At 40.6% G+C, this 144,179-nt stretch overlaps 1 protein-coding gene and 1 pseudogene across 10 annotated transcripts; one reads left to right on the forward strand and one right to left on the reverse strand.

The window, feature by feature from the left end:
* Nucleotides 1–3,046: 3,046 nt before the first annotated feature.
* ARHGEF6 (Rac/Cdc42 guanine nucleotide exchange factor 6) lies at nucleotides 3,047–108,744 on the reverse strand. Of its 10 annotated transcripts, XM_001489854.6 has the most exons (22): nucleotides 107,830–108,664; nucleotides 106,543–106,626; nucleotides 79,818–79,902; nucleotides 77,550–77,674; nucleotides 76,037–76,238; nucleotides 66,010–66,080; nucleotides 52,731–52,825; nucleotides 50,113–50,208; nucleotides 48,605–48,727; nucleotides 29,711–29,849; nucleotides 26,846–26,905; nucleotides 24,126–24,272; nucleotides 21,612–21,698; nucleotides 20,739–20,817; nucleotides 19,569–19,714; nucleotides 18,364–18,489; nucleotides 16,776–16,796; nucleotides 15,528–15,621; nucleotides 14,293–14,382; nucleotides 11,983–12,082; nucleotides 10,284–10,338; nucleotides 3,047–9,223 (listed from the first exon to the last, which is right to left on the reverse strand). In XM_001489854.6, the coding sequence occupies exons 1-22, from the start codon at nucleotides 107,992–107,994 to the stop codon at nucleotides 9,083–9,085; spliced, it is 2,331 nt and encodes a 776-aa protein (XP_001489904.4). In that variant the 5' UTR covers nucleotides 107,995–108,664; the 3' UTR covers nucleotides 3,047–9,082. The 10 variants fall into 10 exon arrangements, with proteins under 10 accessions (XP_001489904.4, XP_023489796.1, XP_070114315.1 ...); XM_023634028.2 differs by lacking the exon at nucleotides 16,776–16,796; XM_070258214.1 differs by lacking the exon at nucleotides 18,364–18,489 and having other exon boundaries at nucleotides 107,830–108,019.
* Nucleotides 108,745–117,419: 8,675 nt separating this feature from the next.
* LOC102150799 (putative ribosomal protein eL39-like 5) lies at nucleotides 117,420–117,587 on the forward strand (annotated as a pseudogene).
* The last annotated feature ends 26,592 nt before the right edge of the window (nucleotides 117,588–144,179 follow it).

Below are 144,179 nucleotides of genomic sequence, written 5' to 3' on the forward strand. Positions count from 1 at the left end.
TAGATAAATGCGGCTGCTTACAACTGAGTAGTCCGTGAAATAACTCTGTGCTGGTTGAAGAAAAAATTTGCAATACTGTAAAAACCTCCATTATGTCAAAAATATCTATATCATAAAAATGTACTCAGGGAGTAGAAAATGACTGAGAATTATACTGTAGCTAAAAATAGATAATATATTTTTATTATATATTTCATGCTAGTTTGCAAAAGAGTATATGATGTTTGCTCCAAACGTCACCTGGACATTTTCAAAGTTGTTCCAATAAATGAAGAGAACTTGAGTACATTTCTGATCTACCTATAAGATTCTGAGTATAAATTATCTCATTTAATTCTATTTTTATAAGCACGTCATTTCTGCATTCCATCTAAGGGGGGAAAGAGTGCTTGAAATGGCCAGTAATTTTTATTTTCAGGTAAAGGGAAGATGAACAACGTATAAAGCATTACTGTCTCTGTTACCTGATAGGAAGCAAATGTCTATGCAATGCAAACAGTGTGCCCCAGCAAGGTGTCAGCACAGGGCGCCCCAGGTAAAGGGCAATAACTCATTTCCTGTTGAATTTGACTATTTCCACAGGGCCTGATATCCCTGTGTTGGAAGCTGCCTACTTGGAGACACAGAAATATGGAACATGGAACTAAGTATGATTTTTTTTTTAAAGATTGGCACCTGCGCTAACATCTGTTGCCAATCTTCTTTTTTCCTTCTTCTTCTTCTCCCCAAAGCCCCCCAGGACATAGTTGTATATTCTAGTTGTAGGTCCTTCTGGTTGCACTATGTGGGACACCACCTCAGCATGGCTTGATGAGTGGTGCTAGGTCCGTGCCCAGGATCCAAACCGGCAAAACCCCAGGCCACCGAAGCAGAGAGCCTGTACTTAACCACTCGGCCACAGGGCTGGCCCCTAAGTATGATTTTTTATTATGTTCCTTTTCTCTGTGAACCACATCTCCATTGCAAGGCACAAAACCAGAAATACTCATTGTAGTGTAGTGGTTAAGTCTGGAGTCAGACAGGTGTAGTCTTATTCTAGGCTCCACTATCTTCCCAATTTTATGACCATAGGCAAATCATTTCACCTCCTCTGGGCTTCAGAGTCCTCGTCTGTAAAGTAGGGATGAGAAAAATACCTGCTCTGCAAGGTTTATGAGGATTTGATGAGCTCATTCACAGACAGTCCCCAGCAGAGCCTGCTCTCTGGAACAGATCATCACATAAAGAGCACTAAGGGGGGTCTCCACATGGCCCCCAGCACTCCAGGCTGCACCCAGTGCTGCAAGTAGACAGGATGGCATCTTAAAATAGTTGAAACCTCTGAGACCAAGGAGAATGCCTGGCAGCCCAGGCACACATGAAAGGCCTGGCTCATGTAGTAGACCAAAGACCACACCCAATTTGAAGCAAAGTGAAAGCAACGCGAAATAAAAGGGCAAGATGAGAACATATATCTGACATTAGAGTAGACCTGTGTGTAACAAGGACTTTTTCTTATAGTTTCATCGTCAAAAACAATTAACTGTTGGAGGCTTGAGGTTGCCAAATTTTCAGGTTTGAGCAATTCCGTATTTAGGATATTTAGGAAGGTTTCTTTTAAAAAACCTATGATCATTGATTCCCAATCTAAAGGACGTCAGCACACAAACTTACCCTTTCCATACCACACAATAGGCAATTCAGCAACTCTCAAGAACCCAGTTAAATATATAATTGTTTTCCATTCCCCATTCCTGGAGTTCCACTGAGTTGTCTTTCATATTTTTCCTGCTAATGTAACCCCATTTAAAGTCCAATAATTTTTTATCACAAACTCTACTCCTATCTTCTGTACCTCTCTGATTGTAAATCTGTTTGAAGTCCAATGTGCAACCTTTAATACATTTTAGATTTGATTCACATTTCTTGTTACGGAAGCTAAAGATTTCTTTTTATCCATCCATCCACCCATCCAACACTGACTGAGGTTACAGGTTCTGTGCTATGCATGAGATGAATATGATCCAGTTCCTGCCCTCAAGTAGCTTCCAGTCTTTTCCATAACAGGTGTGTCAACGTTTACCACCTCAGACAAACTCCACTTGTCTGAGGAAGTAGATGTCTGAGGAAGGCGGGTGTCAGGAAAGACTTTCTAGGAGAGGTGGCACAGACTGAGTCTTGAAAGATGTTGGGAGGAAAGGAGTCCCAGAGCGAAAGAGCAGAACATGCAAAGCATTGAGGTATGAAGACGGATAAAGTATTCAGGGGAGCAGGCAGGAGGAGTCAGCTCACAGAGGGCCTTGTGTGAGGAAAAGTCTTGGTGTACAGGCCAAACAGCACATGCTGAAGCCCAATCTAGAAAGAGGCTTTGTGCTCACTTGGCAGAGATCAACTGCCCTCTGGCCTGCTTTCCCAGAGTGGCTTGCTGCACAGCCTCCTGCAGTGCGAGTCATGAGAAAGGTGGTGAGGAGGCTTGGTCACAGACTGGACTCGGCAGCCTTTGAGGCTGCAGAATGCTTAGAACCCCAGCTGGCTTCGGCTGTTGGCACCAAGGCAAGTTTTCACAATTTTCCCATACAAATAGCAGAGGTATCAAACTACTTGGAACGTTTGCTCACTCAACAAATATTAATTGAGTAGGTACTATGGGCTTGACCGTGTATCAGGCCCTGAATTTCCATGGTGAACGGAGTCAATCTCTCCTTTTAGAGTACTTAACATTTAGTGTAGAAAAAGACGCAAGCAGGGCTGGCCCCGTGGCCGAGTGGTTACGTTCGCGCGCTCCGCTGCAGGCGGCCCAGTGTTTCGTCGGTTCGAATCCTGGGCGCGGACATGGCACTGCTCGTCAGACCACGCTGAGGCAGCGTCCCACATGCCACAACTAGAGGAACCCACAACGAAGAATACACAACTATGTACCGGGGGGCTTTGGGGAGAAAAAGGAAAAAATAAAATCTTTAAAAAAAAAAAAAAAAAGAAAGAAAGAAAAAGACGCAAGCAAACACAGTGCAATGTGATGACTGAGCAAAGGAGCTGTTGATGTCTGGATTCCCTGAGGAGGCAATGCTTGAGTTGACTTTTTAAAATTTATTTAAAAATTGTTTCAAACTTACAGAAAAGTTGCAAAAATAAGAATAGTACAAATAACAGGTATATCTTTTTTCTGAATTAATTGAGAATAAGTTGTGTACATCATGGCCCTCACCCCTAAATACTTAGCAGTGTGTACTTCCTAAGAATAAAGATATTCTTGTTTATAACCACAGTACAGTTATCAGCTTCAGTAAAATTAACATAGATCCTGATCTTCCATTTGCATTCCAATTCAGTTAAGTGATCCAATAATCTCCTTTATATCATTTTTCCCCTCCAGCACAGGATCCAATCTAGGGTCAGGTATTGCCTTAAGTTGTCATGCCTCTTTTTAGTCTCCTTTACTCTGGAACATTTCCACAGCCTTTCTTCATCTTTAATGACTTTGGCATTTTGGGCTAATGTAGTAACAATCTCTCCCCTTTAAAAAGAAGAATGTCCTTACTTTGAGTTTTTCTGATGTTTCCTGGATGGAAAACTACATAAGTGATGTGGTGTCCTTCTCAGGATATCACACCTGGAGGCACATGATGGCCATTTGCCTCTCATTGTTGAAGTGAATTTTGATCACTCAGTTAAGGTGTTGGCCAATTTCTCCACTCCATAGTTACTATTTTCCCCTTGCAACTTGCGAGCAGTTTTGGGGGAAACACTTTAAGACCTTGCAAGTATCTAGGTCATCATCATCATTTCCCCCTATATTTAACATCCAATGATAATTTTTGCCTGAATCAGTCTTTACTACGATGGTTGCAAAATAATGATTTTCCAATTCTGGTGTTTCTTCCACATTTACCAGGCAACACTTAGCACAGTCTGTAAACAAGAGCCTTCCCTTTCTCTCCACTTATTTATTAATCAGCATGGACTCATAGATTTCTACTTTTTCAGGGTTTTCTAATTCATTAATGTCCTTATTTTGGTGCTCAAATTGTCCCCTATTTGGCCAGCGGGAGCCTCTTCAAGTTGGCACCTGTGTCCTTGCAACATGCCCCTATCTTTTTTTTTTTCAGCACTTTGTTACTTTTTGGCACAACAAGATGTTCCAGGCTCATCTGGTACCTCCCCTGCCTCAGCCATAGAATCAGCCATTTCTCCAAGGAGCCCTGGTTCCTTTCAGTGCAGAATATAATGTCTAGAAACCAAGTTCTGGGCACTAGCTGCATTCACTGCTATTAGGGTGTCATTGCTCCTAGGAATTGTATGCATTTATATATATACATATATACTAAAGCTGTCAGACTTAGCAAATAAAAATTCAGGATACCCAGTTATACTGGAATTTCAGGTAAACATTCGAAAAACTTAGTACAAACATATCCCATGCAATATTTGGGACATGATCTATACCAAAATATTATTTGCTGTGTACTTGAAACTCAAATTTAACTGAGCATCTTGTATTTTATCTGGGAATCCTAATACATACAAACATACATACTACATATATATAAATGTACATACACATGCACAGACACATATGTATATTCATTTTAGAAATCATAAGTTTACATAGATACTTGAGCTTATTCTAAATGGAAAGGAAAGAATTTGCTTGATGGACAGGGATGGAAAAGGGATTCTAGGCAGGGCAAATGGCATATTACAGGACTTAGTAGAAATTCAGGGAGATGAAATTTTACCGAGTGTGGTAGGGCGAAGCAAGAGATTAAATGTTTAAATAGACGAATGGCATAGTCGGTTCTTTTAGATAATCATCCTACTGACACCAAAGAGGCTAGACTAGAGAAGATGACACAAGAGGCAAGGAGATGCATTAGTCCAAGAGAGAGATGACAAGTGCCAAAAATAGGCAACAGTCATGAGGATGGAGAGGAATTCAGGGGATATGACAGAATTAAAAATGGTAAGCCTTGAAGACTAGACTTATGCAGGGTTGAGGGAGAAAGTGGAATGAAGGATAATACCCATTTTTCTGGCCAGGGAAACTAAGTGGCCATGGGTGCCGTTCACCAGGGTGGGAAACATTGGAAGAACAGATTTGGGAATAGGAGTGAGAAGTCTAGTTTCAAACATGTTGAATTTGACGTGCTGTAGGACACCCAACCTGAGGTGTCCAGAAGGTGTCTGCATCCATGGGTCTGGAGCTCAGGAGAAAAATATGGACATGGGAGGAGTCATCTGCCTTTTGATAAATGAAGTTATAGGAGAAGACAAGGTTGTCCAGGAAGAGGCTACAGAAAGGAAGAGACGAGGAAAAGAGTGTCGAAGAACAGGGTCAGGGAAAAGGCACAGAAGGAAGATCCAAGAAAGAAGATTGAGAGGTGGTCAGAAAGGTTGAATGAATGCTAGGAAAGTTGGGTTCATGAAAGTCAAGAAAGGAGAGATTTTTCAAGGAGGTAAGGGTCAAATACCACAAAGAGGTCAAGATAAGTATTGAGAAGTGTTCCCTGGGTTTGTCAATTAAGAGCTCATTAGCAACTTCACAAGACCAGATGGCTGAGGTAGAAGCCTACTTAGCAGGTGCCAAGTGCAGAGGAGGAAATGTAGTAGAAAGAGTATGGATCCGAGAGGCAGACAGACCAGGCTCTCTAATCCCAGCTCCACACATACTGGCATATTGTTCAACATCTCTGCTTCTGTTCATTTGTAAGACAGGGATAACAACAGTAAATACCTCAAAGGATTGTTGTGAGGGTTACATGAGCTTAACCACATAAAACATTTAGTACAGGGCCTAGCACACAGGAGATGCAATGTTATATTTATTGCTTCAGAGTAGGAAACATAAACAGCTGAAGATGTCTCAAGCAGAAGGTAACCTTAGGTACCTTGAAAATCGATGGCTACATAAGTGGAAGTCAGGGGGCTTTCATTGGACTAATGGCTTCAAGGTCAGAGCACTGTGGTTATGATCCAAATCTAGTCTAGGAAGCTGCTGCTGATACCACCACTGCTGCCACTACAGTCTCTCATCCACGACACTGTGAGTAGACACACTGGAATGTAGAGTACAAAAGCCACAAACATAACCTTGGAACTGCTTGCTAGCCACCACGCCTTGGGAAGACAGCCTCTGCCTTACTTAAGCCTTCCAAACACTGTGTAAAGGCATCTCATTGGCAGAACTGAAAATGTATCGGAACTCACATTGTATCCTGAACTCTAGCTGCAAGGGAGTCTGGGATACGTATTTTTTTAGCCCTCTGGTGGGGAAACATAAAAGAGAGAGGAATGGATGCTGAGTAGTAACAGATAATATCCAGCACATCTATCTCAAGGTGGGCCAAATATTTTCATCCTGACTGCTCACAACAGCATTCCAACTGTGGCCAAAATATAGGATATCACTGATAGACAAAATCCTGCAAAATATAAAGAGGGATGGGGATAAGACTAAAGATCAAGGAATAAGCTTGAACAGGAAAATGGATATCTCTTTCTCTAATATTGGAAGGAAAATGGTGAGAAGAGGTACAGACAGTTCATAGGTTAGGACCAGTGGAGAAGCTGAGGAAGGTTCTGTCTCATGGCAGGTATCATCCCTGTAAAGTAAGGAGCAAATATCATCTGCCCTGAGTGACAAAGGTAGAAGCTGGCTAGGGGGTCTGATGAGAGTAGACAGCTAATGAGGGGAGCGGGAGAGGAAGCTGACACAGCATGAGAAATCTTTCTGCACACCAGCTAGCAAAAGAAAGAAAGAAAGAAAGAAACACAGGACTTATTTTATAAAGCACTGTTATTCTTATTTATTGAAAATGTCCATTTTAAAAGTCTTCAAAATAAAAACAAGTTAGAAAATCTGAGCTTGTGTAAGAAGGGACATGACAGAAGAGGAACTGAAAGGCCTCTAAGGGCAGCAGTTTAATTACAGGCAAACAGGAACCCATTTATAGAGTACTGTAAACAACACAACTATGGAGACACTGCTCTCACGTTAACATGGCTTCATTTCCTTTATATTATTGTTTAGTGTGTGAGTGCGGACACCACTCTGCACAAGCTTCATTATCCAGAGTACCGAGGGCCTCGCATCAGAAAGGCCAAGTCCCAAAAACATGCTTATGTACACGACACTTTAAAATAAAGACCTTTCAATATTTTAAGCAATCCTATACGCTATCAACTAAAGTATTTTGTAATCACAAAAATGTTTCCTATGGATATAGTTTGCACATTTATTGCAAGCCATTGACTAACCACAGACAGGGCAGACGCTAAGATCTGTGGTGGTGGTGGTGTTAATTCTTAGGCGAAGGATGGCACTTCTAAACTGCTGTGCTTTAAAGCAGGACAACAGCCATTCCTAGAAACCTTCTTCACCCTTCAGCTTCCAAAGACAGCTGTGTGTGGTTGGCTGATGTTGAACTGCAGGAATAGTGCATTTCCTATGGATGGTGTGATTTCTGCTGTGCAGTGAGCAGTCAACAGCCCTGTACCGTGTAGCTATGGGAACTCGAGACCCCCAGGACTAGAAAGACAAAGGGCTTAGCAAGCTGGGGGTTTCAAGCTTCAAGTTTGGTTTCTAGACAACATTTGCAAAAACCACATTTGTAGGCACCCATTAAGGCTATCTGGAAGACAACTTTGATCAACCCATTGACCCTTTATATCTCTTTGCAGTGATCTTCCCCACCAGGCCCAAATTTCCCTTGTCTTTGGGAGAGAGAGGGGAGGGCTTGCACTGCTCTGTCCTAGAGCCTCAGGCTAACTTTCAACTATGCGAGATTTGGGCAGTGTGTGAGATTTGGACACACACGAGAAGGGTGTGCTGCCATTCTGTGACCCTCTGCTAAGCTTGGTTTATCACAGTTCTAATTTCTGAGATCCTTGCAAAGGCAATGCTTTGATTCAATGAGCAATTTGAGTAAACCAGTTCCAAATAATCAGCTTCACTCGTAACCAGCACACAGCTACTAAAGGGGCCCTTTCTTTCTGGATATATGAACTGGACCTTTTCTGCAGAGCATTTCTGCAAATAATGCTTAGAAGTCCTACCCAAGGAGGCTGATGAATATTACAGCTTCTCACAGCATATATAGGAGAGCAAGAAGGTGAATTAAAGCTGTCTACTAGGGCACAATATCTCCTCAACGCAGATTGTTTTGAAGGATGAGAAGTGACAATTTGAATATGCAATGTAGATAAAGTAACTGCTCAGTCTATATTGTTCAAACGTAAGCAAAGCACACACATACTAGTTTACACACTGCTTGGTAGGGTTGGCTAAAAGCACTAGGGAAATATAAACCTTACATAAGAGGCAGAAGGCTAGGGAAAAAACCTATCACGCACTGGGAAGAGATGGTCAACTTTGTTGCTGAGGGGAGGATTGTCCAGTGCAATTTGCTAATGGATTTGGTGTTGGCATGGATGACCAGAGCTTCTGCCCCACAGAGTTAAAATGTAAACTAACACAAAAGGAATAAGGGCACTCCTGTTTTCTTGGTCTTAGAGACAACATAGGCCAGTAATTAAAAAGAAGTGTGTATTGAGGGGTGGTACATGCTGGTCCAGGGAATGTCAGCTGGATCATTGGGCAAATGTGTTTGTCTTTCACTGTACTAGGGTCATAGCTCAAGAAGCTTTGCCTTCAGTAAACTAGATACTGAGGGGCTTCCAGGTGCAGGAAAGCATGGGGGGAAAAGTGAAGTTCACATTTAGTAAGCTATGGCCAGCCGCTTTGGGATAGCAGCCAGCCTAACAAGAAACCCGAGGGTAAAGTCTTTTGAGGAGGCGCTATGAACTGAAGGCCAGCTGAAGACCATTTAAGTCATTGGCCTGTACTAACTTTCCTTTTCTTATTGAAAGGAAAAGACTCTGGGGAGATTTCTACCACCACCTCTTCCTTTTACCCCTATTGAAAAAAATAAACAACCAACCACTAACCAAACAACAACAAACACTCAAGCAAACACAGACAGAAAGAGAGAGAGACTAACTCAGACACAAAATAAAAACCAAAGAAGTGAGCAAACTGAGTCAAATCACTCAGTGGGACATTTCAAGATGCCCTGAAGGCACACTCTGCCCAGCTGCACAGTGATGGTTATGGAAGAATGGAGGTCTTGCTACTGGATTCAGACCGAATACACTCATCAGTTTGCTTCAACAGCCTCCGGACCAGCTTTTCTAGGTCCCTTCTTGATTTCAATTCTTCTTCCAGGCATTGCTTCATTCTTTTATTCTCCTATGATGGGAAAAGACTTGTTGATTACCAAAGTGACCCCTTCTCAGGACTCCTGCTTATCCTCTTGGCAGCCTTCACCACTCACTACACCTTCCTTCCTCCAACTCCTCTCCCTCAGCTTCTAAGACAGGGCAGCCTCTTGACTCTCCTACCTCTCTCTGACCAACCCTTTGCATTCTTCTTCCTTGAAACACAAGCATTCTCTAAGGTTCTAGCCCTGGCCCTCTTCTAATTCAACGCTCTTTTCACTTAGTGTCTTTTCTCTTTCAATTCAAGTATCTATTAGGGCATGTCCCAAATCTCTCTGGTACTGACCTCATCTCATCTCATGAGCACTAGGTCCACTGTCCCCAATGCCAACTTGCTATCTCCACCTAGATGTGTCACAAGCACCTCAAACTCACGCCGTCCTAAGTGAACTATCTCCCCCATCATCGCAAATTTCCCTTCCTCCTGTGGCTCCTGATCTCCATGAAGAGCACCACCAGATCAAACTAGACACCCAGGTAAGAAGCTTCATCTTCAATCCCTGGCTCTTTCTTAATCCCAGCATCACGGCACCATTTTCCATAGGCTCTAACTCTGCGATGTGCCTTCTTTACATTCATTGTCCTCCTCTGCAGCCTCAGTGGCACTACCTCAGTTCAGGACTTCATCACGTCTCACCCTGACCTTTGTAATAACCTCCTAAGTGGTCTTCCAGTCTCTTCCTCCTACAATCCATCCTTTACCCTGTCACCAGGTACAGTCAATCCTCAAACACAAGGAAGAGTGTGCATCATGGAGCACTGTATCACAGTGACATGGGAACATGGAAGTTGTAATTAAGTCTGGGACCCTATTGTAAACTGCTAAATGGGGATATAAGCAAGCCTCAGGAAATTAAACTCAAGACCACATGGCAAAATCAGTAAAGTCTACCTTGACGTCACAAGGAAAATAAAAATCCCCACCTTACTGCCCTGTTCTGGGACCATTCTGAGAGCATTTACCAGTGTGTGGCAAGGAAGAGGGAGTGGTCCTGTTATGAGCTGTGAAAGTGACTTTTATATTTCATTACCTGTTTCAGTTCCTTGACCTCATCCTTCAAGGCATAAACGGTATCAACAAGGCTCCTAAAACATAAAGTTGAGACATTAATAGCTGGCATTGAAGCGTTGTTAAGTGACACTTGACAATAAAAGCAGCTTTACAGAAATCCAGATCCTGAGAAGTAGGGGACCTTCTAGCTGATCAGGAGAGATACCACTATGAATGGTCCTTGTGTTTCTCACTTTTATGGGTTAACAACCACCACCACACACGCTCATTCAAACGCCATGTCATTGCACCTTTTCTATTCTTCCCTCCTCCTTTGCCATGCGCTTCCCAGCTTGAATGAGTACAAAACAAGAGACTAGGGCTCATGATAAGCTTGGATTTTTCTCTTTGGGGCAGGAATGAACATGACCTAACATATAATGAGAGGTGTCACAAGGCCCTGCCATCCTACAATATCTGTAGGATGCCCTTCTCACCTATGTGACCCTACATGATCCTACATGACACAAAGTCAGGGGCGTTATTTCAGGAAGATCCCATGTATTCCAAAAGAGGAGAAAGCGCCCTGGCTGAGTTAGGGAACACTTATTTTCTCTCTGGCTCTCTCCCTGGACAGGGACTTTGGCGATCTGGATTCCAGTTCTGATGCTACCACTTATGAGTCCTCTAACCTTGGGTCACCAATTTCCTTCTCACCCTCTCTCGGTCTTACTTTCTTCACATACAAAATGGGTATGACACTACATTCCCTGAAAACCTCGCCAAGTTGTTGTGGGGATTAATAGAGCTCTAATAATTATAACTATGATGATTTATTGAGTGATTTCCATGTTGCCAGCCTTTATACTACTATTCCATTTAACCTCACAATAACCCTGAAAGAATTACTATCACACCCATTTTACAGATGAGGAAACAGAGGCACAGAGAGGTGAATGAACTTTCCCTAGGTCACACAGCTAACAAGTAGCAGAATTTGGCGTTGACCCAGGGCTGTTCTGTTGAGCCCAAGTGCTTTACCATTTTGCCGTATCACTTCATATACCAGATGGAAAAATACATCGATGATGCCAAGCACTTTGAAATATGCTGTCTTATGCAAATTTAGGCTTGACTTTAGAAATGACTCAAGTTTAAACAAATGAATTATTTGGCGACTTTGTGTTTATTTTATGAGCCATAAGGTATTTAACCTGATTTTCCCCCATTGGTTCACCCTCCCTACTGTGCAAAGGTAGACCGGGGACATAATTTCCCTAAACCTCAGTTTCCTCATCTCTGAAAGTGGTGAAAGTAATGCTTATCTCACTGGATAGCTGTAGGATTTGAAATGTGATCAAGTTTGTGAAAGCCCAAAGCCTGACTCAGAAGCACCCCTCTGGGCAGAGAAAAGGGTGCTGTGGCCTTCCCAAATGCCACCTAAACCCATCTAGAGGGAAATTCTTGCATACCCTGAAGCACCTACTGTACTGGGCAGTAGGCTCCAGGGGCAGCCACCACACAGAGAGCTCTGCCCCCTCTGTCTCTCCGTCTCCGCTCCCTCTGCTGGGGGGCAGCCCTCCCAAGCCTCCCAACTGCATGATCAGCAAAGAGGGCCACATTCCCAGATGAGGAGGGATTGTCCTTCAGTGTGGGCTTTGCAAGAGCCACACTGCCCTACCAGAACCTTCTTTCCAGCCCCTAGGCAAATCAGGAAAGGTTTAGCCTGCTCTGCTCACTTTTCTTCGATGATGGTCTGGCCGTTGCTTCTGGTTTCTTCGATGATGAGTTTCTCTTCCTCGGGGAGTAAGACTTGCGGAACTGAATCTTTGCGAGCACCTACAAACAAGGTTGCAAGAGGAGACAGTCACTAGTGAAGACCATTCATTGTTATCGAAGGGTCTCTGTTGATAGCAGTTGCTACTTTGCACCCAGAGAAGTCACCCAACATTTACAGATGAAATCTTCCTGACATGAGAAATTCGAAATGGCCCAATACGTTGATTCAATCTTGGGGGGGGGGGCGGTATTTTGTATTTGGAAAAATAATGTGAAAGGGCCACTGTGATAACCGTCCTCAGCAAGACCCCATCCTTTCCTGTTTCGCCTCCTCCAGAGCGAAGAGCTGACCAGTGACCATGCTGTCCCCACACATCTCCAGGGACTAGCACACCACATCCTATGCTATGGTAATACGTAATTTCAATAAAAATCATGTAGAGAGTAGCACTGCACTGGGATACAACGTGCTTAAAGGGCCTCAGAAGCATCACTCACTCCCATCTTTTCTGTTTACAGTCCTATAGGGTAAGGAAGGGTCAGTTAAAACCATTCTGATCAGGGGTAGAGCCAGGGCTGGGAGATGGTCACATCAGCAGCAAAGACGCAGGTGTCCTCCCTGCTCTCTGCTCAGACTGTCTCCAGGCTCCGGGACGGAAGAGGTGACAGGACAGACATGGGACCTGACCATCCAGCTCTCCTGTACCTTCAACCTCCCCCTCACTTCTGGATCCTTCCTCTTGGAGCTCGAGCCCTTCGTCTTCAGTCTCCCTGAGCCACCGTTTCCTCTCTTCTAAGTCAAATTTCTTCAAGTTGTATACGCTCACTGCCTTCAGTTGATCACCTCCCCTTCTCTGAGGTGGATGTGTCTCCGCCTTCCACAGGTCCTAGCATTTCATAGGTGCTTAATAATTGAACTGCACACTGACTGACCCACTGACTGAATGCAGCAAGAAACAACAGCGGTCACTTCTAGGGAAACAGAACTTCTGGCTGGAGAGGGACAGAGGGTGGTAGGTCACCATGATGCTAAAAGGCTTGCTGCACGCCAAGCATTGAGCTAGACACTTTCCACTTGTAAAAGGCAGGCTAGGGAGGAGGGGCGAAACTGTGTCTCTTTAGACCAGAACACCTGCCTCCACCTCCGAGCACATCTACTGACTCTATCAACGTGAAGAGAGGTGTGGTGGGGGGAGAAGAGGAGGTCAGATAGCGAATGAGGGATGCTTCTTCTGGTGTCTCCTTGTCCCCCTCTCTTTCCTAGTTTTCACGATAAAAACCGCTCTTACTTTCCTTTCCTGGCTCCTTGAAACTTGTTATCAGAGCTAGGCAGGCCCAAAGCCACAGCCAGGATTTGTCTGTGAAGCAGAGGGTATGACAGTCCCCTCTTCACAGTCAAATGTGTCAACTTTCACATTGAACGTTTTCCTCATGACAGCCTTAAAGACATGTTACTTTGAAAGCACATGTCGAGGCAGGCCACCAAGACGGCCCCTCCCACACTCGTGATTGGTCAGTGGCTGTCCAAAATGGAGCATCATGGAGAACTCATTTCTTATGCAGACGCAAACACCTCACACGGGGTATCCTGAATGTCTGTAATAATGGAAGACAAGAAGACACAGCCGATGTGACCCGGCTTTTGAAAAAGCACAGGGATGAATCAGAAAACATTATCTCGCTTTCAGTTTGTAGCCTGAAAGTTGTTCAGGGAAATACCCTCAGCCAATAGCTCCCTGATAAACTGGATACATTCCGAACAGCCCCTGCTAAGCAGCTACATTTCCAGATTTTCAGAGCAACTTTGAAACTTGAGTTTGGTGAGCATTGTTTGCTTAAATATGCAGCTGATCAAAGATAGTATTTTGACTTCCTTTCCAAATCTGCCTATAAGAAGAGATTAGCATCAGTTCACAGACACAGGAACTCTCTGGGCTCTTCAATTCCTAACTAGTGTTGGTGAAGGTATCTGTGTACTTCAAAGGAGAATGACTTTAAAAAAAATTTTTTTTCATCTCTATCACCTCCAACTTTTTTACTCTTGCATGTCTCTTTCTCTCTGGGTGAAAAGAAATAGTGGGTAAACAAACCGCTTGGTAGCTAAAACCACCTTATCTGAAAGATGCAGTCCTGCGCCGCTCCTCTGCACTGTCACCTGCTTTACACGCCCTGCAACCCATCTGGCTGGCTGCTTTTCTCTTTTTCGAAGAGGCCGTGAGCAGTAAGAAAGAAACATCATTCATTAGAGAAAGTGATTTGGGGGAACCTACTTGAGCCATGGCCTTGTTGAAAATTTGCGCTGGTACAGTAGGCTTCAATCACTTTAAGAATCTGAGCATCTTCTTCCAGAGCAGCCGTACCTGTCAAATGTAATCAATAACGACTTTTTATAGAGATATATGCCTCTAGACCCTCAAAATGATGCACTGCACTCTGTTGCTGGGGACTGGCTTTTCTGGCTGGTGGTGATGCTGAAAGGCAGGAGAAAAAGCCGTCCAACCCTCATAATGGAGCAAGAGTGACAGTCTCCCTAGGGAGCTCTGGGGTCAGCATCAGTGAGTTCAGAACCAACAGTGGCCTACTTCTGAAGCCCACCAAGAGCTCTAAATTGGAGAGTCTTGTCAGTCATCTCTAAGAGGCCACAATTACAGCACCGGGCTTGGTGCTAGCCTCAGTTCTCATCCGATATACCACATCCTTCCTCTCCTTCAAATTTCAAGGCTCACCTTCTCTAGGAAGCTTCCCCCATTAACCCCACCCATTTTTCCAACCAGCCAGCATAGTCACTGATTCTCCCTCCTTCCTGCTCCCCCTCCAACTCATTCTTGAAATGACTGAGTGGCAGAACTCTGTTAACATGCTGATGTGCACACCCAGGCAGGGGGTGGGGGGTTGGGGGATGCAGAAGCTAGAGTCAAGCAAAGATTTATCCAAACTATATTTTTGACTGATACACACAGTTCTGTCACTCCCCTGTGATACATCGCTTACGCCTTCACATGTGTCCCAAAGTACCTTTTTCCCAGCCGTAGAGGCAAATATGTACATATCAATTGGCTGACCAACTTTGCAGCCCATCTCTACATCAAGCCGTGTTTCTACATGTCAGCAGGCTGATTCTTTGTCTAACTGAGAACATCAGTGAGCATTAAACTTCCAGATGGATTTCAGCCTTTGGGTCTATTTAGTCTATCTCAATAGAGGAAAGTATCTCAGGCATCAGAAACAAAGAGGGGAAAAAATGTAGCCATAGCAAATGGGTCCCTTTAGTGGTTCTAAACCAGATGTGCAAAATATTCAACATGAAAACCATACAGATGGCGTTTGCCTAAGATGACAAAGTGCAGCAGATTATTCAAAAATCTTAAAGGTGATCAAACCTTTCCACACATTTTCCTTTATGTAATAGATGATACTGAAAACAAATTGCTTTAAACATCTGCTTTCAAAAAATTCTTCTGTTAGTTCATCCATAACCAACTTTCAAAAAGTACAAAACACATACTTTTCCGAATCACATATTCCTCCTCTGATGGCTTTCTTTCAGTCTTTCTTTTATGAAGAAACTTCTTCATCGTTTTGGGGCTTTTACTAGACTCCTGTAAGGATAGAGGTTTCCTTGTGAATTAAAATTCTCCCCCCAAAAAAAACAAATTAAAAAGAGCAAATGAAATTAAATAGAATGGCTGTCTTATTTTGACAGTCTCAGCTAGGAGTGCATCAAAATTTAATACTATACACAATAAAAATGGCTCCAATAAATTCTAAAAGGTTAAATAAAACAGAGGCAATGGCATTATCCTCTCAATTGCCATAGGGATGGGAATAAGAATGGAGTGTGCCTACTGAAGATGCGGCAGAGAAAGTAATAGACGTCAATCCTAGAGAAATAACAGTATTCCTAATTTGGTTTATATTCCCCACTGATACAGTTTTAAGGGAATTAAATAACAATTGTAACTACCAGTGTAGTATATATCACTTCTCAAAGAGCTTCAAAACTAGTTAAATAAATTTTCCTTAGCAACAGTCCCACAAAGAAGAATATTAATTTCCATTTGTCAGACGGGAAAATTAAGGCAGAAGAGACTGAGTAATTTCCCGGCAGTCATAGAGAAGAGCCAAATGAAGGATTTCCTGATAAACAATTTCGGGTTAGGAGTAAGTTACCTACTGCCAAGCTTAAATCTACATATATAAAGCCAAATTTTTAATTATTAGATAAAAGAGATAAGAATTACTGAATTTTGTTTTGCCATATGAATAACCAGCAGGTCTAAAAAAGTGCTCATTATCAGCATCCAAGTAAACAGATGAGAATCTTAGGCAACAAACCAAGTGATCATCTTATCCCGATCTCCCATGCAATGTACACATACAATGCACGAATAATAATTAGTACTTTAAAAATATAAGATACAAAGAACTTAATGTCTTCCACTTAGCCACAACGATCCACTTACACTCGAAAACAGACAGACATGAAAAACTCACACGACAAAAATAACAGGAAAAAATAGCATTTAACAGGAAAACAGGCATTTTTAAGGCATTATAAGATGACATTTTCATATGTATTTCACAAGAGCCTGCTTTCTGAAGAAAGTACTTACATGTCAGAATTTCATCTTCATATTTTAGCCACCAATTATAACAAGGGACAAAACAAGCATAAAAGAAAGCTTCATTCATCAAAGGTTACAGCACAGCAATATGATGTCACTGTAAGCCAAAGATATTGTGCTACCCTTACCTTTAAGATATAAGACATCCTCTAAAGTGAATATGTAAAGAAAGAGAAGATGAGCGTGAGAGATCGATGGTTATAATGACCAAATCCATTTATCAATAATTCTAAAACAACATTTGAAATGTTAGTGTTATCATAAATCACACAGAGAGAATACCATCATGTTTCCCACATTAGTTTCAGATGCAATATCGTCATGCAAAAGCCCAAGGAATACAGTTCTGTGCAGAATAATGAATGCTGAAAATAACTGAAATACACATTACATAGTAAGAATATATTAATGACTCTCTTCTCCCAGCAGAAACAAAGTGATCATGCCTTAGTTTTAATGGATTAGTTCTGTGAAGGATTAAGTCAACTTTACCCTTCCAAGCTCACCTTAATTTGAACTTAGTAACTGACAATTACAAAATATCCATCATTAAAAAGGGGACCTAGATAACTCTGAAGTGGCACTCTTGGTTTAGGTAACCAAAGAAGAAAATTGGATGATTGCAGGTGTCACAGGTCAATTTCCAAAGCAAAGCTGTGGGATTGTTTCCTGGCCAAATTCTGAATAGAAGTACATAAAAAAGATTCAGCTCAAGGATTATTTCTCCTATCATGTCGGGTTGAAAGGACCAAAAAGTCCTCCAGTGTCCAAATATCATTCTGTCTTTACCGCACTAAGAGTTGGAGGCAACAATTAACCCAGACAGTAGCATGGTGTTTGAAATCAAAACAAACTCGAAATGGAGCAAAGTCTGTGTCACTCATCAAAACACACATTTGATATAGAAATATATCACCTTTGCACCATAATTCTAAGATGCATCTCATAACTGTCACAAACTTAAATCTTCACTCAGTAAGGCCTATTTAAAGAACAGTTACTAATAAATGAGGATCTTTTCGGAAAGCTGAAACGATGAAAAACAGGCTAGGGAAAAAAGCCACTGTTTGGATGGAAAAGGTAACACTCCACACAGTTACGCAAGCTAGTGACTGACATTTCCTGACTGCAACTTCGAGAGAAAAAAAAAACCTTGAAATCCCCACACTACCCAAATATCAAATGTCCTCTAAGGTTGTCGCTTAGAAGCCTCTTTTTAAAAGACATTCCTTTCATTAAATTCTTTTCCCTTCCCAATTGCAGCAAATAGTTCAGACTTTCATAGTTCAGACTCATGGGTTGGTCTCATAAGACTTTAACTGATTTGATTTAAGAGATTAGAATGATCCAAAATACAGAATTGGGTCTGCTTGGTTGGAAATTTGACTCTAATGAAGTGGCTCTTGTGTCAGATGTGTGTACATCATTACCAATTTCTAGAATTATCATCATAGAGTTAAATCAGAGGCACTTCAGGAGGAGACCGGGGCAACCCAGGCAGTGCACATAAACCCTGTGGATAATCAATAAATATTTGTAGATGAACAATGGGGAAATGGAAAATTCAGAAATAGATAAATCACTGAATCTAGCAATTTAAGATTGGCTGACATGTATCACCTATCATAAATTCTAGCACATTCCCACAGAACTATTTGTAATAAGCTACGAAATTAGCTTGTCAGGAGCATTTTATACCATATGTAGCAAAATTACCTCTTTATAACCTAGCGCTGCTGATGGTCTAAGTGGAGGTGCAGGTCGTAGACAACTTAAACTCCACGGTTTTATAATTTGAGGAGGCTCCAAGGGTCCTCGGGGCTGTCCAGTAGAGCTAAAAGACTGGGAAAACGTCTGATGAGATGCTGGCAATCTGCCATCTGAACCCGACCGTGTGCCACACAGTGAAAGAACAATGGCTTCATTGGATCAGTAAAGCCAGCCACAGAAAGGGAAAGATGGGAAAACAAAAGTCTCCAGTTTGAGAACTGGCACTTTCCAGTCAAGATTATGGGGTCTCTAAGGAACAGCACAAAACTGACTCCACATCCCATGATTCTGTCCTCCCTCTCTCTTCTGGAATTTTATTAAAGTCAGCTTTTTTTCCCTCTACAAGGGAGGAAAGTGGAGTAACGGGTAACATTTAATGAGTTCAGTCATGTGTTGGGCGCTCAATTAGGGGCTTAAATAGGTTATTTCATCAGAACAACCTCGGACATAGACTCAGCAAAGTGAAGTAACTAGCTAGCAATTGGCAAAGCCAAGATTTGAACCCAGATCTGATGCCAAAGCCCATGTTCTTCCCACCACAACACACAGTACTCAAAACTGGAATTCTGGCATCACAGATTTGAGTGTCAACAGACAACAAAGCATCTCTTCCACCTCATTCAGCAAGTACAGTAAAATCTCATCAACTCAAATTCCATGAATCCTAAATTTGTGATAACTTCTGGAAGAAGGCAATGCTGAAAGTTTACCCCGTGAAGGTTACTGAATGAATGTGATAGCATAAATGAGATTACATGGAGATGTTTAAGTACTTATGAAGGTAGACTGTTTGCTTCGGCTTAGCATGCTATTAATATGAGAATAACAGTTGCTAATTAAAATAAATCTTGTTTGTCATTAAAACATCTTAGCAGGACTTCCGGTTAGAAACACTTTGCTAGCAGTTAGCTGGAGTACCCTAATACTGTCAAACACAACTGCACACCTCTAGGTAAAACTTCTGATTAATTTCGATGGGCCTCCCTCCACAAAAAGAAATCAGAATTAGTGAGGTTCAACTGTACTTCAAAACCTGCAAATATAGACTACCCCAAGACTACAGACATGCTCACTGCTTCTCTTAAGTGTTCAGCAGGCAGGATTTGACAAGAGACTCAATAAGCCTGGGACAGAACAAAGGGGCTACTTACGGAATGAGCACTACAAGATGACGATGAGGTTTTGGATAATGAACCGCAAGAGGCAGGTCCCCTGATCAGTTTGTACAGCTGCTCCAGCCATTCCTGGAAGTCCTGGTTGTTGTTGCAGTGGACCACAATTCTCTCTATTATGTTACCTGCATCACCCGATTATGGAATTTGAAAACAAAAGGCAGGGAGAACCTTGAGCTTGCCTCATTCATAGACATACTTCATGTAACTAGGACTTGAGTGTCCTGGTTTTCAGGAGTTTTCATACCTATGGGGTAACCCTGTTGAAACTTCTATATCAGGAACAGATAAGCTGTGATAATAAAGTAAAGAAATAAATATTCGTCTTATTTATAAAACTGCCCTTGATTTCTACTGCTTACAGAATCTTAGAAGTAGCATGAAACTTCACTCTAAACAAACTTACAATCCAAAAATTTTAGCACAGAGTCCATGTAGTTCATAGCCTAAAATGAGAATATTGTACTGTTTCACCCAATATCAAAGTTGGCACAAGATCCAACCAAGATTGATTAGTCTTTAGGCCAACACCAAATCTTGGGTTCCCTATTGGGAGAGAGGAGGTAAGGCCGGGGGCCGTGATCCCAGTGTTAGTCATTATGCTGTGTCAGTGCGAGAAATGCCACCATTACATGTAAATCACACAGGCCCAGCAAAGGGGACAACAGGCCCAAATGTCAAGGAGCATTATCAAGGCCTGGCAATTTGCTCAACTTGTGAAGAAACTTCCATGGCTTTCCAGCACTTTTTAGAAACACAACCAAATCTTGCTAATTCACAGGCTGATGATCAAATTGCCGATAAAAGTCCATACCCTTGGCTCCGCTGTCACCAGGGGATAGACGACAGAGGGGAGAAAAAATTACCTTTATATCAGTCCATTTTGTTATTTCTTAGCTCTAACAAGTAGCTCTTATGCAAGAGAAGATTGAAACTAATGGCAAAGCCGAGGCTTTCGAATGACCAGGAGACTTCTCTGTTCTATCGCTATACCCTAATTATGCCAGGAAATGGAATATACTTTGCCATGCCCATGTAAGACTTGCTCATGGACTATATAACAGAAAATAATAGCATTTATTTATTTAAACCCCACTTCATTCCAAAAAGGATTTGAAGTAGCTACATGAAAAAGAGAAAATTACCTACCTGTGATTTCAAATGTGCAGTCATTCCCTTCAATTTCATCTAATCTAGTCACCATCATTCCTGCTATTGGTATTTTTCCCTACCAGAAAAAGAACATTCCCATTAAGTCTGTGGTTATACGTGTCTCTGCTTATTTCTATTAGATTTTCTGACCCTCTCAGGAGTCCCTGCTGAGTTACGGCTGACATATTGCTCTGGCTTGTCAATAGATGCTATGTTTGCCTGCTTTAAATTTTAATCAGACAAGAAAGCAAGGAAAAACGTGGGTTGTGTTTTCCTAACACATCCTAAACCAGAAGGTCAGGATTTATAAAGTTTACTTTTTCTAACACGTTTTCAGGAGAATCAATAAACAAAGCAAAGACTGGAATTTTATGAGAATTAGTAATTGCTCGGCCAAGATACAATCTGGCAAGAGTAACTTATAACACTTGGAATGCTCCATATTTTGGGAGCAGACTGAAGGAAGTTTAATGTCCTAAGGAGTTTGACGACTTGCGTCTAGAAACCTGAACCATGCGATGTGACAGTAATAAGACAATCATAGGAGCAGGTCCCAGCTTTATATTTTCTCAGCAATGATGATATGATACGGGCCTAAAAAAATGCTGCTGCTAATGTATCTAGGTGCAGACTTAGCTTTCTATTTATACATTCACAACCTAGTTTATAACCAGAGCACTGGACATTCAGGCTAAACTCATAGCAACACAAAGGTCTTTGATCTTATAAGCTGTTTAATTACAATGAAGGGTCAGAACATTCTGCCTTTTCCGGATGGAGCTTTTAATGCCATAGTGGCAATATTGCATCTGGAAGGAAACGTGTTTTCATTAGGGGTCCTGCTGTTTGTTTTGTATGAAATCTACTAACCTGATAGATAAAGCCGCTCATCCGAGGACTTGCAGATAACATTATCAAGACGGTGGAAAATAACAGGAAGTACCGCTCCTCTTTTTCCTGAAGCAGGATGAAAAATATTCAATGGAGAATAGAAATTGCACGTTTTGTTTGTTAAGAATTCCCGGAATCACCGTTTTGTAACATAGATCTTATATAAAGGAATGAAATGAGAACAGTGATTTTTTTTAAAAGGACACCCAACTTAAAAGCACAAAACTCATTGAATTTTACTTTGAAATGGATATAAACCCATAGTCTCTCTCTCTCCTTCCTATACGTAACGGTTAAACACGAATAACCATGCTTGTTTCCTAAGTATGTAAGCCTAAGAAGTCACACAGCAAACGCCTTCCTGCCCAAGCTGCAGCCAGAGCACAAAATAAGCCTCTAGGCTTACCAAAGGAAAATGACTTGACTTCGAAAAGTGGCAAAACGAAGGGGTTTTCAGGTGATAGGAAATTTATTATGCTCTAACATGTATGTTAAGTTCTTATTCATAAAATTATTATTGATCAGTAAAAACACAATAATTATCGCACTCATGTAAAACAAACAAGTAAATATGCTTCAAAATGGCACTAGAAGAAATTTTATACATGAGGGCTTCTCTGAACTCTTTAAACAGATATGCAGTCAGTAGATGCAAAAACCTACATTCAGCTTACATGCCCAACCTTAGCTCCAGTTATCCTATGCCTGTCTCCCTCTCCTTTCTTCAAACTTTCAAGGCTAACTCTTCTAACAAGGGCTTTGCATCCTTTCACAGCTTGCTCTTGCTTGGTTTCTTTCTACAGACATCTCATCTCCTCCTCCTCCTTCCAGGAGCCTCTCTTGTTTAACTAGAATTTTCTCTTTGGCCTTTATCATATACGCATCTCCTGTCCTAATAGGCTGTCACTTGCCCCTGTGGCTCCTTGTAAATAATACCCTGTTTCTTGTCATTTTATTGCCAAATTACTTGCTGCCTTCATTTTCTCCCCATTGATCCATCCCTAACTGCACCCCCACTGCTCTCTCAAAGTCATCAATAACTGCCTTCTAGCAAAATCCAGTGGCTTCTCCTTGGTCTCCATACTCCTTGACCTCTGAACCTTCTGCAGCACTCAGCAGGCTGACCACTTTCAAATGCTCCTTCTAGAATTTCCATGACACCACATTCCCTCAGTGCTCCTCTGCCTTCCTCTTTGTCTTCTCTTTCTGGCACTGGTTTCTTCTCCCTTCACCCAAGAGGTTTATCCCAAAGGTGTGAGAAACTAATGGTCAGACTCACTGCATTAACCTTCCCCAGGGTATCTGCATTTTTAATAAGATTGCTTATTAACCCAAAGCAATGAATCTCTGACAGAGACCTGACAGGGAGTATAGGAAGATGTTTTGGGAGGCGGAAGATAATTCTAACACCTAATAAATCATACCAGGTGACGTAATCAACCTTCCTCCCCTCCCCTTCCCCCTTCCTAAAAGACATAATTCATCTTCAGTCCTCTGTGCTTCTTTCTGGATATTTCCTTCCTAGGAAGGCACATCTGTCAGGGACATCTAAACCTCTGTCTCTGACTCTGACCTCCTATCAATATTTCTATCTGTTTTAACAGCTGCCTACAAGACATCTCCACCTAAATACCTGCAGTCACTTGAAAGTTAACAGGTCTAGAACGACATTCGTCATCTCCTCTAGCCCATGGGTCACCACTTCCTATAGATTTTCCCTTCTAAACGTGTCTCAGATTTGCCCCTTAAGTTTCATTCTCTCCGCCACCACCTTCGTCCAGGGTGCTTCTCACTTTCCAACCCAGCTGGTTGTTCTGTTCCTAGCCCCACTCCTCCAGTTTACCTGACATATATGGTTTTCAGACTGAGTATCATAAATACGCCTTTCATTGTGTTTCCCTACTACTCAGGACTCTAATAGTTTCCTTCTGCCTGCTGCGTCAATCTGAACTACTCTTGCCTGACACCCAAGGTTCTCTACAACCTAACTCTGTCTGACTCAGTCTTCTCTTTCACTCTGCCCAACACGCTTCTGCTGATCCTAACAGGCTGGCTTTCTCACTGTCCTGCAGAAAAAAAGGCCATGTTCCCGTTCTCTCCTGAGATAAGAAGGATCTCTACCTTATGAAATCCTCCCCTTTTCTCTTCATGGCCTTCCTCCTCAAGCCCTAGTTTCATAAAGTCGTCTTCTTACTCTCTCCCATCTCTGAATGTCTATGGAATCTATTGTGACACTGCACAACCTGGCACTGACTATTTTGGTTTGTTTTCTACTCTCAGCTTGTATTTTGATCTGTTTTTAAGGAATTCTTTGAAGGCAGGGATCACTGTGTGTTCTTTCCTCCTATCTCCCACAGCACCCAGCAGTGTTGGGCAAAGAGTAGGTGCTCAGTTTCTTTGAACATTCGAGCATTTGACCTTGATGCAAGAACAAATAAACGAAGGAGAACACGAAAGATGGAAGAAATGATATCAAAATTCAAAACATCTTACCTCACATGTTCCATACTGCACCATTACTTGTGACATAAAAATCACATTTCCCAAGGTTTTGATATCCTCCCCTTCCCATGCCTGAATAGGTTCAGAAAGTATCTGCAACTCCAGCTGTTTTCTCTTTCTTAGGTCTTGGCACTGCCCCTACAGAACCAGAGCAGAACATAATGGAATAGGAATTCTTATGAAACAGACCTAAAACAAGACCAAAGTAAGACATGGGTTTTGACTCTCAGATTTCCACTGAGTCCCAATTCCTCATCATGAATCCCACCACCAGATCCATTCCTGACAGACAGAAAGATCTACCACGCTAAGTCTCTAGCCCCCAAAAGTTCGGTGAGGAAGAGCTACTTTTCATTTTGCCAAAACATCAAGATAAAATGGTGATGTTGGGACTTGTTTCTTCCTCTCTGCAAGGAGTATGGGAAGACAAGGAGCAGGGTCATATCAAACAGGACCAGGAGAGCAACTGGAAGATGCCGGTCTGCCGGGTGGTGTCCCCGCTCTAGCTCTTCTCCAGCTCTTCTATCTTTGCATAAATAGCACTTTAGTTGCAAAGCAACTTTATTTTTCTAACATATGCCCAGTTTCCAACCAAGTAACATCTTAACGAGAAAACAATCAAAAAATGGCCCCAGGAGTTATAAAAAAGAGAAAATTAAATTCTCTATCCCACAGTGAAGCAAACTGATCTAAAATGAAACATACACACTGCCACATACTTTCTTTAGAGACTAGTAGTAGATTGCTATGAAAAAGTCCTAAATTAACTTTTATTCCTAAAAGGATTGCAAAAAAGAGCTACAACTGAATTTCACAAATACAAACTGAAAATACAAACCAAGAAACAATATGTAGGGTTTGAATAACATATATATAGTGCAAGTATATAGTATATATACTATATATAGTATATATATAGTATATATACTATATATATACTATATATACTAAGTATATATAGTATAAGTATATATATATATATACACTTACATATATACACACATATATACATATATATACACACATATGCATGTATATATATCACTGCTTCAGAAAGTGTGAGGTTATCTTACAGTAACTTGACAGTATTCACGCCAAACTGAGTATGAAAATAAGCATATGGTTACATTAGTTTCCAAAGAAATGTCATAGTTTTTTGGAGTGTGTTTTCTACAAAATCTCTGCTGCCCCTTTCAGCTAAATGGAAATGAAGAACTAAATTTATTGTACACATACTTTTGAAGCATTTATAGTGGGAAGAAATATACTATAGTCATCAAAGCAAGTTTTACAACATGTAAAATGATCAGAAAGAAATATTGCTTTAAAAAAGAGGCACTTTATATTCAACTTACATAGGAAAAAGTAAAAGAGACATAAATGATAATAAATTCCATGGGGAAAGTCAAATACTATGTGATCTCACGCATAAATAGAAGGTAAAAACAACAACAAACAAACACATAGAAACAGAGATGGGATTGGTGGTTACCAGAGGGGAAGGGGGGAGGGAGGAGGGTGAAAGGGGTGATTAGGCACATGTGTGTGGCGATGGATTGTAATTAGTCTCTGGGTGGTGAACATGATGTAATCTACACAGAAATCGAAATTTAATGATCTACACCTGAAACTTATATAATATTATAAACCAATGTTACTGCAAAAAAAATGTTACTATGTGAGGTGATGGGTATGTTAATTAACTTGATTATGGTAGTCATTTGATAAGGTATATTATATTAAATCATCATGTTAAACACCTTAAATATATACAATATTTGCCAATTACACCTCAATCCATCTGGAAAAATAAAATCATTGGAAATTAAAATAAATAAATAAATAAATAAAGGCCATGGGTTTCAGTGGGCTGTTCTCTTAGGTTGAGGCATGTAGAGCCGCCAATGTTCAACTGTTTTTTACCTACAACAATAGCAATTTTAACCTAATACTCTACTCTGGTATTCAGCTTGGCTGTTTACCCATGAACACGTTAGGTACTGGTCATTCAACAGCAATAAACAACATGATGGCAAATGTTGCCTCACAACGTTGCAGCAAGAATCAACAATTACAGATTGATCCCAAACACTTGGAATGCTACAGAAATGTCTAAAATAAAGCTAAACTTAATCACCCAAAATAACATTTTCTTTCCTCTTAAAATGCCACCAAGTGGTTTTACATCCGAGGGTTCAAGAAGACGTTAACCATCATGCTCAAGATTCAAGATTAGAGGTAACTTTGATAGCAGTCTATATAAAGCAATTGTATTTTAGTAGGTTTTTTCCTTTTAGATTTGATAAAGCATTTCTCTTTTATATGCAAAGAATAAACTCACACTTTTTGGCATAAGTAGATGAATCCAGTATTGATGGCAATCAGTGAACTACAACTTGCACAGACATAAAGTGAGGAACAAGGGGGTAAAGACAAAGAGACAAAAGGAAACCCCCCACCTACACAGTGATGCTTAATGTGGCAGAGACTTCAAATGTGAATGCTTTATACCCTCAGCCTGGCAACCTTTCATAGGTAAGCATGATTTTTGGAAGACAAAATTAAATGAAACAATCACTGCGATACTGTCACTAAAGCTTATTGTTTCCACTCTAAAGACCTTTGATAAGGAAAGAAATGTTACACACAAATCACTCTTTTAGGAACAAAGCATACAAAATGGAGAATTATAATTTTAGAGCATCACTTACCATGAGAGCTTTGAATGCTATGATTGCTTTCAGAATATCCTGATGATCTGGATGCGTATCCTATTAAAGGAATATATTTTAAAACAATATTAAAGAAGAATGAAGCAGTGGTTGCCAGGGGTTAGGGGTGGGAGAAGGGTGTAGCTGCAAAGAAATAGAAAGAGGAAATTTGGGGGGATGATGGAACTGTTCTGTATCTCGATTGTGGTGGTGGTAACACGAATCTATACATGTGTTAAAAGTCATAGAACTGTACATCAAAAGAAAAAAAGTCAATTTTACTGTATGCTAATTTGAAGATAAAAAATAAAACAGCATTTGAGCATTTGGAATCTGAGTACCTCCAATTATTATGTGATTAAGAAATTAAGACAGCTGGTAACATCATATATTTCATAACAGTATACTAAGGTGTGGTTATTGAGGCAAGAGTTCCCGTTTCTCTTTTTGCTATTATACTTTAGATAACAAATAATAATTATTTGGGGGGCATCCTTAGGTCACATTGTTAGTAAATGACAAGAGGTAGGGAATTGTGCAAACAGTGGTGGTTAGAGAAAAGGCCATCCAAACGCATTTCCTAAAATGCCTCCATTTTCTTTTGGCAGACTCAACACGGCAGATGGAAAAAAATTCCAAGTTTCAAATCATGTGCTCCTTCTTAAGCAAGGTTATTACATATGGTCTGTAATTATATGGTACTTACAACCCCGAAAAGTAGACAAGTTCAAACATGGCTTTGAAGAACCCACATTTCCAAAATTGTTTATGAAGTGAAAATAGAGTATCTTGGGGTAGATGTACCCCTAACATTGGGGTGGAAGGAGTGTAGATGTGTGGCTACCCTTGGGAGTATATGTATACCTAACCTTTGGAATTCAGCTGGAGTAATGGGAAAAAAAAATCTGCTGCTTGACCAGCCTTGAGTGATAAAATACAGAGCTGAACAGACGACGGATCTGACCGAAGCCAAGAAAAGTGTCACTTATGTAAAGAAAGGTTGTATTCTTTTAGAGTTAAATTTATCCTTACCCAAATCAGCTGATAACTGAGAAGTTCAGGTTCTACTCTACCATTAGCCAGCAGCCATGCTAAACATCAGAAAGGGGGATAAAGTGTCTCCCTGGATGGTGAAACTAGTGCAAAGGGTGTGCATCATCTGACGGTGGGAAATGGACAGCAGCCAAAGGCAAGCGACCAACAGCAAATGGAGGCAGGAGTAGAAACGGGCTCTGATTCAAGGAAGGCCAAGACAAAGGACCCAGGCAGGAAGAGCATCTGGGGATTTTCCCCCCCAAATTAAGTGTATATTAGTACTTCAGCAGCGAGCAGTAACAGAAACTGAGGCCACTCGTTTCTGGATTTTTGTGATAAGCAAGGAGGGGCAAACCTCAAACGGTTCAGCAAACTCTTTTAGCTTTTGGAAAGGCATCCAGAGGTCACCACCTTCCCGAGCCCTAACTGAAATTTCATTCTGGTAGGCTTTACTCACTAGCTCCCCACTGCCTCTAACTTTCTGGCAAGTCAAATAACCTGAGAATGTGGTTTCGCTCAGAATACATGCTTTCAATCCTTACAAATGCTGACAAGACCGGCAGCGTGCAACCTTTTTCTTTAAAGATAATTAAACCCTTTAAAACCTCAAAACCTTTCCCCAGACACAGGAAGAGCAACTAGGGTAAATGCTGCCTCCCCCAGCGGGCCCTCCTCTCCCACTCACGCCTCAATCCCCCATGCTCGATTGCACAAGCTCAGCTCAAGAAGCTCTCTGTGTTCATTGGGTTTTAATTAGAGGATCTGGGCTCTTGACGAAAACACAGTCAGTCATCAGGCCTTGTTGCAAATCTTAGTATTTAGAAAGGATCATAGCTATGCCCCAGCTGTTGGAAGGAAACTGTAAGTTTATAAAGAAAAATGTGAGAGAACTTTCATGTAGATGTACGGATGCACGGAGAGATAAACCAACAATGGACCCATTCATTAATCTATAAGGAAATACCAGAATCTTCCATTGAAATCCAGAGTCAGAAAGGCGAATGATCACAGTGCTCTGGAGATCAATATTCCTGTCTACAGTGAAAGTGTTCTTTACGTTTTCTGATGTTGATTTGCTTTGCCTATCTCCCACAAGAAAGTTGGTTCATATACCAGAACAACAGATTTCTCGTCGATTTTGATTGAACCGCCATCTACAGATGAGAGGGCAGAAGAAAGCCTGTCAGTAAGTCAGCATAGACTTGAGGGAAGCAACGGGACCAAGGCTGGGAGGAGAAGAAGGGGGAGGGAGAATGATCACGAATATTTAGTAGTAACGGATGGGGATCTTTCATCGTAAGATGAGTAAGTCTGGAGATCTAAGGTGCAGCATGGGGATTACAGTTTATAACACTGCATTGTATACTGGAAATCTGCTAAGAGAGTAAACCTTAAGTGTGCTCACCACTTTAAAAAAATGGTAACTATGCGAGGTGACGGATGTGTTAATTAACTTGATTCTGGTGACCATTTCACAACGAATAAATATAGTAAATCATCACGTTGTACACCTTAAAAAAATCACGCTGTACAACCTAAATATGCACAACTTTTATTTGTCAATCATACCCCAATAAAGCTGGAAAAATATATTAAATAAGTAAAAAATTTAAAAATCTTGAGAGAAAAAGAAAATGTCCCCTTCTTATTTTGCTGCATAAAGAGGAAAACTAGAAGCCTGGGAAGAAGGAAGATTGAACCAAGTACATTTTGAAACCAAAGGTTTTTCTGAATTCCTCAGCAAGGTTAGTTTGGAGGCAGACTGGCTACTTCCTCCACAGGAAAGGCCAGAGTTTGTACACGAGCTTAAAAAGGCTCGCCTTCCCTTACCTCCATATGCCGTTCCAACTCTTGCAAGAGAGTAACATACTTTTCCAGTCGCATGAACGGTTTGCTGAGGCTTGTTGTTAACATGAGGATACCTGGACTGGATGCACCTTGGCTTTCCATAAATTGTTCCACGTCATCGCTAGAGAAAGAACGAGTACCGTTTTGTTACTGTTTAATAGCACAAGCAAAGAATTATCAACAGCACATTATTTTGCTGTATTCACACAATATAAAACCAAGTAAAAATTTGTTTCCCTAGTGCAAATGCTGTCCAATTCATTTCAACTCAATTCAATAAACCTTTACTCAGCTCCTCCTATGCAATCAGCATTGTGCCCAGGACTTGGGCTATAGTGGTGAGCCAGACAGTCATGATCCTTGGTTTCACCTATTCATCCAACAATTATTTATTGAGCATCTACTAAGTGATAGGTTCTGTTCTCTGCTAAGGATACAGCAATGAGCAAAACAAAAATCCCTGCCCGTAGGGAGCCTGCACCCACGGGCACGGGGCACACGGTCTATCAGATGACCTCAATGCACGGTTTTAAAAAGCATTTTCTTAGTCACTTCAAACATTCTAGTTATTGGCTGGTCAGACGCCAAGGGTAGCAACTCACCAAGTGCTCCCTATCACCAGGGCACCCACTTTTAATGTTCCAGAGTCAAGTTCAAAATTCAGATAGCAGTATGTTTGCATGACTAACCTCAAAGTCCCGTAGCCTAGGATCAGAAACCAGTGCAGCAGGCTACTCAAACAATTCCATAAGGCAACAACTTGGTTAAAAACCAGGCTGTATTAATATTTTACAAACTATGGCCTGTAAATGTCTAGTTGCTAAGCTTATGCTTTCTCTACCCTTTGGCACCCTCTGGATTGTCTCCTTTCCACCAACAGGATACTAAGTCCTGGGGCTGCAAGATCATTTTATACATTTACGTAAAATATAATTACAGAAGGACACTGATTGCCTAACTGACAGCATATTTTGAAAGTTCTGCTTATCACTTGTCCCCTTTACCTCCCTGCTTGTCCATGCATATCCAGTCACAAGTCATCTTGTGTCTGCTTATTCCTTTCCAATCTCACTGCCACTGCTTTAGTTCAGGCCTTCTTCATCTCATCCCACCTGGTTCACTTCAATAGTTCAACTGGTCTCCTGGCTTCCAAGCGTTTTTGCTTCCAAACCATCCTTCAGACCGCCATTTTAATCCTGTTGCTTTCCTAGTCAAGAACCTCTGATTGCCTACAAGATAAAGTCTTAACTTTTTAGACTCCTACTAGGCCCACCAATCTCTCTCATCACTCTCCAGTAAGAACCCTCTACTACAAAATGATCTACTTATTCTGCCTAGAACACATCTTACGCAGCGCTTCCCAACTGGGATGTGTTGCAGTAGTTGTAAAATGTGTTCGACGAAATGAGCTTTCAGTAATAAAATACTAGGGAGGTTGGGAATGGGCTGGATTGCAGGTTGTCCCTATTCATAGACATTCTCCCTCCTTGGGCTTTTGTAAGCAGGAGAGAAAAGGATGGAGTGTCAACTTAGGTGCCAGCAGCCTTGAGTCTTATAGCATCACATGCATGTCAGTGGGTAAAAAGGGCTGGGAATCGCCGCCTTAAGAGAAGCTAGAGTGCATCTGAATGGTCACATCTAACAGTCAATGCTGAGTATTTTATCAGTTTTTGCAGTCTTGTTCCAGAAGCAGCCAAGAGGAGGGAAGTGCCCTGGCCTTGGAGTCATAAAACAGATTTGGTGACCCTGGATCAGTTACCTACCTCAGCTGATTCATCTGTAAAACAGAGATAAAAGTTACTTCCTACCAAAATTGTGAAGATTAAATATTGAGGTTTGTAAGGCTACTGTTTCATGCTAAGATCTTTGCCTGCATTCGTTCTTGTTTAATATTCACAACAGCATCTCAACATTTTATCCTCATTTTACAGATGAGAAACCTGAGACTCAGGAAGGGTGAGTAATAGCAAGTAAATGGCTAAGTTGGGGTTCATACTGAGGTCTGAAGTCAAAGCCTCAGGTCTTTCCATGACACCACACTGCCTCCGTACAGGAAGTACTTTGTAAACTTTAAAGCAGCCAATAGATGCAATTTCATTACTATTCTTATCATTCCAAGGCAAATACCTTGCTCAAATCACATCTTTAAAGACTACCATTAAGCAGGGATTTCCAGTTAATAGAAACGCAATTGATGTTTAATTTCCAATCAAGAGCATAAAGTGTACAAAGAGGTTTAAAAATTCATCTCATACAAATATAATTAGGAAAATAACTTGAATTTGGAGAGTACATTTGAGTAGAAATGTAATCCAGAGAAAATCACTTTCTTAATTTCTTTTCAATTTGGTAAACAAGTCTTATGTTTTCTTTCCATGACTAAATAACTGCCCGCATCCTCATCTAATTGATATAAGGGTTACAACAATTAAAAGCAAATGTTAATGTGTCCTTGGTTGTTACTTTCCATGCAGCATTCTAACTTCTGGGCTTGTTAAATATTATAAAAGTATTTTTTTAAATTTTCAATATAGCATGAGATCATTATCTTAGAATAAAATACTGGCTATTGGAAAGAAAACATTTTCCTAGTTCAACAAAAGAACAAAACTGTCTTATCAAGCCACTTCCCATTACAATAAATAGATCCTAAAAGATACATTTACTTAGCCAAATTTAATACATAAATTAATATTATTATACATAAATATAATATATGCAAATATATGTCATTATACCAAAAAACAATGGGTCTTAAAAATACAGTTTTTAAGGGCCTACAATGGAGAAAAGAAAGTCTCTTCCACAAATGGTGCTGGGAAAACTGGACAGCCACATGTAAAGGAATGAAAATTGACCATTCTTTTTCACCATTCACAAAAATAAACTCAAAATGGATCAAAGATCTAAAGATTAGGCCTGAAACAATAAGTCTCCTAGAAGAGAATATAGGCAGTACACTCTTTGACATCAGTTTCAAAAGAATCTTTTCAGACACCATGTCTTCTCAGACAAGGGAAACAATAGAAAGAATAAACACATGGGACTTCATCAGACTAAAGAGCTTCTTCAAGGCAAGGGAAAACAGGATTGAAACAAAAAAACAACCCATTAATTGGGATAAAATATTTACAAGTTATTTATCCGACAAAGGGTTAATCTCTATAATATATAAAGAATTCACACAGCTCAACAAAAAATCAAAGAACCCGATCAAAAAATGGGCAGGGGACATGAACAGACATTTCTCCAAAGAAGATATACTGATGGCCAATACACACATCAAAAGATGCTCACCATCACTAATCATCAGGGAAATGCAAATCAAAACTACACTAAGATATCACCTTACACCTGTTAGAATGGCAACAATAACCAAAACAAAAAGTGACAATTGTTGGAGAGGTTGTGGAGAAAAAGGAACCCTCATACACTGTTGGTGTGAATGCAAACTGGTGCAGCCACTATGGAAAACAGTATGGAGGTTTCTCAAAAAATTAAAAATAGAAATACCTTATGACCCAACCATCCCACTACTGGGGATCTATCCAAAGAAGTTGAAATCAGCAATTCCAAAAGTTCCACACACCCCTATGTTCATCATAGCATTATTTACAATAGCCAAGACGTGGAAGCAACCTAAATGCCCATCAACTGACGATTGGATAAAGAAGATATGGTATGTATATATACAATGGAATACTACTCAGCCATAAAAAAGGATAAAATCGTCCCATTTACAACAACATGGATGGACCTTGAAGGTATTATGTTAAGTGAAATAAGCCAGACAGAGAAAGACAAACTCTGTATGACTCCACTCATAGATGGAAGTTAAACATAGAGACAAAGAGAATTGATTGTTGGTTCCCAGGGGAAAGGGGGGTGGGGGTTGGGGGGAGGGCACAAAGGGTGAAGTGGTGCACCTACAACATGACAAACAATAATGTACAACTGAAATTTCACAAGGTTGTAAACTATCATAATCTTAATAAAAAGTTAAAAAAAAATACAGTTTTTAATTTTATGTAGCCTGTTTGAAATGTCAGTGGGTTAAGATGTGCTTTTCAAGCTTAACATGTTCTGTACATGTGATGTCATACCACAGAAGCAATTCTCAATGTATGAATGCTGTTTGAAACTCAACATACGTTTACCTCATAGAATGCATGGTGGATGGGGCTCTGGTATATTCTGGGTTGTGCTGAAAAGCTCAAGAAAACTATTATATTTGGTAATACAACTACAGAGCTTAACCATCTCATACAACAGTGTTTCTGTGGCATCTTTGCATAGATTTCTACTTTGAACGACGATAACTCGACCTAGAGCAGTCCTAGAAAAGGATCAGATATTTCTTCTCCCCACCTCGCTCCCTCCCCACCAGCCTTTCATGGGAACCACTGTGGTCTGGGAAGGGGAACCGAGGCCAGAGGCCAGAGGAGCAGGAAGGCCCAGGCCTCCAGCCAGTGGAAAATCCCAGAGATGCCGCTCATACTGGGTTGGGCAGATCTTTATTATCCTGTTTTCATTTATCCAATTTCAGAGACCAGGCTGTCTGCTTCTTTTTTGTCCCCACCACTTTTTGCTTGGGTTCAGTCTTACTCGCTCCCTTCCCTGCTTCCTCAAACACAGAAACAGAAGAGAATCTACTCTCAGAATTTTTCCTGTGCTCCTCGTCTCTGAAGCAAGTCCACAACTCTTCGGGTTTTTCTCAAAGTCTTCATCGCTGACAATGATGGTAAACACAGAGCGAATAAAACCAACAACAGGAAAGTACACAGTGGTGCTTGTGGTAGTCGCTGCAATAGAGACGGAAGTAAGGTCCAGATCTCTCTTAGCGCTAACTCTCTCCTCCTCTCCCTGCCCTCTTTTAACTCCAGGTCCCTCTCCCTTGTGAAAAGGATGGATGCCACACTGAAGCATGGGAGAGAAGTGGGTATTTTTGTAAGAGAGAGGTTATTCCCAGGAAGAAACACAAACTACAGTAGCAAGCCAGAAGGGGAGAGAGAGGGGAAATCCCAAAAGACTTCAGCCAGGGGATGGCAGAAGACCAGGGCAGCCATTCAAATATATGTAAATATGGGGGACACATCAAAGGTGGGGTCTGGTTATGTATTGAAATTCGGATAATACATTACTGCATTTTCAAGAGGACACCAACATGCAATCATACAATTTTAGGGCCAACATGCCTCCTCATTGCAAATTGTCACGTGCATTTCTGGTATGATGCTGCCACCTGCAGGCCGAAAGGAAGACGTTCACCTGACGGGCCTGCTCCTGCTCAGCGATGTTGCTGCTTCTAAGCCTCTACAGCTTCAGCAGAAACCCACCAATGTCCCTATTTCAGCTGAAACCTTCATCGAAAACAGGATTTGAATCTGAAGTTTTTGTGAATTTTACTCAACTATGCTTCGCCTCTAGTATGTCAGCATAAATAACCACAAGATGCACGCAAAATAGCCGAGATTATGTTAGAAGCACATCTGAGGAAAACCCCCAAATATTTTAATTTAGTTTTCATCCCTTACATGTAAATAAATGAGTGAGATAAAAATTCAGTTCTATGGGACACCAGTGAGTCTTTCATCACTTCAAGGGATATTAGAAAATTCTCAGTAAACATCACTAACCAAAACCAAGCAAACAGGGTATAATAATTCCCCAAAATGTTGAGACTCTTTAACTATGTAACAAACTTTAAATCATAATGTTTGAAGGAGTCTCCACTGTTATTTGTAAAATCAAATTCCTAATACAGGTAAATGCAATCACGTTTTAGCACATGGAGTTACAACAGAAACTTCTGTAAACACTACAAAAGTCTATTTGAGGTACACCATTTCTTTCTGGTATTTATCCAGAATTGCTGTTCTCAGATTAGAAGGAAAAGAATATGAGCTCATAAAAATAGTAAGCTAACATAAGGAGGGATCCCTTTTTATTGCTATTAAGAAATTTGTCCTTATATACACAGGATGTTTATGTATCCATCACGGAAAAAAACACCTCTGACCTATTTTTTCTTTATTAAAGATAGGTAGTCAAGTATAAAAAACGTGCCTGGAAATGATAAAAACAAATTCAGGACTATGGTTCACTCCAGTGAGGGAGGGAGGGACAGGAAATATCGGAGAGTATACACAAGACTACAATTGCAGCTGAAATTTGTTTCTTAAGCTGAATGGTGTGTATGTGGGTGTTCTTTATTTTATCTCTACTCTTTGTATGCTTGAAATATCATATCATTTTTTTTTCTAAAAAACAACTAGCAGCGGGTAGAAGATGCATAAAGTGGAAATGGGCAGGGGCAACAACGACCTTGTGCTCCATGCTGGGGACTTTGTATACGTTATTTCATTTAATCCTGCAAGGTAGGTGGTTTGATCCTCATTTTACAAGTGAAGAAACTAAATCTTAGAATTAAGGGAATTACTTTGGGTCCCAGCTTCTAAGTGGCAGAACTGTAAACTGAGACGATATAAAAGGGGTAAAAAGTTTAGGCTGAGATCAAGGAGTGGCACAAAGGGGCTTAAAAGGAAATGGTGAGGAGTTTCACTTTCAGGATGGCGGCATGACACGCTCCACGGACCCAGTGAAACAAGCAAGGCTGGTGGAAACTATGTTTAAAAAACCCAACCATTGAAAGTCTCTAGAAATTGCCCTACTGGCATATGATAAGTGAAAAAACATTTATTCAAGAAAATATTCCCAGACTCAGAACAGGGAGAGTTTGTAGCATTTGAGCCACGACCTACTTACTATCTCCCTCTCTCTGTCCCTCCCAGCTCAGCATAACAGAAACTCCACTCCAGGCAAGTGTGGCCAAGAAGACAGGTCTCCCTCTCTCCTCGGGTTCCAATCCAAGGACACAATATCTCACTAGCATATCTCATCTGCTTCAACTCTGAGTTCTAGAAGCTAAATTCCTGGCGAGTGTGGCTGAGAGGTTAGAAGCTTCCTCCTCTGCTCAGCCCCCACAGTTAGGGAGGAGGCTCTACCCCAGGAGCAACAAGCTGAAAATACTGGGGTCCAATCACCTCCACTCCAGCTCACTTGTAGGGTAAACGTTTTATCCTAAGAGAAGAAAGCAGAGAAGACGAGAGGCTACTGCCTTGCCCAGTATCCAGAGTAACGGCTCAAAGATTTTGCCCAAGGAGAAAGGCAATCCACAGGAATAGGGAGCTCTGACCCTCTCCCCAAAGGAATTGGTTTTAGTTAAAAAAGAGTGAGGGGAAATTCAAGCCTAAAGGCTCTCGCAAAAACAATAAAGATTTTGGTGGTAAGCAAATAAAAAGATGCTGGTAGTTCTTTTTAATTAAGAGCAACAAGCTAAACCATAGGCCAGCTAGGTCACTAGAGAGAACCAGGGAAAGAGATAGTGAAGAAGTACTAACAAGGATCAGAACAAACTTCAAAGACTGGTCTCAAAACTACCCTTGCTTGAACTTAATTGGATCAGATGGCAGATCAATTTATGCCCCAGGGAACTGTGAAAAACATTAGAGCAATCAACTGGAAATTAGTGGAGCCTATCAGCTGGATGTGATACCAAATGGGGGCAGGCAGCTTAACAGAGAGGTCAGGAAGAGACAAAGGGAACCCTGCTAAAACCACTGTTATTTCAGGGTGACTGTGTACGTGACCAAGGCTGTGCCCTCTGAGAAGTGATATCAGAGGTTGCATACTGTGAGGGAAATAGACTTCACAAAAATAGTCTAATCAAGTTACTAAACACACAAATAAGCAAATGACAACAAAAACAAACCCGAGAGAGGAGGGGAGGGAATCAGTATCCAGAGTTCCTAAACCTAAAACTGCATAACTGTCTAGTTTTCAACAAAACAAATATGTGACATGCAAAGAAACAAGAATGTGTGACCTATACATAGGGGTATGGAGAGAGACAACAGAAATTGCCTGTGAGAGTGACAAAATGTCAAATTTAATAAAGACTTCAAAGTAACAATTGTAAATGTGTTCCAAGAACAAAAGGAAACCATGTTTAAAGAATTAAAGGAAACTATGATGACAATGTCTTATCAAAGAGAGAATATCAGATAGAAATTATTAAAAATAACAAATGGAAATTCTGCAGTTAAAAAGTACAATAACTGAAATTTTTAAATTCACTAGAGGTACTCAATGGTAGATCTGAACTGGATGAAGAAAAATCAGTGGACGTAAAGATAGATTGATAGAGACAATGCAATCAGAGAAAATAAGAATAAAACCATGAACAGAGCCTCAGAGAGACATGGGGCATCTTCAAGCACAACAACACATGCATGATGGGAGTACCAAAAGGAGACGAGAGAGAGCATGGAGCAGAAAAAAAAATTTGAAGAAATAATGACTGAAAACTTCCCAAAATTGAGGAAAATATTACTCTATGCATCCAAGAAGCTCAATGAATTCCAAGTAGGATAAATGTAAAGAGATCCATATACAGACAAATTATAGTAAAAATGTGGAGAGACAAAGAGAAAATATTGAAAAGAGCAAGAGAAAAACAACTCATCACGGGCTAGGGAACCTGAATAAGATTAACAGTTAATTTCTCATCAGAATTAATGGAGGTCAGAAGGCAGTGAAACGACATATTCAAAGGAATGAAAGAAACAAAATTGCCAACCGGAAAATCTGTGTTCACCCAAACTATCTTTCAAAAACAAAGGTGGAATCAAAACATTCTCTCAATAAAGAAAAACTGAGAGAACTCTTTGTTAGAAGACCCACCTTACAAGAAATACTAAACTTGTAGGTTAAAATCAAGTAAATCCAGATGTAAATTCAAATCCACATATAAAAATATAGGGCACCAGTAAATGTAATCGTGGAATTATGAAAGATGGTATAAATACATATTTCTCCTTCTTCTCTTAACTGATGTAAAAACAATTGTATAAAGCACTATTATATAATTACATTGTTGGGCCTATGACATATAACAATGTATTATACTTTACAACAGCAGCACAATGGAAGTGAGTGGGAGGAAAGCCCTATTGGAATAAGGATATGATACCAGAGAGTAACTCAAATCCACAGCAAGAAATGAAGATAAACAAATGGTAAATAAGAATGTTAATATAACAAATGCTATAGATATATCCTTTTTCTCCTCTCAGTTTTATTAATATACATTAATTTTATTAAGTAATAATTATAGCAATGTATCATTGGGTTTGTAACATATAGATGTAATATGTATAACAATACTAACAAAAAGGGAAGAGGAAACAGAACTATACTAGGCGTAACATTTGTATATGTGACTAGAATCAAGTTCATGTAAATATAAAATAGAATCTGACAAGTTAAGATATACATAGAAATCTTCAGAGCAATCACCAAAAAAATAATTCAAAAAATCATTAAAGGACTTCTGGTTTCAGCTCTGACATGCAAAGAGCTTGGAAGTCATCATTACTATCCTCATAACGAAAACAAACACTGAACAAACTGAAATCAATGACTTTTCTTAGATCCACTGAGAATTGAGATCACAGGGAAATCCACCAGCCCCAAATTTGGAAATATAGGCAAATACAGAGCATTAGAGCTGAGATTAGCTTCCCTGAAGGAGAAGGCACTAGAACCAGTAAGTGGTAGAAACACTCAAATGGTAATTCTGATGAATTGCAAGAGCCTGAGTATGGAATAGCTTTACAGTTAAAAACTCTCAGAGGCCCTGGGAGCCCAACCCTTTGGTGGGCTTTGCATCCAGGAGCCCAAGCAGGGTCTCATGGTGAAGATCAGAGAAAAATCCCCTTGTCTTTCAGAGAGGGGGAGAGAAAAGTAACCATTGTGAAATGCACCCAGAACATTCTCCATAACAAGGGCTTGCTCTCCAAGGGAAACTATGTTGCCAGAGCCTTATCTGACCTGAGGAAGGGGAGAGGCCAGTTCCAGCCTTCTCTCATCTTCCTGTCATATGTGAGACAAGGAAAAAAAGACTAAGGAATGCATCTAAAAGTCACAGCTCAGAGACACAGGTCCACTAAAAAACTGAAATTTATTCATAATAGTATAGAATGTATCCCCTCCACCACACCTTACTACCACATCAATAGGGTGCCAGTATAATAACAGTAGATTACAGTTGAGAGAGCCACAAGACACCAACTCTATTTAAAAAGGAATTCTTAAGAAACACAAAGATACAGAGGGTGAAAAAAAACAAGGAAATTAAAAAAAATTGCAGCCCTTGGTACTTAGAAAATGCACATGCAACAAAAGAAAAAATAAACAAGTGGGATTATATCAAACTAAAAAGCTCTGTACAGCAAAGGAAACCATCAACAAAATAAAATGGCAACCAATCAAATGGGGAAAAATATTTGCAAATTATATAAATGATAAGGGATTACAATCCAAAATATATGAAGAACTCATACAACTCAAAAGCAAAGAAACAAAAAATCCGATTAAAAAATGGGCAGAGAAACTGAACAGACATTTTCCCAAAGAAGACATACAGATGACCAATAGGTACATGAAAAGGTGCTCAACATCACTAATCATCAGGGAAACGCAAACAAAACCACGAGATATTGGCTTACACCTGTTAAGATGGCTATCATCAAAAGGACAAGAGATAACAAGTGCTGGTGAGGATATGGAGAAAAGGGAACCCTTGTATACTGCTGGTAGAAATGTAATTAGTTCTGTCACTATGGAAAACAGTATGGAGGTTCCTCAAAACATTAAAACATAGAACTACCATATGATCTAGTAATCCCCCTTCTGGGTACATGTTCAAAGGAAATGAAAAAAGGATATCGAAGAGATATCTGCATTCCCATGTTTATTGCAGCATTATTTATAACAGCCAAGACATGGAAACAAACTAAGTGTCAGTCAACAGGTGAATGGATAAAGAAGATGTGGTATATATATACAATGGAATTTTATTCAGCGAAAGAAGGAGATCTTGCCATTTGTGACAACATGTATGGACCTTGAGGGCATTATGCTAAGTGAAATAAGCTACACAGAGAAAAACAAATACTCCATAGTACCATTTATATAGAAAATCTAAATAAAAAGTCAAACTCAAAAAAGAAAGAGAAAGAGAAAAGAGAGTTGTCACATACAAGAGAATCCACTTAAAACTATTAGCAAGTTTCCAGCAGAAACCATGCAGATCAGAAGGAAGTAGGATGATACATTTGAAGTACTGAAAAAAAAATTGCCAACTAAGAATACTGTATCTGCCAAAATTATGGTACATAAATGAAGGAGAAATAAAGACTTTCCCAGGTAAACAAAAGCTGGGGGACTATATCACCGCTAGACCTGCCTTACTAGAAATTTGAAAGTAAGTCCTTCAGGTTGAAATGAAAGGGTACTAAACATCAACACAAAAGCATTCTTAAGTATAAAGCTCATTGGTAATGTTAAATACATAGACAAATACAGAATACTGTAATACTGTTGACAGTAGTGCATAAATCACTGTATATTTATGCACTACTGTCACACTGATATGGAAGTTAAAAGACAAAAGTATAAAAAAATAATTATAAAAATATGTTAATGGATATACAATATAAAAAGATGTATTTTGTAAATCAATAACATAAAGTGGAGGGAAGCTAAAGGTGTAGAGTTTTTGTATGTGATTAAAGTTAAGTTTTTATCAACTTAGATTATTATAACTATAAGATATTTTATGTAAGTCCTATGGTAACTACAAAGAAAATACCCATAGAAGATACGCAAATGAAAATGCAAAAGAATCAAAACATGTCACTACAAAAATTCAATGAAACACAAAGGAAGACAGCAAGAGAGGAAAAGAGAGATAAAAAAACTACTAGGTAGACAAAAAACAATGAACAAATGGCAATAGTAAGTCCTTCCCTTTCAATAATTACTTTAAATGTAAATGGATTGGACTCCCCAATTAAAAGACATAGAATGGATGAACGGATAAAAGACAAGACCAAAATATATGCTGTCTACAAGAGACTCTCTATTTAAAGCCACACACAGGCTGAAAGTGAAGGGATTGAAAAAGACATTCCATGCAAATAGTAACCAAAAGAGCACAAGGGTGGTCACATTTATATTGAGCAAAATAGACTTTCTTTCAAAAACTGTCAAAAGAGACAAAGAAGGACAGTGTATCATGATAAAAGGGTCAACTCACCAAGAACATATAACAATTATAAGTATGTATATAGGCATCCAACAGCAGAGCACCCAAATACATGAAGCAAACATTGACAGAATCGAAGGGGAAAATAGACAGCAACACAATAATAGCAGAGGACATCAATACTCTACTATCAGTAATGGATACAACGTTCAGATAGAAGATCAATAAGGAAACAGAGGACTTGAAAAACACTATAGATCAAATGGACCAAACAGACATATATATATCATTCCACTCAACAGAGCAACATACTAATTCTTCTAGAGTATATATAGAACATTCTCCAAGATAGATTACATTTTATGTCACAAAACGAAACTTAACAAATATAAAAATATTGAAACCATACCAAATATATTTTCTGGCTATGGGGGAATGAAACAAGAAATTAGTAGAAGAAGTAAAACTGGAAAATTGACAAATATATGGAAATTAAACAACACACTCTGGAACAACCAATGGTTCAAAGGAGACAAAGAAAAATCAGAAAATATCTTGAGACAAATGATAATGAAAACACAACATATCAAAACTTATGGGATGCAGCAAAAGTAATCTTAGAGAAGTTTATAATAACAAATGCTTATATTAAAAAAGAAAGATCTCAAATAAACAACCTAACTTTAACCTCAAGAAACTAGAAAAGGAAGAACAAACTAGGCCCAAAGTTAGCAGAAGGAAGAAAATAATAAATATTAGAGCAAAAATAAATGAAATAGAGAAAAGAAAAAAAATGAAACTGAGTTGGTTTTTTGAAAAGATAAACAAAATTGACAAACTTTTAGTAGATCAAGAAAAAAAGAGAAGACTCAAATAAATAAAATCGGAAATGAAATAGGACAAAGTACAACTGATGCCATGGAAATAAAAAGGATCATAAGAGACTACTATGAACAATTATACATCAACAAACTGGATAACCTAGAAGAAATGAATAAATTCCTGAAACATCCAACCTACCACAACTGAATCAGGAAAAGATAGAAAATCTGAACAGACCAATAACAAGAAAGGAGACTGAATCACTAATCAAAAACTTCCCAACAAAAGTCCAAGACCACATGGCTTCACTGGTGAATTCTATCAAACATTTAAAAACAAATTAACACCTATTCTCAAACTCTCCAAAAATTTAAAGAGAGGGAACACTTTCCAACTCATTTTATGAGACCAGCATCATCTTGATACAAGAGCCAGACAAAGATATCACAAGTCAAGAAAACTACAGGCCAGTATCCTGATGAATATAGATGCAAAAATTCTTAACAAAATACTAGCAAACCAAATCCAAGAGCATAGGAAAAGGATCATGCACCATAATCAAGTGAGATTTATCCCTAGGATGCAAGGATGGTTCAACATATGCAAATCAGTATGATACACCACATTAAAAGGACAAAGGATAAAAACCACACAATCATCTCAATAGATGCAGAAAAATTATTTGACAAAATTCAACACTCTTTTATGATTAAAAAAAAAAACCCACTGAACTAATTAGGAATAGGAGAAAATTACCTCAACATAAAAAGGCCATATATGAAAAGCACACAGTTAACATCATACTCAATGGTAAAAAACTGAAAGCTTTTCTTCTAAGATCAAGAACAAGGGATGGATGCCCACTTTTGCTACTTCTATTCAACATAGTACTGGAACTCCTAGCCAGAGCAATTAGGCAAGAAAAAGAAATAAAAACCATCCAATGGGAAAGGAAGAAGTAAAATGATCTCTGTTTACAGATGACATGATTTTATATGGAGAAAACCCTAAAGACCTCACACAGAAACTGGTAGAACTAATAAGTGGATTCAGTGAAGTTGCAGGATACAAAAAATCAGTTACATTTCTTTTTTTTCTTTTGAGGAAGATTAGCCCTGAGCTAACTACTGCGAATCCTCCTCTTTTTGCTGAGGAAGACTGGCCATGAGCTAACATCCATGCCCATCTTCCTCTACTTTATATGTGGGACACCTACCACAGCATGGCTTTTGCCAAGTGGTGCCATGACCAAACCCAGGATCCAAACTGGTGAACCCCCAGGCCGCCAAAGAGGAACGTGCGAACTTAACCACTGCACTACCAGGCTGGCCCCCAGTTGCATTTCTATACATTAATAATGAACTATCTGAAAAGGAATTAAAGAAAGAAAATCTCATTTACACAGGATTGAAACAAAAAAACAACGCACTAATTGGGAAAAAATATTCACACTTATATATCCGACAAAGGGTTAATCTCCATAATATATAAAGAACTCACACAGCTCAACAACCAAAAATCAAACAACCCGATCAAAAAATGGGCAGGGGACATGAATAGACATTTCTCCAAAGAAGATATACAGATGGCCAATAGACACATCAAAAGATGCTCATCATCACTAATCATCAGGGAAATGCAAATGAAAACTACATTAAGATATCACCTTACGCCTGTTAGAATGGCAAAAATAACCAAAACAAAAAGTGACAATTGTTGGAGAGGTTGTGGAGAAAAAGGAACCCTCATACACTGTTGGTGGGAATGCAAACTGGTACAGCCACTATGGAAAACAGCATGGAGATTTCTCAAAAAATTAAAAATAGAAATACCTTATGACCCAGCCATCCCACTACTGGGGATCTATCCAAAGAACTTGAAATCAGCAATTCCAAAAGTCCTATGCACCCCAATGTTCATCGCAGCATTATTTACAATAGCCAAGACCTGGAAGCAACCTAAGCGCCCATCAACTGACGATTGGATAAAGAAGATATGGTATGTATATATACAATGGAATACTACTCAGCCATAAAAAATGATAAAATCGTCCCATTCACAACAACATGGATGGACCTTGAAGGTATTATGTTAAGTGAAATAAGCCAGACAGAGAAAGACGAACTCTGTATGACTCCATTCATAGGTGGAAGTTAAACATGTAGACAAAGAGAACTGATTGGTGGTTACCAGGGGAAAAGGGGGGTGGGGGGAGGGCACAAAGGGTGAAGTGGTGCACCTAAAACACGACTGACAATAATGTACAACTGAAATTTCACAAGGTTGTAAACTATCATAATCTTAATAAAAAGCAAAAAAAAAACAAAAAAGTAAAGGGATAGCAAAAGATATATTAATAATCAAAAGATAGCAGGACTAGCTATATTAATTTCAGAAAAAGCTGACATCAGAACAAGGAAAATTATCAGGATAAAGAGGGAGCATTACATAAAGATAAAAGGGCTAATTCTCCAACAAGACTAAGTCCTTAATGTGAATACACCTAACAACAAAACATCAAAATACATGAGACAAAAACTGATAGAACTGAAAGGAGAAACAGACAAATTCACTATTATGGTTAGAGACTTCAACATCCCTCTGTCAGTAATTGACAGATCCAGCAGGTAGAAAATTAGTAAGGACATAGTTGAACTGAACATCACCATCAATCTAGTGTATCTAATGGACATTTATAAAATATTTCATTCAACAACAGCAGAATACAAATTCTTCTCAAGCTCACACAGAACATTCACCCAGATAGACTCAATTCTGGGACATAAAACACAATGTAACAAATTTATAAGAATAGAAATCAACAAATGGCACTAGGACAATTAGATATCCACATGCAAAAGAACAAAGTTGGACCCCTACCTCACACCATATGCAAAAGTTAATTCAAAAATGGATTTACGGAGCTAAATGTAAGAGCTAAGACTATAAAATTCTTAGATAGGCATAAATCTTCACGACCTGGATTAGGCAACAGCTTTTTAGATATAAAACCAAAAGCACAAGCAACAAAAGAAAAACATAGATATATTGGATATCATCAAAATTAAACTTAAAATTAAAACTTTTGTGCTTCAAAGGACATCATCAAGAAAGCGAAAAGACAATCCACAAAGTGGGAGAAAATTTTTGCAAATCATATATGTGATGAGAGTAAATAAAGAAAAATATGTAAATAAGTGTTGCAACAAAACAATGAAAAGAAGAATAAGTCAACTAAAAACTGGGCAAAGGATTTGAATAGGCATATTTCCAAAGAAGATATTAAAATAGCCAACAAGTACTTGAAAATATTCTCAACGTCATCAGCCACTGGAGAAATAGAGAGTGACTGCTACTGGGTACGAGGTTTCTTTTTGGGATGGTCAAAATGTTCTGGAACTAAGTAGTGGTGATGGTTGCACAACCTTGGGAATATTTTAACAACCACTCAATAGTACACTTTTAAATGGTGAATTTACGGTACGTGAATAATTTCTCAATAATAAGACAAATAACCCAATTTAAAAATAGGCAAAGGATCTGAATAGATATTTCCCTAAATAAATATATACAAATTGCTAATAAGCACATGAAAGATGCTTAGCATCATTATTCATTAGGGAAATGCAAATCAGTATCACAATGAGACATCGCTTCACACCCACTTATGGGGGCTATAAACAAAAGGACTGATAATAACAAATGTTGGTGAGCATGTGGAGAAAATAGAACTCTCAGAAATTGCTGGTGGGACTATAAATTTGTCCAGCCACTTTGGAAAACTGTCAGATAGTTCTTCTAAAGGTGAAACATAGAGTAACCATATGATCCAGCAATTGCACTCCTAGGTACCTACCCAAGAGAAAAGAAAACATGTCGACACAAAGACTTGCACAGGAATGCTCGCAGGAGCACTATTCACAATCCACATGTCCACAAACTGGTGAATGGAAGAGCAACATGCAGTATCCACACAACAGAATATTTTTTGGCAATTTAAAAAGCCATATACAGATACACGCTACAACATGGATGAACCTTGAACGCATTATGCTAAGTGAAAGAAGCCAACACAAAAGACCATATGTTGTGTGATCCCACTTAAATGAAATTTCCAGAACAAGCAAATCCATAGTGACATAAGGTATTTTAGTGCTTGCCTTGGGCTGGCAATGGGGAGTGACTGCTACTGAGCATGGGTTTGTCTGGGGAGTGATGAAAATGTTCTAAACTTGATTGTGGTGATGGTTGCACAACTCTGAATATACTAAGAATAATTTAACCATACACTTTCAATGGGTGAATTGTATGGCATGTGAATTATAATTCAATGAAGTGTTACATAAAAAAGGAAATGGTAACATTTTATTTCTCAAGCTGGGTAGCGCCTACATGGGTGTTCATTTTATTATAATTCTTTGAATTTGCATTTAGATTACTCTCTTTTTAGGTAAAATATATACCTTAATAAAAATATTTTTTTAGAAGTCTGACAGACCTGGATTCTAATTCTGGTTCAACCACTTAACAGCTACAAGTTCTTGGGCAGATTATTTGACCTTCCAATGTCTTATCTGTAAAGCAGAGATGGTAATAATAGTGACTCCCTCATAGGCTTTTACGTCATGTGCCTGGCACATTGTCAGTGTTATTACTAGCTAATATTAGCTCTAAGCAGTTGAGCCACTTGCCTACATAACCCAGAGTCATGGCTCCTCTTTCTTCAAACTCCAACTTCGACATTTGCTATTCCACAAGAGTTCAGAACTTTGATCAGGGGTAATAAAATTGACCTTCAATCAAGTAGGACCTACTGAACTTTACCTTAAAAATGCCCTTGCATAATAGCTATATAAAGTCAATAAAGCTCCTAAGAAATCAGGACAAAACCAAAATTGCCACCACTTCTGAGGGTTGGTATCAACAGTATTCTAGCCTGGGTCTGGGAGTTCAAGTTTGGGCCAGATTAAGAGAAGAACATTCTTTTCAGTCTTGAGCAGCCTCGAGAATCCATGTCCATTCTGAATCTAGTCTCCAGGTTAAGTCCTAAGAGCGTCTGTATGTTGTTCTTGCTAGTGTCCCACGTCAATTTCTAGCACATGATTTCAAAGTTAAAACTGCATCTTTAAACCTATCATACAGTATTCCAGCCCAGACGAATGTGACAGCGAAATGTGTCCGGGATGAGGAATCCGAGGGTAAGGAAGGGTAGGAGAGATGTGAACTTATCTGGGTCCTTTGTAAGAACTCTCAAAGGAGACGCTATTCTGTTGTTCTCCACTAATTTGAAACAATTTATATTCATGTATAATTATTATCAGAGCGCGTTGCTTAAAGTACCTGCCACACAGTTCACAGTGTTGGTTTCCTTCCGCCTCTCCATGTTAATAGCTGCCTGTTAGCCAAAGCACTGTTTGAAACTTCCTCTACCCAAGGGAAAGTGAAAAAGAGATGAAGCTAGGCAATTTAGCTGTTTGTCAGCAACTCAGATAAAACATCCACCAGGGCAGGGGAAGGCTAAACCATTGGATCTAAACAGAATTTTACTTCAGGAAAGCATCACCTGACCCTTCCCTTACCCTACCCCACACTGCAAAGTCTCCCAGCATCCTTTGAATTACCCTTTTACGATACATGTTTACAACGTTTAATTTCATGTCTGTATTTCCCTTAAGATTCTATGCTCCGTGAGAGGAGGAACCTTCTCTTCCTTGTTCACTACTGTATCCCCATCAGCTGGAACAGGACCTTGCACAGGGTAGATGCTCAGTACATGACTTGTTGCATTAATAGACAATCAGCCCACGCAACGATGAATCAATTCCTGGCCTGATGAATGGGAATAATCAAGAGTTCAACTGGAGACCTTGGATTTCCAAATGAGCTGGTCCTAGGAAAGGATCTCATTGTGAAACAGCCTATTTGGGGAAGTGCTAACAATTTACCTGTGCTGGGTGAGTACATTTACAGCTGAAGGATGATTTGCACAGTAAGCCAGATACATAGATTTAAAATGAGGCATGAGGTTCAGTAGACAACCTCCTACTTTGTGTTGGTTTTCTGGAAACCTGTAAGGAAAACAGGTGAAACACAAATTTAAATTAGGAAACAGGGGATAAAGGAAGATTATTCCAATTAAACCTGATAACATGCATACCTTTTGAATTCTTTTGTCAAAGTTAAATGAGAAACTATAATAGAACCATTTAATCCATGAAATGCAAGTTCTTGACCACTGCTTTAAACTCTAGTCACCAAACATGGCACCAATCCATAGGGTCAGATATTTATTTGGAATTACTAGATAGGATTTTTTAAAGATGCTTATTCAAATCATAATTCAAATTTTTAGTCGGGCACACCAAAATACTCTTGGCTAATTTATGTGAAGTTCAAAGACAGACAAAACTAATCAAATTCAAAAATGACACATCACAAATGAGTATTATGTAGTCTTGGTGGTCTGGTGATTGCTAGTCAAGGCGGCCTCAAGACTTTTAAAATTAATTTTTTAAATTACGATCCACCTGTTTTCATTTGTAGAAAAATCAGAAAAGCACATGAAAGAAAAAAATTACTGAGAATTCCACCATTCAGAGATACCTATTATAACAATTTGGGCATATTCCATGGACTTTCTTCTACATGTTTCTCTATAAAATGGAAAACAAAGATTACAAATCTAGTTTGTGATCTGTTCTTCTCACTTAGTGACCATCTTTCCATATCAATAATCTGGATCCCTAACAGCATTTGGAGTGGCTCTGCAGGTCTCTTTAGTGTGGGCTCTCACCATCTTCCTCCCTAGAAACCACCTTTGTCCCATAAAGCTCAAGAAACAGGCAATTGCCCCAATTTCCCTATACACAATGAAAGTCGCCAACTTCTCTGAGATACACTGATTGGAAAATTAATCTTGTTACAGAAATATATTGTCTGATGATCATTACAGTTCATTCTGCAGTATGAAGTTGAACAACTCAACAATCTAGCAAGCCATAAATATGTGCCGTGGTTTATATAAAGTTATACTTTTCCTTTCCCCATGTTTTATGTGTTTCAACTATTAATATAGTAGACATGACTAAAAGAGAACAAGCTTGCAAAACTGAATGAATAATCTGAATAACTTTTGCAAGTAATTTGCAATGTACAAAAGAAAATAACTAATCTATGTCAAAAGCATCATCCATGGTCCACTGAGACCTTATTTGTCTCTTATACCGACCAGAAGCAGTAAACTGATATGATTTTTAAATAAAGTCAGAAATAATTTACTCCATGTGGTTTGACAATGTGAATACCACCACCTAGTGTGTTTTCTCTGTACTGGGACAATTTATGAAAGTTGTAACAAATGGACAAACATAAAGTGCCCCATCTAAGACAATAGCTAAAAGGAAAACAAAACACAATACTGCTGGCTATCCTAAGGGTGCTACGTGACACTTACTTAGAACATTCTTCCAAGGCTTGGCAGAGCGTCTGTTGAAATGTGCATACCTCCTCAAAGTTTCCCAATAAAGACGTAAACTCCACAGAACTCAGGCTGAAAAATATGCATAGGTAGTTTCAGTGAATAGACCTTGAGGATGACTCCACTTATCTATCTCTAGCCTAGTTAACTGATAGTTTGTTAATAACTGGAAAATGGGACAGGGGAAGCAATCCCCACATTTTAACTTTTGCTTTTTAATTAACGCCACCTCTGTGATCTTAAGCAACTTTCTAATGCTTCTTTCCTTGACTCCCTTTTCTGTAATAAGAATAATGATCCTAAAGGAAAGGAAATCTTTATGAGAGGAGTGGGGGGGAGAAAATAGTTCTAGTTTCCTTGTTTGTTTTTGGAGTGGAATGGAGTCAAATAAAGACAAACTAAACAATTTTATCCAGGGCCTCCGTACTAAGAGTTTTCTCATCCATTCTTTCCCTGTCAAATAGCAAGTGATAATAACAATGCAAGCCAACAACACTCATACAGCACTTGACACTTATGCAACAATTTGACAAATAATAGCTCATTTTAACCTTACAACAGCTTTATGAGGTAGGTGCTATTGCTATCTCCATTTTACATATCAGGAAACCCAGGCTCAGAGAGGTTAAGCAAATCACCCAACGTCACAAAGCCAGTGAATGATGAAACCAGAATTTGAACCAAAACATTCTAGCTCCAGAGTCCATGCTCTTAATCACTTTTTTGGAGAAAACTTTTCTGAAGATTTACTTAAAAAGCCAGTGTCTGCCACATATTCTTTCTCCTTAATATAATAATACAAGGGGAGTGTTTCCAAGAGAGTCATTTTCGCTGACAATGAAAATGAAGACCCAAACAAACATTACCAGTAACCCTGAGAGTCTAAAAGTTCCCAGTTCTTCTGCTATAATGCCCTCCTGAACCACGAGCTGGAAAACCCCTATTGTGGGTGTCAAAAGCGAAACCTTTAGCCAGCCAGCTTCCTTGGCTGCTGCTCTCTCATAACAACAAGAACCTGACTTGGGGGCTTACCTGAACTTGATTGGGGGCATATTTGGCCCCTTCGGGATCAGACAATAAACAGTCTGGTTTGCTCAAATCACGTTGGGGTCTACAAGACAGAACCAAAGGAAACTTCCTATAACTGCATTTTGAATTTATTTGGGAACAGAGCAGTTCTGAATCAGGCCTCTCACCTCCTCTGCCGTGGCTCTCTTCCTTGCCTTTCCTCTTACTGTTTCTTGATTGCTAATCAGTCACTCCTTCATTTGAAATCTTACCATCCGCCCCCCCAGGGTTACCACTTCAGTTTCCCTCTCCTCCTGCGCCTGTCCCCTCCAGAAAACAGAAGGCACTTTCACTCTGTGGCAGGAGACACAGTGGGTTCAGTCTGGCCACTTACTGGCTTTGTGATGGGTATGGCAGTAAGCCTCTCTGGACTTTAGTTTTCTTATTTATTCAGTGGGGATAGTCATTTCTTCCAGGGCACTAGACCCAATGATTCACTGAGGTTCCATTCAGCTCTAAGGACTATGATTCACAGAACGCTTCATGTTTTACATAATAATAACAAAAGGCACTTTGTTGTTGATCATGTTTAAACTCTTATAAAATACAGGAATACAAAATCCTTTCAAACTGAAGTAAGATTCCCATAGGGCGATGAAAATAACCAAGTGGGAAATTTAGCAAGACATTAGGTAAAACCAGATTAAGCAAGCATAATTTGGAAAAAAGGAGAAAAACAGTGAAATATATTAAACTTATTTTCAAGCCCGAAGACAACAGTTTAGGCAACTGCCCAGCAAAAGTAAACTGACTGAGATAAGAGAGAAGGCTTTTGTCCTCCATTATATGGATGGACTGCGAAATTTTCTACTTGACTTATAGATCCTAATCTCTCATAAAGTTTAATTAATTAAAATAAAAACACAAAAAATGTAGTTAGCCACTGTTTGTTAAATATGCCATGCCCACAAGCATAAAAAAATGAATGGTCAATATTTTTCTTTTGTGAAAACTACGTTTTCGATTCAGGCCTCAGACAATCACTTCGGATTTCTAAGACCAGAATAAGGTTTGAACATTTTATTTTAAAAAAAACATTTTAACATCCCTTTATCATTCACTTTTGCCTGGATGAAATACTGGCTTGAAGTGCTCTTATGAACATTCACAAAATGCCACTCTTTCCATTCTCAGAGCATGGGAAAGAGTTTCTGCCCTGGCAAGCAAAGGTCAGGGTAAGCACAAGAATTTCCACTTTATGTGCTTTCTGCATAAAAACACCAGCAAGTCCTTCTTCTGTAAGGTAAAACCAGATGTACCACCTTGAAAATATGCAAGGTAAAAATTGTGACCGACAGAAACGCAGATCTGCTCACTCCTTCCACAGCCAGAAAAGAAAGCAAGCCAAGCTCTCCAAAAGCAACATCTTGTCTAATTTGTTGCCTTGACCATGTTCTTGGCAACCTGTGATCTGTGGAAATTCTTCTAAAGGGCAAAATCAATTATTCAGTGACATAAGAGTAATGACTCCATATGCTGACATTATCTTGCTTTATTTAGCAAGGGGTTTAAAATATAAATCTTACTTGTTATTAGACTGCAGGGGTCTTAAGTAAGTAACAAGAAGAGACTGAAGTTCTTTAGCATAATCTCTTTCAGTGTCCAAGATGTTCTGTAACACCTATGGAGAAACAAAGGTCAAGGGATTGTAATTGTCAGGACAGCCCAAGGCAAAATACAGCTTTAGAACTTTTAACCAAATTACTAGGAAAAGAAGTCCTATTTACTCAGGTTAGCACTGTAAGTCAGGAGCACAAAGTCTGAATGCACTTTGTTTTATTCTAGCAAACTCCTTTAATAATTGCATGACAACTGGTTATATTACATAACTCATATGAACACCATTTTTCAGAGTTACCCATAACTGGAAGGGCCTTGCCATTTACACAGTACTGTTCAGAATGCTTTCATGTGCTTTAAATCATTTTATACTCAGGCAAGGTCTCAGTTAGCTAAGAAAGGACCATTATTGCCATTTTATGGATGAGAAAATTGAGACCAGCAACCTTAAGCCAGCCCTAGTGGTGTAATGGCTAAGATTCAGGCTCTCACTGCAATGGCTCGCATTCATTTGCTGGTCAGGGAACCATCTGTCTTTCAGTTGTCATACTGTGGTGGTTGCGTGTTGCTGTGATGCTGAAAGCTATGCCATCAGTATTTAAATACCAGCAGGGTCACCCATGGTGGACAGTTTTCAGCAGAGCTTCCAGACTAGGAAGAAGGACCTGGCCACCCACTCCTGAAAAAGAATTGCCCACAAAAACCCTATGAATAGTGAAGCCGAGAGGATCATGCAAAAAGACCAGGTAGGGTTCCGCTCTGCTGTACACAGGGTCACTAGGAGTCAGAATCAACTCATGGCACTACCAACAAATCTTAAGATAGAGTCAACATCAGGATAATTTAATGATAAGTGATGTCATACATCACAAAAGATTTTTCTTTAAGTTATGGGGTATTTTTTTGCTGAGGAAGACTCACCCTGAGCTAACATCTGTTGCCAAACTTCCTCTTTTTGTACGTGAGCCACTGCCACAGCATGGCTACTGACGAGTGGTGTAGGCCCATGCCTGAGAACTGAACCCAGGTCGCCCAAGCAGAGCCTTGCCAAACTTAACCACTAGGCCACTGGGGCTGGCCCATAAGTTATGTTCTTGATAAGATCTTTAGAGGACAAAATCTGAGGACACTGAACTTTTAAGCAGGGTTAAAACTGGTCTTTTAATAAAGGTAAAAAGTGGTAGTATGAACAATCCAAAGAGAAAAGGAAGTTGAAATGTGAGGAATTTAACAGGTCAAATAATGCTTACCAGTATTATTAATGATAACCAAATTAGAATCCTATAGGCCAAACAAGCAATGTACAGGTTTACAATTTCTCTTCCCCCACCAATCCTAGGACCACGTCCAATTTCCCAACCTCTGCCTGAGGAAGCTGCAACCTTCATTTCAAGCTCCTAGAGATAATCAAGCTAACATTTTGGTATATTATCTCTCATATCTCCTAATTCATTCAACAAAAATTTACTGAGTGTCTACTCTGTGCCAAATGCTGCACCTGCAGGGAGTTTCCGCTCTTTTTGCAGAGGGAGAAATTCAATAGGGGATCATAAGACCATGCAAAGCATTCTTAGCTAGGAGAAGCCCCTTAGTCTACCAATATGCCAGACATATACTCACAAGACAATGCATGACGATCTGCTTTTGAAAGGCGGAGTGAACAAAGCAAGCGGAGGTCCAGGTAGCTATGGTGTTCTTTTTGGGAAACAGTTGGACTGGAAGGTGGTCGTCCAGGCTCTGCTACCAACTCATAGGTCACTTCAGTTTTAAGGCTTCACTCAACCTCATCTCAGATTGTGACATTTCACCTACCTCAGGGACCATTGTGAAGAGGTAGTGAGACACTGGATAAGTAGGTGCTGGGTGAGTGGGAAGGACAATATCTCCCCTAGTTGAGAACCAGTGGTTTAGAAGGACACAGGACACGGGGTGGCTTCAAAAGCTAGGGCTTAATTGTAGCTTCTCCTCCCCAGCCACTCACGTCTACTTATAGCTCCTCTGTTCGTCGGGAACTACTGTCTGAAGGTGAAAGTGCAAATCCGGAGGCCCGGAGTTACTAATGTTCTCTGAAATCAATCCAACGATGGAAAAGAAAGGTTATCCCCTATAGAAAGGCTAAGCACAACAAAGGAAATTAGAAATTATCTTGAGATGAAAAAAAAAGAAAACACAACTTAGAAAAAGAACTTATGGGATGCAGTTAAAGCAGTGCTTAGAGACAAATACACAGCTGTAAAATGCCATATATCAAAAAAGAAGATAGAGAACTTTTGGTTTCTGGTCCAGCATTTAAGGAGCTTGCAAGTCATTACTCCATTCTAACATCAAGTAAATAGCTGAACAAACTGAAAAAACAGAAACCCTAACTTTTCTTACAACTGTTAGGGAACTGTTTAGGGAATTGTTAGGGAACTGTTAGGGGAAAAAGCTAACCCTCAAATTGGAGAGACAGGCAGGCAGATACAGAGAACCAAAACTTGCTGGAGCAGAAACCCATGAGCAGAAGTTTCCATGGGAATAAGTACAGGGGCAGGAAAACCTGAACTGTAATTGATGAATAGCTGGAGGCTCAGCGTGAAAAGTCTCCAGGGGGCCCAGTCACAGGGGAGCACATCTTCACTTTTGTGAGTTTTACCTCTAGTAGCTCTACCAGTAACTTCTCACAGTGAAGACAGGAGGAAAATCCCCCTCATGCTTCAGAAGGAAGAAGGGAAATGTAGCCATTTTGAAATAAACCAGGGCAGTCTGTTCTTTGTAACAACGTCTGCTCTCCAGAGAGATGATTTTCCCAGAGCCCAACCTACTGGGATTTTATCAGAGCCTAACATGCCTAGGGAAAGGGAAATCCCCCAATCCAGCTCCCTCTAGTCTCCCTGTCCCACCTCTGGGAGGAAAAAGAAAATCGAGAAGCACTGGTGAAGTTCACAATCTAGGGACATAAACTCACCAAAAGCCTGAGACCTAATCATGGGACTTTGGAACACTCCCCCCACCCCCACACCCCACCACCATATTATTAAAGGCCTATTTACTGTGGTTCCTTTTACCTAGTACATCATATCTGCCTTCCAAGAAAAAATTACAAAGCATACGAAAAGGTAAAAAACCTTCAAACATTCACAGTTTGAAGAGATAGAGCAAACACTAGAAACAAAGTCAGATATGGCAGGAATGTTGGAATTATCAGACCAGGATTTTAATATAACTATGATTAATATGCTAAGGGTTCTAATGGCAAAATTAGACAACATGCAAGAACAGATGGGTGTTGTAATCAGAGAGAAATACTAAGAAAGAAGAAAAATGAAATGCTAAAGATCAAAAGCACTATATAACGACATTTCGGTCAACGACAGACCACATATATGGTGGTGGTCTCATAAGATGAGTACAATATAGCCTAGGTGTAGAGTAGGCTACACCATCTGGGTTTACGTAAGTATGCTCTGTGATGTTTGCACAACAAAATCATCTAATGACACATTTCTCAGAATGTATCCACATTGGTAAGCGACGCGTGATTGTAATAGAAAGGAAGAATGCCTTTGATGCATTAGTACTGGACCATTGAGGAAAGAATCTCTGAACTTGAGGATATGTCAATAGAATCTTCTGAAACTAAAGAGCAAAGAGAAAAAAAACTTAAAAAATGGAACAGAATATCTAATAACTGTGGGACAACTACTAAAGGTGTTACATATGCGTGATGAGAGTACCAGAAGGAGAAGAGAGAGAGAAAGGGACAGAAGAAATATTTGAAACAACAGTGACTGAGAATTGCCTCAAATTAACATCGGACACCAAACCACAGATCCAGGAAGTACAGACAAGATCAAGCAGGATAAATGCCACAAAAAAAGTTCCTAGGCATATCATATTCAAACTCCAGAAAGATCAAAGATAAAGAAAAAATGGGGAAAGAAGTCAGAGGAAAAAAAATAGCTTACCTATCTATAGAGCAGCTAAGATAAGAAGTATATCCAGCTTCTCCTCAGAAACCATGCAAGCAAGAGGAGAGTGGAGTGAAATATTTAAGATGTTGAGGAAAATATCCCACCAACCAGGAATTCTGTATCCTGTGAAATTTTCCTTCAAAAGTCAAAAAGAAATAGACTTTCTCAGACATACAAAAATCAAGGAAATTTTTTGCCAGTAGACTGGCCTTGCAAGAAATGTTTAACAAAAAAGTTCTTCAGAGAGAAAGAAAATGCTTTAGATCAGAAACTCAGATCTACATAAGGAAAGAAACCATGAGAGATGGAAAAAGTGAAGATAATTTTTATTTTTCTTATTCTTTGTTTTTTTTTTTTTTGAGGAAAATTGGCCCTGAGCTAACATCTACCACCAATCCTCCTCTTTTTGCTGAGGAAGACTGGCTCTGATCTAACACCCATGCCCATGCTCCTCTACTTTATACATAGGATGCCTGCCACAGCATGGCTTGATAAGCAGTGCATATGGCCAGTCCTGGGATCCGAACTGGCGAACCCTGGGCTACTGAAGTGGAACGCATGAACTTACTGCTACTCGGTGTTATTTGAAAGTGGACTTGGACTAGTTCTAAATATATATTGCAACCTCTAGGGCAATCATTAAAAAAAGTAAAAAAAAAATTTCTAGAAAGACACAAACTACCAAAACTGACTTACAAAGAAACAGAAAATCTGAAGAGGCCTATAACAAGTAAAGAGATTGAATTAGTATTCAAAACAACTTCCCACAAGTTAAAGCCCACGATAAGATGGCTCTACTGATTGATTCTACCAAAAGTTTGAAGAATTCACATGAATCCTTCACAAACTCTTAAAATTCTGGAAAAAAAAGAACAAAGAGGGTACACTTTCCAATTTCAAAACTTACTAGAAAGCTACAGTAACAAGACTGTTTAGTACTGGTAAAGGATAGATCTATAGATCAATGGAATAGAATCAAGATTCTAGAAATGAACCCATGGTCAACTGATTTTTGACAAGGGTGCCAAGACCTTTCAACAGGGAAAGAACCATCTTCTCCACAAATGGTACTGGGACCATTGGATATCTGCATACAAAAGAAAGAATTTGTGCTCCTACTTTACAGCATATATGAAAATTAACTCAAAATGGATTCAAGAGTTAAAACTATAAAACTCTTAGAAGAAAACAGAGGAGGAAATCTTCACAATCTTGGATTTGGCAATGGATTCTTGGATGACAACAAAAGCACAAGCAACAAGACAAAAAATAGATAAATTGGAATTCATGAAAATCAAAAACTTTTATGTGTCAAAAGACATTATCACGAAAGTGGAAAAAAAGTCCACAGAATGGGAGAAATATTTACAAATCATATATCTGATAAGGGTCTAGTATCCAGAATGTATAAAGAACTCTTACAACTCAAAAATAAAAATGATAATAAAAAATTGGTAAAGAACTTGAATAGACATTTCTCCAAAGAAGATATACAAATGGCCAATAAGCACATGAAAAGATACTCAACAGCATTAACCATTAGGAAATGCTAATCAAAATCACAATGAGGGGCTGGACCCGTGGCCAAGTGGTTAAGGCACTCTGCTTTGGTGGCCCAGGGTTTCGCCAGCTAGGATCCTGGGCATGGACATGGCACCACTCATCAGGCCATGCTGAGGTGGCATCCCACATGCCACAGCTAGAAGGACCCACAACTGAAAATATACAACTACGTACTGGGGGGCTTTGGGGAGAAAATGGAAAAAATAATATCTTTAAAAAAAATCACAACGAGATACTACTTCACGCTCATCAGGGCGGCTATAATAAAAAGCAAAAAACAGACAATAACAAGTGTTGATGAGAATGTGGAGAAACTGGAATGCTCATACGTTGCTGGTGGGAAAGTCAAAAGGTGCAGTTGTTGTGGAAACCTTGGCAGTCCCTCAAAAACTTAAACATAGAGGTACCATTTGACCCAGCAATTCCACTCCTAGAGAAATGAAAACATATGTCCACAGAAAATTTGCACATGACTTTTCACAGCAGCATTATTAATAATAACCAAAATGTGGAAACAATCCAGAAGCTCATCAACTGATGAATGGATAAACAAACCTGGCATATCCGTGCAATGGAAGATTATTCATCCATGACATGGAAAGAAGTACTGATTTATTCTACAACATGGATGAACTTTGAAACTATCATGCTAAGTGAAAGAAGCCAGACACAAAAGAACCAGTATTGTATGATTCAATTTACACGAAATGTCCGGAATAGGCAAAATCTACAGAGACAGGAAGTAGATTAGTGGTTGTCAAGGGCTAGAGGGAGTGACCGCTAACGGGTACAGGGTTATTTATTGTGTGATGAAAATGTTATAAGATGGTGGTGATCATCACACAACTCTGTTAATTTGCTAAAATTCAGTGAGTTATACACTTTTAAATGGTGAATTACATGTCAATAAAACTGTTTTATTTTTAAAAGTCAAAGCACAAATTTCTCATCTGTTAATACACACTTTTCTGGTTTTTCTCTGATTCCAAGTCCTTATCCAGTATGATGTTCCTCCAAACTCAAGTTTGTCCGTCATTACAGCTCTCCACCGAGCCGGGCTGTTGCTCACTGCAGTATCTCCAGTAGTCACTTATTCTCACACTCAGCACGAGTATTCACTTTTTTATTCTTAGAAATGGAGAGAACTGTACTAGAATTCAACAGTACCATAGTTTTTTGAGAGCTAAAACATATGCAGATTACTTTATCAACAATATTTATTTGTTTGTCTATAGTATTTGTATGGGGGGTAGAACGGATGGTGGCATGCCTTCCCATTTATATTCAGGAGGGAACGAAGTCATCTAATCACCTCCTTTTGTTCACATTTTTCTAAAAAGACTGTGTCTGGTAATGAGCCATCTCACACCCTCACCCTCCTTTCAAGCACTGTTGTCTGTATCTGTCACACTACCCAAATTATAATGTCTGTTAAAAAAAAAAGAAAAACAAAATAAAAAACCAACCACACAGCCATTGCCTGAAGGGGATTTTTAAATTAGAAAACTCACAGATATTCTTTACATCATAAAATGTGATTTTTCAAACAATTAAACAACATTGTTTTCATTCCATGGTTCCTATAATTCAACATCCCTCTCTCCACTGAAACAGCTTTATTATTTCAACTTCCCTTAAAACGTTATCATCTAAGTCTCCTTTGAAAGAAATCAGTAGGATTTTGCAAGAAAGGTGCCAACGGTCCTACTGCAATGGCTATATTTGCTGGGTGAGGCAGCACACTTTCTAGGAGTTCCACCTCTGTTGAAACCACCAGCATAGGACACATCGAAGGCAAAGGCGAGGCAAAGACACTTCCTGCTGCCTGTCAATGAGTCCTGGAGAGCTAAATGGAAACTGTACATTAAACCTACATTGTAAGTTTTGAGGATGGCTGAATGCTGACTTTACAAAACTAAATAGACAAAGGTGATTAATGAGTCCTTCATTAAATAATTCAAAAGAAATTTTAATGGCAATGTATTAAACAGCACTGCCCTTGCTGTGGTTTGATAAGTAGAAATGCTCGTCATAGTGGATGCTTGGGATTCTTTGCCAAATTCACTTGGACTTTTATTGCTCTCCTCAATCTCAAAAGACCAACTGATGAACTTCGGAGACGGGGTCTTTATTTTTCAGGCCACAGGGCATCTACTGTAAAAGGATAAAAAGGGAAGCAGACAGAGAAGGCTATGTGTTCCCAAACAGAAGGCCTCAGTGGTGAGTCAGAAGGCAAGGGGTTTGGCAGGCCAACCAACTTCAGAGCAGCACAATTTGATCGAGATGAAATCCATTCAAACTCATGAAAATAGACTACGTCCAGACATTGCCTTCGCCTCCCTGACTCTGTCTTCACAGGGACAACTGAGTATCCTTTTGCTCAATTAACCTTTGACTAAATTCAGCATAAAACAGATGGTGAGAAGCCGTAGAAAAGGAGGTGGAGGCCTTTTGTACCTCCATCCTAGGCTATTGATTTCCCAGGAAAATATATTTCCTACATTTCCTGGAAAGGCTTTAGAGTGAATTCATTTTTTATAACTCTGTTTTCCAAAGGGAAAGAGTCATATAAGTATGAAGAAATTATTTTATGAGGCTAAAATGCACAAAGCCTGAAAACAGAGATATATCCAATGATAAAGGGAGATATAATGGCCCCAGGAAACCTTAAATCAAAGCAAAAACATCACATTACAGGAATTCTGAGATAACGATGACGCCTGTAAAAATGAGTTCATGTTGGTAAAGTCCTCTGAGAATGAAAAAGGCAATATATTACTGTATTTATGTCATTTTGGATGTATACGCCAGTAGGACCACCTGTTTACCTTCAAGTGCACTGATTGATTTCGTACCTCCAGGTCCTCGGCTTTCACAAACAAGCAGCACTATCCCCCATTATTGACAGACTCCACAAATTCCTGTCACCTCCTCTACCTCCAGCCCCCAGAAAGAAGAGATGTATGGATGAGTAAGACAGGAAGTGGGTAGGAAAAAAGAATAGGGGATAAGCAGAAGGAATAAATGGATACATCTGTAAGGTAGTTTTGGCTGGTGAATTACAAAAGGGAGGGAGCACAAAGAATTTTTAGAGCCATGAAAATACTCTGTATGATACTATAATCATGGATACATGTCATTATTCATTTGTTCAAGCCCACAGAATGGACAACGCCAAGAGTGAACCATACTGTAAACTATGGACTTTGGGTGATAATGATATGTCATTGTAGATTCTTCAGTGGACAAATGCACTGCTCTGGTGGGGGATGCTGATAGTGGGGAAGGCTTTGTATGTGTGGGAGCAGGGGGTACGTGGGAAATCTCTGTACCTTCCACTCAATTTTGCTGTGAACCTAAAACTGCTCTGAAAAAATAAAGTCTTTTTAAAAAGGGTGGATAAGCACTAAAAAGGTAGAAAAATTCAGAGTGGGAGCAAGTGGGTAGATAGATGAGTGAGAAAAAACGGAGGGAAGCAAAAGGTGGGTGGCAAGAGCAAGAATTACAGGAGGCTTCCTGGGATTTTAATGTGATTTCACACGCCACAGACTCTTTCCCACTTTTCCTACTGCATGTAGGTTCTATAAGATATAGCCTTTAGGCATGTGCCACAAGTTAAAATAAAGTAGAAGAAAGTTAAAAAAAAAATAATACTGGTCCTTACTGATTATATTTTCCTTTTTGGATGTAGGGAAATATCATCTCTCCCTCTGCAGACAGACGCTCATTCCCAGAGTTGAATATTCGGATTAGTGTGAGTCTGGCCTATTTGTGGCAGCAGAAAGGACCACATTCTTACAGGGGGCTTGTTGCAGTGAATAAGGAATTTCACCTTCCGAGTGGCATTTTGATGGGGGAAGAAGCGAGTGCAGTCCACTTGATGACCCGCAGGGACGGACTGCAGGCACAAACATTCTTGCCTGGCTGAATTTGCTCATATAAATCCCCCTGCCTGAATTGCCTTTCAGCTTTTGTCTGCTTACCTAAGTCCTGACACACCTTGAATCCTTTCTCTTCCATTCAACCTTTCCCTATACCTTTAGTTTAGGAGTATCAGAATCATGTGTAGGGAGTGGGAAGGCGATGGTGAGAAAAGGGCTGAGGGAGTTGCTAAGAATGCTGTTTTTTGGGATCTGCGGCCAGAGATTCTGATGTAGCAAGTCAGGTGTGCGGCCTAGATCTCTGCGGTTTAACAAGCTCCACAGGCGCTTCTGATGCAAGATTCCCCAACCACATTTTGGGAACCTCATCTTAGGACACTTTCTCACTTTCCATCATTTCTGCCATGTGGCTTATGCTATCATGTCTGTCCTGTCTCCCAAACGAGACCATGGGTGCCAAGACGGAAGTGCTGCATGAAAACGAAGCCTGCCAACTAAGCTACAGAGATTCCTTTTTCTGTTCTTTCTTTTTTCAGTTTTATTGAGGTATAGTTAACAAGTAAAAATTGAACATATTTAAGGTATACAACTTGGTGTTTTGAGATAGGTATACATTGAGAAATGATCACCACAATCAAGCTAATCAACACATCAATCACCTCACATAGTTAGCAATTTCTTTTTGTTGTCATTGTTGTTGTTCTTCTTCTTCTTAAGGTTTTAATCTCTCCTGGTCCATAACAGCAACTTACAATGGGCAAAGAAAGCCAAGGAGCAGAAGATTATGAGAAAAATAATGAAAAATGATATGCTTTTTTACAATGGTGAGAGAAGTTTAACAAATAGCAGTGAATTTTGAGGACAATGAAGGAACCAAGGTCAGGGACAGCAAAAGGCTCCTCTGGGCTGCCGTGTCCCTGAGGGATGTTAAACTCCCATTCAGAACAATAGGCCAGGAGTGGTCAAGCCTCAGTTGATAAAATAAACACGCCTCGTGGCAGCTGCAGGACTGCGCTGGGTGCCCAAAGCCACTCTGATCATACTGGAGAACTTCATAACGTTTCAAAATTGATGTGCAATCAGCAGCACGCCAAGGCCTCAATCAGCACACGGTCCCTTGAAAACTTGAAAAGGGGTAGACTTGCAAATTCTAAGAGGTTTCTATCCTGCCCAAGTTTACCGGATGTGATGGTTAATTTTGACTTGACTGCATGAGCTGGGTCTTCTCCTGCCCTCAGACTGGGACTTATACCACGGGCTCTCCTGCTTCTCAGGCCTTTGGCCTGAACTACACCACTATCTGTCCTGGGTCCCAACTTGGAGATGGCAGATTGTGGCATTTCTCAGCCTCAATAATCGCCTGAGCCTATTCCTTATAGTAAATCACTTTATATGTAGCCTATTGGTTCTGTTTCTCTGGAGAACCCTGACTAATACACAGGGCCAAAGTAAAGAGAGCATTTGGACTAGGAAGGACTCTCTGAATGGAAGAGCAGAGGAACAGGCTGATCAGAGACAGGTATTGTCAGAGTGTGAAGATAGAAAAATCGCCATGAAGGAGAAATAATGAAGGATACATAGTCCCTGTTTTTATTTAAATATATATGTACCCATATACACACATATATATCACAGGCTATATATAAGCATATATATGCACACACATACACACACACCTACATCAAAGTTTAGCAGAAGATTCACCAACATGTTAATACTGATTATCTCTGAGTGGTGGGATTATAGGTGATACAGGTGATATTTATTTTCTTCTTTATACTTTTTCTGTATTGTCTGATTTTTAAAAAAAAGTTATTTATATAATGCTATGTGTTCTTTCTGTTTTGTAGAAAATGGAGTAAAAATCAGCCACTAGTGAGCTTATAGAACCAGTAACAGAAAATGTCTACAATTAATGACTCTTAGAGGGAAGAAGATTTAGTATAAGATCAGACGGGGACAGCTCACATGTGAGTGGACTTGATTTTCCAGGTCTCCAAATACTGTGGGTGGGCTAGAATTTTTTTTATTTGTCTAAGGTATTCAACACAGATTGGGAGGGCAGTCAGAACACTCAGAACATATTTTGAATTAATTGCCACTAAAAATTTGCCTAAATGTTCAAAGAGAAAAACATGTGGATGAAAAGCAAACACCAACACCCAACCCAAATCCCCTCACATCCATATCTAGTTAGAAAAATATGTCCAAGTGGTCTCAATAATTCAGCAGTGCTTACACCACAGCTTTACAGCTCCTTCAGAGGCCATCATGGGCTCCCCAAGACCTTCTGTTTTCTTTAAGTTTGATGTTTGAGACAAAGTGTGTAAAATTAAAGAAATATGTACATATGTCTGTCTTTTGAGCCAACACTTTAACTTATAGGAACGCACTCTACAGCTCTTTATATACTTGGCCAAAGTTACACATATAAGCTCTTTGCTGCAGAATTGTTAGTAACAGCAAGGAACCAGAAACAATGCACATGAACTCCTATAGGAGGTGGGTGATACAAACTGTAATACACCCAGAGGTTGTATATAGTACATATAGGATTTACATAAGGCACATGAGAATCACAGGGGCTACCCTGCCTTGCACGATCCCAACATTTTCAATTGGCAGAATCAGCAGAGGCAGAGAGACATCCAAAGCGGAGTGATGGATGTTATGCTCCAGATCCACAGGGAGAAGAAGCCATGATAATGTTTTCATCCACCATTTGACTGTGTCCTTCCTTGAAATGCTAAACCGTTTAGAAATGATTTTAATAATTGAGACTCACCTGGAAGCTAAGAGAAATGGTCAGGAAGGAAGGAGGGAACCTAGCATTGTTGGATAATATATTTTAACCTCAGAAACGTAAAAGGAAAAATAGTGACAAAATTGTCCCCTATGATCATTGTTCATGCTACCTATAAAGTTCCTTCTTGATTTTTCATACCAACTACTGCTCATGTCATCATTATGGAGCAAATTCACTAAAGAGTGAAATTCAATTTTTTGAAACCAAACGCATAGAGATGTTTAAAAACTGTTTATCCATGCACAAAATGGAAGGAGCATGCAGTACAAACACACAGAGAACAGTGGGTGAAAAGTGAAACTATTTCAGCAGAGAAAGAGGAAGACAACGAGGCTCCCAGACAGGAAAACTAAGAGGTTATGATGACTTGACCTTTTCATTAGTGACTGGGCCCACATCAGGAAAGGAGACATGAAGGAAAGCAGAGAGTAGATTAAGGAAAAGGATACAATTTCTTTTTCAAGTGGGGACTTCTTTTGAGCATTACACATGCCCTATTTATAGCTAATATATTTTGACATATCTGTGTTCAAGCCAGAGCTACTTCATTCCTCCCTCTGTGCCAAAGGGCAGTCTTCCCTTTGGGCTCTCCTCGAGAACAAGGTTGATAATATTTCAGAGGATATCACAATGGATTGCTTGATTCTAAAATAAAGTCACAGCATGCAATCACTTAAAACTTATTGCATGGGAGGAACTTGGGAATTCCTCTGCTAAATATCTGGTAAGGCTATATCTAACTACTGAATTTCCCATAATGCCTACATGTTAACTGATTTCTCTTTTGTCACAGTTTCATAGCCCTCGCTCTGAATCTTTGTGCTACCCTTGCATTTTTCAGTACAGTGGATGTAAAACTTCCAGACATCTATAAGAGGCCCACAAGTAGAAGAGTTCCATTAAAATGCAGCTGACCTTAGACCCTTGAAATGCAACTTCATCCAGTCTTCCATCTGTGTCACCTCAACACATCAGTGGTTCAACAAGTGAAAAAGTTCCACATAGAGTCAAGAAAATTTTTGTTCATCATCTGAACACTCACCACGGTATAATAATTCTTGGTAAGTGGAGTAGTTTCAAATCCTTTGACAGCCTTGGGAGAGAGAGGTCTTTCTGTGAAAAAGACATTTAAATTATGTTAATATCATACAAGTCTAAGATGAACATTTTATAACATAGGTCAACAGACTATAAATATTGTCCGCTAGAAGGATCAATGGAAAGGTACATTCCTAAACAAGTGAAACTATGATTTTCCTAAACTATCAGTTGTTAAAGTTAGATCTTCTTGTCCAGGTCCCTCAATTTCTGAGAGGACAAATAAGCCAAGGAGTTAAGGTCCAGCTACTTAACGGCAGGGCCGGGGCAAGAACTTCACTCCCAGTTTGAGATTGTGTCTTTCCTCCTGTCTGCCTCTCCATTCATCTTATTCAAAACAGATAAGCCAATCCAAGCTGACCAAAGATATATATTTGTAATTTACAACTTACTATATAAGTATAATATAAATAAAAGCAAACATCCTATCTTGGGGCTGCCTACTGTGCCCAAAACAAAATAATCCGAATCTTTAACACACTGAAAAATAGCAGAAAACTCTTCTTTCTTTTATGTACCATTTTTAATATCGCCACATTGTTCTGTAAAATGCTGCCTTTCCTTTACAAAGTTAATCTTGCCTATTAAAGCCATGACTAAGAGACATCCTAGGGCATTCTTTCTTTAAAAAAGAAAACGACTTCATAAAAATACAAGACAGTGATCATAAATGTTTAACTGTCACTACAGACTATCTTTCCTACCCTGATTTTCCCCTTTGTTTCGTTTTGGTTTATATTCCATTTTTATCTTGTTACAGTGTTTGCTGCTTGAAACCCTTTCTGAAGTATGGTGCAGTATAAATAACCAAATAATAATATATCATCAGGCCTTGATTTTTCTTGTTTAAAAATAATATTTCCTAGTTTTGAATCTATTACGTTATGACCATAAGAAATGCAAAATATAGAAAAAAAATAGAAACCAATGATTAGCCCATCACCCAGCGCTAAACGTCATCCAGAGTAACATTCTGAAGTGTCTTCCCATTCTTTTTACATATGTGTTTGTGAACACACACAAACACACAAACACAAAGGGATCTTTCTTACTTTACCTACAGCCTTGTAATTCTCCCATTACAACATTATTTCATGAATATTTTCTCATCTAACTTTGATTTCTAATTGTTATATTTTAAAATCTCTTATATTTATCTGGCACTTAATAGCTTTTAAGACATTTTATTCGATCTTTACATCTCTGTCAGGCAGAGATGATCTTCTCAGTTTGCAGAGGAGGTCCCTAAGGTTCAGGAAGGTGAAGTCAGCTGCCTAAGGGCACGAATACAGGAAATGGCAGAGCCAAGAGTGAAGCCCAGGCGTGTCTTGACAAGAGCCTGTGTTCCTAACCATATGATGTCCAGAGATAAAGCGACTGAAGGGCTCAGTTGATGGCATGAGCAGCGGCTCCTACTGGAGCTCAGAGGGGCCATCAGTTCGATCTGGGATGGTCAGAGAAGACCTTTCTGGGCAGGGGATACTTGATCTGGCCCTGCAGTGGGGCTAGAATTCAAACAGGCAGAGAAGACAGTAGAGAGTTTTCTAGTCAGGGAAGATTCCAGAAGCAGAGCTGTAGAAATGGCAATACTTAAGGCAGGACTGTTCCTGCGACAGCGAATTGTCCTGCTGGGCCGGGCTGGGTAGAGTGGAAATAAGGCAAAAAGGCAGCAACGTGTGCCAATTCTGTCACTTCTCAGTGGTGACAAGTGGGGCCTGGTCAGTTTGAGAAAGCTTTATGCTACTTCAGGATCCACCCGGATCCACATGGCGGCTCCACAGGCTTTGCTGGGTAAACCTGAGCAATGCAGAGCCACCTTGCCTTTTACTTGAGATTGTAAATGGCAGAGCCAGGACTGGAACCCAAGCATTGCATTGCCAAGCCTGGTGTTCTTTCCAGCAAACCATGTTTTTGCACTCTTAGACATATTCAAAAGTGACGGTTACCAAATTCTTTTAGTTTTTTATTAGGCAAGTTTTCTACAATGTAGCTACAATGGTTCTACTTAGAACTCAGTTGCTCCGTGCAATTATGATGCAAACCAGTCTTGATAAAAAATGAAACTCTCTAGAGATACCAGCAAGATGTGGTCATCTTTGGAAAGCAAGGCCAAAAGGACGGGTAAACAATAATGGAGAGCCTGCCAAGGCATAGAAGAGGAAAGGAAAAGCCACAGGAATGGGTCACTGTAATTGAAACAAAATGTTAACTATGTAAAGTAGAACAGAGGAGGAGAAATGCGAATTGAAAAGAAAGAAGTGGCTGCTGTGGAGATTCCTGGATGGCTGAACGTAATACAAAAAGAGCTGGTGCTTTGATAAGATCAATAAAATTGTCAAACTACTAGCAAGACTGGCAGAGAAAAAAGAGAGGAGGCACAAATTACTAATATCAGGTGTGAAACAGGGGCTATCACTACAGACCCTAGAGATATCAAATATAATAAAGGAATACTATGAATGACTCTGCACACATAAACTTGATAATTAGATGTGAAATGAACCAATTCCTCAGAAAACCAAAACTACCACAACTCACCCAACATGAAATAGCCCATTTGAATAGCCTTATACCTATTAAGAAAATTGAATTTATAAATTTAAAACTCTGGAAAAAGAAATCTCCAGGCCCATATAGTTTCACTGGAGAAGTCTATCAAATGTTTAAGGAAGAAGAAACACCAGTTCTTCATAATCTCTTACAGAAAATAAGAGGCGGGATCACTTTCTAATTCATTTTAGAAAGTCACTATTACACTGACACCAAAACTAGACAAAGACAGTACAAAAAAAGAAAACTGCTGACCAGCATGCCTCATGAATATAGATGCAAAAACTCTTACCTAAGTACTAGCAAATAGAATTCAGCAATATTTTAGAAGAATTGTATACCATGGAATTCATCCCAGGGATGCAAGGTTGGTTAAATATTCAAAACCCAATCAAGGTAAGCCATGACATTAATAGTCTAAAGGGAAAAATTACATGATAATATCAATCAATGCAGACAAAGCACTTGACAAAATTCAACACCCATTCAAAACACAAAACAAAACTCCCAGAAAAGATAGGAATAAAGAGGAACTTCTTCTACTCAATAAAGAGCATCCACAAAAAACTCAGAGCTAGCATCTTACATGATGGGGAAAGACCAAATGTTGGATGCTTTCCCCCTAAGATCAGGAACAAGGCAAGGATGTCTGCTCTGCCCACTCTTACTCAGCACAGTGCTGGAAGTCCTAGCTCTCCCGGCAGTCTTGGTGTCAGATGGGGGATCAAGTCAAAGAGCGGAAGGAAGACAGATTTAAAAGGACAGACTAGGAAAGCCTAAAAACATGTAGGCTTTGCAAACGACTGGCCCCATGAAAAAATTTGAGGGGTGATAGAAAGAGAAGAACACCAGCACTATGCCTCAGTGACAGTTTCCTGCCCCTTGTTCCTCCTTTGCCATCCACCCCCCAAGCCATTGCTTACTCTCGCCATGTGCAGTTCTTTCTGAAACCTACACTCAGCGACAGGCAGAGAAGGAATAAATATGTGGAGATTCAGAAGAGACGAGTTCAGTCCCTTGTGGTTCAAAGTGACCTAAACAGAACTAACGGGAAAACATAAACTTTTTAGGTGGTGTTTCTAAGGCAATGAAAAGATTGGTCAGTTCAATTCAGTTAGTGAAAAAAAAAACCAGTCAATATAGTGAAGAATTCGAATGGGTTAGTTGACATAATATAACTCAAATAACAACAGTGTCACACAGCTAGAGCCATAAGAAACCTCCTAATCCTGACGTAAAGATCTTTTTCCAATGAATTTTTGATTCTTTTCCTCCCTCGCTGATATATGGATTCCTATTGCCTGTTGGTGGCGATAGGTCAAAAAGAAATCTAGTGACAACTAGTTTCTCTGGCCATGAAACATTATGTGATACACCCAGGGGATTAAAAGAGGAAGTCTAAATATAAAACTCAATCCTAGTTTTGGTTTGTAATGAGTAGGAAGAATCATTTCTTAATCTGCCTTAATACAAATTTAATTAGCCATCTACCTAATCCCCTCATTCGATATCTATATTTACCTGCTAACAAGAAGTGTTTGAAGAAGGTTTTAACGACCCCTTAGATGAATCCATTGCAGAAAAAAGAATTTGCTTAAAATGTCTGCTCCAATCATAGTTGCCTCAGTATTTTCTTGGCATGGAAATTTTGCCAGGAAAATTTTAATGCAAAGTCCTGACAACACTCTTAGCCTTTCTCAGTAACAAAGACAAAAATAAAAAAAGAGAGATAATTTACTATGTTACTCATGTATTGGCAGGAATTATTTTGATGTATAAATAACATGTTAATTTACAGGTTAACATTGATTTTTAAGAAAAGGATAGAAAGTTGTATAAATGGCTAATTTTCTTATTTATAATACATCTGACTCAAATGAAATAAAGGAACAAAGGCCCTTAATATATCTTCTGTAGTTTATAGAATGATTAAGTTATTCATACATGTATTTTTCATGAAGTAAGATCTTTGAAAATAATATTTTTGCTCAAAATAGAGTTTATTTTTCTCATTTAACAATAAATCAAGAGGTAGGCAAGCAGGACTGGTAGTAACAATGGCTTCACCATGTCACGTGTCCAGCTTCCACCATCCTTGGTGAGAGGCTTTTATCATCATGGTCACAAAAACCTACTCAACCTTCAGCTTCAAGCTCATGTTGCAAGGAAATTTATGTATGTGTGTGTTTTATACTCAAATATTCTGTTTCTTAACTTTCTACAGTATTAGATTGGTGGTTCTATAAGTCTTCTGAAATTAGCCTCCTCCTGAAGAGGGGGAAGAAGCTGTCCCCAGGGTGTCAGCCATAATTATCTCTAGACAAAAGCTGCAGTAGAATCTAAAACTTAAAATGCCACTCCCCAAGGGGAAATTTACCAGAACACGAAGTGCTCTTGTCAATGACAGGCTCAAGGGAAGAAAACTGTGCACAGCACTCCCATGGCACAGCAATCTGCAGAACGAGGGTTGTACGGGGCTAGGGTTGCTTCATTTTGTTTCTAAGACAATACAAAAGAATGTGTAGTTATGGGGGCCGGCCCGGTGGCGCAGCGGTTAAGTTCGCACGTTCAGCTTCTCGGCGGCCCGGGGTTCGCTGGTTCGGATCCCGGGTGCGGGCATGGCACTGCTTGGCAGCCATGCTGTGGTAGGCGTCCCACGTATAAACTAGAGGAAGATGGGCACGGATGTTAGCTCAGAGCCAGGCTTCCTCAGCAAAAAGAGGAGGACTGGCAGTAGTTAGCTGAGGGCTAATCTTCCTCCAAAAAAAAAAAAAAAAAAAACCAAGAATGTGTAGTTATCAGCTTGAATGGTACTCCTGTCTACCATGAATAAATTTGTCAGACTTACTATTTAAGTGACCTCAATGTTACGTTTGACCCAATAGTAAGCAGATGGAGATGGAGATTATAGAAGTTCTTTAGTTTCATGCCTGATTCAACTTCATAAATGACCCAAGAGGTTGTATGGTAGTGGGGTTTAAAACTAAATTGAAGGTTTGGTTTCTATAAGATATGCATTTAATCTACGAATCATTTTTTTTAAACTCCTTAAAGATAAATCTTCTTTCCTAAGCTTACATATCAGTATAGACTTCATGGAAAGAAATAAAAAATTGCCAAATATTTTCCAGACTAAACATAGAAGGCATAGCATTGAATTTATGCCTCTCAGCAGCATGCTAGATAGGTTTTGGCCTCCTTACTATTTTGTGGAGGCAGCAAGACTTGGGGTGGGAATGAATTCAAGTCAACAAAGACTTGACATCTGCTTTCCCAACAAAACATTTTCATTACCCCAAGTTAATCTCTTCCACTGTCCCCCAAGCTCGCTCTACTCAATCCCACCACAGATCCTTTATGGTTTTGGTTCTTTCTGACCAATCGCTACAACTTAGCTTCCCCGGCCCTCTCTTCTGGGCCTAGTCACAGCCTACATGTCTGAGGGTTCGGCTCAAGCCCTACCTCCCCCATGAAGCCTCTCCCAACCTCTGCAGCCACAGTGCACTCTCTCCACCAATGATCTGCTATATATTTTACACTTCAACACCCACCACTTCACACTCTCAGTTGTCTGTTTCATCTCCAGCTCTTATCTCTCTCCCATGCTCCAAATCCATCCTGCCAACTACCTGCTGGACATTAGAACTATGACTTGCTGGCACCTCCACTCAACAAAGCCAGAACAACTCAACATCTTCAGTACCAGTCATCCCCTCAGCACATACACACATGCACATGCACACGCACACGCACACACACACCCTCCTCCTCTTATCTTCTCTATTAATGGAGTTCAGCACGTATCACACATGTCCTTTGTCTAAAGCACTGTGTTAGGTACTATGGAGACAGAAAGATATACAGAGATGAGTAAGTCCTCCTTGACCTCCCTGTCAGGATGAGTTAGGCACCCCTGTGCTGCTCACCACTCTCCATAGCGTCCTGTATTTAGCTCTATCACTAAACTTATCATACTCTATTCTAATGGTATCTCCCCCTCACTAGACCAGGAACATCATGAGGGCGAGAGTCATGTCTTAGGTTTCTCTGCCTCACCAGTGCCAAGGACAGGGACTGATATTCTAGTCCTGGAAAATAAACCTTTACTGGCTGGCTTCATGGGTGATACTGCATGCCCTTAAGGAGCTTACCATCAAGCTGGACCCCTAGACTTGGAGTTAACCTCACCTCTTCCCTTTTCCTCATAACTAATCTTCAGTGAGTTTTCTTGATTCTCTTTTAACGATATCTATTGCATCCATCCACTTTCTCTTCCTCTCCACTATCACCAAAGTAGCCCACACCACCATCTGGACTGCCTGGACCTCAGCAGTAGTCTCTATTGGTTTCGCCACATCCTCGTTGGTTATCCCCACCACTTCCCTGTGATGCAGCCCCTGCACTACCACCAGAAAGATCGTTCTCAACCACATGCTATCCCCTACTTAAAGCTTTTCATTGATACCTCTTCACTCACCTGACCCTCAGCCCAAATCATCCCACCATTCACTCCGTGCCTTCCTCCTTCCATGCTTTAACTTACTAACTCCCTCTAACCTTTTTCTACTAGTCAGAACCTTCTTTTCATCCTTTAAGACCCAACTCAAGTGCTTTTATCCCTTCTTAGGTCATTGTTAATCAAATTGTTTCGTTACTCCTCCAACAGCATCGTACTTAGAGCTTTGTCTATGTTACTCTGTCCTATCCTGTCACAGTTGGTTGTGTACACACCTATCTTGACTACTAGACTATAAGGTCCTTGGGTTCAGGGTCCATGAGGACAGATTATTATAGCCCCTTCCCCACCGAGTGCCTAGGAGATGCTCAATGAACAAGCTGAACAAAACTCAATGACCTGCCCCACAATATTCATTCACTTTGCAAATATTTACTGAATCTAACCAAAATGGAAAAAACATCTCTGCCTTCATGGCATTTACATTCTAATGGTAGGATACAGACAGTAAATGAAAAATAAGTAAATGTAGACTATGTTAGCTGGACAGAAATGGTAAACAAAAACATAAAGCAACCAAGGGGGATAGGAGCAGTGGGGATAGGGTTCAATTTGCTCCTGGGTGACCAGGGAAAGCCCTACTACGAAGCAGACAAGTGAGCAAAGACCTGAAGGAGGTAAAGGAAGCAGCCACGCTACTATCTGGGGAGAGCGTTCCAGGTGGAGGGACAGCAAGTGAGGCAGGAGCCTGTCTGGCACAGGCAAGCAGGAGGCCAATGTGGCTGCAGTGGAATAAGTGAGGTGGAGAGAGGCCAGAGAGGAGATCAGAGGGGGAATGGGAGGCCAAATCCTGGAGGGCCTTGCAGGCCATCGGGATGACCTTGGCCTTTACTTTTTTTGAGATGTGAACCCACTACCCAAGTTACACTTTGAAAAAAATCACTCTGGCTGCTGAGTTTACGTTAGATTATAGGAGTGACAAGGACAGGAGCAGGGATGCTGAGGAAGCTGCCGCAATAAACTAGGTGAGAGATGTTCTGTATACTTCTTGTCCTAGGCCTTCCCTGACTAGCAGGCTTCCTGGCCCCAGCTATCCAGACCTATCCTTGACAGTTGGATAAGATGCTCCTAGGGGTTACTTAGGTGTTCAAACCTGAGCCCGAGCTTGCCATGTGAGTCCTTAACTGAGCTCTAAACCAAAGAGAATATAGGAGAAACTTTCAGGGAAGGGTCCAAAGAGCCGGACAAACAGCCCAGGGCAGTTTACAAGGGAGTGGCCAGACTGAGCCACAAGGCATCTCAGAGAGGGCCACTATAACGAGGGCATGCTGTCTGTCCACCTCCCCCAGCCCCTCAACAATGTTGGGATTCCCAGGCAAGATAGCAAGTGCTGCTCCTTTTAGTTTTGCAGATGAAGGCACTGAATCAGGGAACAAAGTTAGAGTGAATCTGGAAAATTATTTAGAGATTCTAACAACCAGATTATACCAATTGAAAGATATAGTAAGGGATAAAAATCAGCTGTGAAAATCATCAAAACCAAGGAAATTCCAGGCAAGGACTATAAAAATACTTCAGAGCTCAACAGAAGCTTCTTGATTCCCAGTAACAAAAAATGTTAAGAGGGGCCAGCCCGGTGGCACAGTGGTTAAGCGTGCACATTCCACTTCGGCGGCCTGGGTTCACTGGTTTGGATCCCGAGTGTGGACATGGCACCGCTTGGCAAGCCATGCTGTGGCTTGCCCACATAGAAAGTAGAGGAAGATGGGCACGGGTGTTAGCTCAGGGCCCGTCTTCCTCAGCAAAAAGAGGAGGATTGGCAGCAGATGTTAGCTCAGGGCTAATCTTCCTCAAAAAAAAAAAAAAACGCTAAGAAGTCTACACAAACATGTATAATTATAAACCTGTTAGTAAATATTTATTCTGTTAAAGGAGATGTCCCCCATTAAGCCAACACACAACACAGAAAAGTGTACAAACTAAATTTTATCTTAAATTCTTTAGGGAAGATTTCCTAACAGGGGTTATCTGGGGGAGGGGATGAAAGAGAGAGGAATTTTTATTATCTACGTTATATATTTCTGTAATGTTTGAATTTATTTACAGTAAGCCTATAACTTTATTAGTTATAGCATTAATTTTCAGGCATTAAAAAAGCAATAAAGACATCTACAAAAGAAAGAACGCACTGACAAACTAACTACTCAAAGGCGCCTTAGGTTAAATATTTTTGAAAAGTGAAGAGATATAATAATGTGAACAACAGAATGCCATTTTATCAGTACTGGGACATATTTTTATATATCAGGCATTTTTTGGTAATATAAGCAGGGCCTACTTCTTAAATAATAAAAGGCAAGTAAGTTAACTAAGAAAGTTCTAGAAAGACTACTGAAGAGCGATTAGATTTCATCCTCTGGATATTATTATGAAAAAGGGTAAGCAGTTAGCAGCATGCAATGAGTTAAAGGCAATCTTATTCAGAATCAAAGCAGCCAGCCAGCTTCCTGCAGTCCTACGACTTTTATTTCTCGTACACATCTCTGAGGCATTTAGACAGAACTGTTTAAAGAGCTGGGGGCTAAAAAAGGGAAGTTAGCACATGGCCTCTCTTATTATTGTATCCTGCCATGGTGATTCTTAGCGTAGCAGGAGGGACTCTGTACTATATGACATGGGCTAGAATTAGTAAACGGAAGGAGACATAGTTAAGGTGGAACAGTTGTCTGAGCTTTAAATTCTTTTGCTTTTTTGGTTTTTTTCTGCCTTGATGTAATCTGAATACAACTTCCCTTCAAAATATCTAATCACAGATTTTTCCCAGTTCTGTTCTAGTCTTATTTTTGACATACACATACAAGTACAAACAGTTTCTGTTAACCAGTTAAAACTACAAGATTTTCAGTAAGAACACCAAGAAAGCACAAGAGTCAAATTCAAAAAGGCTTGTAAAGGATTCGCTTACCACTGGATTTAATTTCCCGGACATAGTTGCTAGGGAACCAGCCCGTTCTGCCATTTAATGTGCCTTCCCACCAGCCTCCTTCCTCAACCCTAGTGACATAAATGATGTCTCCTTTACAGACTGACAGTTCATCTTCATTAGTCTGTTTAAAGTTGAATCTTGCCTTTACAATCAACTGGTGACTTCCATTTTCCGTCATCTCCTAGAGAAACAAAAGCCACACCAGGTTAAGTGCTCATCTAAATGCAGCAGGGGTAGAAATGATATGAATTTAGGCAAGTAAAGTGGAGTGACGAAGGATCAAATCCCAGGTCCGTCTCAGTCTCGAGTTTTTAACTTAGGAGTGGGCCCAACATGGACAGACCTCAGGGGGGATTAATAAACCCCTCGAAACTGTATGCAAACTTCTGCATTTGTGAGAAGGTGTATTTTGGAGGGAGTCATAGCTTTCATTTCCCTCTCCCCCCACCAATTATCTAAAGATACTTATTTAAATGAGCCAGAAAACAAAGTAGAATGATAAAGTATTCTCTCCTGCCTCTACCCAATACATAGTCTTACATAATTATATGACCAAGATTAGGTACTAACCTACTCTCATAAAATCTGCCTCCCACCTCCAAATTACTAAGAATATCTTAAATTGGCTAAGACTTAGTCATATGCAAAGATCAAATACCCCATAGTTACCTAAATCAGGAGTTCTTAACCTGTCACAGGTCCCTTTGAGAAGCTGATGAGCACAATGGATCTTTACCTAAAACACATACCCCTAAGTTCAAATACAGGAGATTTTGCATACAATTTGAGAGGGTCCAACACGTTGAGTGTGCAACCACAGTGTTCATCAGCTTCTCAAAGAGATCTGTGATTTCAAAAGGTTAACTGCTTTGGAAGTAATTGAAGTGCTTTGGAAGTAATAGCTCATGATGGCTTAAAGCAAGTGGGTGGCTTTTGACAAGGAATAAAGTCTCAAAAGAGCAGAAGATGGGGCGGTTCCTCCCAAATAAAAGCTCCCATTAAGACCAAATGCAAAGGTAACTGGGCTATTCCAATATAGGAGCTCATCATAGGCTCAATAGGAAGACAAACAGGAAAAATAAAATAACAATAATGATGACAATAGCAAGTAACATATATTGATCACCGACTAGGTGCCAGGCACTACTTAGTTCTCCTAATAAGGCAAGGGATAGGGGAAATAACAGCAATGTGCCTGCCCTGAGGAAGTAGTCACAATGGCTTACGTTTGCATGGCATTCTCAGTTAAACAACTTGCTCAATTCTTGGAAGGGACAGGACCTTTGGGTTTCAACCCCATTGTCTGACTCTCTGCTCCACATGCCTTTGGTTTGTTCCACGGGCCAGCCCGAACTGGTGGTGGGTTTAAAATCAGTTTTCTCTGCCCCAACAAACAGGATGGCTATCTCGCCACATATAGAGATGCAACTTGGATATCGATCTAATTTTACGGATTTTAGAACCGGTAAGGGGAATTGGGGACTATACTTACCACTGGCTTTGACTGCCTTTGCAGCCCTGGAGCTGTGCTAGAAACTGCTCCCTGTGGGTTTGTCTGGGAACTATTAGCAGCACTAAGAGAAGAGGAACGTGCACATGGTCTTTCTGACAGCTGATCTGTGAAAAGAGGAAAAGACACGGTAAAGGGAACCACTCATGTCGGAAAAATATCTACAACATAACATTATCTTTCGTGGGGCATTATCAAAGGCAACCTGGCCATAATTCTGTGTTATCATCATGAACATGCCAAGTGTATTTCATCCCCCCTCCCTTTTTGGTGGCCAACTTCTTTTTCTTAACCTTACTGGCCATTGCTCTCCAGTAGAATGAAAAACAGCGACAGAACCACATTTTCTCTTAACCCATTTCCCTACAACCCTTCCCTCCTGAACCATTTGCAACAGTATGCCCTGTTATCCAAGGCAGAACTATATTGGGTACCAAACAGCTGTTTGTGGCTCTTATTACTTTGAAATATTTCAAATTTCTCTCTTTGTTTTTTGGCCCATAACGGAGTGGTTCTTTTCTTCCTTCCATGTAACAATGTGTGTGGCATATTTGGTGTAAAATCTTCCTTGAGCCTGGGGGAGGGGATAGGTGGGAGAACGAGAATGAGAGGGAGAATGTGTGTCTGGGAAAGACGCAATCTTGAGACTCGAATAAGTTTTTAAAAAATCAAACTCAAGAGTCTTCTCTTCCTTGAAACCTTGTGAAATTCGATCAGACCAGCGCTGAGCTGGATGTTTTCAGTATGCTGAGAGTGTGCTAAAGAGAGGCGCTGGCTTCTTGACAAATTCAAATGAGGGTTCTTTTCCTCTCCATTTATTTTTAAAAGATATAAACTGCAAAAGTCTAAAGCCCAAACATTCCCTAGGCGACAAGCTCAGTATCCAAGTAATTTCCTTGATGCTGTGGGTTTTAACTTTCACCTCCTTGTATTTTATAAATATCTGTGGCAAGGAAAGAGACTGGAAAACTTGCTAGGAGAGTTTGGCAAAGGAACATATAATTTGTATGGCATAATGTTAGAATTATACGATCCTGCCTGCCCAGAACTGGATAGTTGTCATGTGTGTTAAATATAGTTACTTGAATTAGCTGTACTTTCTGCTATACGCCTTGCAATAGCTCAAAAGCCTTTTCTTCCAAATAGCAAAAGAACAACTTCGGAGAAGTATTTTTACATGTATTGCTATTATATACAGCTCTTTTGACTAAAACTATAATTACTTGATAGCTTCCTAGATGCTCCATCCTATTTGGCACTTGATTATATTGTCTGCGCTTGTTCTTTAATTGTTTCACGTGGGCAAGTTGAGTCTCTCTAAATAGGCAGTAATTTTCTCAAGGGCGGGGACCCCATCTTACGCTTCCTTTGTGGCACCTGGCCGTGCTGGGCACGCAGCCTGTTGACTCTCCAACAGTTTGAGCAGCAAGACCCATGTTGGGGCATGAGGGCTCTCGAGTCAGTCCAATGTGGGTTTGAATCCCAGCTCTGCCACTTACTTTCTAGTTGGGCAACTGTGGCCTAGCTTTCCTCATTGTTTATATGGAACTAATAATAACACGTCCCCCCAGGTTTGTTTCAAAGATGGAATGAGACTACCTATGGGTCTTAGGACAGCCTAGACCATGGTAAGCGTTCAGAGTATTTTGACTATGGTTATTACTGCCCAGCTGGAGGTAAGATACTCTATCACAGAAGGAGGGAAGTTAGACTTATCATTGTTTTCTTCGGACTTACTAGGATTTATATTTAATACCTCCAATGTGGTGGGTATTAAATATTTAAATAAAAAATACTCTTTTCACTCACTATGAGCCTGAGACTTCATTTCGAGTGCAAGGTTACCGAGGGGTTCCTTTACAAGGACAAAGACATATGGAAAACTATGAGAAAAATATGTCTCTGGTGGGGAAAGGGAAGTAATGGCTCTATTTTGTAAACTTTATGAAAAAGGGAACTGGTCTTTATTTTCTGTCTTGTACTCAATTGCCTATTCAATAGCTTTGAATGAAATAGTTTCTTGGTTCTTCACGTTATATTAAGGGTATTAGAATGACACCTGTAATAGATATGTTTCAATCCTAAACTATGAAAAATTAAAGCATTTGACACCCACTGGGGTTTATTTGGGGGGAGGGGAGAAATTTGCACCAATTGAACAATCCTGGCTGTAGTTGGCCCCTAGGGAAATCAGAAACAAATGGATTGCAACGTGTCTCCCAGAACTCATAAATCACAAGACCTGCTTACCTTCTGTTGCTTTGTTGACAGCTAAAAGAGTGCTCAGGACCTTGGAGAAGTTGACCCCCGAAAAAAGGTCATCAGGATCAAATACCTACGAGAAAGGAAATTGAAACTGTAAGACACTGTAAGTATTCAATGCAACAAACCAAGCTAACAAAGGCCACTTCCTCCGGCTCTCAGGAGAAAAACATGTAAAAGCCAAGACCCAAACCTCTGTATACCTTTGGGAGAAATGAAAGCAGCAGCTGAGCTGCCTAATGACATGTGGCGGGCCATCAGTGAGTCAGAGCGAAGCAGTAATGGGAAATGAGAGCCAAGCTGAGAAGGCAGGGCCCACCAGGAAATGCAGAGTGCATGCTCAGACCCTCTTCTGACCTGAACATATCAATACTCGCAGCCCCGTTACAGGAAACTCGTATGCATGGGTTACAGTTAATGCCCCTCACCTACAGAATGTCCTTACCAGTCCACAAAGAAGGAAGTGGAGCTTTTTTAACGCATTTTCATCTGTACAGTTCATTCACTGTACTCAAGAGGGGCACTGTCAGCAGCACCTTTCTCTCTGTTCCCTGCCGTCCCTGCTGCCACCCACTGGATCCCAACTCCTTGGCAACCCAATTGCATATCGCCTTTCTGCCCAGGTTTGCCTTTTGCTCCCAGCCTCAGTTCCTGGTTTCTGCTGCTTGACCTCGCCCCTCTCAGCTCATCTTCATGGATTTGAACCTTTGTCTGCCTGAGCCTATAAGTTCTTCCTGACCTTAGGTGACTTTTCCAACATGACCTCTGGCCTTCCTGATGCTACTCAACTGTCAGCAACAAACCATTAAATAAATACAGTATTTCACTTTGCCAGTCTCGACCATCACTCTGATATGCCAGTGTCCCTAGTGAAGATACTAATCAGTTGTTTTAAATACAGTTTGTTAATTTTAAAACGTATTCAATGTATTAAAATGTATTGAGACTTCTTCTAGTCCCATATATGTATATTTGAAACTAGAAGTATTCTTCAGCACTGGCACAATCTATTAATCTGCCAGGCAATGATGTATGTTGAGTGTGTATATATATGTAACCAGATGCCCACCTTCTGGATGGAAATGAACCTTCTAAAAACATTTCGTCCCAGGATGTTTAGATTTTGCATCTTTTTTTTCCCAAATGTGGTGATGGGAATAAAATGTACCTTTCATGTACCACATGATTGGTAAGGGGCCTACGATTCTGCAGGATCTGTCGTCCCATTAGGTGAGCCATTTGTTCCATTTCTAATCTGCATGTTTTCTGGGAGCCATGTCAAGACAAAATTTTATCTTCTTTGTGTACCTATTCTTGAAGACCTAAAACCTGTCTCTAGAATGAAAATATATAGTATCTATTTTTTTTTCAAATTTAGGGAAGGCGTCAATATAGATAACATATGCAAATGTGAGCCTACAGAAGTCTGCCTATTCTGGGATTCACAACTCTACTTATTTATTTAATCAATGAATGTTTTTGGTCATTAAAATGACCGAAGAGCCCAATCACATCTAAAAATGAGACACTAATATACTTTTAGTAAAGGGGTAATGCCAAAATTACTAATATTACTAAAGTTAAATGACAATACAATCCAAATATGTTGCCGAATGCTTCAATATAAAATTCAAAGTTTTCCAGGAATAAATTGATAGGCATTCTGTCTTCATTTGCCAAAGCCTGGGTGAACACGGTGCGATAGACCCTGGAGAGAGTATTCAGTAGCCCAGGGGATTCCAGAATTACTGATCTCCCTTAGAACTGATCAGTGGGAAAGTGCTAATGACATGTATGCCAAAATGGTAACAAAGCAAAAAATTCATTTCTTTTTAGCCCATAATTTCTAATGGGAGTGTGAATATGCGTGCTCGTGTAAATATGTTTATTGGGTAGGTGTGGTGGGGATGGGTAGAGTCTAAAACAATAAGCAGAAGTAAACACTAGCAGAATAAAGCATGAGAGCGAAAGCTGTGATAAAAACCTCTTTCTTTCTTTTTCTGTTGCTCCTTTTCCAGGTTAATTGACTGCCTATAAACGGCAACACTGGCATTATTCACTTGTACTGATACTTGACTGAATTTGGGAACAAACAAACTGATCAGAAAATGAAACATGCATTAACAGAGTCATTGCATCTGCTTGAGGGAAGTTGCCTGGACTATACATAGTTCCCTTTTAGAAAACCCCAATACACTAGATTTTACCCATGGACACTGTTCTTCTCACTGCAAGTCTATTCTGTGGCACTAGCAACTACACAAGAAAGAGTTGGAAGAGGCCTCTAGGGACTAGTAGAGAAGGCAATGCCTAAGGGTTATGACTTCAGAACAGATGCAAGATTAGATAGAACCATGAACACCCTCCAGTGCACCATACTCTCCTAAGCCTCAAACTGAATGATATTGAAAATTCCACCCCAGACCTTTCTTCCATGCACTTGAGATTGGTCCCCTACTAAAATGGACATATTAATTGGAGGGAGCACAACACTTTCAGCTGTTACCAGTCTTTTATACCTTAGTGGAAATCAGAGGTATGAGACTGAGTTTAGAGATGATGATGATGTAGAGAAAAACCAAGGGTACTGGCGCACAACTGGGACAAAGTAAGGGAGAATCCCCCAATGTGGAGAGGGTTTGAGCAGAACAAGGAAAAGTAGATTAGAGAACAAGCCATTTGCCTAGGACTAATCCCAATCATTCATGTATACAAAATAGAGAACCAATCCCTCTGTTCTATCTGCAAAGCACTGGGATTGTTAAAAGGTAGTGCAAATTTATAACATGGATGGACCTTGAGAGAATTATGTTAAGTGAAATAAGCCAGCGAGAGAAAGATAATCTGTGTATGACTCCACTCATATGAGGAATTTAAAATTATGGACTAAGAACAGTTTAGTGGATACCAGGGAAAAGGTGGGGTGGGGGGGTGGGCAAAAAGGGTGAAGTGGTGCACCTACAACATGACTGACAAACATTAATGTACAATTGAAATTTCACAAGATTGTAACCTATCAATAACTCAATAAAAAAATAAATAATAAAAAAAAGGTAGTGCAAATTTGTACCTTTATGCTATATGTGATTTTCCAACACAAAGTTATGATGATTCTCATCTTCTAGTACTCTGTGTAAGCCTCGCTAGCCTGTTTAGTGTCTCTGGTATGAAACTGAGGCCCAGATTAGCTGAACTTTCTTTATACCTTATTTGGTCCAGAAATTAGCTGGTAAGTTCCAGTTGGATCTGTGAAAGTAAGACGAACAGCAGGATTCCCTCCCTCCATTTACCACTACTTGAGGCAGACAGGAAAACAAGGATCGCTTCTTAGACTACTGCTAGGTGGTTTCAAGGTCTCACTCCTGCAACAGGATGCGGCAAGTTTCAAGTATAACAACAACAACAACAAAACATTTACTCTACTCTGGGTAAGCAATAGGAGAGACAGGAACTAAACATCATTAAAGATTTTTTAAAGTGTTTATATATAGCCAGTCTAAGGCCCAACATCAGCTACTGAAATCAGAGAAGGCATTTAATGTTTAAATGTTTCCCCACATTTTCCCATTTTGGATATCCACAGTGACAGCAAAACCTATTTTCCATCCACTAAACACCAGGTGTTAATTCTGAACTGTTAGGGATCTGCCAGTATAAACTGCATAGAAGTGAATACTTTTATGACTTTACAAATAGTTCCTTTTGGAGTAGTTTTCAGTTTCAACATGTATGCTATTTTATGACATTTTTCCTAAACTGACAAAAGCAAGGAAGCACATGAGAAGAAATTCCCCTAACCTCTCGTTCCGTTCCCTTGATAATCTTATAGCTACAATTTACTGAATTACTGAGCCTTTGCTATGTGCTGTGTGCTGACACTATGCTTGGAGATATCCCCGTTCATCGCACTTGATTCTGCCAGCAAGCCTGTAACGTGGGTACAATGATTTCCCCCGTTTCATAGATGAGTAAACTGAGACTCAGAATAGTTGTCACAAAGCAAGAAAGGATGGAGCCAATAAAAATACACAAGAAAGTGCTCTGAGGGGCATTTTAGCCCTGTAGGCATACTTTATGTTTTCAGGAGACCTTAAAAAAATGAAAAAGAAATCTGTGGGTTTGGACACAAAAAGAAATCCCTTGCTGCTGTCAATGCAATCAGCATCTGTACCATCTGCAGAAAGCTTGTTACAAGCTCTAAGATGACTAATTCAACTAATTGTGGCAAAGGGAAAATCTCCCATAGGAAAGGACTGTCTCCACAAGGGCCTTGCCTACTTCCTGTACTGTGCTTCTCATTTCAAGGGGCAGCTCTGACCCAGCGGGAACCTGATCATGTTTGCCGGAAGTGGGGAAGGGCTGCACTGAGTTACTCCTTTTTGTTCATCTGGTTCCACCTTGTGAGTCACCATCCATACTTGTGAGGTGTTGGGTGGGTGGGGGTCCAGCCCATGGTTATAGGACCAAGCTAAAATATTCCTTGACATCATGCTCTGACAACCTGAGTTAACCAGTCACAGCCCTAGCCACATCCTTGTTAAGAGAAGAAGCCAAGCTGTATACTAGTTCAGAATGGGTAACGTCTCTAATGTCATGCGGCTTCAGTACCACTTAATCAACTTCCATTTAATGTGAATTTAGGGTTTGAGGTGATCACAATAGGCTCCATCACTCGACTGTTAAAATCTAATCAACTGGAAATCAAGTAATTCAGTGGAGCCACATGCACAGAGTTTATGTTTTAGTCCCATTTTTAAAAAAAGATTCCAAATATTTTAGGAACATTCCATGTCTCCCTTGTTCTTATTGTTCTTGTTGAATAAAGTCTTCAATTAATTTAACCCATCTTGAATCACATTCTCTAATTCTCACAGCTAAGCACGCTGCCTCCGTTAACCCCTGAACTTTGGAGGAAATGTCACTATACAGTGTGAGAGAGCAAGCAAATCTGAGCTGCTTAATCAGATTTCACTGGGTGGCACGGCTCCTGGCTCTGTGAACATGACCTGGGACGCTTCCATAAACTCCTCCTAAAAGCAGTCACAAAGTCAGCAACAAATAACGCTCTTAGCTCAGAAATTGGACTCAGCCACTAGTATTCCACTTACTAGAATATAGTAGATGGCATTTGTACCCTGCCTCATTTTAAATAATAACTGTTTCTATTTGATATGGAGCCAACTTAAGACAGCAAACCCTGCTCTCTAGTCCTCTCTTATTTCCTTCCTTTCTCTCCATTTCAGCAATTTAGGGAACAAGATCTGACTTGTGTGCATGTAACCGCAATAACACTCGTGTATTGAAAAGAACACTGGCGTGAGGGTCAGAAGACCTTGACTCTAGTCCCAGATCTGTCACTGCTGAGCAGTTGTGAGGACCTTAGAAAAGCACCATCCCTTTTTTGTGGCTGTTTCTCATCTGCAAAGCAAGAGATGTCTTTGACCAAAGAAGCACAGTGAAAGGCCTGCTGGCCCATCATCTGAATAGGGGCTCTCAAAGGCAGCATCTTGCCTGGGTCCCCAAGGTTCAGAATCTGGTCTTCAATCCTCAAGGCTCTTGAGAACGAACCCACACTAACCAAGTTCACAAAAGGCCCATCCATAAGCCAAAATGCCTATTTACTAATTTTTAATAAAAAATGAAACATTGGGGCTGGCCAGGTGGTGTAGTGGTTAAGTTCACACGCTCCACTTTGGCGGCACAGGGTTCACAGGTTTGGATCCTGGGAGCAGACCTACACACCACTCATCAAGCCATGCTGTGGTGGCGTCCTGCACACAAAGTAGAAGAAGACTGGCACAGATGTTAGCTCAGCAACAATCTTCCTCAAGCAAAAAGAGGAAGATTGGCAAAAGATGTTAGCTCAGGGCCAATCTTCCTCACAAAGAAAAAAGAAAGAAACATTAAGAGGACTGGACACTCCCACTTTATAGCCAGATCACTCTCTCTCTCAATAGAGAAATCTACATGGTAAGCCAAATTATAACTAGAAATTTGTTGGATAGTATTGAACCAAAGCAAAGGGAATCTGGGGTATCACAGCTTACTATAATTATTACCTGTTTATAAGTTGATTTTTTCAAAATGTCATTTTTAATCTACTTATAAATTCTGGCTCTATCTTGCTGCCACTGCCTAGTGGGACGTGGACTGTGATTGTGGTTGGCTTTAACCATCTCTGTTCTTTTGTCCCTTTGGATTTATATAGAGTCACTTTACATAACTAAGATGGGCTTCTAGATTACTTGGACCTCACAGAATCCAGAGCCAGGAAGTTCAACTCCATAGGAGCAAGGATCTGAGCATAATCCCTCACTGCTCACACTTCATGGCAAGGTCACCAAATCCACTTCCTGAAGGCCTCCTTAGCATCATCAACATCAATACATCACACTTTATGATCTCCATTTTTCCTTTTTTATTTTCAAGATTGGCAACTGAGCTAACATCTGTTGCCAATCTTCCTTTTTTTTTTCCTTCTCCTTCTCCCCGAAGCCCCCCAGTCCATAGTTGTATATGTTTTAGTTGTAGGTCCTTCTGGTTGTGCTGTGTGGGACGCCACCTCAGCATGGCCTGACGAGGGGTGCCATGTCCACACCCGAGATCAAACCAGTGAAAACCCAGGCCACTGAAGTGGAGCGTGTGAACTTAACCACTCGGCCATGGGGCCGGCCCCTCCATTCTTCCTTCTTGGCACTCCTTTAAGGGAAAACCACTTTCTCCATAACAGAGAATTATCTTCAGTTGAGTATTAAGTGTTCAGGAAAGAGGGAGATGAATGAGGAACGATACAGGCATCTTGGTGGGGACAGTCTCAGGATTAAAAAGAGAATGAGAACAACTGGCTCTGGATAATCTCACCACAAAGAGAGTAGGCGCGGAGGAAAGGGAAAGATGAAATCTCCCTTGTCAATAGCGCTTGCCAAGCCAAGGACAGGAGGCAAGAGGTCTAGAACCAGCTGTCGCTCAAGCAGCCAGCCATTGTGGCCTGCCCCCCTGCCCCTCCTCCTGTACTCCTGTCACTAGAGCCTTTGCAGGAGCCACACTGGCTGCCAGTTTGGAGGGGTGGAGGTAGACGGGTGCTGCCTCAGCTGCTGGAGCATGTGTGTGCTAGACCTGGAGGTGTCCTCCCCAAGCCCCTCACCCCCACCTCTTCAGAGAAGGGGACTTATTTCCAAGTGTTCCAAATTGGAATGCAGAACACATTTTCCCAGAGACACAGTGTCACACCTGCCACTTAATCTCTGTGAGTTCTATAGTTCAGCCACATGAGTTATTAAACAGGCCGTTGTGGGCCAGCCAGAAAACATAATTATCTGTTTCTACAGGAAAATGTTTTCTGTTTTCCTAACAATAATTTACAAATGAACTTTTGGACAACAATCCATTTTTATATTGAAGAATGCTTGGACGTGTGTTCCCAAATCAATGCCCAACATCCTTTAGATTTTTACCCTGTCCTTTCATATAAAGGATGAATATGGGGCCGGCCCCATGGCTGAGTGGTTAAGTTTGCGCACTCTGCTTCGGCAGCCCAGGGTTTTGCCAGTTCGGATCCTGGGCACAGACATGGCACCGCTCAGCAGGCCATGCTGAGGCGGCATCCCACACGCCACAACTAGAAGGACCCACAACTAAGATATACAACTATGTACTGGGGGGCTTTGGGAAGAAAAAGGAAAAATAAAATCTTTAAAAAAACAAATTAATTAATTAAAAAAAATAAAGGATGAACAAATACCCTAGACACTCGAGTACTACTTATTTTAGAACTCCTCGTGATGAAAGAACCAAGCGATACGTATGTAGACTATGAGCCTATGTGTGGAAATCGCAATAGTTGACAGCTCCGGCCTGTTTAACAGTCCAGGCAGTCACGGAGGGGTCTCACCTGTGAAGATAGGGCTCCCACAGCCCCTGCTTTTCCTATCATTTAGGGTTGGGGCCTGAGAGCCTAACAGAAACAACTGCTTCACTATGAATTCCACACACAGGACAGACTGGTGTTAACTGAGCCCCACACAAAGATTAGGACGGGAGGAGGGCAACAAAAAAAGGAGCCCCTGCAGGTCGCTTTAAGCAGCAGCTCCTCTGGCAGTTTCATCTGCTGCTTTCCATAAAGTCCCCCACTGGCTTACCCTCACGTTTCTTTCTTCTGAACGGCTAAGCCTTACAGTCTGTGTAGATGCCGCACACCTAAGCTCTCAATCATCTACCACCGCAATAGTCTCTGTTTATTCTGTGGGTGTTAAGCTTAGCCCTGAATTTCCAATTAGAAGGCAGACTCTTTGAAGTCCAAATTGCCCCACGGCCCTGGCCCAGTATTCAACGTATATGAAACACGACAAATAATCATTCCTTGGTTGGCCGACAGGATGTACTGTCAGAGAAACATAAATATAAGTTGTGCCTGGAACGTAAGCCCTATGAAGCCAGTTTTTAAAAAACATTTTCTCTTCTGTATCCTCAGTGTCTAGAAGGATGCTCGTCACATAGTAGGTCCTCAATAAACATTTGATGAATTAATGAAAGTTTAGAAGCTCTTGCCAATAGATGATTAATCATGATTGAAGAAAAAGTATTGTTGAAATTACAGTAAAGTCAAAAAGAAATATCAGTCAGGAAGAAAAAGATCAATTTCCATGTGACTTTCCAGGAAACCTCTATCATCCAAAATAACGTGCACCTGTACTCATTTGCAAAATGAAGCCCTGGGACGGTGAGGTGACCAAAGGTGCTTCAGACTTCCAGGTTGTGGGTTTCACTGAGTTGCGTGCTAAGTTTGGGCGAAGTCCATCATTGCTGGCCTATGCCAGGGAGTACAGGTTCCTTTTCAATCTTCTCACAAAGCACCATGACCTAAGCATTACAGAGAAGAGAAGCTGGAAAGAACTCTGGGATTTGAGTGCTTTGCTGGAACTGGCTATATTCTCTGAACTGTTTATTGTAAAATAGCTTAAACGACAAACACTACTAGCCGCACTCCCCTGTCCATACCCTGCTCTAAGGCAGGCTCCGAGTCGCAGCAGAGCACAGTGGGGCATGGCAAAATATGGCAAAGTAACTCACCAGAAGCAAAAAGGGGTGACAGGCAATTTGAAAGACTACTCGTCACATGCCCAAAGTCCCTCTTACACCAGCTAATCTGGGTGGGAAGATATTGTACCAGAGTTTCTACCATTTTCTTCCTTTAGAGATCACCTTCAACAACACATTTGGCAAAGACTTTTGGCACTCCTTGCTATGTCTGTGTGTGAGTCACTTTTTCAAAAGTATGTCAGTTTCAGAGATGCCCATCAATGTCTAACAGATATCAATCAATCAATTAATTAATGAGTTTTTGTCCATCAGATCCCAAACAACATTTGCACTTAGGAAACAATCCAAACACAGTAAGGTGGGCATTCAGGAGCTCAAATATCAGAGACATCAGGAATGGTGCTTTTGGTTAACATCCATGTCTCTCAGCCTAATAGAACCCAGCCTAGAACTGCCTACAAGATCAAGTCCACACTCTCCAGGCTAGCATTCAAGTTTCTTGTCAAGCTGGTCTCACCCTAGGAAGCCCATCATGTCTCATCATCATCTCCTCGTATGCCCCAGAATCCTTCACTTTCTTCACTGTGCCTCTGTCTGATATGTATACTTCTCCTTACAAAAATGTTGCCTCAACCATTTGAATCTTAGCTGTCCTTCAGGACCCATCCTACAGCACTCCACTCCCCTCACTGGGGTCTTCCCCAAACGCTCTACCTCAGTACACAATGGGCGTCTCTTCTTCCGAACTCCATATTGTGTTCTAAACTCTGGAACCACTAACTTGGATACCTAGCTACACTGCTATACACTGTTAAATCCACTATTTCCCATATACATGCTGCCTCTTTACACAGTGCCAGGCATGGCACTCACCATATAGAGAGTGAACAAGTACTTGCTGACTATTAGTCTTTCCTTTCAACCTAAAATTTAAACAGATATTTCTTCCACCAGAAACACTTGTCCTTTTGGCATGACTTCCCCCAAAGGAAAGACAGGGAAAAAGTAATTTTTTCTGTAAGAATTTGATAAATCAGGCCTCATATATTTTCATCATTTGGTAAAACAGAGTCTTCTTTTTGAAGAATATGATTGAGAGAAGTGAAGAATGCTGACAAAGCGTTCACCTCACCAAAAGGAAGGGAAGTTACTGCCTGGGATCACTTTGGAGAACCAGAGCCAGAGTCCCAATGGGCAAATCTCACACCTTGAAAATCTAATAAGTCTGGAGAGTTTGAGTAACATAAGAAATAAGAAGTGACCTGAGAATTGGAAAAGCAGACAAGGTCTCCTACACGACATTATGGGCCCTAATCTCTCATACCTTTAATTTTCTTTTCTTTTTTTTTAATTTTTAAAAAACGTGAAACAGGTACTCTAGCTTGGCATAAAGAAACCGAGCAATATCGTATTATAAGAGACCTAGCTTTCTTTTTATCCTTATTTTCATCTACTAAAGAGTCATTTCCATGAATAAAAGTCAACTCTTGATAATCTACATATAGGCTATTAGATATACAAGCTACCTAAAATAAATTTTTAAAAAATTCATCCATTCATTATCCATTCAATAAATATTTACTGAACACCTGGTATACGCCATGCACTAACACATAAACTTGTTTTAAGTTGAGAAATAAAAAGAACACTATATAAAATCAGGCAAATAAAGAAGTCACCCACAGGTACACCAACCATTAAACCATTGCTTTCCATTCTGTTGAGTTTCCTTGAGGTGATTTTTTAATCCCAAATCAAGATTTCACCCCATCAATAACACATTCCCAGACACCATCACGTCTTCAAAGAATGCAAACTGGTCCTATTACAGCACAAATGCTTATTTGCACTGTCACAACATATATTTCCTTAACGAAGTGGTTAGATTTCTTTTGTTAGTGAAATACTGCATTCTCTTAGTTTGCATGCATGTCTCGGAAATTATTGGTAAATATCCCATTTGATGGAGACCTAGCCAAGAACAGACAAACTGCAAGATGGAACGGTCCCAGTGTTCAGGCCTGCTTCACACACCGGGCTCTTCGTAAAAGATGTTAAGAGCTTGACACCTTAAAGATGCCTCTTAAAATAGTGTTCATGCTTCCAAGGGGTAGGGAAACCTGTATGTTACTGTCCAGACTGAGACAAATCTTTAATCTTGGTTCCCCTCACTGCTCTGCATACTGCTGCACTTCATATCACTTTAATTTAATTCCTTCTTTTCCCTATTGCCCTATTCAATCCCTCAATTGACACGTCTGATCTCTGTAATAATATTCAAGTCCCCAAGAAAGTATAAAGCTAGCATTTTACTCTGTTTGTCTAAGCAGAACTTAATTAGGAAGGTAAATCTTCTGCGAGAAGTCAAATAGAAGTGATGTGTGATGAGATGCTGTTCCTGATGATCCATCTCTCTGAACCCATACACCCCTCTGGATGGTAGGGTGCAGTCTGCCAGGGTATGACAAGGCCCGCAGCTAATCAGACAGACATTTGGTATCATAAGTCTTTCTTGCAGATGACAGCAGAGGAATAAGCAATGTTAATGTCAAAATGCAGATATGGAGTGGCCTCTAGACTGAGTGGACGTGTACCTCCTCTAAAAAGTTAGTAAGCAAAGGCCCTAAGAAACTGGCAAGTGCCCTCACATGTCTTCGTTTGCAATTCAAAGGCAAGATCTTAAACTTCCTTTTGGTACTAACCCCAATGTCATCACCAATGGCTCTGCATACCTTATGCTGTGCTGGCAACGTCTTCACCTCTCAGACTGATCCCTGGGGGCCGCCCCAGCGATAACATATGACCAAATTACAATGGGGCCGGAGTACAGGATAGCTGGCCAAGACTGTGTGGTTTTAATAAAGAGCTATATTGTGTTCTGTTGCCCCCAGAAACAGCCTGGATTAGAATCAGCATTAAAACCAAATTAGAGTGAGTGAGATTTAAAACGAGATAACTTTCACATCTCACGTCAGGGAGATTCAATCAATCATCAAATTTTCTAACAAAAGGCATTCCTTTTGGTATTATCAATATATATTCAACCCAATTCAGAAACAACATGTTTCCTTTTTAAGTATTACATACTGTGTTTTTTTGTATAGAGGCAATTCATTTTGATTTTCTCCCTCAACCATGCCCAATTCAACAGATTTATTACTTATTTCCTGGGGGCAAGAGGGAATGTTTTTGTCAGTACCACCAAAAACAAAAAAACATTTGTTGAATTGTTTAATTTAAGTAAAACAATAAGCATCTTGCTCTGGTGTGTGTTTTTAAATTTCAAGCTACTGTAATTATAAAATAAATATGTTTCTTTTAAAAGATACAAAAACTAAACTACTTCATCCAGGTAAACATGAGAAACTGAAAATATTCTTTTTCCACATTCTTCTAGTTCATGCACAGACTAGAAAAGAGTGAAAAACTTTCCTGATTTTTCAATTCTAAGAGGAATCCATCCAAACTATTTCTATTATTAGCACACAAAATGGTAGCTAAAGAAGTTGCCGTGGTTAACAACTGAATAATTCATAGTCTCGGAAGAATTCAGTTGCTTTGTCTTCTCCAGTTCCTCTTTAGAACTAGAACCCCAAATATATTTCTAGGCCTGAGTTGTTATAAGGAAACTATATAGAAGTTATTTCCAGTAGTTAAAAATTGGCCACTATAAGCATTGAGAACAACAGTAAGACAATAGCTGGAGATTTGACATGAACTTTTATAATCATTTTATAAAACTAGCAAGATTACACATATATCGTCAGAAATTATAGTTAAAAATACCAGTCTCTGTTCTAAGGCTATCATTGGGCTACAATAGCACTGAAATTTAAACTGTCTTTATGTAGCCTTCCAAATAAAATAGATAAACAAGTTAAATATGGTATAACTAATTTTAAACACATTTCAACATACTCTAATCTAAATTGAAATTATTTTCTATGATGTGAGACACTGAGAACTTCAAGTCCAGAAAAAAAAGCACTTCAATTAGTGAGTGAGAGATGTTAACAGTGTTGAAAGGATTAATTTCTGCTGTTAAATCTGAGAACAGAGGCGAAGGCTGCCATCACTATTCATCTAAAATTCCCAGAAACATTCAACTTTGCCTTCGAAAGAGGGGTGTTGAGTATGGGGGGATTTTTCCTTCAACTTTATTTTTTTTAAACGTTTTTCCAAAAACAAGCAGTCTCTGCCAAATAAAACATGGAACTGAGAAACACGATGGCTGGATTTTTTTCCTGTTTTAAGTTTCATCCCTGTCTAAACTCTCAATGTAACTTGTGTAAAGACTCAGACTCTTTGGAAAAGCCATCATTCCACAGGGCCCACTGTTTACCATTTCCTGTAACCGAGGGTTTTTTTAATGTTAAGATTTCAAAAGGAAATCTTTCTCTAAAGCATGACACTTAAGTGGAGTTTGCTTAACATAACTGAACTGAGTGAGTTTTTTTTTCCCCTGAGGAAGATTCACCCTGAGCTAACATCCACTGCCAAGCTTCCTATTTTATATGTGAGCTGCCCTGACAGCATGGCAACTGACAGATGAGCAGTGTAGGTCCAGCCCAGGAACCAAACCCAGGCCGCCAAAGCAGAGCGTGCCAAATTTAACCACTAGGCCACCAGGGATGGCCAAGTGAACTTTTTTAGATAATGCAATGTTATCATTTGTGAACACTAGTCTACCGGAATATATTAAAAGTCCAATTAGGAACTAGCTCTTATTGAAAGTTTACTCAATGCCAGGCACTGTGCTAAGTCTTTGACTTGCTTTCTCTCATTTAACGCTAAGACGTAGCATATGCCTAATAATAATAAAGTAGCATATGCCTAATGTAACCTACCACTACCACCAAGGAAGCTGGTATATACCTAATAAGTGGCTAACCCGGGTCACTTCAAATCTAAAGCCCAAGCTGTCAGCTACTGCACTGCTATACCACTTCTCAAGAACAAAGGTTTCTCTGACCAGGAATCAAACCTAGACAAAGGCAGGGCAAGTCACAAATTCTAGCCACTAGACCACATAGAATGGTTAGGTTGCCCGACCCCACATCAAAAGGCCCCAGAGAGTTATGTGTTTGGGGGTCTGCTTTTCATAGTTTTTCTGTCTCTTCTCCTGATGTGTAGTTGATTTCATTTCTTCCATGTTATACGTACACATATAATCTTTCTGCCATTGCCAGCATGTGTAATTTATAGCAGCAGCCTCTTCTCTCTTTATCACAACTTTCTATTTAGATGCTGTTTCCCAGTTCACAAAGTGCTTCCACATACCTTATCTCATGTAACCTAATTTGCTATTTCTAATCTGTTTTGGGATGAGCAACCAAATTACCCATAATTCCAATATGCTCAGATAAGTAAAAGTAATTAGGCTCTGAGTGAAGGCCTGAGGCAGTCTCCTAGAAATAAAGTACATAAGTCCTAGTGCAAATATGGGGCATCTCGTTTGCAGCCCAGACCTTCTCTGACCATTCAGTCATTCTATCAATCATTTATTTAACAAACATTTACTGAGCATCTGCTATGTGCCACATTCTGTAGTGAGTGCTAGAGTTATAAGGATGATCAAGCTCTGGTTCCTGTCTTTGAGAAGTTTCAAGACTAGTAGAGAAAGAAATGTGTCCACAGATTACCATAGTGAGAGTGGGTGGGCAGCATAGAGGTAGTTTGGCACAGGGATTAGGGGAAAATGGATGCTATCTGCCCAATCCATCAGAGGAGATTTTCTAGAAGATCCAAGGCTGAGGAGGAAGCTGGTATCTCTTTCTTTATGGTTCTCAGCTGGGTGGAGGCACTGGAGGTTGCTAGACTGCTGAAGTCTAGATAAACCAGGGAAATGGTTGTCAACTCTGGCTGCACATTAGCATCACTTGGGAAGCTTTCAAGACAAAATAATAACAAGACCTGGCCACTGCGGACAACTGTTGGGCAGTACCTACAGAAGTCGAACATATACACAGCCTATGACCCAGTAGTTCCATTCTTATGTATAAACCCTACAGAAATGTACACCAGGAGACATGCACAAGGATATTCATAGCAGCATTGTCCATAGCAACCCCAAACTGGAAACAACCCAGATATCTATCAACAGGTGAACGGATAAACAAAATATGGTACACCCACATGATGGAATACTACTAGCAATAAAAATGAATGAACCACTAGGATCCACAACAACATGGGTGACTTGTACAAATATTACCCTGAGTGAAAGAAACCTTATAGAAGTGAGTACAGGGGCCGGCCCTGTGGCCGAGTGGTTAGGTTCGCGCTCTCCACTTCAGCGGCCCAGGGTTTCGCTGGTTTGGATCCTGGGCGCAGACATGGCACTGCTCATCAGGCCACGTTGGGGCAGCGTCCCACATGCCACAAGTAGAAGGACCCACAACTAAAATACACAACTATGTACTGGGGGGATTTGGGGAGAAAAAGCAGGAAAAAAAAGATAGAAAAAAAAGTGAGCACATACTGTATGATTCCACTCATTTAAAGTACCAAACCAGAAAAAAACGAATCTATTGTCTTAGAAGTCAAGAAAGTGATGCCTGTTGGTGAGGGGTAGTGACTGGGAAGGAGCATGAGGGTGGCTTCCGGGTGCTGACAAGGTTGTGTTTCTTAATTAGTGTGCTGATTATATGGATGTGTTTGGGTATGTACGGACATGATTATATGGATGAATTTGTAAAGATTCGTCAAACGATATACTTTGGATTTGTGTAATTTCCTGAACTCATGTTATACTTCAATATAAAGTTTACTTAAACATTTTTTTAAAAAGGCCTGGGCCTCACTGCAAACCAATTAACCCAGAAGCTCAGGGGAGCGGACTCCAACATTTGTATTTTTCAAAAGCACCCCAAGTGGCTCTAATGTACAGCCACATCTGAAAACCAAGAGGCTAGGTGTTCCGGTATTTATCAACAATTCCTTTGGGGGGGGGGGGGGAACGGCTTGGCACATGGCAAAGGGAATGCGTTCTTGAGTAAGGGACATCAGTGACGACATTCTGGTTCTGTTTTGCACTGGCAGTGTGGGGCATTTGTCTGGATGATCTCCAAACCTCAGTTGCCACCACTGTATAATGGGCGTGCTACCACCTCCCTCCCAGTACTGTTGGGAGGATTAAGTAAAGCACCCAGCACAGCACCCAGAACACAGCAGGTGCTTGAGAAATGGTAGATACTCAACTCACTTTCTTCCTTTGCGTCTAAGTTCCCAAGGACAGTGATGAGAAGATTGCTGTAAACGGACAAAACTCACGGTCTCCATTTTCTCCTCCTGAATGAGTTTCTTTGTAAAGACTGAAGTAACGTTATCCTTGGACTAATGATGTCAAACGAGTATCGGACATTTCTGGGCTCTAGTCACTCAGTCTATTCAGCACCTGCTATTCCCAAAGATGAACAGAGAGCAAGCAGACTGTAGGTAAAGATAAACCACAGACCCTCCTTTGGAAAGCTTTCTCCTCTCCTCACCCCTAAGAACAGTGCCAGCCCTGGGCGAGCGAAGACAAGGCGGTGGGAATTGGCAAAAAGAATAGAAAAAAATGAGTAGCTTGGAAGACCTACCATGCATAAAATGTGCCAAATAAAACACTTTTGTATAAAATATCATGTCTTAGTAAAAACAAACAAACAAAACAAAACCCTAGGCTGAGAGCAGGAGATCCAAGCGAGAGTTTTGATGCTACTACTGGTAAGCTGTATGACTATGGTTCATTACACTTTTCTGTCTGTCTCATGAAAGTAATGCCATCTTTCCTACACCCTTTACAAGGGCACAGTGAGTTTCAGATAAGATAAGTAGAAGGCATCCAGAAAATTAAGCAGCAAAGAAATGCAAGATAAGAATACCAGCTGGAAATTTACCTTGTTCAAACTCCAATCGCCAACCACCAGCGCTCCTGAAGACTGAGAACCGGCTGCTATTAACTGCTTCAAGCACACCCAGAGACTACATCAGCCTGAAGCTCGCTTATATAAGAAGGGACTGCAGCACTGCCTGGCATGGAGCATAGTACTTTGCTTAAGAGAAATCCTTGGAAATGCCTCAGCTGAACTACAAGGGCAGGCCCAGGCCTTACATTTTGGAGAGGGGTGCCCTCAGTCACGGAACACCAGAACTGCGGCCGGAGCAAATGATGTCATCGGAGCTCCTCTTACCATGGCCAATGTCAAAATTAAGAGAGGAAGTTCAAGGACAAATTGTGGGGTTTCCGGGCAAATATAAGTTAGAAAAGCAGTTTTGACCTCAGAACCTTGCTTTAAAATTTGTTAATACTTCACAGAACATCAACTGAAATTTATCCTAATCTGTAATGGTTTTTTGGTTTACGTGAAGTTTTATTGACAAAAATATACATAGTTGCATAGAAAAATACATTCCTTTACTTTTACTCCCACCGCCCATTAAGAAAAGAAATAAAACCATATGAGTCACCCCGTATCCAAAAACAATAACAAACCAAAAACAAAAATATAAGATTTTTGAAGAGACAGAGATAAACTTAAGGGCTCTCCACTCTAGAGCTAAGAAACAAAATAGCTTAAATACCTGTTGGGTTCCTAAACGACTGGAAAATGAAAACTCGAAATTAACTACGGGCACGTTGGAACACCTTATAGAGTACAGGGCTTTCCCTAGCCACAAACCATTCCTTCGACAGACGTGCGTACTCGACGCCGAAGTTATCCCCAAATGTATGGATGCCAGGGATGACGGGGGACGGGCATCAAATTAGTATCAAAAATAGTACTGTTGACTCCTGCCCTGGTTCCAGGGGAAAGAAGGAATCCGGTCTGACGCAAACCTTGCGGCCAGAGCTGGACAACTCGCCCCTAAGTTTGGCGCGTCCTCGCTCTGCGCTCTCGGCCCCCGCCAACCCCCCCCCACCCACCCCCACGCCCGGCGCCCGGGATCTCAGAGCACTGTGAGGCCCTGGCAGGGAACGGACCCCGCCGCTGGGGCGGGGAGCCACGGCAGGGGGAGGAAGGGCGGCTCCTCTCCAACGGGGGTCCTTAGGCACCACCCCAGACCCTCGCGCTCTCCCCTTCCCCTGACCCGTTGCCCCCAGGCAGGTCACCTGGCTCGGCCGCTGCCCGCTTGTCCTCCGACTGCTCGCTCACTCCAGCCTCGCCGCCGCCGCCTCCTGGAAGCGGCTCGCCCTCCCGAGTCACGGGGCCGGCGAGCGGGCGGGCGAGCCCGTGCCAAGGCTGCGGGAACCCTTCAACTCAGCCGGAGCTGGGACCCTGCCCTGAGCGCGGCCGCCACCAGGGCGAAACTGGAGAGCTGGGCTCGGCTCGCCCGGGCGGGGAGGGGCGGCTGCAACTTTGCTCCTGGACGCGGGCGAGGAGGGGGCGCCCGTCTCCAAACTCCGTGCCGCGCCCGCAACCACTCCAGTCCAGGGATTTTTTTAATGCCTTTTTTTTTTTTTAATCAAAAGGGAAGCCGGATTCTTGCCGTCAAGTTCTCGCTTCCAGAGCCGTGCGGCTCGGCGGGCGGAGGACCGCGGGCCGAAAGCGGGGTGCGGGAGACGCGTCCCACTGGGTGCGCTGGCGGCAAGCCGGGCGAGGGCGCGCGGGGCGGCGGCGGGCGGGCAGGCAGCGGCTGCTCAGGGAACCTGCCTTCGCCGCCCCTCTGGACCCCGCTCAGCTGCCCGCGCTGGCCCCCGCCTTCCCGGAGCCAGAGCCCGGGAGGGAGAGCGGCCTGGAGGGACCCGGCCAGCGGTGGGGAAGCAATGACCCGGACCTGGATCGCTGAAGTAGGAACTGGAAGTGACAGCGGCGCAGGGCAGAGCAGCAGCAGCGGCAGTGGCAGCCCGGGTAGCCGTGGCAGCAAAAGAAGCCGCGGTGTAGCGGCGGCGGCCACACTGCGCATGCTGCTGCCGCCTGGTTCAGTCCCGAGCCCAGGGCTGCCTGCGCCTGGCCTGCTGCGGGCCAGTGCCAGAGCTCGGGCGGGAATCCTGGCCTCACAGACTAGCCCTTCCTGGTGGCCCACTTCCTCCTCCACCCTCAGATGCAGCTTGGAACCCCCAAGCTCTATGATGAGCCGCTGAGACACCCAAGCCAGGAAGCGCTCTCCAGGGGCTCTCCACATACCTCCCTTCCCCGAACTATCCCGGATGCCCTTCCTGGGCTGTCTGATAACAGGCCCCAAATCAAATAGGCTCTTTGAGGGAGAATAAAACGGTTTGTGATAGACGGGAAATATTTACAACCGTACTTGAAGTCCAATCTTTACAGAAATACAATGCAGTCGGTAAAAGATTAGGATGGCCAGAGTCGTGGGTGTCATTTAATGTAACCCATGCAAATTCCATTAGGAACGTCAGATTTGCTAACAGGAGAAAAAAAAAAACTTACCAAAATCCTCTTTAATCTTCCCACTAGCTCAAATAGAGCAGCTAAACATACAAAGCTTTGCCCAGCTGAAACTGATGGAAAGGGGCCAGTTAAAAAGTGTGTCCGACACCACTGAGAAAGGAGATGGCCCGGCAAGGAAAGAGAGCAAAGTCCGGCACACACATGTGCACGCACCATGCACACGCATGTATGCACACACGTGTACACACACGCATGTACGTGCATGGACAAGTCTCATGGAGAACGTGGGAGAAAGAAACCAGACTCCAGGGCGCACGTGAGCCCAGAGGTGTGAATGTCAAGTGCAGGCAAGACTGAGTGATGGCCTTGGGGGTCACCGACTGGAGGGGGCACCGGCGAGCCTCCTGGGAGCCGGGAATGTCCCGTATCTCGCTCTGGGGGTGGTTACACGGGCACACACGGGTGTAAAAACGTCAGCCTGGACCCTGGAGTGTAGTGTGGTCTCCTGAATGTGTAGTTTCAAGTGTAATTAAACACACACCCACCAGCGACGGTGTGGAGCCTGAGTGGGACCCTGGGACAGACAGGACCGAAATGGGAAAGGGCTGGGGTCTGGCCAGTGCCAGTTTCTTAGTTGTAACAAAGACATCCCGGCGATGGGAGATGTTAATAATGGGGGAGGCTGGGGGCGGGGTATTCAGGAAGAATCTGTACTGTCTTTGCAACTTCTCTGTAAATCTAAAATTCTTCCAAAATTAAAAGCGCATTAAAATTCAAAAAAAACCAAAAAAGTGTGTCCGACAGTTAGACATTACCAATCCTTGCCATAGTCTCTTCACTTTACAGGTGAGTCAACCAAGGCCTGGAGAAGGGGACTCTGACTTCATACAAGTAGCAGGGCCAGGGCTGGAAAGAAAGTCTGCTGATCCCCATTACAGCTGGTGGTTAGTTGCCTGGCCTGGTGCCTAACTCCTCCAGGGAGGGTCTGCTCTCCTTGAGCTGGAGCTCTCCTGTAGGAGATTTAGCCTTGACTCATGATCATTAGTAGAGCTGCCTTCCTTCCAGAACTGCTCCCCTGCAGAGCGGCCCCTGGGAAATGGCAAATTGTCCGTCCCACAGGCCTTACTTTGGGGAGGGCACCCATGCTGTTCCAGTGACAAGGCAGATGGAGTGACTCAGGGAGACAGGAGGCAGTGAGGGGGTGGGGGCAAAGAAAAAGCCATACTGATACCAGCTGGTACTGGAAAGAGAGAGAGAGAAAAGGAGAGAGGGAAGGAGGGAGGGAGAAAGAGAAAGAGAGAAAGAAATACTGACTGAGCCTCATATACATTCAATGAAATGCTTCATGAAGAAAACATCTTCTTACAAAGTAGGCTTGGCCCGGGAGCAGAATAGAAGATGGTAGGGCATCCCTGGCAATGGGTTGGTAGTAAAGGTAGCAGGGGACAAAGCAGGAGTACCTGCTGGGGATGAGACAGGGGGAAAGCCTGGCTGAAAGGAAAACCACAGGACTAGAGCTGTCACAGAGCAATCATCCCTGGGGCTGGAGCCAGGACAGCGCAGCCAGAGAGGTACCACTCAGACCACTGGAATGATCAGAAGAACTGTGTATGTGCCTGACACCCACCAAATTCAAAGGCAGAACAAAAACAAAACTACCATTGCTAGAATAGTGTTGTCAAGGGACTTCCTGGTCACATTAGTGGTACTCTAGACATGAGGATTTTTCCAAATGTTCTGGAAGATTTTCTCTTGAGGCCTGAGTATCCTCCCTGCCTTCTCCATTCTGTAAACAAATAAGAAAGATATATTTGGTTCACAGAGAAGGAAATACAAATGGACTATAAAGGGGTGAGAAGATGTCCAAACTCAGGAATCAGGAAATTCAAATTATAGCAATAAATGAAATACCATTTTCACCCAACATCTTAGCAAACATTAAAGATAAGTAATATCGAGTGTTGCCAGGCACATGAGGAAGAAGGCACCTTCTGCACTACTGGTGGGAGTATAACTTCGTACAGCATTTTTGTAGGGGAATTGAGACTATGTATCAAACCTTGACACAGTAATTTCGTTTCTATGAAGAAAGATGCTTCAAGAATAATTACAGACGTGCACAAATATCTATGTGCGTATACAACATGACTCACTGAGATTTACCCCAGGAATGCAAGATAGATTTAACATGCGAAAGTTAATCAATGTAACAACATAGCAATATAATAAAGAACAAAAACCAATGGTCATCTTAACAGATGCAGAAAAAGCATTTGACAAAATCCAGCACTGTTTTATGATAAAAACACTCAAAAAACTAGGAATAGAAAGGACCTCCTTCAAACTGATAAAGGGCATCTATGAAAAACCCACAGCTGGGGCCGGCCCCATGGCTGAGTGGTTCCACACGCTCTGCTTCAGCGGCCCGGGTTTGCAGGTTTGGATCCTGGGCATGAACCTACTCCACTCATCAGCTATGCCGTGGAGGCGTCCCACATACAAAATAGAGGAAGATTGGCACAGATGTGAGCTCAGGACGAATCTTCCTCACACACACAAAAAACCCCACAGCTAACATCATACTTAGTAGTGAAAGACTGAAAGCTTCCCCCTAAGATGGAAAACAAGACTGGTATGTCCGCTCTCATCAGTTCTATTAAACATCGTACTGAATGCTCTGGCCAGGCCAATTGGGCCAGAAAATGAAATAAAAGGCATCCAGATAGGAAAGGAAGAAGTAAACCTCTCTCTTTGCACACATGTACACATGTACAGGTCTTCTACAAGAAAACCACAAGAAAGCAAAAAAAAAAAAAGCTATTAGAACTAATGAACAATTTCAGCTAAGTTGAAGGATACAAGATCATTATACAAAAATCAATTGCATTTCTGTACACTTGCAATGAACAATCCGAATATGGAATTAAGAAAACACTTTCATTTACAATAGTATCAAAAAGAAGAAAATACTTTGGAATAAATTGAACCAAGGGGGTACAAGGCATGTATGCTGAAACTACAAAACACTGTTAAATTAAATTTTAAAAGACCTAAATAAATGCAAAGACATCCTGTGTTCATGGATCAGAAGACTTAATATTGTTAAGATGGCAATAATGGCAATATTTCCCAAAGTGTTATACAGATAACACAATCCCTTTCAAAATTACAGCTGACTTTTTTGCAGAAGTGGATGAGCTGATCCTAAAATCCATATGAGCACACAAAGGGATCCAGAAGAGCCGAAATGATTTTTAAAATGAAGGACAAAGTTGGAGAACTCACGCTTTCTGATTCGAAAACTTACTACATAGCTACATTAATCGATTCAGTGGCAGAATGAATAGTCTTTTCAATAAATGGTGTTGAGACAACTGGATATCCATATATAAAAGAATGAATTTTGACCCTATGTCACATCATATACAAAAATTAACTCAAAATGGATCAAAGACTTAAATATAAGAGCTAAAACTATAACACTCTTAGAAGAAAACATAGGAGGAAATTTTCATGACCTTGCAGTAAGCAATGGTTTCTTAGATATGATACTCAAAACACAGCAACAAAACAAAAAATAGGTGAATTTGACTTCACCAAAATTTAAAAACTTTTGTGTGTCAAAGGCTACTATCAAAGTTGGGGAGGCACTTTAGAGAGTGCTTTTTTCCCCTGGGGTCTCAGCAGACTTCCCTGGACAGTTGCTAGCTGTGTGATCCTCTAGAGCCCCTAGGACACTATGGCCATATGAGCACACAGAGATGGAGGTCCCCTGGAGAGGCCGACTGGGTGCTCAGAGGGACAGAAGACGCCAGCTCTTTAATGTGGTCACCATGCCCCACAGCCAGTCCTCACGTTGTCAGTGCTGCCTCTCTGGCTTTGTTTTTCTACATTTCCAAACTGACCATTTCAAGCGGACACTCTTTCTTAGGGTAAATAATTGCGTGTTTTTGGGCAATACTCAAGCCCTGCTCTTCTTGCTTTTTGTACATTAACAGTTTTATAGCATCAACCAAAATCTGTTAAGCGTGTCCTATACCAGGCACTGTGCTCGGTATGCTAGACCTGAGAGATACTCTGTCTAAAGTGACAAGATATGGAAACAACCCAAATGCCCATCAACAGATGATTGGATAAAAAAAGATGTGGTAGATATATACAATGGAATACCACTTAGCCGTAAAAAAGATGAAATCTTGCCATCTGCGACAACATGGACGGACCTTGAGGGCATTATGCTGACTGAAATAAGTCAGACGGAGATAGACAAGTACTGTTGGTTATCAGCTATACGTGTACTCTAAAAAAGTCAAACTGGAAAAAAACAGAGAATAAATGGTGGTTTCCAGGTAATGAGGGCTGGGGGACAAAAACTGATGTTGTTTAAGGATACAAACTTGCATGTGTAGGGAATAAACCATAGTAACGGCATGCATAGTATACTGACTATGACAACAATATTGTATTGTAATTATGTAATGTGATAAATATCACTACAACGGCAATCATATTACAATATATAAATGTATCAAAGGAACATATTGTACACTTTAAATTTACACAATGTTATATGTCAAATATATTCAATAAAAAACTACTTTTTTAACTTTGCAAATATTTGTGTTTAGGTCTGTCTTTGAGCTACCTGGGAGCTTAAGTCTGGATGGTCAGTATTCTCTTTTTTTTGTGTGTGAGGAAGACTGACCCTGAGTTAACATCTGTTGCCAGTCTTCCTCTTTTTGCTTGAGGAAGATTGTTGCTCAGCTAACATCTGTGGCAATCTTCTTCCATTTTTTATATGTGGGATGCCGCCACAGCATGGCTTGACAAGTGGTGCTAGATCTGTGCCCAGGATCCAACCTGTGAACCCCAGGCCACTGAAGTGGAGCACACAAACTTAACCACTACACCACCAGGCTGGCCCCTGAATAGTAAGTATTCTTCGCTGCTGGGTGCACCCAGCTCAGCTTCCAGTCTCATTTCTTGCGTATTGATTTTATTGATTTCCCTCAGGATTCAAGGAGTGCCTCGATATGGCTCCTATATACCTCTTACAGGCATAATTTTGCATACAATGCTACCCAGTAATAGCAGTAACAGCAAGCAGCTATTATTCATGATTTACGTGCAGTGATATATCAAGTGCCTTAGATGCATTATCTCATTTGATCCTTAAAACAGTCCTATGCAGTGGATATTACTAGCGTCTCCATTATACAGGTGAGGAAACTGGAGCACAGAGAGGCCAAGTAGCTTTCCCCAGAGTCACACAGTCAGTGACTGACCAAGCCAAGACTCTGACCCAAGTTTGTGAAACTAGAGAAGGTATGTGCTTAACCATGATGCCACAGATGGCCTTATTACGATAGCCGCACAATGTTTAAGCCAGCCTGGATTATCAAAAAACTAAGAAAAAAAAAGGGGGGCCGGCCCCGTGGCTGAGTGGTTAAGTTCGTGCGCTCCGCTTTGGCGGCCCAGGGTTTGGATCCTGGGTACAGACATGACACTGCTCATTAGGCCATGCTGAGGCAGCATCCCACATGCCACAACTAGAAGGACCCACAACCAAAATATACAACTATGTACTGGGAGGATTTGGGGAGAAAAAAGCAGGAAAAAAAAGAAGATTGGCAACAGTTGTTAGCTCAGGTGCCAATCTTTAAAAAAAAAAAAGAAAAATATGTCCAATGCTCTTCCTTTAAGAAATGAAAATTATGATATACTTTTTAGAATGATTTGTACCCAAAGTAGATGAAAATATCTTAAGCACTGGTGCTTAAAGGGGTAAGCATTAGTTATCAGAAAAATCCGCTTTTGTGAATGACTCATTTTCCAACAATGCCAGACCCAGGAGGTGTTTCTGTATCATCTAGCATTCTTAGAACTGCAGAGAAGCTTAGTGCACCTTCTAGCAGCTTCAGAGCGCAGAAATCATTGGCAACCTCACCGTGTTTTTATTTGACAAATAAGAAAAGAAAATACCATGATCTGTTCTCTAATAGACATCATTCTATAAAGGATATAGAGTGGTCTTGGGCTACACGTACCTAAAAACCACACACACACATGTGCCTATGCACACATACACATGCCCACACACACGTGAGCACGCACGCGCACACACACACCCACACACACACAGAGCTATAATTAGGCAGTAGGGAAACCTGGAATAAAATATTCTGAGAGAAGTATAGCCTGAGGCTACGGCCAACTTTAGGAAAAATTCTGAAGAAAGCAAAGTGTATCTGGGGCAAAGCCTCTTGTACTACTATTTACTACTCTTAGCTAACACTTGCAAACTGCTTACTATGTGCCAGGCACTCTTCCGAGGACATGGAGTCCCTGAAATCTCACCCCAATCCTAAGAGAGAGGTGCTGCTGTTACTCCCATTTTACAGGTGGGGAGATTGAGGCACAGAGGCATAATGAAGTAACATGCCCAAGGTCACAAAGGTACTAAAGAAAGAGAACTGAGATTTGAAGCCAAGCAGTCTAGCATCAGAGTTCATGCTCAAACCACTACTAATGCTTCTCCACAAAGAATAATCCTAACGCAAGTCTGCACTTCTTCGTCCCTGGTCCTGTGATGGACACTCTACCTGCATTATCTCATAGATCTTATGAAGTTGGAGCTCTTAGCCCTAAATTATTATGTAGTATCTCATTTGATCCTTAAGACAACCTCATGAGGTAGCTATTATTGTGTCCATTTTACAGATAAAAACACTGAGGCACAGAGAAGTTAAGTAACTTGACACACAGGCAAAAGTACCATCTCCCTTTCAGTAACACCCCCTATACATACTGTGAGGATCCATATAGTATAAAATAATGCAGTGTAATTGAATATATGATTTCTACCTCAGGGCTGGGTTCTCTCAGCTTTTCAAGGCCTGTGTTCTAAAGTGGGAAAAAGCGACAATAGACTTTCCTCTCTTCCCAACTCAGCAGGATTGCAATGACTCTCTGCAGGAGCCAGTGGGCCCCTTTTGGTTCCCCTTAGTAGGGAAGCGCGCCACACATGCTCTGTCACCGGAAGCCTGCTTTCACATCCACACAAGCACTGTCACCGGAAGCCTGCCTTCACGGCTTGGATGCTGTGTTTCAAAGATATCATATTTTGAGTTTTGATTTTGTTTTGCTTCATTTTGGAACTGGTTTCTGGAAAAGACAGACTAGCAAGCCACCACTGGAGACCACCAATCTCAACCACGGTTTGCATCAAATGCTTCCTCTGTTTAACAATGAAAATAAACCAAGCAGTTTTACTACAAAACCATCTCAATTAGCAGAGCGAAAAATGATGACAACGAGGAAGACCACATGAGTAAGCTTACCTCCACTTGAAGGGTCGCACATCCTTTCAGGAAGTCATTGATGTTGTTGATGCAGTCGGCTTCAGTTTGAGGTTCCAGGCAGTACTAGAGAAACAGTCAAATGTCACTTGGAGACTGTCATCCATGCCAAGCATACCATATCCCTCATTCATTGACGACTAGATAGGTAGGCTCTTTACGGCAAGGGGCAACATTGCTGTCAACGCAGGAAGAGAAATAACCACCGAAGGAAGTGATGCAAAAATCTAAACGGTCGGTCTTTGTTTCAAATGTCACCAAACCTTTAGTCTCAAGCCGTCTCTGCTTACAAACTTTTTCTCATGCTTTTTGCCAAAGTGCAATGATAGCAAATTAGAGAGACCCAGACAGTTTTTTGAGCTTGGTTCTTGCTTTCAACTTATTACCTCTTTCCCTCCTCCTCACGATAATTTATTAAAATGATATTTTCCCCTTTGCTGTTTTCTACATTTGATCACTGTTCTCGACATTTTATCATCATTTTATCACCATTTTTCAAGTTTAAGAAATTCTAAGTAAATGAATTTGTTCAATAAAAATACAAACTGGTTCAAGAAGGCAAAAGAACTATACTCAGAGTCACATTGCCTGCTGGCTTTTAGAAAATCATTGTAGGACTCTACAGTTCAACTTACTGAAGGTGCCTGCTTTAAAAATTATCCTGCCTCTTGATCATGCGTTTCCAACAACAAAAATTTTGGATTTTTAAAAGAGAGTAAGGTTAGTTTCACTTTGAACACATGTTGCATTTGAAACATATATTTGGTTTCTATTGTTTTAACAAAGCTTATGTGACATTTTGGATTCTTTTTCCTGCTTGCTAAATAGCCTCTCTTTCAATGGATATTTCATTGCTTTGAGAAGAAAATCTACGTTGATTTTAGTTAAACTGTCAATAAACACCATCCATATCTGTTACAAATCATCCCATTATTACACGGACCCATATGCACCCCACGTTCAGAACATGCCCTGGTGCTAACTTGTCTCTCTGACAGAGTGAGCTTGTGATATAGGTGTTCTTGTCTCCTGGTACCAGTGGTGTATCAGGTTAGTACTATACTAATATTTGTGGGGCAATTACTAAAGGATAACATTTAATTTTCTGACTTTTTCAAACTACAAAAACAGTAAGAAAGAATGTCTAACTCTTAGAAGAAGATTAAAGCAGGAGAGTCCCACCGCCCGGGCAGTAGAACGTCTCGAGAGCTACATTATTTCTGCTCCCTGGCGGTAAGCCATCCCAAAGGTACTGCAAATTCCCCTTACCTTTTCTACAGAGCCAGGTCTAAGTCTGTTGATCAGTTTGCACAGTACTACCCCATTTTTCAGCGAGGACTTCAAGAACTCCTCCGGATCACAGATGGTCTTTTTGGGGGAATCTAAAACTCCCAAGGATATAAGCCATGTCACGATTCGCTCTTCTGGATTCATTACTGAGGACTGTGCGCTCCAAACAGCTCTCGGGGGCAGCTGCAAGGACTAAGCCACATCCGCGATTGCATCTGCTGTTGTCTTCCTTTTTATGAGTTCTCTTCTGGTGCTTGCAGAACCAAGCTTTAAAACAACTTTTCTTAGACAACGGTGGAACTCACTCAAATTATGGAATTTTAAAACCACAGAGATCACATTCAAAGATGTGGAAATAGAATGACTGTAAAAATCTTGTATAGCATTCGTTTTTCAAAATCTGCGAAGCAAGTTCATTGGGATAAAAAAAGAAGAAACAAACACACACCAAAAAAAACCCCAATAGTGCAAGAAGCTGTAAGGGAAGGAAGTCAGGAGGATGCTGGGGAGGGAGGAGAGAAAAGGAAGTAAGTGCTCTTGGAAAACAGAGGTGAGCCAGCACTTCAGGGGACCTTGGAAAGGAGACACTCATGGGCCAGTCTGGGAAAACGCTGTCAATAAATAGTCTAGCCCCAGTGAAAATCTGGCTTCTGTCAAGAGGAAGATGCCAAGTGGCTCTTAGGTCAGACAGATCTGAACGTCGTAAGGAGCTGTGCTGGCACAACAGGGCTCAAAGAAGGTAGGCTGAGAAAATTCTTCCAAGAAATGGCCGGATGTCTTCAGACTGTGATGGTGTATCACGATCGTTCCTTGCAAAACATGTTGAGTTGCATGGTGACAACACACCAGGCAAATGAAGATTGTGCCTGCTGTCGGCCATCACTGTGTATAAGCAGAAGCTAGAAGAATGGCATTTTACTTTGCAGCCAAAAAGCTATGTTTAGGGAAATAGGCTAAGGATAACATCTGACATCCTGTTTACTTGCATTCTTTAGCAGTTCTTTTTCTGGACCTGGTTCCACTACAGAATCCAGCTGCAGCACCCTTAGCAAAGGCTCAGACACAGTCACATAAGTGGGTAAAAAACACTTGAAAACAGAACTTCAGAGAACAAAAGAGCACTTGTCCTCTGTCTACACTACGGTCTGGAAGGTTGAGGTTTCCCCAACAAGAAACACTTTGAGTTAAAAATGATGCTCTGAAAAAAAACTGGTCTATAACAAGAGATCTTCACTATTCTCAAACACTTTCGTAATCGTTGAAATAGTCATCCTATCGGGAAATCTATGATAAGGGCAACTTTAACAGTACAGCCTTGTGTTGGGAAGTGCGCGGTACTCACCGTCACTGCCCCTCCTTGTGCATGGGATCCTGCTAAGCTTCAGAATTCTTTTCAACACAGCTTTAAGCATCTACTACCAATTAATCAGCTTAGAAAATCGGGCTAAATGTTTGCAAAGTTTCCCGTTCTTGCCCTGTCATAACATTTACTGCTCTTTACTATTATTACTTGTTGATCTGTCCCCTCCACCAGAATGTCACCTCCCTAGAGTAGGGGTCTTATCTGTCTTGTTTAACACTGTTCCCAGCAGAGTGCATGGTACACAGTAGATGTGCAAAAATGCTGAACAACTGACTGACTGAATGAAGGTACTCATATGGTGTTCTGGGTATAGGTACTACTTGGTTATAAGAAGTATTTTTTGTTTGTTAATTTTAATGGCTTAAAACAAACATGTTTTCCTTGCTAGTGATTTTTTTTCCTGAGGAAAATTAGCCCTGAGCTAACTACTGCCAATCCTTCTCTTTTTGCTGAGGAAGACTGGCCCTGAGCTAACATCCATGCCCATCTTCCTTCACTTTATATGTGGGACGCCTACCACAGCATGGCTTGCCACGTGGTACCATGTCCGCACCCAGGATCTGAACTAGCGAACCCCGAGCCGCTGAGAAGCGGAATAGGCGCACTTAACCGCTGCCCCACGGGGCTGGACCAGCTAATGATTTTTTATACTTTTATTGAGGCATAATTGACACGTAATAAACTGCAAATATTTAAGATGTATGATTTAATGAATTCTGATGTATGTATACATCGGCGATACACTCACACACACACAATCCAGATAAACCTTTCCATCACCCCCAAAAGTGTCCTTGTGCCCTTTCAACCCCTTCTTCCCTCCCTTCCCCTCAAATCCCAGGCAATCACCGATCTGCTTTCAGTCTCTATAGATGAGTTTGCATTTTCTAGAATCTCATGTAAATGGAAGCATGCAGTATGGTACTTTCTTTTATCTGGCTTCTTTCACTCAACATTATCATTCTGAGATTCATTCATGTTGTTGTGTCTATTAGTAGTTCTACAACAAGGATTTGACATCCAAATGTTTGGTTTGATGTAGTTGTACTTATAGGCAAAATAACTATCAGTCAATCAAAAGTTTTAATTGACTTTTGACCTGTGATCAAATATATGTAATAGAAAAAATATAAAATCCATTTGTCAGACCTACTTGAACACATTTTTATATGTCATTTGGACAGTTTTCACAATTGCTCATCAAAATGATACTCTACAGACAATTAAATGTGACAGTATTATTGAGGTATCACTGACGTCACCTGGATGAAAATCTGCCTCATTTTGGATATTGACTATAGCAAATTACCATAAGTAATAAGGTAAAACCAGAAAGACCACCTCCTTAAAGCAGAAAAAAGTAGTTCTGTTAGTATAAAGATTAGAAGTTAGGGTTAGTACGGTCAAATATCAAGAAAGCAAGAAATTCCAGGACAGTAGCAAGCATAGGGGTGAAGTGACCAATCATTGAACCCAGGCTGGGCAGGGAAGCAAGTGAAGACAGAAAGGAGCAGATGAACTTGGGGAATGGGGTGGGAGGTTGAAAGACTACAGGTCACAAGGACACGAAGAGCAGCAGGCTTCACACGACAGCATGAGAAAAAGAGAAAAGGTCTCTTACCCTACTTCTGATTCTTAGTACTATATCCTCTGGGCACTGAACCTGCCTCCTCGCTCACCGGCTTTCCCACCTCCATCCTCTCCACCTAGTGAACTCTGGCAGAGCACAGTTGAGTTGATGCTCCAAAAACCCCTCTTTGATAGTGTAATACCCCTGCCCAAAAACCCTCAAACGCTCTCCGTCACCTAAAGCAGTGATTTACAAACAACAGTGTACACACATAATCACCTCTTGTGAGAAAGGAAGGAGAAAAGAATGACGGTGGAACTTGAGCCCAAATAGGTAACATTTTATTAAAAATAAAGAGATCTGCAGGAAGTAAAGTAAATCTTAACATTTGTTAAAACTGGCTGCTGGGTACACTGGTACCTGTTACACTATTTTCTTTACTTTTATGTGTTTGAAATATTCATAACTGATTTTTAAAATTTTAAATCTACCGGGGCACTTGTTAAAAAGATTTATGGGCCCTATTCCCCAAGACCCCAGTTCAGAAGATCTGCAGTGGGCCCAGGGATCTGTATTATTATAGTATCCACCTGATTCTGAGGCAGGTGGACCAAGGTCACACGTGGAGAAATAAGTTGGTTTATAACCTTCCGATTCACCCCAGTTTCTGCCAACAGCTGGGTCATTTCAATATCCACAAGAATAACAGCCCAACATCATGACCACTCAGTTCCTTGACCTCCTCTACCTGTAACTGATGTTTTACCTCTCAGCCCCTCTTTATGCTTGTTCTGTGAAAATGGACCAGGGGCCTTTAAATATGTTTTACTTGGCCAGCTAGCAGGATATGCAGATTTATCAGTAACTGGTGGTGGAGAGACATTGCAGGAAGAAGGGGTTTCATTTCCTGTTTCCTGTGTGCTCACTCCACGGGCTCCTCCCAGCTTTCCTAGTGCTCATCTTCTGCAGCACTGGCTTCCTCAATGCACAGAGGGTAGCAGCTGCCCCTGGCACCTCCCTTGGGTGGTTCTGCAACAAAGTGTCTCTGGTGAGACGTCTCCCCTGTGAACAGGAAAGCAGCACCTAGAGAGGCACGTGTTCAACAAGATCCCGAGGGTGGATGCCCAGCAAGATCCACTGAGTCAGCACCACAGCAACTTCTCTAACGAGGCCCGGATCTCAGTCACGGGTGGAGAGGAGGGTTAGCCCATCTCTAGAGGGAGTGACTATTGTATATTATTTTATTTCATTTTTGGGGGGGGGAAGATTAGCCCTCAGCTAACTACTGCCAGTCCTTCTCTTTTTGCTGAGGAAGCCTGGCCCTGAGCTAACATCCGTGCCCTTCTTCCTCTACTTCATATGTGGGATGCCTACCACAGCATGGCGTGCCAAGCGGTGCCATGTCCGCACCCGGGATCCGAACCAGCGAACCCCGGGCTGCCGAGAAGCGGAATGTGCTAACTTAACCACTGCGCCACCGGGCCAGCCCCTGTATATTATTTTTATATTGTCTGCTATTATGTATTATATCTGTTGTTCCTATATTCTTTTAGAGTTTCCTTTACTTCTTACTACCCAATCCCTCTTACTCCTATCTCCTGTTATCATTAATAATTCTGTATGTCGAACTTTTCCTGTTCAGATCCCTCTGTGGTTTCTCTGTCTTGATTGGGCCCAGGCTGACATGCCTTACTATCTTCAATAAACACTCTTCCGCTTTAGCCAACAACTGGCAAGGTCACACCTTGTACTTTGTCATCACACAAACTTCGCTTCCTCTTAAATCATGAATTTAAATTTTACATTTTCTAACTACAACCTACTGTCTTTCCAGCTTGCTTGTTCAGTTATTCCCACTACAACTAGTCCTTAACTTCATAAGGATCTTCAAAGCATTGCTTTCCAAAATAATTACACAAATTTACCTTCTCACCAGCAGGGTATGATTTCCCATTGCTCCATATCATACCTAACATTTGAGATTTCAGACTTTTAAAATCCTGTTATTTTCATGAGTAGGAAATTTACTTTTCTATGATTACTAAAAAGGTTGAACATTTTTTCATATGTTGATTGGCCACACATAGTTCCTCTTCTGTAAAATACTTGCTCATTTCTATTGCATACTTTTCTACCAGGTTGTTTGCCTTTTTATTATTGATTTGTAGAAGTGTGTTATACATTATGGATACTAAACCAATGTCAGTTATACACGTTTGCAAGGGTCTTTTTGTAGTCATCTTTCATTCTATGGTGAATTTTAAGGAAGAGGAGTTCTTGATTTTTAAAAATAAGATACTTTATCTCACTTTCATGTAAAACAAATCCAGAATTTGGCAGTCCAAGGCTAGCATGCAGGTTCATAGTCGTCAGAGACCCAGGATTCTACCCTCCTGCTACTTTGCCATCCTTAGCTTCCCACCTCATAGTTCAAAATGACTCTTTATGTAAACTTGGATTAGGCAGTGGTATCTTAGATATCACACCAAGGCCACAAGCAACAAGGAAGAGAATAGATAATTGGCCTTCATCAAAATTAAACATCTTTGTGCCTCAGAGGACACCATCAGAAAAGGGAAAAGCTGGGGCTGGCCCTGTGGTTGAGTGGTTAAGTTTGCATGCTCCACTTCAGTAGCTCAGGGTTGGTGGGTTCAGATCCTTGGCACAGACCTACACACCGCTCAACAAGCTGTGCTGTGGCGGCATCCCACATAGAAGAACTAGAACGACCTTCAACTAGGATATACAACTATGTACTGGGGCTTTGGAGAGAAAAAAAGAAGAGGAAGATTGGCAACAGATGTTAGCCCAGGGCCAATCTTCCTCACCAAAAAAAGCATCAAAAAAAAGAAAGAAAGGGAAAAGATAACTCACAGAATGGGAGAAAATGTTTGCAAATCATGTATCTGAGTAGGGACTTGTATCCAGAATATATAAAGAACTCTTATAACTCAATAATAGAAAGACAAATAAATAAAAATGGGCAAATTATCTGAATAGACATCTCTCCAAAGAAGATATACAAATTGCTAATAAGCACAAGAAAAGATGCTCAATATCATTAGCCTTCAGGCAGATACGAATCAAAACCACAATGAGATTCTACTTCACACCCATTAGGATGGCTATATCAAAAAGATAAATAATAACTAGTGTTGGTAAGAATGTGGAGAAATTGGAACCCTCATACACTGCTGGTGGGAATGTCAAATGGTGCAGCTGCTGTGGAAAACAGTTTTGCAGTGCCTCAAAATGTTAACACAGTTACCATATGGCCCAGCAATTGCACTCCAAGAGAAATGAAAACATGTGTCCACACAAGAACTCGTACACAAAAATTTACAGCAGCGTTACTCATAATAGCCAAAAAGTGAAAACAATCCAAATGTCCACCACCTGATGAATGGATAAACAAAATGTTACAAGCAAACCTTGTTCAGTCATAAAAATGAATGAAGTACTGTTGCATGCTGCGTCATGGGTGAACCATCAAAACATTATGCTTACTGAAAGAAGCCAGTCACAAAGACCTTCTACTGTATGATTCCGCTTATAGGAAATGTTCGGAATAAGCAAATCCATAGAGATAGAAAGTAGACCAGCAGTTACCTAGGGCTGTGGCGGGGGTTAAAGAGAAAGGGGAAGTTACTGCTCCTGGGTATGAGGGATTTTTTTGTTGGGGAAGAGGTGACGAAAATATTCTAAAATTGAGTTGGTGATGGTTGCATAACTCTGTGAATATACTAAAAGTCATTGAATTGTACACTTTAAATACATGAATTATATACTATCTGAATTATGACTCAATAAAGCTGCTATTTTTTTAAAGGCAATTGTGAGTGTAAAATAAAAAAAAAAAGACTGCTTGAGCTCTAGCCATCAGGTCTGCCTTCCCGCCAGCAGGAAGGAGGAAGGGCGAGTAAAAATGTCGCTCCTCCCCCACACACGCAGTTTATTAGGAAGATTTATAATACTGAAAAATTGAAGGAATGGTATGATGGTCTTCTTTGTACACACCATCCAGGTTTAATAATTGGCAACATTCTGCCATATATCACTTGCCTATATAGGTGCAGTGGCTATATTTTCTGAAATAAACTATGTGAAAGTAAGTTGCAGACATACCACTTCACCCTAAATACTTGAGCATGTCTCTCCTAAAATTAAGGACGTTTTCAACATAACCAAAGATCTATTATCACAACTATGAAAATTAACAATAATTCACTAATGCCATCTAATTTTCAGTCCATATTAAGATATTCCCAATTGTCTCTAAAAACGTCTTTTAGAGTTTTTTTCAAAGCAGCATCCGATCAAGTTGCTTCTCCTTGTGTCACAGTACTGAATTTCCTTCTAGACAAAAATTTGAGTGACCACAGGGCTCTTGCACATTTGTTTCCCTTCTCCTGGGGATCAAAGTCCTACGCTGCTTGTTGCCTCAATGTCTGGAAAGAGTTGTTTCATATATTTTGTCCAGCTTTCTAGTTGTCTACACTGGGAGGACAAGTCTGCACCATGTAACCCCTTCTGGGTAGAAGCAGAAGTTGGCTTAGTCTCTTAATTATATCTTCTATATCAAGCAACAAATTAGACCTAATACAGTTCTTTCTTGCTCATTTATAAGAGCTCTTTAGGTATTAAGGATAGTAACCGTTTTTTTTTTTTTTTTTTTTTGGAGGAAGACTGGCCCTGAGCTAACATCCGTGCCCATCTTCCTCTACTTACATGTGGGATGCCTACCACAGCATGGCGTGCCAAGCAGTGCCATGTCCGCACCCGGGATCCGAACCAGCGAACCCTGGGGCGCCGAAGCAGAATGTGCGAACTTAACCGCTGCGCCACCAGGCCAGCCCCAAGGATATTAACCTTTTGATATACTTTTTTAACTTCTTTCCTAGCTAGTATTTGTCTTTTAAATTGTATTTATTTCTTATCTATTACTATATAGAAGTTTTAAAGAAATATACCAGTCTTTCCCTTTATGGTGTATACCTTTCCTATCACACTTAAAAGCCTTCCTCAAGGTCACTTTAGAAATTTATCCTGGGGCCGGCCCCATAGCCAAGCGGTTAAGTTCGCACGCTCTGCTTCAGCGGCCTGGGGTTTCGCCGGTTGAGTCCCGGGCATGGACATGGCACTGCTCATCAGGCCATGCTGAGGCGGCATCCCACAGAGCATAACCAGAAGCACTCACAACTAGAATATACAGCTATGTACTGGGGGGCTTTGGGGAAAAGAAGAAAAACAAAAGAAGATTGGCAACAGTTGTTAGCTCAGGTGCCAATCTTTTAAAAAAAATAGATAAAAAGAAAGAAATTTATCCTAGGGAAACAACGACAGGTTTAGAAGATATATGTTGATGATCATAAAATCACAATCCACAGGACGAAAAAAGTTAGTAAATTAGGCTTCATCAAAATAAAGAACTTTTGTTCTGCGAGAGGCCATTTGAAGAGCATGAAAAGCCAAGCTACAGAGAGGGAGAAAATATTACAAACCACATATCTGATAAAGGCCTACAATCTACAATATGTTTTAAAACTCTCAAAGCTCAACATTTAATTTGAAAAAATTAATCCAATACAAAATGGGCAAAAGACATGAACCGATATTTCATAACACAGAATATGTGGATGGTAAATAAACACACGAAAAGATATTCATTATCATTAGCCACTCGTGAAATGCAAATTAAAACTACAATGAGATATCACTACATCTGTCGCAGAAGAGCAAAAATAAAAAAATAGTGACAACACCGAATACTGCTGAGGATGCAGAGAAACTGGATCACTCATACATTGCTGGTGGGAATATAAAGTGTTGCAACCACTCTGAAAAACAGTTTGAAGTTTCTTAAAACAAAGCATGCACTTACCATACAACCCAGCAATCACACTCAGACGTTTATCCCAGAAAAAATGAAAACACAAAACCCTAAACATGAATGTTCCTAACAGCTTTATTTGTAGCAGTCACAAACTGGAAATAACCCAGATGTCCTTCAAGAGGTGAATGGTTAAACAGATTGTGGTACACTCGTATCATGGAATACTACTCAGCAATAAAAAGGAACAAACTATTGACACACGCATGACTTAGATGGATCTCAAGGGAATTATGCTGAATCAAAACAAAAAGCCAACCTCAAAAACTTACGTACTGTGTGATTTAATTCATATAACCTTCTTGAAATGACAGATGCCCAAGCGTGTCACGTACCAGAGGTACGGCATGTGTGTAAAAACTTTGCTGCCGACAAACAATACAAAGACATATGGGATTATACAGTTTGATTTCCCACGGAGAAATGGATTCTCTCCTAGAGGAGCAAGCTGGGAAAAGTCATCGTATATATCCCCGATCAAGCCATTAACTTTGCCTTCCAGGTTAAGTTTAAGCAGGTATTCTTGGCATGAGTAGACAAGCACATACAGTTTTGGAGGTACTATGCTGACCATCTGGCCTCTGGTGGCACATCAGGAGTCGCCTCTTTCAGCTTTTTCTACTCCTTAGATTTTTGCCAGGACCCATTTGACAGCCAATATTGGTAAATCTGTCAAGGAAAGAAAATCCAGCTGTCTCTGCCTGTCTCCGCCACTGCGGTGTGTGCAGTTGACTCTGTCTTTTGCCATGTCTTCTCACAAGACTTTCAAGATCAAGCAACTCCTGGTTAAAAAAAACGAAAGCAGAATTGTCCCATTCCCCATTCCATTTAGATGAAAACTGGTAATAAAATAAGCTTATTTTATTTACAGCTCTGTGGGCAGACATTGGAGGAAAACCAAGCTGGATCTATAAAGAATCGCACATAAGATGGTACACATATTTATGCTGTATCAAGGTCACTTACATCTTTCCATATCAAGCTGAAAACATCAGCACTATCTGGACAGTTGGACGTGTTTTATTAGGAAAATGACTGTTCTCTTTGTTTCTATGCTTCTGCACTAGTAGGTTGGTTCAGTAATAAATATGTAAGAACTTTTGTTTGGGAAAAAAAAAGAAAGAAAGGAAATGGAAAGGTCTAGGAGACTGTCTTTGAAAATCATCCAATTGGATGGCCAGCATGGTGACGATGCAATCTGGTCACAAAGAACTGACGTCACATATAATGGGACCTTCGTATGTGGTGGGTGGAAGGTTTGCAGAGATGATTGTGGAAAAGCCTTTCTCAAGGGTTCATGGTCCAATGTCCTCAGAGGCATGGGTAGAATGCTCATTCTGTATGACAACTTGAAGAAAACCATCTAAGTGCAATCTGACTAGAAATGGGAACCCAGAGATTGATGAGAATATGTACCACACTTATTATGATCAACCACTGACCACTGAGAAATTCTCATTTTCTTTTTAACCAGGCCATCATGTTTGTAGACATGTCTGTAGAAAGATACAGAGAAGGAGGCTTGTGATAATGTGTGATGATCAGAATGGATGAGGCTGTGTATTGATCATTTCAGTGGTGGGGGGCTGGAAAGCGATCATCGTTACAGGACCACAGAGGATGAAGCTCAAGCTAAGCAGACCTAGAAACCATTTGGTTTAAACGGGTTTTTTGTAGGACCTCAAGTTGTGTTTGGTTATTTTTTTAAAGTCCCCTTTATACTTCAGTGTCATATACTATTTCTGGACAGTTGACTATTTACGATTTTGTTCTATGTTTAACATTCTTTTGTAAAATAAATACATGGAATACTCTTTTTTAAAAAAGGTAAATATCCATCAACAGGGCATTGATTTAAATTATATAATACATCCATCAAATCAAATATGTATACAATTTCTAAAATGAATGATATAAATCATGACCTGACATGGAAAGATGTCCAAGATAAAGTAAGTGTAAAAAGAAAATTACAAAACAGGATATATGCTATGATCCCCCCTTTAAAAAATAAATGCTTAAACAGGCATAAAAATTGAAGACTATACATACCACAGCTATTATTACTGAATACTCATTAAATATTTCAACTTCAGATGCAGAATTCTGAATTAATCATACTGTTCAGCTTACCGTACATGTAATTCTAAATGAGGACTCTCCTTATATTCTTTTCCTTCGTTCACAAACACCACTCCCCTCATAGACACCCATTCTAGTGTGCATGACAAATGTCATTAAATATACACGTTCTCTCATAAAGTTTGTAGTGTGGTTTTGTATGTATCTTTTGTTTACGTAAATGATAGTGTGCTATAAATCTTATTCTCATTCTTACTCTTTTTTCATTTAACATAATAGTCTTTAGTATCTGGCTTGCTGTTTTTCCACCACTACTCCTGCTATAATTCTAGGTAACGTCTATATCTACATGGATGACAAGTCCAACAGCCTGGCCGGTCACCGCCTTGACTGTCTCACTTCCAGTTATCTTGGCCTTCACTCTACCCAACCACTCTCATAGGCATGCCCAAATCTGTGTTATTACCAAAAATGCACCACCTCTTGAAATCTCAATTTCAAACATTCCACACTCTAAGTACAATCTTGTGTTTTTCCAGAGCGTTTCTTCTAGCAGCCCTATTCCAACAATTCTTTTGTCCGCTTGATCCAACACCTCTTTATGGTCCATCACTGACCTCCTAGCATCACTTTCCTTCTTAACCAGTGTAGAGTCCAAGGTCAATTGTTATAGTCATTTCCTTACAAATACCCTCAGGTTTCTTGCTCCACTCCTTCTCCATCATACTCATCTGCCAGAATCCCATCCCTGGCTAAACCCAACTTTCCACTCACTGAACACGACCCGAGAAAGACTTACAGTAGTGACCACTGGACTCACTTTAACTTTATTACTGCACACCTTGACTGCACCTTTTGCATTGCCTGGCAATCTTACTACATTTCCCTTGTTCATTTACTTCCCCACTTTGCCAGAAGATTATTTAAAACACAGACTTCTCTCATCATATCTGCAATTTCCTCTCTATCCTCCTCACTTTCACCTAGAGATCTGACTTACTTGACTGAGAAAATAAAATCAGTCCACTCCCCTTCTCCAAATCAACCGACCTACCTGTATTGGTACCCGCCCACCCTGCCCTGGCTCCGGTTACCATGGATGAACTGTCTGCCCCTGGCTAACATCAATCCCACCTACCTACGGACTTTGCTCCTTCAGTTAGCCCCCGTATCTCCTGCAACACTTCTACATTAGTTAGTTAGGGCTGCGATAACAAAATACCACAGACTGGCTGGCTTAACCACAGAACTTTATTTTCTCACAGTTCTGGAGGCTGGAAGGGCAGGATCGCAGCATCGGCAGGGTTGGATTTTCTGAAGCCTCTCTCTTTGGCTTGTGGCTGGTGGCCTCCTCTTTGTGTCTTTACTTGGTTGTCTCTCTGCGTCCATGTGTCTGGTGTCTCTGTGTCCTTATCGCCTCTTCTTATAAGGACACCAGTCATATCGGATTAGGACCCACTCTAAAGACCTCATTTTAACTTCATCACCTCTTTAAAGACCTTATCTCCAAATACAGTTACATTCTAAAGTACTGGGGGTTAGGACTTCAACACACGAATTTTGAGGGTACACAATTCTGCCCATCTCAACGTCTATGTTATCAAATCCTGCGGTTAATTATAAAACACCTTACTAGATCTCTCAATGGCATTTGCAACATTTGATCACGCCCTCCTTCTTGAAACCAGGGTCACTACAAAAGGCTGTTCAGGTTGTCCACTGCACAAGGACCTTACACCTAAGGACGTGCCATTCACAATCATAGATATCTTAACTATTAGGAAATTTTTCATATTTTTATAATTCAAGGACTCTAACTTTAAAAACTCCAAGGCTTTTTGGTTGGTGATTTCAGTATCCATGTAGATGATCAATTCAACACTCTGTTTTCTCAGTTCCTTGAGGAGACGTGAGTTTGGGAAGTATCAAGAATCCAGTTTTTGGCATATCATCACAATTGAAAATCCTGTTGGTCATCCAAGTACAGGTGCTGTTGAAAGCATTGAAGGAAGTTAGAAATTATTTGACAAAAACTGATTAATGATGTTTAAGGAAAATATATTAGTGATGCTGAACAAATTGTAGGGTGTCTTAAAATTGACACCAACTTCTCCAATGTGGAAACACTATAAAAAGGGAAAAGGCAACTCGTTTCAACGGTATCTCTATGGTGAGCCCATTTAGGATCAATTTGAAATTCAACTTTTTTCTGTATTGTACACAGTATCATATTTAAAAGCAATATTTACAATAATTAAAGAATGCCATGGCTGTATTCGTTTCCTAGGGCTGCTATGACAAATTACCACCAACTCGGTGTTTGTAAATGACAGAAATGTATTCTCTCATGGTCCTGGAGGCCAGAAGCCTGAAATCGAATAGGGCCAGACTCTCTGCAGAGATTCTAGGAGAGGAGACATTCTTTGTCTCTTCCAGCTTCTGGTGGCTGCCCGCATTCCTTGGCTGACTCTAATTTATGTCTCTGTTGTCACATGGCCTCCCCTGTATGGGTCTGTAATCGCCTTTTGCCTCTCCTTTATAGGGACACTTGTGATGGCATCTAGGGCACAGCCAGATAATCCAGGCTAACCTCAAGATCCTTAATCACATCTGCAAAGATCCTCTAACTACAATGGCCTTTTCGGTGTTATAAACAACATATTATAAAAAAATATAAATAGAGAATATTTTCTATTTAAATAAATAATAAAATACATAATTTATGTATAAATAAATAATGAAATAAATGATATAAAAATCATATAAATATAATAATAAAAATCAACTAATACATCTATGGAAACTTTACAACTGAAATGACTGATGAAAACATGTAAGGAATGTGATATTGACAGTCTCTGATGTATGAAGAATTAAAATCTGGAACTAAAATGTTGGTTACTAAAATCTAGTGAGACTCTTGCTGAAGCACTCAGGATATTTGCAGCAATAATTTACCAGGTACATTTCTGAATACTTCTGGAGCTCTCAAGATGTATTTAATTTTGTCAATAATGGCCACCAGTAGAGAAGGTAGTTCCCCAAAAGCAAAAGCTATTGAGAACTACTTACGTCTACAACGTCAAAAGAAAAACTGTCATATACAGTGATTGTTTCTATAGAGATAGAGCAAGTATTGAAACTGTCGTAAAGATTTTTGTTTCAAGGGGCCAGCCCAGTGGTGTAGTGGTTAAGTTTGTGTGCTTTGCTTTGGCAGCCTGAGTTCGCAGGTTCAGATCCCATGCTCAGACCTACACCACTCGTCAGCCATGCCATGGCAGTGATCCACATATAAAGTGGAGGAAGATTGGTACAGATGTTAGCTCACAGCTAATCTTCCTCAGCAAAAAAAAAAAAAAGAAAGAAAAAGAAAAAAGATTTTTGCTTCCATAAAAGCATGATGTAAAACTATTTTATAACAAATTATTATACCCTGATGCCTTTGATTTCCTAATTGTTGTGATTAAATTTCTGAGTTGTCTATACCTTTGTGTTCAATATTTGATTTGTATAATTTATACAGAATGACATCACAGATTTGTAATTGTTCTTATTGGAAAATAAATCACATACTAACTTAATTTTTTTTGCGTGAGGAAGAGATAGGGCTTTTCCTTTGTTTTGCCTTGTTTTCACACAGGAATAATATAGCCTGGCAGCGGCTCTGCTTGAAAGAGATTCTTCGTTGGGCTTCCATGTCTCCACACAGTTTTCCTCCAACCTCACTGTTTTCTGTTTGTCTCCTTTGCTGGTCCCTCTTCTTCCATATGTTAAACATTCAGTGCCCCCCAGGCTCAGGCCTTGGGGATCTTCTCTTTTCTATCTACATTCACCCCCTAGGTGATTTTCTCCAGTGTTATGACTTTAAATCCCCGGCCCTGAACTCTCCTTTAAATTCCAGACTCGTGCATTCAGCTGCTTACTTGCCATCGCCACTTGATTGTGGCGCGTATCTGTGAATATACTGGAAACCATAACTGTACACTTCTAATGGGGTAATTGTATGGTATATGAGTTATATCTCAATAAAGTTGTTGTATATTTTTAAAGAAGAAGAAGAGACAGATGCAACACATCTCCCCCCATATAGTCAAGACTATTTTTGAAAATAAAAATAAAGAAGGGATTTTACCCACAAGATATCAAGACATACTATAAGGCTACAATAATTAAATAAGTGTGGTGTTGACTCAGGATTAGATGAACAAATCAGCAGAAAAAAATAGAGAGCCCAGAAACTGGCCCATGCATATGCGGGAATTTGGTATACGACAGAGACAGTATTTTAAATCCACAGGAGAAGACTGACTCCTGAACGAGCGATGTTGAGACAACTGGCTATGCATTTGGAAAGGAGGTAGCTCACCGACTCATACCACAAACAGAAACACATTTCAGAAGAGATGGATTAAATCCTTATATGGATAAAACCAGACTAAAAACGTAACTAGAAGAAAATATAAGAGGATATGTTTTTGGCCTTGGGGTAAGGAATAACTCCCTAAAAATGACCCCTCCAAAAATCCCAAACCATAAACAGAGGCTTCCGGATACTGCATCCCAGCATTAGGCAGGCTTACTGTAGCAGCGCTGGTGTTCGCCCCTTTTCTCAGCAGCGCGTGCATCCTCCGGCTCCCAGGAGTGCTGCAGCTAAGAGCTCACTACTGCAGTCTTCTCCTTGAAATTGCTCTCAGCCATTGGGGACTACCTTGCTCTATTAGGCTTTTTTTATCGCTGCAGTAATGAATTGCTACAATTTTAGTGGCTTCAAACAATACAAATTTGCTATCTTACAGTTCTGTAGATCAGAAGTCCAACAAAGGTCTCACTGGGCTAAAATTAAGGTGTCAGTAGGACTGTGACCCTTTATAGAGACTCAAAGGGAAAATCCATTTCCTTGTCTTTTCCAGGTTTTAGAGGCCACTTGCCACTATGGTCTTAACGTTTGTGTCCCTCCCAAATTCACCTATTGACATCCTAACCACCAAAGATGATGGTATTAGGAAATCGGACCTTTGAGAGGCGCTTGGGTCATGAGGGTAGACTCCTCATGAATGGGTTAGTGGCCCATAAAGAAGGCTCCAGAGAGCTCCCTAGTCCCTTCAGTCATGTGAGGATATAGCGTGTAGGCCTCGGCTGTGAACCAGGAAGCGGGCCCTCGCCCAACCATGCTGGCATCTTGATCTTGGACTTTCCAGTCTCCAAAACTGTTAGAAATAAAATTTCTGTTGTTCGTAAACTACCCAATCTATGGTATTTTGTCATAACAGTCTGAACGGACTACGACAGCTGCATTCCCTGGCTCTTGGCCCCATTTCTCCATCTTCAAAGCTAGCAACAGCCAGTTGAGTCCTCACATCACATCTCTGACCCACTCTTACGCCTCTCTCTTCCATTTTTAAGAATGCGTGATTAGATTGGACCCACCTGGATAATCCAGGATAATCTCACCATCTCAAGGTTCCTACCCTTAATCACATCTGCAAAGTCCCTTTTGCCATGTAGGGTACCATTCACAGGTCCCAGGGACAAGGACATGTACGTCTTGGAGGAGGGGGGCATTATTATGCCTAAATTGAAGAAATATAATTAAAACAAAATCTTTTCCAAACCCAGAAATCCTTTCCACAATGGTGGTAGAGAAAAGGAAAAGACTTTTGTTATTGAATAAGCGTTAAACCAGGATGTGATGTGCACCACAGGTAATCTACTAAGAGACTGCAAAGACTGAAAGAAATCTCACCCTTTCATATAGCCAGGCAGACGCAACTGATTACACACGTGTTCTCAGGACAAAGGATGACTACATGTTAAGTAAGCCTTGACAGCACCATTTCTCACGCATAGCTAATCCTAACTGTACCTAGTTGTTGAGGTTATCATCTGCGTCAGCTAACTGGCTTCACTGAGATAAAAAACACTTCTCATATCTTTATGACAGGAAGTAGTTTTGCAACTTGGAGCAAGGCGCCCACCAAAGTTAGGCTTCTACTCTCCCACAGAAACTAGGAGATACATCAAAGGTGTATCAAAGAGATCAGGGGCCAGCCCTGTGGTGTAGTGGTTAGGTTCACACGCTCCACTTTGGTGGCCCGGGGTTCGCAGGTCCAGATCCTGGGTGCAGAGCTACACACTACTCATCAAGCCAAGCTGTGGTGGCATCCCACATACAAAATAGAGGAAGATTGCCACAGATGTTAGCTCAGGGACAATCTTCCTCACCAAAAAACAAAAGAGAGATCAAAGAGATGGCTCCCAGGTTCTTGAGAAAGACATTCCTGGGTCACAAAGCTGACAAAAGGTCTATATAGTCTTCAAAAGGATTTATATGCATTTCAAAGAGATGAGAAAGTACTTACAAGTTTTCTAAAGTAAATGCTTTGAGACAAAGGAGGCGAGGGAAATCTTATACCTTATTTCCAACAGGAAGAATTAAGCCCCTTATTTTAAATATGAATTTGTCCTGTATTTGTATTTCTCCTCCCAGTGTCACTATAAAATAGCAACCTTAAAAAAATTTTAGGGGCTACCCTCATCGTGTAGCAGTTAAGTTCGGCGTGCTCTGCTTCAGCGGCCAGGGTTCGCAGGTTCAGATCCTGGGCGTGGACCTACACCACTCATCAGCCATGCTGTGGCAGAGACCCACATACAAAAAAACTAGAGGAAGATTGGCATAGATTTTAGCTCAGCGCTAACCTTCCTCAAGCAAAAAAAGAGGAAGATTGGCAACAGAGGTTAGCTCAGAGCAAATCTTCCTCAGCAAAAAAAAAAAATTAATTATCTCCATTTTTTTTCCCCTTTCTTAGGGGAACTTGTAGCCATCTAAATCCATAGTAAAATACAAAGCAAAGCAATTATCAGAATTGTGGTAGAATAATAGAATTACTGAATTTTTAGAAAGTCAGGATAGTATCTGCCTTGGGGGAATAACCTTTGAATATATCATACCTATGGTGAAGAGTTAAACTAGATTCTTGATTAGCAACAAAAAAAAAAACTTTTTTAGTCATACATCAATTTTACAAATTGTTATAATGCCTTTATTGCCTGTGCTTTCACATGATTAACTATTATTATTTTGTAGTTCCTTATGAAGTTTTTCTCAAGACTTAAGCTAGTAAGGAGTAGCTTAACTCAGGAGGTTGCTCACTTAAAATTTTAATCAAGAGTTTTCCTTTTAAGGCCAATAAATTTCTCCTGAGGCTCCACCGATTACATAAGTAACATCACATTTACATGAGAATTTAGGTCCTTCAGTAATTCTTCCATTATTCCAAATAACTTTTTTCAAATGTGAAATACAAAGATATCCATGTCCATGATCTAGTATCAAAGTATTATTATGAGGCACCGGTTCAGGGGTACAGATGGAGCTTCTAGTGCTAAATGCACACGGCTCTAATGTTTTAAGTCTTGAGGACAAATCCCTCCTATGGGCCATTTTTCACATTGGCTAAATCAATACTTACATTATTATAAAAGTCAACTGAATCTCTATAAATACCAGGCGTCTACCTTTGTTTATCCCTCCGTCCTGGGACTGGAAAGAGCTTGCCTCCCAGTGTTAATCCAGTGATGTCACACCTGTCTTCTGCAGCTTCTATCTGTAGATGCCAGCTTTCTGTTTGCCTGTTAATTAAATGCTTTTCTTTTCTACATCTACCTTCCAATCAAACCAGTTAAAGAATTTTCTGTGTCAAATTTAGAGCTAGAGTCCCTGGAGGCAGACTACTTTCACTTTGTTATAATCAAAAATTCCTAATGAAAATGGTTCCCCTTGTACTCTGCCAATAATGGATTGGTGGGTTTATAAATCCCGATTGTGTCCATGCCCAGAGCACAATTTAGAACTGATCAGAAATATGTGGCTGTGGGAACCATTGCTTGGAGCGCAGAAAGAAAAAGTAGTGTAACAATGTTTGCTTTCTTAGTAAATGCGATTCTTGAAGTAATTGGAATAACTGCTACCGTGAGTAGGGCAGCCATTTCAGTTGAGTTCAGTATCAATATCCATTACTCTAGAAAAGTCCTTCGTGGGAACCACACTGTGGTTCTCCTGCAGTGCTGGCTTCAGATGGAAAGCGTGAATTCAGCCAAGTTTCTCCTTTACTTTGATAGCCTATGGGTGATCAGCAGCCCTTGAAAGTGTCCCTTTCAACTAAGTTTCCCAGTTGATAGGAGTGGCAGACTTCCTCAGGCAAGACCTTCCAGGTCCTGTGACATTAAGTCTCAAGGTTTCTATGGAAGAGAGAAGTCCTTTTAGGTATTGAACATGACCATGAGAGGATTCAGTTAAACTGGGCACAGGACCAGGCCTCAGACCCAGATTCACAGATCTGCCAAACTCAGTTCAAAGGGAGAGAGTCCCTGCTTGCTTGAGGGCTCACTCTAACTTTTAATAAGGCTCTAGGCCATTTTAACCTGGTAGATTGCTGAATCTTAGCCAGCAGTTTGATTCATTTGCTTTACATATCCAGAGGACGGAGGCTCACGGGAATCTGCAAACATTTGCATAATTCCTGGACAACAGTAGAAATAAAATGACTTCCTCTGTCCTAGTCAATGTGCTCTAGTGGAAATCACGTGTATTAAAAGAGCCTGAACATTGGCTTTTGAAGTGGGAAAGATTTCAGGCCATCCAAACATCATACATACTGTAATGAGACAAAATCTCTTACCTTTGACAAGCATGAGTTCTATGAAATCCAACTGCCCCCTTGTCCTTGGTAAAGTTGACTAGAGAGATCTTCCTGTGCTTACCTTGGAAGTGGACTGTAAAGAATTCCACTGACAGAGGCCAGCCTGGTGGTGTAGCGGTCAACTTCGCACATTCCACTTCCCAGCCCGGGGTTTGGTGGTTCGCATCCCGGGTGCGGACCTACACACTGCTTGTCAGGCCATGCTGTGGCAGGCGTCCCACGTATAAAGTGGAGGAAGATGGGCACGGACATTAGCTCAGGGCCAGAATTCCTCAGCAAAAAGAGGAGGACTGGCAGTAGTTAGCTCAGGGCTGATCTTCCTCAAAAAAAAAAAAAAAAGAATTCCGCTGACAAATAGCACATCTCTTTATGTTTTGAACAATTTCATCTTTTGGGTAGGCATAGCAAGAGTCTAGAGCCTTTAAAATCCCTTTTTTATTCAGATATTTTTGTTGATGACACAACAACACTAACTGGGAGTAAGGATTATTGTTAGGTAATTCCTATAGCCCAGTCTCCCTTTTCAGTCCTTTTGCCTACTTCCTTTTGTGAAATACATTTTTTTTAAATGAAAAAAATTTTCTTATTGTATTAAGAATAGAGCTTCTAAGTTTGGAGTCTGCCAAGATTTAACAGTAGCTTTTGCACCTCTGTCGGCAAAATGAATTTCTGGTACCTAAGAAGGTAGTTGTAAAGCCCCTAACAAACCAACTATCAGTTTTCCATGAGATTTTTTTTCAGTTCTTTTTTTTTTTTTGTATTTGTAGATTATCTTTTTTTTTTTTAAAGATTGGCACCTGAGCTAACAACTGTTGCCAATCTTCTTTCTTTTCTTTCTGCTTTTTCTCCCCAAATCCCCCCAGTACATAGTTGTATATTTTAGTTGTGGGTCCTTCTAGTTGTGGCACATGGAATGCTGCCTCAGTGTGGCCTGATGAGTGGTGCCATGTCTGCACCCAGGATCCAAACCAGTGAAACCCTGGGCTCCTGCAGTGGAGCGCGCAAATCACTCGATCACAGAGCTGGCCCCTTTAGTTCTTAATAAAGTAAAAATCCTCTTTTTTTGGAAGAAGAAGAAGATTGGCCCTGAGCTAACATCTGTTGCCAAGCTTCCTCTTTTTGTTTGAGGAAGATTGTCACTGAGCTAACATGTGTGCCAATCTTCCTCTATTTCATGTGGGATCCTGCCACAGCATGGCTTGACAAGCAGTGCTAGATCCATGCCCAGAACCCGGGCCCACGGACCCTGGGCTGCCAAACAGAGCAGCCGAACTTAACCACCATGCCACCGGGCCGGCCCCTCCTCTATTTTTTTTTAAATTGCCCTATTGCATGACAGACACCAAACATATATTTATTAGTAGTAAGTATATTACACGTTTATTTAAAGTCCAGAACCAGGAATTGCAGCTCCAGTAACTGTTCTGAACTTGTCTGTTTGCACAGGCTTACTTCCAGGCAAAACATGCGCTCCAAGGCTGTATGATAAGTCACCACAGCATATGGGACCTTAAATGGGCCACTTTTAGCCACAGTACATTGCCCATTGGTAAATACTACTAAATCTGCATTTTGAACAAGAACTTCATGTAAATCAGACCAGTTTTCAAAATTTGGGCTCCTCAAAGCTGGATAGGAGGCCATAGTCAATTTCAGTTGTTCAAAAGTCTCTTCAGATTTGAGGGACCAAATCAGAATGTCTGGAGGATTATCATGCAATGGCTTCATCGGAAGTTTTATCCACGCTGCAAAAACTGGAATGTACTGTCTACAATATTGTACTAGTCTCAAAATTGTTTGGGTTTTTTTTTTAGTAGGCTGTTTGATCTGCAAAATGGGCTGACTCCTAGATTGTCACACTCTGTGGCTTACAGCTGATTACAGATGCCCTAAATATTTTATCTCAAATAATCAATACTGCAATTTGGCTAGTGAAGCCTTATGCCCTCGTGAAGCAAAGAATTGTAACAAAGCCAGAGCATCAATCAGTTTTACATTGCTCTTTGGTTTCTGAGGCTACCAGAAAACTTCTACAGTTTGAAAATTATAGATCCCTCTAGTGGAACAAATTTCTCTAAGTTTCCCTGTAAATGACTAGAAAAACTAGTGGGGCAGTCTCAAAACCCTTGAGGATTTCTTTGCCATAAATACTGGACTCCTTCATAAGCAAAAGCAACCAAGAATTTAGATTCACCCACTAGAGGAATAGAAAGAGGAAGGAAAGAGGAAAGGAAGGAAGGAAGGAAGGAAGGGATGGAGGGAGGGAGGAAGGGAGGAAGAAAGAAAGGGAGGGAGGGAGCAAGGGAGAGAGGGAGGAAGGAAGGAAGGAAATCAAAAAAAGAAAGAAAGGAAAGAAAGAAATGGGGGGGGGGAATGTGAGGTGAGCCAGGGCTGATGGTAGGAGATGTTATTGCAGAACTGGGCTCTCTAGTAACAATGGGGATGATGGGATTCTGGAATATGTGAGGCCAGGCAGTAGCACTTAACCATCAGAAGCAAGGTGTGTATAATTACTGTAAAGGGAAGCAAGATTGGAATGTCACCAAGGCGTGCCTGACCCACAGGTATGTAATGAAATGACTCATAGAACACTGTATTCCTGGGGGCAAGATGGAAGAACAGACAACAGGGGTATTGCTTTATATATATATTTTTTAAAAAAAGATAAACATTGGATAAGCAGAAGTCTGAGGTTGCTATAGACTGAATGTTTGTGTCCCCTCAAAATTCATATGTTGAAATCTAATCTCCAATGTGATGGCACTTGGAGGTGGGCCTTAGGGAGGTGGTTAGGTCACGAGGGTGGAGCCCTCATGAATGGGATTAGTGCCCTTATAAAAGAAGCCCCGGAGAGATCCCTCACTCCTCACCCCGTCCACCATGTGAGGACACAGCAAAAAGATAGCTGTCCATGAACCAGGAAGTGGGTTCTCACCAGATATCGAATCTGCCATCACCTTGATCTTAGACTTCCCAGCCTCCAGAACTGTGAGAAATAAATGTTTAATGTTGATAAATCACCCAGTCTCTGGTGTTTTGTTATCGTGGCCCAAATGGACTAAGATAGAGGTCAAGTGCCCCAATGGAAAGTCATAACCCCTTTCCCGATTTTCCGAACTAAGCCAGTTCTTAGACTCCAGAACCCATAAAAAGAAAGAGCAGCCAGGTTCCCATAAGGAAGGATCCTACAACAATATAGCAAGTATATCTGGTAGTGACTTCCACAGTCCTTCTCCAGAAGGATCTATGACCATTTACTCAGATAGCCGAGGAAAGGGGAATACACAGAACTCTTGAGGTCTTTTGGAACCAGGAAGCAAGTAGACACTGATACCCAAGAGCCCAAAGTGCTATTGTGGCTGCCCTGCTAGGCAGGGGTTTATGGGGGTCAGGTACCAATAAGGAGATAAGGAGTGTTGGCTCAGATCTGTCTCACAGTAGGTCCAGTAGGAGCCTCCATGGCTCCCAGATGAATAATTGAAATGAACATATTAGCAGAATCTTTATATCAGTTCCTTTTTCCGTAGAGTAAGAGCTATTGTAATAGGAAAGGCCCCAGGGAAGCCCCTGAAGCTCTTCCCCCCAAAACTCCTCCAATGGCCAAGATGGTAAACAAAAAACAACATCACATGGGGCTGGCCCCATGGCCAAGCAGTTAAGTTCACGCGCTCTGCTGTAGGCGGCCCAGTGTTTCGTTGGTTCGAATCCTGGGCGCGGACATAGCACTGCTCATCAAACCACACTGAGGCAGCATCCCACATGCCACAACCAGAAGGACCCACAACGAAGAATATACAACTATGTACCAGGGGGCTTTGGGGAGAAAAAGGAAAAAATAAAATCTTTAAAAAAAATCACATCCCTAGGCTGGTTGGGGGGATGGCAAACTTTAGTGTCAACCTCAAAACATTAAATGATGCAAAGTCATGGTACCCATCATATCCCCATTTAATCAGTCTGGCACCTGCCCAGTAATAGTCCCGATTACATTTACTGAGCTGGATGTGGTATCTTCACCAGAGCAGATTAACACAGTCTCTGGTAGGTGGTAGGTGACTACACAGATTTGGGCAAACACATTCTTTTCATACCCATCAGGAAGGAAAATTAAAAACAGTTTCCATTCACATGGGATAGACACCAACATATATTCACAGTCTCGCCCCAGGGCTATGTTATTTCTCCTGTTTGCCCTCATAATACAGCACAAAGGAACCTCAATCATCTGGATATTTCATAAAACATGATATTGGTCCACCATACCGATGGTATCATGTTAAGTGGACCTGATGAGCAAGAAGCAAAAGTACCCTGGATGCCCTGACAAGACATACGCACTCTAGAGAGTTTGAGATAAATTCTACAAAGATTCAAGGGTGAGCCATGTGAGTAAAGGTTTTAGAGCTCTAGCGCTGGGGGTGCTGGGACATTTACTCCAAAGTAATAGGCAAATTGTTGACCCTCCTACTTTGACCCTCCTACTTCTAAGAAAGTGTACAAAAGTGGACCTCTTTGGGTCTGGAAGCAACATGCTCTGCACTTGGGAATACTGCACTGGTCCATTTATTGAATGACATGGAAGGCTACTAGTTTTGAGTGGGGCCCAGAGCAAGAAAGGGCTGTGTAGCAAATACAGGCTATAGTAAATGCAATCCTCCCACTTGGGCTATATGATACAGAACGTTCCAATACTAGAGGTACCTACGGTAAAAAAAAAAAAAAAAAAAATGGTCATGTAGAGTCTCTGACAAGCCCAAATAGTAGAACAATGCAGACCTTTAGGGTTCTGGAGTGAGGTCATGCCATCTGGAAGCAGAGAACTATATACCATTTGAAAAGGAGCTCCTGGCATGCTACTGGGCCCTGGCAGAGATTGAGCACCTGACTTTGGGGTATCAAGTGACCATGTTCCCAGAACTGCCCATCATGAGCTGAGTTCTATCAGATCTACCTTGTCATAAAGTTGGCCATGCCCAGCAGCAATCCATTGGAAGATAAAGTGGTACATCCAGCAGGACTGGGCCCAAGCAGACCCAGGGGTCACAAGTAAGCTGCAGGAATAGGTGGTCCAGACACCTATGTCATCCACCACTGTTGCCTCTCCCTCAGCTCATACCTGTGGGCATGTGGAATGGGGAGCATCCCTTACGACCAGCTGACATAAAAGGAAAAAGCTCAAACTTGGCTCATGGATGGGCAGGTTCAGTGTTTGGGTACAAGTTGAAAATATGCAGCTACTTCCCTACAGCCCCACTCAATGATGTCCCTGAAAGACAGTGGGCAGAGCTTTTGGTTGTACACTTGGTCATCCACTTTGCGTGGAAGAAGAGGCCTGAAGTTATAATATATATTTGTTGATGGGCAACAGTGAATAGTTTGGTTGGTTGGTTAGGGGCTTGGAAGGGAAAGATGGAAAAACTGGGGTCAAGGAGGTCTGAGGAAGAGGCACGTGGGTGGACTATTGGGAATGGGCACAAAGTGAAGGTTTTTGTTTTTTCATGTTAACACCCACCAGAGAGCATCCAGCGCAGAAGCAGCACTAAACAGCCAAGGAGACAGGATGACCTGGCCAGTTGATGTGAGCCAGTTTGTCCTCTGCCACCCCAGTACTTGGGCAATGGGGTAGCCACAGTGTGAGAGATAGAGGCTCAACAGCATGGACTCCCTCTTACCAAGGCTGATTTACACAGTACTGTGGCTGAATGTCTAACCTGCCAGCAACAGAGACCAACATCGAGCCCCCAATATGGCATCAGCCCTTGAGGATGTCAATCAGTCACTTGGTGTTGAAATGATTACATTTGACTCTGTCCTTTGGAAAGGTCAGTGGTTCATTCTGACAGAGATTGATGCACATGCCAAGTATGGATTTACCTTTACTGCCCATAAGGCCTCAGCCAGCACCACTCTCTGAGGGTTTACAGAGCATCTGATCTACCACTATAGGCCAAATTCCTAGTCCCGAACTCACAATTCAGCATGTCACTCCTCCTCCCATGGGGGGATGTAAGTGAGGGGCACAGAGAAGTCTGGAGTGTTACTTCCATAGATGTCCCTCTACCTGAGAACTGGGGAAATATGGACTAAGCAACCCCCTTGACTTGGGTTGGGTCCTCAGAAGCAGATGCCGGTATGAGGATTCATGTACCTACAATTAATTTAAGGAGGTGCTCCCAGGAGAACCTGATAAGAGAATGGAGGAAGCAGGACAAGAAAGGGGAAGAAGCTAAACAATTGTGTGATTTCTGGCAACATACTGTGGCGGGTTGCTTCAGCATGATCCAACAGGGGCACATGGATTGTAAATTCTGCCTTAGAGTTTGTCTCTACTTGAGGCAAAGGAACTGAACTGTCGTACTCCCACATTAGTTAGTCATTTGGTAAAGACTGTCCCCAGCTTGCAGGCGGGGAGGAATGGGGTTGTGTAAATGTAAACTCCCAGGCGTTGCCAGCTCTCTGCATGTGCAAGTAAAACAGCTCCATCAACCCAAAAACAGGCTTCCAGGAAAATGAGAGACACAGGTGCAGGCCTTTAGAAGCAAAACTACGCAAAAGCCAGGAGAGTGGTGCTCAGGAAATGTTAAAGCGATCGGAGGTATATGGGAAAGAAACATTCCTGTTTTCCTTTACACACTCACTACTCTCAATACTGGTCATCAAATGTGTGTGTGGTTGTTCCCACACCAAGCAATTCTCTGACACCAGGTGGGTGTCCTACAATTTAACTCAATTCGGACATTATCTACCTGGAGAGAGTGTCAGATCCGACAGGTTTAAGGGCTCAGTCCCACAAGACCGCCCCCATTCAGATGCTCATCACAAGTCCAGGTTGTTGTTAACCTGTGCTTCTGACTGACTGGCTGTAAATCAGAGGTTCCCATGACCTCCTACTCGAGTTTATTAATTTGCTAGAATAGCTCACAGAACTCAGGAAAATCCTTTACTTACTAGATTATTGGTTTATTATAAAAGGATGCAACTCAGGAACATCCAGATGAAAGACACGCATTGGGCAAGGTCTGTGGGAAAGAATGCAGAGCTTCCAGACCCTCTCCAGGCGCACCACCCTCCCAGCACCTCCACGTTTTCACCAACTGGGAAGCTCTCTGAACCCCATCCTCTTGGGTTTTTTATGGAGGCTTCATTACTTAGGCATGACTGATTAAATCATTGGTCATTGGTGATTAATGCAACCTCAAGCCCTTCTCCCCTCCCTGGAGGTTGGAGGATGGGGCTGAAACTTTCAACAGGATAATCACGGGGTTTGTTCCCCTTGAAACCAGTCCCATCCTTAGGTGCTTTCCAAGTCACCTCATTAACATCAACTCAGGTGTGGTTGAAAGGGGCTTGTTATGAATAACAAAAGACACCTTAATCGCTTTTATAACTTTGGAAATTCCAAGGGTTTTAGGAGCTCTGTGTCATTAATGGTGAGGAAGACCAAATATATATTTATTACTATAAATCACAATATCCCTGGAGGAGATCTGGGCAGAATGACAATAATAACCACTATACACTCCTAACATTCACCAGCTTTATTTTTATATACCTTATTGATGCATATTCTACATATCACATAACTCACCCATTTCAAGTGTACAATTCAACGATTTTTAGTAAATTTACCAGGTTGTGTGACTATCACCATAAATCCATCTTAGGACATTTTCATCACCCCAATAAAATCCCATTTACTGTTAATCCCTGTTCCCATCCTGAGGCTTGGGCAACCACTTTCTGTCCCTATGGGTTTGCCTGTTCTGGACATTTCACATAAATGGAATTATACAATATGTGTATCAATATATGTAGACAAAATCTGCAACTTCCGTGTCTGGTTTCTTTCATGTAGCATAATGTTTTCCAGGTTCATCCACAACGTAGCGTGTATCAGACTTTATTTTTATGGCTGAATAATATTCCATTGTATGGATATGCCACATTTTTTTTATCAATTCATCAGGTAATGAACATTTGGTTTGCTTCTATGTTTTGGCTACAATGAATAATTCTACTATGAAAATTCTTATACTAGTCTTTGTGTGGACATACGTTTTCATTCTTCTTGGCTATTCACCTTGGAGAGTAGTTGCTGGGTCATATGGTAAACTTACATGTAATATTTTAAGAAACTGCCAAACTGTTTTCCAAGGTACCATGTACATTCTCACCAGAAATTTTTGAATTTTCCCATTTCTCTGCTTCTTTGCCAATAGTTGTTATTGTCTGTCTTTTTTATTTAGCCATTCTAGTGGGCATGCAATGATCTCATTGTGGTTTTAATTTGCCTTTCCATAGTAACTAATTATATTGATCATATTTTCATCTTCATCAGCTGTCTTTTAAAACAGATTTATTGAGGTACAATTCACTTATCGCAAAATTCACTCTTCTAACTCTTCAACAATTTTTAGTAAATTTACAGAGGCGTGCAACCATCACCACAATCCACCACAAACATTCCTTCACCCCAAGGAGATCTATCATGTCCATTTGCAATTAATCTCCACTCCTAGACCGAGGTAGCAACTACTACAAAAATCTACTTTCTTTTTTTTTAAGATTTTTATTTTTCCTTTTTCTCCCCAAAGGCCCCCAGTACATAGTTGTACATTTTAGTTGTGGGTCCTTCTAGTTGTGGCATGTGGGATGCCGCCTAAGCATGGCTTGATGAGCGGTGCCATGTCTGCGCCCAGGATTCAAACCAGTGAAACCCTGGGCCACCAAAGCAGAGCGCATGAACTTAACCACTCGGCCCAAAATCTACTTTCTATCTATATAGATTTCTCTGTTCTGGACATTTAATATAAATGGAATCACAGACTATGTGGTCTTTTGCATCTGGTTTCTGAGCGTTTTTAAAGTTTGTCCATGTTACAGCATCTATCAATAGTTTGTTCCTTTTATCCCTAAATAGTATTCCACTGAATGAATATACTATACTTGTTCATCTGTTCACCAGTTGATAGACATTTTGGATTATTTCTAATTGCTGGCTATTATAAATTAAGCTGCTATGAACCCCTCCGTGCCAGGCTTTTTCTGGACATGTGTTTTCATTTCTCTTGAGTAGATACCTAGGAGTGGAATTGCTGGGTCATATAGTAACTCTATGTTTAAGTTTTTGAGGAACTGTCAAACCATTTTTCAAAGTGGTTGCACCATTTTATATTTCCATCATCAATGTATGAGGGTTCTAATTTCTCTACATTTTTGCTAACACTTGTTATCATTATAAAATGTCCTTCTTTGTCTCTAGTAACTTTTTTTTATCTTAAAGTTTATTTTATCTGATATCGGTAAAACCACACCAGCACTCTTAAAAGTTAGCGTTTGCATGGTGCACCTTCTTCCATCCTCTTACTCTTAACGTATTTGCATCTTTGAAACTAAAGTGCATATCTTGCAGACCACGTATCATTTGATCTTGGGTTTTTAATGCAGACTGAAAATATCTGCCTTTGATTAAGTTGCTTAATCCATTCACATTTAATGTTATTATTCGTATGGTTGGATTTATGTTGGCCATTTTGTTAATTTTTTTCTATATGTCTTATTTTTTTGTTCCTCTTTTACTGCCTTATTTTTTTTTAAAGATTTTATTTTTCCTTTTTCTCCCAAAGCCCCCCTGGTACATAGTGTGTTCTTAGCTGTGGGTCCTTCTAGTTGTGGCATGTGGGATGCCACTTCAGCATGGCTTGACGAGCGGTGCCATGTCCGCACCCAGGATCCGAACCAGTGAAAGCCTGGGCTGACGAAGCAGAGTGCGAGAACTTAACTACTTGGCCACGGGGCTGGCCCCTGTCTTATTTTTTATTAAATACATTTTCTACTGTATCTTCTTAATTCCTTTGTTGAATAATTTCTCTATTTTTTCTAGCTATTTTTCTTAGTGGTTGCTCAAGTCTTTTGTACTAACCTTATATTTACGATTTGTGGTGCTCTATTTTTTCCTGTGGTTTCAAATTACTGTTTGGTGTCATTTACTTTCTCTAATATAGTTTCATTCCTTCTCTCCTCCATTGGGATATTATTGTCATGTATGTTAAAAACCTAAGAACATTGGGGCTGGCCCCGTGGCCGAGTGGTTAAGTTCGCGCGCTCCGCTGCAGGCGGCCCAGTGTTTCGTTAGTTCGAATCCTGGGCGCGGACATGGCACTGCTCATCAGACCACGCTGAGGCAGCGTCCCACATGCCACAACTAGAAGAACCCACAACGAAGAATACACAACTATGTACCGGGGGGCTTTGGGGAGAAAAAGGAAAAAATAAAATCTTTAAAAAAAAAAAAAAAAAAGGATTCAAATGAGTTTAAAAAAAAAAAAAAAAAAAAACCAAAGAACACAATTTTACAATTATTATTTTATGGAGTTGTTTTAAAATCCATTAAGATAAGAGAATATATGTGTAAATAAAATGTCTGTTTTTTTATAATTGCCTAATAATTACTTTTACTGTGCTCTTTACTTCTTTGTGTGGATTAGATTTAATCTCTGGTATCAATTCTTTTCACTCTAACTTCTTTTGATTTTATTTTTTTATTTCATTTTATTTATTTATTTTTGGTATTTCTTGTAACGTAATTATGATAGCAATACATTCTCTCACTGGTTATTTATCTGGGAATTTGTTTTGTCTTCGGTTTTTGTTTTTGTTTTTTTAATTGCAAAATGATCACAATAAGCCTAACTTCCATCACCACACAGTTACAATTTTTTCTCTTATATGAGAACTTTTTAAGATCTACTCTTTTAGCAACTGTCTTCATTTTGAAGAATAGTTTTTCTGGATGTAGGACTTTTTTTTTTTAAAAGATTTTATTTTTCCTTTTTTCTCCCCAAAGCCCCCAGGTACACAGTTGCATTTTTTTTCAGTTGTGGGTCGTTCCAGTTGTGGCATGTGGGACGCAGCCCCAGCATGGCTTGATGAGTGGTGCCATGTCTGCGCCCAGGATCCGAACTGGTGAAACCCTGGGCTGCTGAAGCAGAGCACGTGAACTTAACCACTTGGCCACGGGGCGGCCCCTGGATATAGGACTTTTGATTGAGAGTTTCCTTTCAATACTTTGAGTCTTATCCCATTGCCTTTTGGTCGCCATTGTTTCTGATGAGAAGTCAGATATTAGTTCACATGTTTATCACATGTGTAGATTCATAGAACCATGACCACAATCAAAATGTAGAACTGGGGGCTGGCCCAGTGGCATAGTGGTTAATTTCACACACTCTGCTTCGGCAGCCTGGAGTTCACAGGTTCGGATCCCAGGCGTGGACCAAGCACTGCTAGTCAGGCCATGCTGTGGTGGCATCCACATAAAATAGAGGAAGATTGGCACAGACGTTAGCTCAGGGACAATCTTCCTCACATACATACACAAAAATGTAGAACTGTTCCACCATCACAAGGCTTCTTCATGCAATCTCTTATAGCCAACTCCATAACTGCCATGCTTCATTCCCAACCCATGGCAGCTATTAATCTGTTCCTCATCTCTATAATTTTGTGATTTTAAGAATGTTATATAAATGAAATCATATACTATATAACCTTTTGAGATTGACTTTTTTCACTTAGCATAATGTTCTGGAGATTTACCTAGGATGTTTCACGTATCTATAGTTCCTTCTGTATTACTGCACAGTATTCTATGGTGTGGATGTAGCACATTTTGTTTAACCATTCACCATTGAACTGCATTTGAGATATGGCCAGTTTGGGGCTTTTATGAATAAAGCTGCTAATAACATTCATATACAGGTGCTTCTGTGAACATAAGTTTTCCTTTTTCTGGAATAAGTGACCAACAGCTCACTTGCTGCATCAAATGGCAAGTGTTAAGCATAGTTTTTTTTTTTTTTTTTTTTTTTTTTTTTTTTTTTTTTTTTTTTTTTTTTAAAGATTTTATTTTTTTTCCTTTTTCTCCCCAAAGCCCCCCGGTACATAGTTGTATATTCTTCGTTGTGGGTCCTTCTAGTTGTGGCATGTGGGACGCTGCCTCAGCGTGGTTTGATGAGCAGTGCCATGTCCGCGCCCAGGATTCGAACCAACGAAACACTGGGCCGCCTGCAGCGGAGCGCGCGAACTTAACCACTCGGCCACGGGGCCAGCCCCTGTTAAGCATAGTTTTTAAAGAAACTATCAAAATGTTTTCCAGAGTGGCTATACCATTTTACATTACCAGCAACAATGTATGAGTGATCCAGTTTTGGTACATCTTCGCCAATATTTGGTGTTACCACAATTTTATATTTTAGCCAACCTGAAAGGTGTGTAGTGATATCTCATTGCAGTTTCAATTTGTGTCTCTCTAATGGCTAGTGATGTTGGCCATCTTATCATGTGCTGACTTACTATCTGTTGTTATTTTCAGCGAAATCTGTTCATATCTTTTGCCCAATTTCTAATTAGATTTTTTTTTTTGCTGTTGAAATTTGAGAGTTCTTTATATATTCTAGTTCAAGGCCTTTGTCAGATATGTGGTTTGAAAATATTTTCTCCCAGTCTTTAGTTGGTCTTTTTATCCACTTAGAGTCTTTTCAGAGCAAAATATTTTTATTTTGATGAGGTCTAATTTATCAATTTCTTCCTTCATGGATTGTGCTTTGATGTCAAGGCAAAAAACTCTTCACTTAGCCGTAGGTCCCAAAGTTTTATAGTTTTACAGTCTATATTTAAGTCTGAGATTCATTTGCAATTAATTTTTGTATAAGGTATGAGGTTTAGGTCAAGGTTAATCTTTTGCCTATTGATGTCTAATTGCTCCAGCAGTGTTTGTTGAAAAGGCTATTCTTCCTTCAATGAATTACTTTTGTGCCATTGTCAAAAATCATTTGGGCATATTTGTGTAGGTCTATTTCTTGGTTCTTTATTCTTTTCCATTGATCTATGTGGCTATCCCTCCACATCGTCTTGATTATAGTAGCTATATATTAAGCCTTAACACCAAGTAGCATGATTCCTTCCATTTTACTTTTTAAAATTTGTTTTAGGTACTTTAGAGCCTATGTCTTTCCATACAAATTTTAGAATAAGCTTGTATATTTCTTCTGTGTATATTGATATGATCATATGATTTTATTCCTTAGTCTGTTGACACAGTGTATTACATTAATTGATTCTTGAATATTGAGCTAGTCTTGTTTTACTGGACTAAATCCCACTTGGTTCTGGTGTATAATTTGTTTTACACATTGCTGGATTTGCTTTACTAATATTTATTGAGTATTTTTCTAACTTCGTAAAAGATATTAGTTTATAGTTTTCTCTTTTATGCTGTCTTTGTCTGGTTTTGGTATCACAGTAATACTGGCCTCATAAAATGAGCTTGGAAGTGTTCCCTTCTCTTCTACATTCTTGGAGAGATTGTATAATATTGATGTTAATTATTTAAATGTTTGGGAGAATTCTCCAGTGAAACAATATGAGCATGGAGATTTCTTTTTTCAGGAGCTTTTTTAGTTGTGAATTTCACTTCTTTCATGATGAAAGGACTATTCAGATGACCTAGTTTATCTTGGCTTAGTTTAAGTATTATATTAGGGTTCTCCAGAGAAGCCGAACCAATAGGATATATATAGGTATATACAAAGAGATTTATTGTGAGGAATTGGCTCACATGATTATGGAGGCTGAGAACTCCCATGATCTCCTTCTGCAAGCTGGAGGCCCAGGAAAGCTGGTATAGCTCCAGTCTAATCCTGAAGGCCTGAGAACCAGGGGAGCCAATGGTGTAAGTCCCAGTGTAAGTCCAGATGCTTGAGAACCAAGAGGACAAATGTCCAAGAGCAGGAGAAGATGGATGTCCCAGCTTAAGTGGAGAGCAAATTCACCCTTCCTCTGCCTTTTTGTTCTATTCAGGCCCTGAATCTATGATGCCCATCCACACTGGTGAGGGCAATCTTCTTCACTCAATCTACCAACTCAAATGCTAATCTATTCCAGAAACACCCTCACATACCCACCCAGAAATGTTTTACCAGTTATCTGGGCATCCCTTAGCTCAGTCAAGTTAACACATAAAATTAACCATCACAGGTACCTTGTGATTTTGGAGGAATTGGTATATTTCTTCTAAGTTTTCAAATTTTTGAGCGTCAAGTTGTCCCTAATATTTCCTTTTTCATTCTTTCAGTTTCTGTAGGATCTGTAGTTACATCCCTTGGTTGATTCCTGATATTGGTATTTATTAAATTCTTCTTATCTTTGTCGATCTTGCTAGAGGTTTATCAATTTAATTGATTTTTTAGAAGAACCACTCTGTTTCATTGATTTACTCTATTGTTTCTCTGTTTTCAATTTCAGTGATTTCCGTTCTTATTTTTATTACTTCCTTCCCTCTGCTTTCTTTGGTTTCATTTTTCTTTTCATTTTCTAGTTGCTTAAAGGAAGGAACTTAAGATTATTGACTTGATACCTTTCCTCTTTTCTAATATAAACAGCATTTAGTGTTACAGATTTCTCTTTCATGGGATTGTGGTAACCAAAACAGTATAAACTACTCAAATGTCCATCAGTTGTTGAATGGATAAACAAAATGTGTTATATGCATACAATGGAATATTATTTGACCAAAAAAAAGGAATAAAGTCTAGTATATGCTACAACATAGATGAACCTTGAAAACATTATGTCAAGTGAAAGAAGCCAGTCACAAAAATCTACATATTGTATGGTTCCATCTACATGCTAGTAAAGAATAGGCAAATTCATAGAAACAGAAAGTAGATTAGTTATTTGGAGGGCCTGGGGACAGGGAGGAATGGCAAGTAACTGCAAATAGGTATGAGGTCTCTTTTTCGAGTGATAAAAATATTCTTGAAATAGATAGAGGTGATGATCGTACAACTCTGTGAATATACTAAAAACCACTGAGTTGTACACTTCAAAAGGGTAAATTATATCTCAGTGAAGTTACTATATAAAAAACATTTCCCTTTCAGCACTGCTTTAGATAGTCCTACATATTTTGATATGTTGTATTTTCATTTTCGTTTTCATTCAATTCTATGTATATTCTAAAATTTCCTTTGAGACTTTCTCTTTGGTCCATGGATTATTTAGCAATGCTAAAGTTTTATTTCCAAGCGTTCATTGATTTCCCTGTTGCATTTCTGCTATAGATTTCTAGTCGAGTCCCATTACAGTTAGAGAACATACTCTATGTGGTAGGCAGACTAATGGCTCCCCCAAATATGTCCATGTCTTGATCCCCAGAACCTGTGAATATGTTATGTTACATGGAGGAGTTAAAGTTGCAGATGGAATTAAAGTTGCTAATAAATTTACATAAACTAGGAAAACTATTCTGGATTATCCATGTGGGCCCAATCGAATCACATAAATCCTTAAAAGTGGAAGAGGGAAGCAGAAGAGGTCAGAGAGATGCAGTATGACAAGGACTCAACCTGACATTGCTGACTTTGAAGATGGAAGAAGAGGGATACAAGCCAAGGAATCTAGTAGCCTCTATAAGCTGGGAACATCCCACAGTTTACACTTGTAAGTACACATGGACCTCAGTCCTATAACCACAAGGAAAGGAAATCTACCAATAACCCAGATGAGTAAGGAAAAGGATCATCTCTGAGAGCCTACAGAGAGGAATGCAGCCATCCTAACGCCTTGATTTTAACCTGATGAGACTCGCATTTTACCTCCCTCTGATGGAGTCAGAAAATTGTCCCCAGGCAGAGAACTGGAGTGAATATGGGGCTTCCCTCATGTGTTTCCCTTTTCTCAGACATTGTCCTCCTGTAATACTTATTGTGCAATGCCTGAAAATGGTTGTCTCGTTATACTTTGTCCGGTTTTATGGTTGTTTATGGTGGGAAAGCAGATTCAGTACCAATTACTCCATCATCGTCAGAAGTGGAAGTTGCTTTGTTTACCTTTCTGTGTTGCACTTCAATTTTTTTAAAATGTTTTTTAAAAGGTAAAGGAAGATTAACTACAACACACAGGTAGGATCACCAAGCTTAGACTTCTCAGAATGAAGGTTTAGGTCATACCACCAAGTCAAATACCATGATTAACCAAGGTAAAAGGAGATATAAACTGGATTTTTCAGGAAGAACATTATAAACACCAATTATGGCCTTGCGATCAGTTACCTAAGCAAGGGTTGAATTTTGTCCCTTGCTGTATCATACTCTTGTTTCCTCTCAATACTTTATGTAGAATGTTTGGGGATAAATTTAACATTTTTAGTCCATATATTGGAGAATATGGAGATAGGGGTCCAGGAATTCTACACTTGGAATTGAATGCAATTATTGACAAAACTTTGGGTTCTCTTTCTTTGCAGTGGCCATTCTTTTAGGCTTTTGGGATACATCAATAAACAAAACAGGTAAATTTTCCTCATCTCATGGAGATTATATTCTCACAGGGGAAGACAGAAAACAAATAACCAATTTAATAAGTAGGTAAATTATATAATATGTAAGAAAGTAATAAGAGCTACAGGGGAAAAACTAGAACAGGGTGATGGGGTTCAGGCATGCTGGGCATGGGGTGAGATGGGATGGGCTGAGGCAGAGTTAAATTGGACAGTCAGGGTAGGCCTCGCTGAGGGAGTGAGATCTGAGCAAATGTTTGAGGGGCGTGAGGGGAAGAATGGGTCAGAAGTCCAAGCGGGCCCTACTGGGTTCTCTTAGGGTCACATAAGGCTGAAATCAAGGTGTCGGCTGGGCTGGGCTATTCTCTGGAGGTTCTGGGGAAGAA

This window comes from Equus caballus, chromosome X, assembly GCF_041296265.1.
Source record: "Equus caballus isolate H_3958 breed thoroughbred chromosome X, TB-T2T, whole genome shotgun sequence".
NCBI lineage: Eukaryota > Metazoa > Chordata > Mammalia > Perissodactyla > Equidae > Equus > Equus caballus.

Bases quoted from the DNA above. Each gene is read 5' to 3' on its own strand.
- ARHGEF6 (XM_001489854.6), bottom strand. From the start codon at position 107,994: ATGAATCCAGAAGAGCGAATCGTGACATGGCTTATATCCTTGGGAGTT. The intron at 50,209-52,730 runs GTAAGATTTATA...CATATTTTTCAG, and splicing joins CCCCTGCAGTCTAATAACAA to CCTGAGTTCTGTGGAGTTTA. The intron at 26,906-29,710 runs GTAAGGGAAGGC...TTCCTTTAATAG, and splicing joins AGTTGGAACGGCATATGGAG to GATACGCATCCAGATCATCA.